Source organism: Salvia hispanica, chromosome 1, assembly GCF_029641045.1.
Source record: "Salvia hispanica isolate PSC_SH4W2 chromosome 1, Shi_PSC_v1, whole genome shotgun sequence".
Classification (NCBI taxonomy): Eukaryota; Viridiplantae; Streptophyta; class Magnoliopsida; order Lamiales; family Lamiaceae; genus Salvia; species Salvia hispanica.
The window spans coordinates 39,371,943-39,474,051 of record NC_142692.1 but is presented as its reverse complement, the minus strand read 5'-3'; the positions used below and the strand labels follow the sequence as shown (position 1 = coordinate 39,474,051).

The following is a 102,109-nucleotide window of genomic DNA, read 5'->3' as shown; positions in this document are numbered from 1 at the left end:
AGGTAAATGAAAACAACACATTTTCAATTTACCTTTCCCCCTTAGAAATGTTCTAATTAATTTTTACCTGTAACAGCTTCTGTATCAGCAGCTGTACCAGCAACAATGAGGCCTTCAATGGCTTGTGTGTCAGCTCCATAAATGTCACCATCCTAAAGCATATAAATGTTGTCAAGGAAAACATATAAAAGCAAAAAATAAACTCATTCTTTGACTTTAATAAGCTTCTGGCAAACAAGGAACAGCCAAGTAGGAAGTACATATACACTCATTTTCAATATTCAAGCAAGTAATACACTCATATTCAATATATCAAGTCATTGTGTAGGAATTGCACAATTTAATATACAACTCTCAGCAAAGACTAAGTGAAGAAAATTGCAACCTAGTGGAAAACATACTCACTCCATCCCACAAAAATAGATATGAATAGAGACTAAATTAGGTAAGAGAATAAATTAAGAGAGAAGAAATAAACTATTTTTTGCTATAAAGAAAAATGACTTATGCTAAACGGGGATTTGGCTGCACTAGACGGTATAGACATATTTGAATGAAGGCAAGGGGTACTGGAGGCCGGTAGGCGATAGGTATTGGTGGAGGTTCGGTTGGGGCTGATTTTGGGTAAGAGAGAAAAAAAGATTAGAGGCTTCTTAATATAATGGAGTTGAATGGATATTTAATTCCATTCTTATATTTCGTAAGTGCAAATTGCAATGAATACAAATGGAATGGAATTGTTATCCCTTAATTACGTTCCTATGCTTAAAAACTACAAATAATAGCAATTGAATGAAATATAAAAAATTATATGTGCGTGTGTGGTGATTGTGTGTGTATAGTATGTGTTGTACTTGTATGTATGCAAGGTGTAGTATGTGTGTGCAATGTGTGTTGTGTGTTGTGTGCTGTGTGTTGTGTGTGTGGGAGTGGTGTAGTGTATTGCGTATGTGGAGTGTGGGTCTGGTGTAGTGTATTGTGTGTGGAATATGTGGTGTGGTGTGGTGTAGTGTATTGTACGTGGAATGTGTTGCAGCGGCGGACGCACACTGTAACAAGGGTATTACCCCCAAAATCTCCAGGTGTAAAAACTTGTCGTAAGTAGCCTATTGGTAGAAAGACAGTTTATCTTAGAAAGACCACGGTTCGAGCCTTATTGGTCCATTTTAATTTTTGAGAGAATTCATTGGCGTCATTTATCACTTATCAGCCTATTTTATTGATACCCAATTATTCTTTCTAATTTTAGTTATATTTTCACTGACATTTAATTTCATTATTTTTAATAAATTTGTTTCATCGATACACTAATTTGACTTGTTCTTTCAATTTATGTTTCGTTTTCATTTGTATTCTGACTTCATTTGTCTTTTCAATTTGATTTTGTTTTCTTTGATTAATATTCATATAGCTGAAATTTAAAAGATACTGTATTAATTTGGTTTTCATTAATATTTGGTTTCATTACTCATTTGATTTTGTTTTCTTTGATTAATATTCATATAGCTGAAATTTAAAAGATACTGTATGAAATATCTTTAATTTGGTTTTCATTAATATTTGGTTTCATTACTCTGTTTTAAACAGATATGTACATAGTACTACGACTTTTTCATACTTGTAAAAAAAATTAAACTAAATAAATTAAAATCTTAATACAGAATCTATCCTATATAATGGATGAATAAATCATTTTGGAAAATCTTGCATTCATAAAGTCAACTAACCATAAAAAAATGAAGGAAAAGATTATAATTGTGAAAATATAACAAAAAGAACAAAAAAATTTATTTGAATATTGAAAATCTAAGTCGTCAAAAAACAATTCGCACTCTCATGCTTAAAATTTTGGATCCGCCACTGATGTGTGGTGTGGTGTGGTGTATTGTGCATGTGCAATGCTTGTAATGTGTGTGCAAGTGGTGTATTGTAAGTGAGTGTGAAGTGTGTAGTATGTGTTATACTGTTATATGTATGCAATGTGTGTGGTATGTGTGTTCAATGTGTGTGAGTGTAGTGTATTGTGTGTTGGATATTTTAGTGTAATTGGGTTAATTTGATTGATCAGTATTATCATAATGATACATCATATAAGTATGGAAGTGCGGAGTGCACGCTTATTTGAATTCATTATGGGTCCAAGGGGCAGAGCCCCTGGCTGGGGAAATTTTTTATTTCCAACGAAGTTGCTGTGTAAGAAATTCATCCGAAAATATAATTTCTGAAAGTCAAAGGACTAGTTTGCAATTTCGGAAACCTTTTGAAAAACAGTTATTTTCGATTTTCCCCCTCAATAGATGCACTGGTTCATCTTGTTAAATCTGATCAATTCTTTTTGGTTCTATAAATTCTTTCTCTAACATCAACATATAAAAAGTTCTGATTTCTCTGAATTGTATCCGATCAAATATTTTGATAGAACCACCGAAATTGATTTGATCTGAAAGTGATTTCATCACGACTTTCAGATTATCCGTTTTGTTCAATATTCTAAATCTCCCTAACAAAGATCAAATCAATCTGAAAATGTCGAACAAGGAAATGGTGAAGGAAGGAACGAAAGGTTTCGCGAAGTTGGATAAATTTGCTGGCCAAGATTTCAGACGCTGGCAAAAGAAGATGCATTTCATGCTGACGAATCTCAAGGTCGTGTACGTTCTGAGTACTCCCATGCCTGAGGCTGTTGAAAATGAAACTCTGGAACAGACGAGGAGGCGGATGAAGTGGGAGAACGATGACTACATATGTCGTGGTCACATCTTAAACGGTATGTCTGATTCTCTATTTGATGTGTATCAAAATGTTGAGTCTGCTAAGGAATTGTGGGATTCCCTCGAAGCCAAATATATGGCAGAAGATGCCTCTAGCAAGAAATTTCTTGTTGGTAACTTTATTAACTATAAAATGGTTGATTCGAGGCCTGTCATGGAACAATACAACGAATTGTTGAGGGTATTGGGATAGTTTTCGTAATATGATATGAAAATGGATGAATTCATTTATGTCTCTAGTATTATTGGTAAACTGTCACCCTCTTGGAAGGATTTTAAAAATAATCTGAAACATAGAAATGAGGAGTTGAATTTGGTCGAACTTGGAAGTGATTTCCAAATTGAACAGTCCATACGTGATATGGAAAAGGGCTATGTTGGTAATGCTAGAAACATGGTTGGTTCTTCTGTGAACATGGTGGAAGGGGGTGAATCCTCAAAGGCTGGTAAAGAGAAACGTATGTTTCAAGGGAAACGAAAGTTTCAAGGGAATAATAGTAAGGATGGGAATAAGAAGCCTAAACTGACTTGTTGGAAGTGTGGCAAATCCGGGCACTTCAAGAAGGATTGTAAGTCTGGAAAGGGTGGAGGAAAAGGGGAAAACGAGGCTGGTTCAAGTGGATCCAAGGATCCTGAAAAGCAATCAGGTTCGTTTTCTGTACCTAATGATCATTCTGTTGAGAATTATTATGCATCAATAATCTCTGAAGCATTTTATGTGCAAGATGATGATCTTTCATGGTGGATTGATTCGGGTGCAACATGTCATGTATGCAAGGATCGTCAATGGTTCAAGGATTTTAAACCAATTGAAGATGGATCTTCATTGAAGATGGACAACGTTGCAACTGAACCAATCAAAGGAATAAGATCTGTTAGCCTAGTATTTACTTCTGGAAATTCCTTAGTGTTAGATAATGTTGTATATGTACCTAGTATTCGTAAGAATTTAGTTTCTGGTATTGTGTTGAATAATTGTGGTTATAAACAAGTGTTACAAAGTAACAAATACATTCTGTCAAGGCATGATAATTTTATTGGATTCGGTTATCTATGTGGTATGTTTAAGTTGAATCTAGATGCTTCTTTTGTTAATAATTCTGTTTGCATGACTTCTACTAGTTTTAGTAATCATGCTAGTAAATCAGAATTGTGGCATGCTAGACTTGGACATGTACATTACAAGAGATTGAAAGATATGTCGAAAATGAGTTTAATACCAACATTTGAGTTGAACAATGAAAAGTGTAAAACTTGCATGTTAACTAAAATAACTAGACAACCTTTCAATAAGAATGTCAATAAAGTTACTAAGGTATTAGAACTTATACACAGTGATTTGTGTGATTTTCATTCGACTCCATCACTTGGTAATAAAAAGTATGTAGTTACTTTTATTGATTATGCTACTAGATTTTGATGTGTCTATTTATGCCATACAAAAGATGAAGCTCTTGATAAATTTAAAATCTTTAAAAAAAGTGTAGAGCTTCATCATGGTGTGAAGATTAAAGTTCTTCGCACTGATAGGGAAGGTGAGTATTATGATCCAACATATTTTGAATCTACTGGTATAATACATCAGACGACTGCTCCATGTACACCACAACAAAATGGTGTAGCTGAAAGAAAGAATAGAACGTTGAAAGAAATGATTAATTCAATGTTGTGCTATTCTGGCCTAAGTGAAGGATTTTGGGGTGAGGCTATGTTAACAGCCTGTTATTTGTTGATTAGAGTTCCTAATAAAAGGAACAAGATAACCCCTTATGAACTTTGGCATAAGAAACCACCAAAACTGAGTTATCTCAGAGTTTGGGGTTGTCGAGATGTGGTAAGACTAACTGACCTTAAAATGAAAACCATAGGTCAAAGAGGTATAGATTGTGTGTTTCTTGGCTATTCTGAAAATTCTGCTTGTTATAGGTTCAATGTCATAGAACCCAATGACTATGTATCCGTGCACTCTATTATTGAGTCAAGGGATGCTGATTTTGGTAATGAGGATAGATTCACGTCTATATCTAAACCTGGAGACATGATTGCAAGGTCTAGTAACTCTGGTGTAACTGAAAAAGTGATTGATACACCTCCTAATGCTAGGAGAAGTGGTAGAGCAAGAAAAGCTAAGTCTTTTGGAAATGATTTCCAATTGTACTTACTAGAAGGATCAAGAAATGAAATTAATTTTCAATACCAATATTGCTTTACTATTGGTGATGATCCAAGGACCTACAAAGAAGCTATGGCTTCAAGGGATTCTGCATTTTGGAAAGAGGCAATCCAAGAGGAGATGGATTCTATAATCCAAAATGGTACTTGGAAACTAACTGATTTACCACCTGGCTGTGAAGCTTTGAATAGTAAATGGATCTTCAAAACGAAGATGAAGGTAGATGGAAGCATAGACAAATGTAAAGCCAGATTGGTTATTCAAGGCTTTAGACAAAAGGAAGGAATTGATTATTTTGACACCTATGCTCATGTTGCTAGGATTTCCACAATTAGATTATTGTTAGCACTTGCTGTTATACATAATCTTGTAATTCACCAAATGAATGTTAAGACTGCCTTCTTGAATGGTGAATTAAATGAAGAGATTTATATCAAACAACCAGAAGGCTTTGTCATGCCTGGTAATGAACATAAGATCTGTAAGTTAGTAAAATCTCTTTATGGACTAAAGCAAGTCCCCAAGTAATGGCATCAGAAGTTTGATGATGTGGTGTTGTCGAATGGTTTTGTATTAAACCAAGCAGACAAATGTGTATATAGCAAATTTGATGCTACCGGTAAAGGGGTTATCATTTGCCTATATGTGGATGACATGTTGATCTTTGGTACTGACCAAGATCAAGTTGATAAAACAAAGGAATTTTTGTCATCTAAGTTTGAGATAAAAGACATGGGGAAGACTGATGTGATTCTTGGAATTAAGATCACACATGGAGAACAAGGAATTTCCATTTCTCAATCACATTATATTGAGAAAGTGTTGGAAAAGTTTAACTTCAAAGATTGTTCTTCAGTTAAGACTCCTTTTGATCCTAGTGCAAAACTCGTGCCAAATAAAGGAGTTGCTGTGAATCAGCTTGAATATTCAAAGGCTATTGGATCACTAATGTATGCTATGATTAGTACTAGACCCGATATAGCCTTTGCAGTTGGAAAATTGAGTCCATATACTCATAATCCAAATTTAATCCATTGACAAGCAATGAATCGAGTATTTAAATACTTAAAAGGAACCATGGATTATAGGTTGACTTATTCTGGATTTCCTTCTGTTCTTCAAGGTTATTCGGATGCAAGTTGGATCACCAATATGAAAGATCATTCTTCCACAAGTAGTTGGGTATTCCGTCTTGGAGGTGGTGCTATATGTTGGACATCAAAGAAACAAACTTGTATCACGAATTCAACAATGGGATCGGAGTTTGTGGCATTGGCAGCAGCTGGAAAAGAGGCTGAATGGCTAAGAAATCTAATATATGAAATTCCATTGTGGCCTAAACCGATATCACCTATATCTATCAGATGTGATAGTGCAACTACCTTGGCTAAGGCATATAGTCAAGTGTATAATGGAAAGTCAAGACACTTAGGTGTTTGACATAGCATGATTCGTGAACTTATTATGGATGGTGTGATATCTGTGGAGTTTGTGAGAACTCATGATAACTTAGCCGATCATTTAACCAAAGGGTTAAGTAGAGATCTTGTGCACAAATCGGCTATAGGGATGAGATTAAAGTCCACTACAAATCTCTGATATTAAGATACCCCCCATTTAGTATGACACTAGATGCATAATTCAATGTGGAAGACTTAATATTTGGAGATTGGAACACATTTGAAAATCGTCCCAAAGTATGTGTTCGGACGTACAAGTTAAGAAGGTTGAATGTATATATTCTTAATAGTTCTTTTGAAAAATTGCAAATGTAGGTGCAAGAATAAAGGTGCTACCTATATAAGCATGAAGTTTAGCCGCTTCAAGAAGTTGGGACTTGGTTTCGACATGTTTATGAAGGATAAGGACATAGGCTAGTAAAATATAGTGTCAAGATAGAACATATTCGTATGTAAACTTTTGTGTACATTATCTTCGTGTATTCAATGTGAGTTCCCAGGATTCAATCCTTAGAGACACCCGGGGTATTCGAGTATTTGGAATGTGTAATGTACTAAGGTGGAATTCAATCGTTACGATATTTCATTTATGCAAAAGTTTGAATGTTTGAGATGACTTGTTTTAGTTAATCAAGGATTGCACTAAAATAGGGGAGGAATGTTGGATATTTTAGTGTAATTGGGTTAACTTGATTGATCAGTATTATCATAATGATACATCATATAAGTATGGAAGTGCGGAGTGCACGCTTATTTGAATTCATTATGATGGACGGGGGTCCGGAGGCAGTGCTCCCGGGTAGCGGGGTCCAAGGGCAGAGCCCCTGGCTGGGGAAATTTTTTATTTTCAACGAAGTTGCTATGTAAGAAATTCATCCGAAAATGTAATTTCTGAAAGTCAAAGGACTAGTTTGCAATTTCGGAAACCTTTTGAAAAACAGTTATTTTCGTTTTTCCCCCTCAACAGATGCACTGGTTCATCTTGTTAAATCTGATCGATTCTTTTTGGTTCTATAAATTCTTTCTCTAACATCAACATATAAAAAGTTCTGATTTCTCTGAATTGTATCCGATCAAATATTTTGGTAGAACCACTGAAATTGATTAGATCTGAAAGTGATTTCATCATGACTTTCAGATTATCCGTTTTGTTCAATATTCTAAATCTCCCTAACATTGTGTGTGTGGAATGAGTGGTGTGGTGTATTGAGTGTGTGCAATGTGTGTAAGTGGTGTATTGTAAGTGAGTGTTCAGTGTGTATTATGTAGTATGTGTTGTATGTATACAATGTGTGTCCTATGTGTGTACAATGTGAGTGTGAGTGTGAAGTGTGAATATTATGTGTTGTGAGTGTGTTGTGTGTATTGTATGTGTATGCAATGTGTGTTGTAAGTGTGAGTAGTGAGGGGAGTGTGTATGTGAGTAGTGTATCATGTGTGTAGTAAGTGGTGTGCGTTTGTTCAGTGGGTAGTGTGGATTTTTTAATACCAAAACAATCATGAACAAAAAATGAACACGCATCAGAAGTTTTGTGTGAATTGAAACCTCAAATTCAAAACATTGTAAAATACAAATCTATGAAACACTAATTTTTTTTTGTAACATGGGAGCTTGCATACAAAGGCAGCGTCTTGCGAGATTTCGGCAGATGAAACCGACAACAACCGGTAGTTGAGAAGGGGAGCATTAATGAAGAGTGGAGATTAGACATCTGCAGCAGTGTAGGAGGGGAAGAAGGGCGGCAGAGGCGAGGGGGTAGAAGGAGCAGCCACAACAAGGACGAGGGGAATCGGGAGAAGATAATAGTACTATATAGTTTATTTTCTGTTTCATGCTTTATTTATTTTAGTGTATTGATGTGGAAAAACTAAATAGATTGCTAACTTGAAAATGATCGGATGAAATATTGATTATAAATAGAATAAAATTATAACAAAAATATACTAGTTTTGAAATATATAAAAGTTAATTAAGTAGTTGATAAAAGACATATATTTCAATAATCATTTATAAAAATATGGTAGACAAGCCCATATAACTGAAAGCAATACACTTTATTTCAACATTAATCAATAAATAGCAACCTCACATTATAGAAAAACTTTTTCCTCTCATTTTTGGCAAGAATTTCAAGTGATGTGATGAAAACAACATCTCCCAGACAGAGTAAATTTTTCTTGAGACCTATATATCATTCTCTTAGTACTTTATAAAATTATCTTGCACACTCTATTATAATTATCTAGCAAACTCTATTATATTTTCATTCTCTGAGTTCTTTATAAAATTATCTAGCACACTATTATAACTATCTAGCAAACTCTATTATATTTTCATTCTCAGTTCTTTATAAAATTATCTAGCACACTCTATTATATAGGTTTGTGGCGCTATTTATTGAGTACAATATATCATCTTTCAAAGTATCATTCATCGCACTTATATTCACATATACATCCAAAAAACTCACATTTACCAAGTAACATTCATTTCCCTCAAGGATGAGCAATACGAGCAGTCGTCTCAGCCTCATATGTTGCTTTGCTACAGCATGTAACACTTACACGTGATTAATAAATCTATACTCTACTGCTCAACCTCATATGTTGCATTCCTACAGCATGTAACACTTACACGTGATTAATAAATGTATACTCTACTTGTCACTACCAAGATCTACTTGTCACAGCCAAGAATTAAGTTACAGTGCAACAAAGAGCAAGGAAAAAAAAATGTGAGAAATTAAATCTATCTTTCTATACTTTCTCCTGCACTTTCATAGAAAATCTATTAAACTTGCATCATGTTGGTATTGTATGTCAGCTTCCAAGTTCCTCTCCTGTTGTAATTGCCGATTTATGTCAATTTGATCTATCTTTGATATACGACAACCAGTTTCATTGTCCACAACAGTCCTGAGAGCTGATAATTTGGCTCTCATGCCTCTTGCCATCAATGAATACAAGTCAGCCACTGAAGAAGCTTTCTGACATCGAGGCTGAGAATGAAAGGAAGAAACCTAGATTTGTTTAATTATATTCGAAAAGATAATGTTATGGAGCAAAATCATAATTTCGTCATATGTTCAGGATCACTTTTGATCTTTACTCTTAATTAAATGAAAATTCAATTTGTACAGACGTATATTGATAAGGCTAATTTCATGCATTGGTTATGAGGATAAATTCTGTGATTTCCTGGGTCTGACAAGGTTTTATAAGCCAGATGTGTAGAGAAATTGCCAGATCCAGGAAGAAGGAGAGGATCACCTGGAGAAGGAGTCTGGCAGAGAAAGTGAGCAAAAGGAAGAAGAAAATCACCAGAAGGAGGAGGATTCTAGACGAAGGGCAGAATAGAGAATTCAAAGAAGGATCTAGAAGCTCAACTCCACTTCTATAAATAAGAGCACGCAACAAGCCTGAGGGCATCCACAAATCATCTTCTTTTAGCTCTTAGTTTAGCTCAGCTCTTCTCATGTTCTCCGCACACACGCACTTGGGGAAATCGAATTAGGGGTTTTTGGTTCAGAAATTCATCAGTCGTTGTGTAACACCGTCTCCACGGGAGGCGAAGATACAATCTATTTCCTATTTTCATTTTACATTTCCGAATTTCCCGAGTCTTCGTTGTTCGAAGCTCGGTCGTATTTTGTTATATTTCCATTGGATCTTGCACCCTTTTGCTATGGAATTCACTGTTATGGTTTGGTTTAATGTTATTTCTTTGTTTTCTGTTTGCTTTGATGTTTATGCGATGAATCTGATGTGTTGAGTTGAAGTTACGTGGAGATCGTTGTTAATTGGCCGAATCTGAGTAAATCTGTTGATCGGAGATGGAATTTGCTGTGGTTTGTGGTGGATGGCTTGGATCCGGAGTGGATGAAGCATCCCGTAACTAGATTTGTTCATTTCATGCATGGTTTGATGTTTAATTTCTGTTTTCTTGTTTACCTCGTCTAGTGATAATAGATCTGCTTAGGTTTCAGTAGTTGATCGCGTTAATCGGTTTAATTAGGTTTGCTCTGTTTCGTTTCTGTGTTTTGCTCTATATTTCCTCTGCATTTTGTGATTAAGGTTTTTGAGAAGATGAAGTCACTGTTAGTTAAGTCTTTAGTTAGTTAATCTGCAGCTTTTCATACGTACCTTGCTATTTTGGGAAATGGTCCCCACGCTCTGTTTTTCCTCTGTCTAGGCTAGTTTAGGAGGTTATTTGCCCGGTCTGGTAATTGTTTTAGTTGGAAGGTTATCTTAAATTCGTCAGGTCATCATCATGCATGTTTCTGTTATTTTTGCCTAGGTCTAGCTGTTAGGATAGAGCATTCCCAAGTCTAGTAGTATAATCTCAACCCAAAAAAAATGCGTGGCAGCAGCCAAAAACAGTGTCCAGATCTCTTTGCATGTTTACTTACGCATCCATCTCTGTGGGATTCGATCCTTGCTTCTCTGTACTAATCTTTTTTTAGCATAACAGGTTGAGGGTTTTGAAAGGTAGAAGGTGATTGTGTGCCCAACGACAGGTGATTTCGAGGATTCTCTGAGTTCCTAGACTCTGCGGTCTAGTGGATTCTCTGGATCTAAGAAGTTTGAATACACACTTCACTCTTCTAAGCTCTCTTCATATATATTCATATAAAATAAACATAAACATAAATATGGAATTATAAATATAATATAAATTATATTCATTGTTGTTTGATAGAAAATAAATTATCTTGATTTGTGTATTATACATAACTAGTGTACATCCACGCGCGGTACTTATAATATTTTTTTCACTAATTATTTTGATATTATGAATAAATAAAATAGGTGACAATAGCATTTATATTTTCGTACGACTCCTATTTATTCTGATATTATGAATGAGGAGTTTGAAAATATTTACAAAAATATCATTTTTAATTAGAAATTATAATTTAATTAAATTTATATTTTTTATTGAATTTATATTCTACGAGTAAAAGTAAAGATGGCTCTACGTATTCCATAGTAATATTTTAATTCCATTCAATTATTATACCGTTCAATTTACATATCATATCATGAATAAAATCACAACTCATATTATTAAAGAGATGGGAGGGGAGGGGAGGGGTTTCGAATAATACATTCATATACTAATTCATCAAATTAATGCCACGAGATAACAACTCTTGAGATGCAAAAGAAGGCAATCAGCCGTTCATCATAAGGTATATAGGCTTTAATTCTGAGAAATCTGAGGAAGTATTCTTTTATTTTTATCCTAATGGGAAATTTGAAAGGTTTTAGAAGAGTTTTATGGTTCCTTTTTGGCCTATAAATATAACCTTTTGGAAGGTTAATATCCACATATTTCTACTTATTTTTTAAATCTCAAGCTTGATATTTTTATTAGAAGAAAGTTGACACCATGGAACTATATATAACTATTTATGTTGTTACAAAATGAAATTTTATTTCCAAAGGGGATGGGTATCAGGGCTACAGCAGTGACGTTTGTTTTCATTATTCGTCAATATAGTCCATTTGAGTCAAAATGGTATCTCAATTGGAATCCTTCAGGTTCTTTCCTGTACTGCTTTGACTCGATATAATTTTGAATCGACATCTTAACCTTGCTCATCTTGGCACTCCTCAACTCTCCACCACCTTCCTGTAACGCGTTCACAAAGTCGCGCCTAATCACACTCAATAGCTTCTCGAATTGGATTTTGTATCGACAGTACATCCCGTGTCCAGCCATTTGGGCAAGCAACAAAATCATGTTACTACATATTAAGGACTATCATTTCAAATCAAAATATATGTACACCGATATCTTACCACAAGAAATGATATGAGTGCAGTCAAAACAAACAATACACAACAAACAAACAAACAAAATCATGTACTACATATTAAGGACTTGTAGCAAAAATGGCATTAGAGTCCCTTGGATTTGTGCAGATGGAGACTATCTGAAATTATAATTTTCTATGTAAGTATTGAGTAACTCAAGAAAGATAGTAGTAATCAGTAACAAGTTCCACTAAATTAAATAAAAAAACACCTTTTCTGCAAATAATTTTATACCGATGGACTGCGGATATTGTGGATCATTCATCCGTTTCACTATTTCCTCTGCCCTTGTCCTGAATCAAATATCCAATGAATTCATGGATAAGAAAATTAAAATATGTGATTGTAAATGGCACAAATGAACAACACAGTTTGTTTACCTTATATTTTCTACGGTAGCTGATATAGGTCTAATTAGTCTTCCCAAATATCGTTCATAATCCTGTAAACAAAAAACAAAAAAAAAACGATTCCAATGAAATTGGTGTTATTATTTTACTATAGATGTGATCAATTGATGATATAGTAGTACCTGATTTAGAGGCTCGGTTTTGGTAGAGAAATGTTCATATATCCGTTGCCTTGTCTTTTCCAATTCAAGAGCATTTTCTGAAGCTCTAATTATGTTTACTGCTAAAGAGAAGTTAACACAGTATGAGAATCAATTGAGCAAGTTATTTATTCTAATTAATTTGCAGAAAAAGTAAACAGAAACCTGAGAATTGGGTTCCTTTTTTGACATCAAATGTAGTCCTAGAAGGCCCACATGTATGGCTGCATCTAATATTTGTGCTTCCCGGATTGCATCAACTTGTTGTATTTTTGCTTCCCGGATTGCATCGTCTCTAATACATTTTTCTATTAATCGGCATTCGTGTTCATGATCCCTCCGTACAACTGGTAACTGGTAAGTAATCATCCATGTCCTCTGCTCTGCATCATCAACAACATTGACATTCAACTCAACCATGAAACCATAATATTGGAAATAACAATTTCTCAAGAATTATATCAAATTATATACTCCAACTTACAGTTGACGTTTATACTTGAAGTCAAACTCTCTATCCCTCTCCTCTTGCACTTTTGTGTTCATGTCAACTCCATATGTCAACCAGCCAACACATGCTCCGTTGGATCTCTGCAAATCAAAATATAAATTCATTCAGCTCAATGCTCATCTATTAAATCACTGAATAACCAAAAATCTAGTAGAATTGCTAGTGGTACGCACCCGACGTTGATTTATTAGCTCATACACCGTAGCAAATCTTCTGCCTGACATGGCTCTATGAGCAGAGTCTTCCTCTGCCATCTTGAATTTAGGGGGAAAGGATAGCGTAGAGAGTATTGATCGTGAAAAATGTATCTTACGTTCATTCATTCTATATTTCTATGTATATATGGTAGGATTCTCAATATGGAAGTTTTACACACTATGCATATATAAATACTCTCTCCTTCCTTTTGAAAATAGACTATTTTTATTTAAGGAAATTTCTTTCTTTTTCAATTAATACTCCAACAACATTTCTAACACGTCAGCATTACCGACGCCAATTTATTGCAGCAAAAAAGGCGATTCCGTCGCCTTGGTGGCCCTCACACTCCGGCCCGAGCGCCAATTTATGATTTTGGGCCTTGGGTTATTTATTGGAGTACCGCACCGCCTATTAATTTGGTTAGTTTAGCATATGGGCTGCATTTGAATTTATGATTGCCCCACTACTTTGTAAACATTATATTGGTGATTTTAATATCCAAATTAATATTATTTTTTATAAAATGAAAAAAATAAATTAATCATTAATTTATAATAACAAAATATACTATTAGTGGGGAAGTATGAAATGTATCGGAGGGATATTAATATTATGATTTTGCCGCCTTCAAACTAGGTTAAAGATATCGGATGGGAATTTCATGTACAAACAACTCTTTCATTTTTTGCTTTTTAAAAATAAAAGATGAGATAAAAGTATGCAAGCACTACAGAATTTTGTATCAATGTATAAAATAGGACTCACACTGAAACAAGAAATCAATCCATCCATATTTGCTCTTTATTTGAAGCTAATATTTTTGATGTAAAATAGGGATTGACAATTTCCTACTCGTATAATTTATTAAGTAAGCCAAGTGCCCTCCACTCTACGGGCCAAGAAACCCATGTCTTCGCACAGACCACACAGCCCAACTCCCAGCTTGGAACAACATTCAACCACTTCAAAGCTCAGCCACATAGTTCGGCCCAACATTCAACCACTTTATAGCCCCACTTGGGTTACAAGCACACGTTACTAGTATCAAAGTTTAAGCAACAATAAATGAAACTCACACTGAAACAAGAAAGATTGCGATCAAATACCCTCAAAATTAAGACATATTTCGTTTGCAACAAGTGTTATATTGTGTGATGTTGTTAATTTATGATTCATTAACAGTAGCACTACACAACTTGGAATTTTGACAACACAGGTTATTACACTTGCCACAACTTGATTCATGATCACAAACAAAACATAATAATATCTGCTTTCATGAATCTACAAATTCATCACTCTTCTACTCCGCTGATTTATTGTTTTTGGCTCGAAAAAACGGCCAGCAGCCTGTTTGATAATCGTTCCTTTTCCTACATCAAAATACACATGTGTTTCAGACAACCCCTCCGCATTTCAACAATCACATAAAACACAAATCTTTTTCTATTAAAAAAACTTGACAAAAATAAGTGCAAATTATCAAGAAATAATGAAATTTGGCCAAATTCTAATCCGATCCACAACTTTAAAATTAAGAAGGAAAAATCATGCTTAAAGTTTTTATTTGTTTGTAGTTATTCCACAAATCTGCGAATGAACCCAAATTTCATGATTTTTCATTGTTCAATTCATAGAGAACATACTCCAATATAGTCCATTACTCGTGGAGACTATCGCTTCTTTCGTGAGATAATTGCGAAGAAATATAAACATAATTATTTTCAGCTTATTTTTCAAATTGTTATTCGGCCATAATATACCAAACTACGCGAACGTTTCCGGCAAACCAAATTTTTTGGCGAAATCATAACATTAGAGCCTGAGTTAAACAATGTTATCTATAAAACGCCGTTACATGGTTGAAATACATCAATAGTATATTCCCGACAATTGACCAATATCAAGAAACTGAAAAGGAAATAAACCGACATACCTGCTGGCGCCAAAGCTCCGGCAGCTACTGCTGCCGGCGCTGCTGCTTCTGCTACTGCCGCCGGCGCCGCTATTAACACTCAACCTGCTGCTATCGCTCTCACTCGACCGACTAACCTTCTTCCTCCACCAATCCCCTTCCCCACCGCCCTTCGCCGGCAAAACCCTCCCACTACTAAAACTCCGATCAACACCGCTCCTCCTCTTCGCCACCGAAAACGGCAACACCATCTTCAAAATCACTCCTCTGCTCTCAACCTTCAAGCTCCCGCTCCTCGACACGCTCCTCTTGCTCTCCTGCCTCCCCACCCTCGCCGGCGATTCCCCCGGCGGCGGCGCGGGGGCCTCAATCCGGTGGTGCTCCACCAGATCCTTCAGCGACAGCTCGTAGGAGGATTCCGGCATGTTTCTCACCATCTCCATCAGCTCCCTCTGCCCCCTCGCGATGGCCTGCAGCCGCGCCGCCGGCGACAGGCTGCGGTAGTGGTGGTGGCTGAGGAGCGGCTCCGACGGCGTGCTCGGGCTGCTCTTCCACAGCGGCGGCGAGCACGCGCCGGAATCGTCGTCGGAGGTCTGGAAATTCGGCCGGAATTGGACGAATTCGTGATCGATTGATGCGCTGTTGACGCAGCGGTTTTCGATTTGGGGATTGAAATTGTGACCGTTGGATTTGGAACGGTCGAATCTCGGACCGTTCATTGCAGATTTTTTTTCAGTTTGAAAAAATTTGAGGGAATTTTGGGGAGGAAGAAGAAGAGGTGGTTGTGGTGGGATTGTTATTCAATAGATGTAGGCCCAATTGTCACTTTCTTTTTATTTGAAAATTTAATTTTTATTTGAAAAAATATTTTGATTATTTATTTTATTGGTTGAGGGATGTTAAAAATGATAATAATGAAAAAGTCAAGTGTTTCTAGATTAGTGGGGCGATGATTATACCCAGTTTTTCTGGGTTTTGTCTGTTTTGTGTGGCATTAAAATTTGTTTTGTGGAGGAAAAAGATTGATTTTGGAGTTTTGTCATAAGCTACTTAGAATTATCTTATTTTAATAAAAAGTGTTTGTAAAAATAGCATTATAGAAAAATTAAATATAATTATGTAAAAATAAATTCAATATATTTGGAATGTATTATGCGATTTATGCTTGTGTAACAATAACACTATTACAAAATTTAGACTGCATGAAATCGTGTAACAATTTACTATTTTGTTACACTTGACTTTTACAAAAAATCTATAGTAAAAGATTATGTAATTCTACGAAAATAATGTGTTACAGTTCAATATTACACGATTCTGGATTCACGAATACAGATGCTTATTATGTTTTTCTTTTGTAATATTTTGTACGTTTACTAAAATAGTAAAATTATTTTTACATTCATTTTATTATTTGGTAGGGATGTAGGATACATTTTTCTTTTGCTAAATGAAAAGAGCTAGTTTGACTCGTCAAGTCTTATTTATTTCTTCCATCTTATAGTAGTTCTCTAGCATTAATCATGCCACAATATGAGGCATGTTATATCGTTTATATATAGTGGACTATAAGGATATTTATTTGCGATATGTTTTCCGCAAATAAATAAACTATATAGTTTAATTTTTAATATTAAATCTTATGTATGTCAAATTTCATTAATGCATAGAGCCATAGACTATACGATCTTAATAATTATAACCAAATTAATCAACATCTATACATGCTGCTGTAATTTCTATACAAGTTGCGATTGTGAAAAGTTCATCCATATATAATTACAAATCAAATAAAAATTTATTTTACTACATGATAGCCTGATAAATTTGACGAACTTATAATATAATTCGAAATCAATGTCCTACCCTACTAAATCGTAGTAGCAACTTATGTGTCTCTAATAATTCATCTTTTTATAAAAAAATTAAGAACATAAAACAATTCGAAATTAAATTGAATTATTATTGGTTGCGAGAGACCAATGTTTGTCTCATCATGCCCACCGACTTCATTTTATTAAAATGCATATGCTACATTGAAATCATTAATACACACAGCATACGTGTTATAATGCAATAAATGATTAAATTTTGAAAAAGATTGGCCAACCAAAGTGTAATAATTTAAATTCGAATGTGAGGTCTCTTCTTGATTCTTAAGATTAATTAAGTATCATAAATTGAGTAAAACAATTTATTGACATAATTCCTTCGAAATAAATCGTTTTTTTTTACTATACAATTGTGACTCCTACTCTATAAGCACTCTAATTAAATATATCTATTTTGCAAATCTTTTAAAGAAACGAATTTATATGTATATGAGTAAAAACAATGAAGGCTCACTCACATATACGACAATGAAAATAATAAAATAGAATTTTTTGGGGATGATGGAAAGGACAATTGAAAATTATGCCACGACAGTCATTAACGTTACCAATATTATTAATTTAAAAATTGATATGAAAGTGAAAGTTATTGGTAATGATTGTGACGAGCTACTAGTATATACAGATATGTACGAAATAACAATTCAAATTTGGTGAAAAGGTTATATACATACATATGAGTGGAAGGTTTTCAGCCTTTAATTTATAAACCAAGAAAATAACATCTTGGCGTTGAGCCGCCATATAAAATCGAATTTTTGTGAGTGGATCAATCGTTCTAATTTATAAATAAATTAGATAGATATATTATTTAAGGGTGTATTGAAAGCATATGAAAAAGCCACATTGAAGTGAGGGATATTGGCCGATTGGGTCATAAAATTAATTTAATTATAAAATCAAGAATCGATAAAATTAAGTAGAAAAAAATTAAATAATTAAAATTCTAAAATTAAGATTTAAGAAGAAAACAATTATTATCACTGAATAATCTCTTGTATAATTTTTGTAAAATGTGATGAGATTTATACTTTTAGCATAATAACACTATTTAATTATGAGTAAAATAAAGCGAAAAAATTACCCTTATTAAATTCACGATGAAAAGTGTTACTATCATAGAAAAAACAAATAATTTCAGTTTTTATACATAAAAATGCTCAATGTCAAGTTAGTTGACGAGCAATAGATCCACAACTTCAGAAAAAAACAAACAAAAGACAAATAATCATCTTAATATTGGTTCAAAGGTTTACTAAGTATTTTCTATCGAAATTCCTATCCAATTTACATTGTTTATGATTTTCAAATTTCAAATCGTCGTGTAAGATTATTTTAGTCCTTATTTGGATACATTGACTTAGAATAATTCATTGTTTTAAATCAAATATTGCCTATTTTCCTTCTCCACTAATTAAAACATTTTAAGAAAAAACAAGTTGAAGTCTTGGGATCTTGGCATTATATATATGAATATTATTATCAGAAAAATCCACCACAAAGATTTGCCAGCTGCATTATACCCACACGTGTGTAATTTAATACTCCTACTTGTTGTTTGAGCAGCTAGCTTTCTTCATAGAATCACACTAAATTACAAAAATATTAATAATGCGACAACATTTAGTTACTATAATACAAAAATTAGTTGACGAAATTAAACTAAAAATGTGGAATTCGCGAAAGTGGAATTTTTCTCGAACGGATGTATGCAAATGAAGGAAAAGATAATGTCAATATAATATTGCTTTTTTTTATTATTGGGATACCTATGTTTCAAAATACAACATACGAACATTTTTGCTTACTTTTCACGAGCCAATTCATAATACATATCCACAGTAAGGAAATGTAAATATTACTCTCTCTGTTCCACATTTGGAGTTACTTATTGTTATAACTCGAGTTTTAAGAATGAGTTGAAGTGTGTAATAAATGAAGAAAGATGATGAAGTGTATAATAAATGAAGTGAGATGGTGGAGTTGGTTGAAGGTAGGTCCCTTTTGACTTTTGATTTTTGTTTTGATTTATTTTAATGTAGATAATGACATTTTTATGTAATTTTGATGAAGAATAGGGTAAAATTGTATGACCAAATATGGAAAATTCTAAAAGTGACTCTTAAACTGGATTGGACTTTTATGGCAAAAAATTGACTTTTAATCTGGGACGGAGGGGGAGTAATATATCATGCAAATGGAAAATTCCGTTTTGAATTATTTAGTCATAGAAGAGAGTGCCCGTTTTAGTTGGTGATCTTGTATTTTAGCTGATGAATGCAACATGGAGTACATCATTTTTGGTAGACTAAATTAATAAATTTTAAGTAATAACAATAAGATCATACACAACTTAACTCCAAAGTTTGATATACAACTCTTTTATTAGTAGAGTCAGGTCAATTTCCAATTTAAAATAAGAGAAGAATAATTGAGACGAAATGTGGGATGAGAATCGGATGGACCCAATAGTTATAGATTAAAAAATATATTGATAAATTATTAAAAATAATGAATTTAATTCGATTTGTTTTTTTTAAGGAAATTGTGTGGCTGCCACCGTGCCTGGAACCCAGCTGCCCCGATTTTCCTTCCCCCGAGAATGGAGTCGGGAACGCGTCTGTGTTGCGCATGTTCTAAAAACATGAGGATTATAGTACAATGTATCTACTTTATTTTACAAAGACAAGGGACAATATATCAATATCAATGGCATAAATATTGCAATAATCATGTGTGTGGACAATAATGTTCTAATCTCTATTAGTTTCCTGAAAACGAGGGTGCAAGTATGTATTTTGTCCTAGATTACAAGTACACAATAATGAGTTAGGCTTGGTCAACATTCTTCCCATCACTTCATTCGCTTCCCTCACAAGTGACCATTTTTTAGGTCTGGGTTATGGCTTGGTCGCATTAAGAAATATATATATACAGATTTAATAGTATGTGCTATATTTGATTTTTCTTCAAGTTAGTGCATTGTGTTTTAATTAATTTAATTATAGTGTTTACCATATTAACTTCAATAATTCAATCCATATTAGCATATATACAAGTGTTGATATCAACACAATCATTCGTAAAAGAAAACTTAATGCAAACTCAAATTATATCCAAATTTGTATCTCTATTTGATTTCAAATTAGATGCGGTACAAAGCCATTAAAAAAACAAACTAGGGTTGTGTTGGCGTAATAGTAGAGTGATTAATTACTGAGGTCAAATTAAGGTCACATGTCCAAGTCCATCATGATGCAACCTTTAAAATTTTTATTTATATTATCCATAAAAAAAATTAAATAAGTGTGTGTGCGCATTAACTTATGGCATGTTTGGTAGGGGTGATAACTCATCTAGGAATGAAATTTTATGAACAAAAATATTAATGGTTTAGCAGTTAATGTCCGACGTCAAAGATTTCATGTTCAATACTAAGAAATGTATACGTGTGATCTAGCGGTTGTAGTTAATGCCCAAACTCATGTTCAAGTCCACCATAAAACGACCTTATAAATTTATGTTTATTTATTCATAACTCAAATTCAAAACTGATTGGGCTTTGATACTCTCATTTGAGCCCAAATTTGCTAATACATTTACTTAGAGCCCAATAAGTTCAGGCCCACTAACGTTTAAGCCTTTGATTGAGCAGAATTTTACCGCTTCAGAACTTCATGATTGTCGTCTTCGTTTGCATGTTCAATTTGCTTCAAAAAGCTCACAGATTTCATCACACGGTGTCGTTTTTCTCTGGCATCATCGATCAGTGTTCTTCTCTTAAAAGCCCCTCAAATTCTTTGAAATTAGTACACGCGCAGTTGGTAAAAGTTGGCTTGAATTTCTCAAATATATACCTGGGCAATCGATGCATCGATCTCTATTTCAAATCGGGATCACCGAAAGATGCTGTGAAGGTGTTTGATGATATGGCCAGCAAAAATATCTTTTCTTGGAACTTATACTTGAAAGTCCTGGTGAAATGTTTCGACATGGCGACGGCGCGTCGGGTGTTCGACGAAATGCCTGAACGAGATGCTGTGAGTTGGAATACGGTCATATCTGGGTATGTTTCAAGCGGGTTTCGTGATAGTGCGTGGGAAGTTTTTGTGGAGATGAGGGAGCGTGGGGTTGGGCCGACTGAGTTCACTTTTTCATTGTTGTTGTGTTGTGTGAAATGTAGGGATCATGCTAAGGAGATGCATTGTCGCATTGTGAAGAATGGTGGGTGTTATTCTAACTTGGTGGTGGGGAATTCATTGATTGATATGTATGGGAAGCTTGGCCTTGTCGAGTATTCTCTTGCTGTGTTTTGGAGTATGGAGAGAGTGGATGTGATTTCATGGAATGCTATGATTTCTGGTTGCTGTAAATCGGGTTATGAGCGTTTTTCTTTGCATCTGTTCTGTGTGATGAGAAGTAGTGGTTTCGAGGTAGACGAATATACGGTCTCTGCAGTGCTTACTGCTTGCTCCAACTTGCGGAATTTGGAGAAGGGTAAGCAGATGTTTTGTTTTTCTACTAAGATGGGATTTCTTGGGAATGCGGTTGTTTGTAGTGCAGCTATTGATCTGTTCTCAAAATGCAACAGACTGGGAAGCGCGTTGCGTGTTTTTAAGGAATCATATGTGTTCGATTCAGCTATGTACAATGCTATGATCGCGTGCTATGCTAATCACAATATGGAGGAGAATGCTTTTGATCTTTTTGTTTATTCTTTGAGGGAAAGTATTAGGCCAACAGATTTCACACTCAGCTCTGTTCTTCACTCTGCTGCTGTGTTTGTTCCAGTAGAGCAAGGTAGTCAGCTTCATTCGCTCGTGATCAAAACAGGGTTTGAAGCGGAGGCAATTGTGGCGAGTTCACTTGTGGAAATGTATAATAAATATGGGTTAGTCGAGTTTGCCTTGAAAATTTTCTCGAAAATGGCTTCTAGAGATTTGATAGCATGGAATACTATGATACTGGGATTGGCTGATAATGGAAAACTATTCGAAGCTATTGAACTTTTTGAGAAACTTCTTGAAAGTGGTTTACATCCTGATCAGATTACATATTCTGCGGTTCTTTCAGCTTGCAGCTATGGTGGATTGCTCGAGGAAGGCATGGCTGTCTTCTCCTTCATGCTGCAGCAGCAGCGGGGAGTAGTTCCGATGAATGAGCATTATACTTGTGTAGTGAATATGATGATTCAATCTGGCTTGATTAACGAAGCAATTGATTTCTTGTACTCGTTGCAATGGGAACCTGATTCTCGTATATGGGAATCCCTTCTCCTTGCTCGTGGGGATTATGAGAATCTAGAGCTGATAGAAGCCATTGCAGACGGATTGATGGAGTTGGAACCTCACTCGTCTCTTCCTTACTTGATTTATTTGGCTAACACTTATGAGCAACGAGGTAGATGGGAAAGCGTTGTTCGGCTGAGGAGGAAGATGGAAAAGGTGACCAGAAAGGAAGTAGCTGACATCAGTTGGATTGGTATAAAAGGATATTCATTTGAGGCGAACCCAACGTTTCATCATAGTAGGGAGAATGTTTGGTCGATTTTGGGATTTTTAAAGCAGGATATGTCGACTGGAGATGATAACGTGTTCATCAACTGATGGGAGATCGCGTTTGAGAGGAATGATTGGATGGAAAGAAGAGATAGTACTCTACTACTCTGCTATTTTGGTATGGCTATACTTTTGTATCTTCTCTACGATGCTTTAATTCTGCATATTTGCAATTTCTGTGCATCTCGCGAACTTTTCAACTGCAAACTCCATATATTGATATTGAACTATGAAGAACACGTTGAGCGACAAGTGAGTCCTTGTAAGTACTAGTACAATATAAGAGAAGATAAACACACCCCTTTCATTTTGTAAAATGGATTTGTAGATTTTGGAAAAACTTTGGTAGATGTTTCTGAAATGTATGTTAGTATTATGAATTATCACAGAAATAAATATCTCGATATCGACCAGCCTTGAAGGGTTTATTTTAGAGATCAGGCTAGAAATCTCCATTATCCCTTGTGATGATTGAGCATTTGTTTATCTTTGAGTTGATTTATTTCCTAGTTTAGAGTTAGCAAAAGTCCTATAAATAGCTCTTCTTTGGAAGAACTAGATATCTCGGAAAATAAACAGTTTAGGACGGTATCAACTGTAAGCCTATCTTGAGGATTATTAGATATCTTCGGAGGATTGTTCTTCTCAATTCAAGTTCCCTTCTTCCGTTTGCGCTTTGTATTTGTTCCTTTGCGTTCATCTACCTTTACTCTATATCAATTGGTGTAATGAAGATGGAAAGTACAAATGCAAAGCGGAAACAGAAGATGAGAACTTGAACTGAAACTCAAAGAAGAACCATCCTCTGAAGAGACCCTAAAGTTAAAACTGTCCTCTAAACACTTTATTTTTCGAGATAACTAGCTCTTCTAAAAAGGAGCTATTTATATCCCTAAACTAGAAAAGTAAAACAACTACTATGAAAATAGTATAATGGAGATCTCTATCATATATTTCGTCCTTGAAAAAACCAATCATCAATTCATAAGGATTCTCGAGGCTTGCATAGTACGGTAGATCTAGTAATATGTCTTAAGGGGGGTTTGGTTTGATAGACTTGTAAAATTCATTTTTTTCATTGGAAATTCTGACTGTTGTCCAATAACCGTGATCGATCCTATGCTTTTTTGTTGTCTTGGCATTGTGAATTTAACGCGTGGATATTTCCTATGTTTTTGACCAGATTCCGCGTCTGCCTTGTCAATATCATCAGTATCCTCTGATGATTCCCAACCAATCATCGGTAAATAAAGTTTATTGCAGGCAGACAACTTGTATCTTTGTGGCTGAGATTATCGAAAGGGTTCAAAGAACCGTTTGCTTGCCAGACGAAGAGAAGGAAACCAAGGTCAGCCAAAATACGAAACAATATCTCAAAATTCACTGTTTTGGTGCAGAGTGGAAACGTTATTCTGCCCGACAGATAAATTTGAGAACCCTTCTGATGTCTATGTTTATCGGCCAGCTTATTTCCTCAAGCAACTGAGATCAGCTGGATTTCGTTCGTGTGCAAAGACAGTTACACTTCCACAGAGACGAGGAGAGAGTACTAAGTATTTCAACAAGAAATATCTATTTTTTTCTGCTGAATTGTTCAACATAGTTTACTCCAAGTTCATGCTAGAATGATCATTTTCTTGTAAATGTAGAGTCTTTTGTCTGATTCATTGGTATTTTGTTGTGTATGTTTATCTGTATATTGGAATACAAAATTATGTATGTATAGAGCTCATATTTATTTTATATTGATGAGATGATGATTTGGGAGGTTCGAAATTGTCCGTAATAGTTGGCCAACAAATATTTCAATGCCAGGACATACTTATCCTACTCTACCTGTGACCTACCTTCGTTACACTCAATGATTCAGTATAAAATTCATCAAGGAAAATTTGCATGTAATTTCTTTTTGAAATTTTTTGGCTTCGGCAAATTCTGGTTATACATATCAACGTTAAAAACATGTTTGTAAATTACCGAACTATTGATTTGTTATGTAACATGGCACTATCGGACATGACATGGTATGCTACAAAACAAAGTCGTATTATAATAGATTAACCAATTCAATCTTGATTTGTTGCAAAATCAGAATAAATCAACAATTCAGTAATTCACGTACATATTTAAAGTTGTTGTACAAAACCAGAATTTAACGAAAGTTTTATATACACCAAACACGCACAGACGCACCATATAACTATTAGAGAAGACAATAACAAACAAGAAAAGTGAGATGTAGCGACACGATTAATGCAGCAAAACGACCACGTACAAGGTTCAAAATGCTAGCCACCTACGACACTTGTGTTGTTTAGCCTCGATAACAAGATACCCAAAAAAAACATAGTGTTCTTGAGAACATCATCGGCTGTGCTTCGATAATGTCTATGTTGTCCCTCTTACACAGCCTGTTTTGTATATATAATCAAATATTAAACACATATATATCACTATTGTTATCCTTTTCTCACACAATTGACAAATGACAAAAACAATGACAGAAAACAAACAATAGAAAGGTGCATAAGTTTGCTAAGGAAAGAAACTCTGTCATGTAATAGATTTTCCTTAAAGGAGATTTGTGTTGTTCTTGAATTTACATAGAACATTCTAGATTGAATCTGCATGGATTCATTCGTTGCTCGGAGCTGCAGCACCAGGCGGTGCACTCCTCTCATGCTTGGTGGCGTTGTGATTGCTTTCGATGCATACAAAACTCATGACATCGACGAGTTCAAGAAGATTATTAGTGATGTTTTGGATAGGGAACAGACGTTCGAAGAAGTTAGAACAATCACGTTCCTGGGAGCGCTGGACAGAGTCCTTCATCCCAGTAAGTAATTCTATGTCTCGTTTACTATAAAAGGTGTTGGTAAACAGGGACGGACGCAGAAAAAAGTGTTGGTAGGAGCTTTATTGAGTCCATTTTCTCATAGTTAAATAGACAACTATTTTTCACTTTGACAATTTGTCTTCATAAGCGTCAATATATAGTACGTGTTAAATCTTGCATGATAAGAGGGTGAGTGTTTGATTTTTAACAAAATCAAATCAAATTGAAAAAAAAATGTTTTCTTATAAATAAAATCACGGTCTAATTAATTTTTGTTATGAGTGTACGTGTTATGTATATTACTATTATAATTTTAAAAATAAATTAGTTTTTTCTATTTTATTTTTCAAATTTTTGTCACCTGAATTGAACCATACCGATAAACTAATTTTCTTAAAAATAAAATCAAACTAATTGAAATTCGAACCAAATTATAAAATTTGGTTTGGGTAATTGATTTTCGAATTCTTTGCTCTCCCCTAATCTTATGCTAAGAAAGATGTGATTTTTACCTATGTGATTCAGAATTTATGTAAGAGCGTCTCCAATGGCGGACGTCGCAGTAGGACGTCGCCGACGACGTCCTACCGCGACGTCCGCCGTAGTGAACGGAAGGGAGCCCACGCCCGTGACATATAGTTTCACTTATGTTCTTGAAAAATCCAACATACTGCAATTGGAAAGGGATACTGACAGTGACATATAGTTTCATATAATTGTTTATTTATTGCAATTTTATTACATGCTCATTGTCAACTTATGTATCTCTACTACAGTGGGGTTCAAGATCCAAGTAGAACATAAGACCTTCGTGGGAGCACACGGTCGTGCAATCGAGGAAGACGTTTCTAGAAAGCTCGAAGAGTATTTAAGCACACTCCAAAGCAGTGCCGTTGAATGTGAAGAAAAAGGGGTAATATATATCACAAGCAAGATCCTATTATCTTTTCTGGAAAAAAAAAACAAATTACATTGCATTCACAAGAAATCCTTTGAATAGGTGGAAATCCAAGTGAAAATCATAGTTGGAGCTCCATTGCTTGATGTTCTTGTAGAAGAAATATCATCACTGCGTGCAACATGGACAATACTTGATAGGTATGTCCAAATTCTGGATACGCAATCGAAAAATAAACCTAGATGCATAACTATATTTGAGTTGACTATATAACCAATCGAAATTCCCGTCATCATCTAATGATAGGCAACCAGACAACGAATCTAGATTCGTTATCAATATTGCGATTTGAGTTTATTAACACAATACATAGAAAATAGGCCGTGAATAAAAAGATAGGAAACAAATCTAGATTCATAACAGATATTGCGAGTTGTGTACATAAACACGACAGTAAAAAAACTTACTTGTTGAATAATTTATTTCTCGTGTTTGATCGAATCCTGCAAGGTAAATTCACTACTTTCGGTATTATGCACATGTCAATCTGATGATTCACTATTTCAGGAAACTGAAAAAGGAAACAAGGTCTTGCTACCTTAAAAATCTGTCTTGCAAAGTTGCACAAGTGCGTGATAACTTGTGTTTGGAGATACTGAGGCCTTATCACATCGACACCGGCTACAGAAACACGAAGCATAAGCTGATTTACTCGTTAGGCAAGGCGGTGCCACTGCCTCCTACACAAGAAGATGAGAGTGACATGACCTCTACCAGGTCCCTGCCTATCACTCCCATGATAAGGTCTTGTAATCCAAACAACGGCTTGATGGCGCCTCCGTTGACGAACTCTGAGGAGAAGCTCGTCTCCTCGGACGATGAGAGTGACACGAGTCCTCCACAAGAATCACAAGGTTCGTAAGACTATGTTTGGCTTGGTATCATGGAATTGAGTGCGTGGATTTGGAATTGGCGTCTTCAATTACAACTCCAAAATAGTTGCAATATTACACACACTGCACATACACAACACACACTATACACAATCTACACATACTTACATGCATAAGACACACTGCACACACACACACACACAACACACACAATACAAACACCGGTTACGCAATACAAATAGTGCACACATCCAATTGTGTATTGTATATGCATTGTGTGTGTAGTGTGTGTTTAGCATTAATTCTTCCCGTTTAATTTCGTATCAATTATTTAATTTTATAAAACAAATGATTTGGAATCGAACTAGAATACAATTCTTCTCAAATCCAATTGTATAAAATTCCAAAGTCCAATATCAAACAAATAGTTTTTCAACACTTCAAATGCATGTGATCTTGGTCTTATGTCTTGTGCAGTTTATGCAGGAGAGATTGAGATCGAGGAAGAAGATAAACACGGTGGCTCCAGGCAAGTGGAGAACAAGGATGATGTCGTTGATTCGAGTTACTCGGAGATGAAGATTGAGGCAGGTGAATATTCCTCCGATACTTCACCAGAAGGTAAATGTGGACTAATGAAAACTTTCCTAATCTGTCCCTTCACATTCTTGCAACGACCAGTTCGAATAACTCGTGCAGATAACGATCCCAAAGAAGAAAACAAGGCGGGAGACGATGAAACCCAAGAGTGTTCCAACGTTTCTGATCAGCCTTTCCCTTGTGATTCTGAGGAGACGAACGCATGCCTTGAATCACTGAGATCCAGCTATTCGCTCGTGCAGACTGCAACGGATGACGTCTCGTTCGACAAATTTCTTGGCGAAGGCGGACACGAGGTTGAGTACAAGGTCAAGCTTAGTGATTGCAAGGAAGAAAGCAAGGCAGGGGAGGAAGTAGGCGACGAAATCCAAGAGCGTTCCAGCGCTTCTGATAAGCCTTTTCCTCGTGATTCTGAGAAGACGAATGCGTGCCTTGACCTACAGGGATGCAGCTATTCGATCGTGCAGACTGCAACGGATGACTTCTCGTTCGACAACTTCATTGGCGAAGGAGGGTACGGGATCGTATACAAGGGCAAGCTCAGTGATGGGCAGCTTGTGGCTGTGAAGGTGCAGAAGGAGACAAGAGCACAGACTTCTGCTGAGTTTCTTAATGAAGTCTCGATTCTCAGCGCTGCTCGACACGTGAACATTGTCCCGCTTCTTGGCTACTGCAGCAAGGGAAACCTTAGAATCTTGATTTATGAGTACATGCACAACAAGTCTCTGGAGTGGCATTTATTTGGTAAGGGAATTTTTATTTTTATTTTTTATTTCAAAATTGCTAAGTTAAGTGATCGGGGGGCTCGAGCCCCCCTAAGCATAGCACTATAACTGATGCCAGCCTTTTTTAAACAGATAATGCAGCTGGAGTTCTTGAATGGAGCCAGCGATACGCTATCGCTGTCGGCGCTGCAAAAGGGCTGCAGTTTTTACATGAGTGCTGCGAGAGTCCCATCGTTCACTGCAACGTTAGGCCAAGCAATGTGATGCTGACACAAGACCTTATTCCAATGGTAAATTTTTTTTTTGCCTCAACTTGATTGAAGCTCTGTTTTGTAAGCTGAGGGGGCTCGAGCCCCCGACCGTATTTTTTGTGCTAATTTGATTCTCAACAGCTGGGAGATTTTGGGCTTGCTAAGTATAGCACTTCGAAATTCGATAAACAGAGAAATTTTCTTGGCAATCTTGGGTGAGTTGTGAAGTTTCATATGTTGGAATATCCATGAAACTATGTTGCATTTTTCTTATTTGGAGAAGCCCTTGTGCAGATATGTGGCACCAGAGGGCAGCATTGGGTGTGTGAAGGCAGACGTGTATGCGTTCGGCATAGTGTTGGCGCAGCTTGTATCAGGGCGGAAGGCGGTGGATGCGGCAGCCGGGGATCAGCAGCAGTCGATCAGGGAATGGGTGCGTAGTTTTTTTTTATTAGTTGCACAAGTAGTTACTATTAATTAGACTAGTTAATTAGGTCTAGTTGCACAAGTAGAGTTCAAAATGTGTTTTTTTTGTTTGTGTGACAGGCTTTATCTTTAATTGAATCTCTGGCGTTGGATGATCTCGTTGATCCATGCCTCGGGGCTGCCTACTGCGCCTATGAACTCTACAACATGGCTCGAGCCGCCTACTCGTGCCTACAGACTGCGCCTCTGTCGCGCCCAACTATGACGGAGGTGTGTTTTATTTTCAAGTTTAGTAGTCTTACTGTAGAATGTGGTATACAGAAATGCAAACGGTTACCTTACCGAAATTTTTTGGTACGATAAGTGATCTATATATATACTACTCCCTCTGTTCCATAGTAATGGAGGCGTTTCTTTTCAGCACGAAGATTAAGAAAAATTGTGTTAGGTGAGTTAAGTAAGGGGAGAATAAAGTGGAAAATGAAAAAGGTAGAGAGATAAAGAGAGAAAAAAATAAGAGAGAGTAAAGTAAGTGTGGAAAAATGTGTTGACTTTTACTAAAATAGGAAATGACTCTATTACTATGGAACGTACTAAAATGACAAAATGACTATTACTATGGAATGGAGGGAGAACTATTTTGGTATATTTTCTAACCCCCGCCTTTACTCCTAATAAAAGAATTTGAGGGTTTTATATTCGGTGTTTTCTCTCTCAATTTATGTCATAACACGAAGCCTTTTGTAGATCGTATGCATACTCGAGGGGAAGAACGATCATCTTCGCCATGTCAGTAGCAATTTATACCCCATGATAATAAGAGGAGAGGCTTGCAGCCTCGACTAAGGTGACAAAGTGTCCCTTCAATTCTCGACTGCAAAATATACGAGCGGTTTGTAACATTTTTACGGTACCAAACACAAGTATGATCATAAATTGATACGATGAAAGTCGAGACAAAATATAGTATGTAACTGTACATCTTGTTTTGGGATGGATTTGTGACATTTTAACTAAAAAAGTGCATGTGTGTTTTGTGTACTCAAGTGATGTTATCAATTCTAAAAAATCTAAATACGGGAACTTTGAGATTTTCTTAACTAGTGTTAACGCCTGTGCACAGGACAAAAGATTTAAAATAAAGAATATAGAGTATATAAGTATAAAAATATATCTAGAAATAAAAATTAATTAAAATAAGTATTTGTAATATTATAAATAATTGAAAATATTATAAACAACAACATAAAGATATTTGTACTCCTCTCAACCCACTCTCAATGAAACATTTCATATTTTAGCAGATGATTGTATACTCCCTCCGTTCAATAGTAATGGAGACGTTTATTTTCGGCACGTAATCTAAGAAAAATTGTGTTTAGTGAGTTATGTAAATGAAGGATAAAGTAAGAAATGAAAAAGATAGAGAGATGGATGAAGAATAAAGTAAGAGAGAGTAAAGTAACTGATGAAATAGAATAAGACATACAAATAAAGAAAAATGTAATACTGTTATTTACAAAAGAAAAAAAAAAGTAAACTATTTGAACGAATAAATAGTTCTCTTGTTTCAATTAACAAAGCATAACTATTCATAAATGCAAACAAAAAATAAGAATAACAATAACACTATAGTTCATAAGAATAACATAAAAAAATAGTAAATACATCTGGTTTTACGATTTTCCCTCCAAAAAGGATATTATAGTAACTTTAATAAACTGCCACTTTTAACATAAAAAAATAGTAAATACATCTGGTTTTACCATTTTCTCTTAAAAAAAGGATATTATAGTAACTTTAATAAACTGCCATAAGTAGTATAGATTTTTTATATACGAGCAATTCTGATCAAATTAAAGCTAATATGGACAACAAATGTCATATTATCATCTATGTGGCAACTGGCGAAATGTGTCACGACAATCTATCGGGTTTGCACATAAATATACGATTTTTTTCCTGAACTTTTCTTTTTGAATATAATACAAGACTTTCGAAAAAAAAAATTCTCGTGACGTACTATTTCAATCAATTTATTTGTGAATTATATTGCTCTAGTTTGGCTCTTTTGTAAATTTATTGGTTCGCCTTTTTTCGCAGACAGGAACTGTTTATGAATTGCATTGGCGTCAACTAATCAAATTGAATTTGGTTGGACTTTTTTATGATTCATTGTAACATAGTCATGATTTGTAGGCACAAATGCTTAGATTAAATACAATCACATGAACTCCTTGCAAGATTTGAATATGCAACTTATCTTACCACAGAGATATATGAACTTGTTATATTCATACTGGAAAAACATGTACTTGTAATATTCACATCAAATTTTCAAACAGAATGTTGAATGGTAGTAATAACTAATTGCATGGAAACATCTATCGCCGGGAAAAATTATAAAATCGCAAAAGTTCGAGGAAACTCTAGAAAATCTAAAAAATTTAGGAAAAAGAGAAATGAATCAAGAAAGTACGTGTATTTACAAGCAAATCACCTTCTTTTATTAAAAGCAACATCATTTTAATGCATGGTCGACGTTGTTGTCATGCTGACACTTCCGACATACACGTCAGTTTCAATTTGGAGAAAAAAATAATTCCAATGGAAAAAACAAGTTAATGTCTTTAGATCTATAAAAAGTGTTTGGAAAAACCATAATATATAGAAAATTCACACATTTACAAGAAAATCACTGTATTATTAATCAGCTCATTTATGCTACAGGATTGAATTATTGTCAAATTATGGTACAAAATGATGTTATGCTTAAAATAAGATGGTTGCATTAAAATAAATACTTTTTCTTTTCTTATTGTAATGAAGCAAGGATCACCAAAAGACTTCCCTTTATACAGTAAGACAGAAAAGTTATATACTATTATTTTGTAATTTAAATAACTATAGCACCCTTTGAATAAAATAAAATAAAAAACTAGCTTCATTTCTATTCTTTTCTTTTTCGTATAGCATATTTTCCCGTCTGCTAATCAAAGTCCGTTAAAACCGTTGAAGAAAATGCGATCGTAAATTCAGAAGCGTACGGAACAGTGAGCTCGACCGACTTCTGAGAAACCAAGACGCAATTTTGGCTTTTTGAAGCTCACAAACCCTCCAAAAATGGTGAAATTCTTCAACGTGATCTATTTTGTCTCTCATCATTGGAGGCCTCCTCTTCCCTCCGCTCTGTACTTCGAATATCCGCCGCATATTCACTCGGATTATGCTCTATCTTCCTCTAAACCGAGGTAAATTAATTTACTGCATTCGATTGGATGGAATCTGATTGGATAAACCCTCACTCTCACTCGCGCTGCGAGTTTTTGGCCTAATTCATGATTTCCCCCCTTATATTTCCTCCTCAGATTCATGCTCTTGCATTATAGGGAAACAAGGTTTTTAATTTTGGGGTTTTTCTTAAAAAAATATTCTTCATTCCATCAGTTATGGGGAGTAGGAGTGATAGTTATAGGGATGGTCGCTCAACGCGGATTTTGTTTGTGTGTGATGCCACCAAGTATCACGGCAGTCATGAGTTTAGGCATTCGATTCATAATGTTCTGATGCAGGCCGGTATCGTGAATTCAGGGGATACGATTGTGGTTTTTGGGGCGTTGCATAGGATCTTGCATCCTAGTAAGTTTTTGCATTGTGAATTGTGATTAAAGTTCAGGTGTAAGAGGAAGTTGCAGTGTTTTCCCTTTTCTGTCTATGGAGATGGATTTGAGTGAAATTGGGGGTCTTATTGTGATTGTTCAAGATTAGCAATCATGTAAAATTTTATGCATCTTATTTCAGCTGCAAATTTATTGAAATATAGATAGATTCCACTCTCTATTGTTGTGTATCAAAAGATCATGGGATTGGAAAGGTTGTAATTTAGGCGTTTTAATTTGTAAGGCTTTTCCTTTGCTCGTTGGTAACATTCTGTGGGCCTGCGTAAATTTAGGAATCAGATCATACATCATGTCGGCTGCCTATTGTTTTGCTTTTATATCTATCTTCTGAAACTCTGTTTATTGGTTACTATTTCTGCGCAGTGGGTTATTCCGTGGAGGTGGTTCCTGATAATTTCTTCGGAACAACACATACACGTGCGAAGGAAGAACATGTTTCTAAAATGGTTGATTTGTACGTCAACATGCTCCAGAAGAGTGCCGAAGAATGTGAAGCAGAAGGGGTAAATTTCTCATTTCTATTGGTACTGAATGAAGTCCTGTTTCTTATGTGGAGATGGGGAATGCTGTCTTTAATATAAAATCGAGACTTTGTAACGAGTATGTGTGCTTGGATTTTCACTTCATTATAAGTTTGTTGCTTGCTAAGTTGTCTTGCGGAGCTGTTTGATCATCATTGATGCCTATTAGTGAGCCCCTAAGTGATAGTTTCAACATGATGCAGTGCTTGATAGTATCATGCCTTCATAATCAAGATTCATTTTTGCCTAGGATAGTGAACATTCAGTTTAATCATGTTATGTTGTAGCATAAGCTTATCTGGAAACATGTTTTGTCTTTTTAGACTATTCGTATTCTTTTGAGTGGCAACTTTATCTTCAGGAAGCGGAATTGTTTCATAGTTCTTATCATCGTGCAGGTAGATATAGAAGTTAAAGTTACTGCTGGAACTCCCATGAGGAAGGTTGTTATGCAAGAAGTTGCAACTTCTGAACCAACATGGGTTATACTTGATAGGTAATGTTTGAGACTTCATACTTCTATGCTACAGTGATCATGATGATGGCATTGCTTGGATGTATTCGAAGCTACACAATGACAAGCCTTTAATTTCCGATGCCACAAAACCTTTGTCAATTCGCTATGCTTGGGTTGAATAGAGAATTATACCATATATTGGAGGTGGATAATAATAAAATTTGTGAAACCGAAGTTGATTAGATCGATTGAGGATAAGCATCTTTCTTCCATCAGTTCAAGAAACATCACTTCTATATTCTTCAATCATAATCCATATTCTGGACATATACCTTTTTGGCCTTTTCCCACCGCATAGTTCCTTAAATCAAGAAAGTGTGGTATACCTTTACGTGTGAAATTTCGATACCTTTATTTTGTTCATACAAAGAGATGTGAAAAATCAACTAGTATATGTTATTCTTCAGTTGCGACTTCGTATTATATGTGGTATTGATCCAATATCTACAATAACAGGCACCTAAGAAGGGATTTGAGGTTTTACCAAAGACACATACCTTGCAAGGTTGCTCTGATTCTTGATAACTCGTCAGTGGAAGTTCTGAGATCGCATTCCTCTAACAAAAAAATCGAATATGTTGAAGATAAGCTCTTCTACTCTCTATCCAAGCATGTGCCAGTTCTACCGATTCATGGTAATGAAAACAACGAGCAGCCCACCATACCTTTCAGCTACCGTGGATCTATGTATTCGATAGAAAGCTCAGAGATGGCAAAGAATGGGGTGCCTTCAATTCCATCCACGTCGAAGAAGCATAGCTCTTCCTCAAGATATGATTTTGAGACAAACTCGAATCCTAAGCTAGAGAAATCAGGTCAGAGTGCTTGTGCATCTTTTATGCATTGACTATTATATTGATGTTCCCATCTTACATACGTTTAATTGTAATGAGGAATGTCTGTAGGTGGCTCTGATAATGGCAACAATGAATACAACTTTCCTCCGCTGGTGATACCACAGCAGTTACATCGCACTTCACAGAATTCCCCCAACGGACCTGCTATGTGCGTGACTTGTGGTCTGTGCACGGAGCTCATATCTACGAGATATAGTTACGTGGATATACAGCTCGCAACAGATGATTTTTCATCTGACAATTTGCTAGGAGAAGGAGGATATGGTCCTGTATATCTAGGCAGGCTGAAAGATGGCCAGCGTATTGCGGCAAAGGTGCAAAGGGAAGCGAGTACAGTCGGGCTTTCAGAATTTAATTCCGAAGTGTACATCCTAAGCTTTGCGCGTCATAAGAATATTGTGATGCTGCTTGGTCATTGTTTCAAAGAAGACCGTAACATCTTGGTTTATGAGTACATTTGCAATAAATCACTCAACTGGCATTTATTCGGTAATTACAATTATGAAGTCTTTACATCTTCTATTGCCACCAGCTGCCTCAACCAGTTTATCGAATTTTGACAGAAAATACAGAGCGTGTTCTTGAATGGCACCAGAGGTATACTATTGCCATTGGAATTGCCAAAGGGCTGCGCTTCCTGCATGAGGAGTGCCGTGGAAGTCCAATCATCCATCGGGATGTTCGGCCAGGCAATATAATGCTCACGCATGACTTTGTTCCTATGGTGATCCTTAAACCTTCTGTATTCATTTAGTCGTCCTTCATTTGGAGGATTGTCAAATTGATTTTGAGTCTTTGCTTCAATTATTTTCATCTACTAATGTTCTAGCAGCTAACTTTATTCTCCCCATAATTTTTGTTCTCCGCAAACAGCTTGGGGACTTTGGGTTTGCAAAGTGGAAGATGGATGGGGATGACGTACAGACGAGAATTCTTGGCTCCCTTGGGTGAGTATATTATGTCTACCGTTGGTCCTTCATGTCATGTTACCTTCAAAAATTTTATAGATGAGTTGAACTTGTGGTTTCTTGTGTTTTGCAGATACCTTGCGCCAGAGTATGCTGAGGACGGCATTGTCTCTATACGGACAGATGTTTATGCATTTGGTGTCATCTTGATACAATTGATTTCTGGACGCAGGTCGATAGATTTGGATAGAGATGGCCAACAAGTTCCTCTCAGGCAGTGGGTACGTCGTGTTGGACTCTCTTTTGTTTGTTATTGCAAGGCATATTTGTATTTGTTTTCTGATAAGCCGACATCAGTTATCAGAAACTTACACGACACATCCAATTTCCGAAGTTAAAACTTGCTAGAACTATTTTCAAAGTACTTATCGTATGTCTGCTGTTGATATCATTCAATTCCTTTCAGGCATTTCCTCTTATTGAGGCTCTTTCATTTAAGGAACTTTCCGATCCCCGTCTTGAGGAGCCATGTACCACATGTGAACTCTACTACATGGCTAGAACTGCATATGCATGTATTCAAACTGAACCTGAGATGCGACCGTCAATGGTAGAGGTACTTAGTATTTAATCTCATGCCACAATCAGTTTATGCATTCTATGCCTTCTATGACAGTTTTATAGCAAATCAATTAATCAATTACCTACTGAAGAAACATTTTAGAGTCAGTTCGATGAGTTATGACGCTGTTTAACTGGTTGTTGCAGGCGTTATCCCTCCTCGAGGGGGAAAACGATCATCTCCACCATTTGACCGAGCAATTCATACCTCATTACAGCAAATAGCTGGAAACAAGGCGTATTAATGACACCAGTAATCCCAATACTCTTCTCTTGTGTATATGGTTTGTGTGTATCCTAGAATAGTCTTGAACCCATAGCGTTGTAGCTTTTTACGCGATACGTCTCGTTTCTCTTGTGCTTTGTAAGATTTGTACTCCTTATCAAGAGTGATGTTTTTTGATCCTTAAGGTTCTGTTTGAATAGATGCTGTTTAATGCATGATTTCTACCTGCCCTTGATTATTTTGTTTTTTTACATTTCTTCTAAGTAGGGATGAAACATACATTTTTCTTTTGATATCTTTTTATACTAAATTAGCAATATGTGATCTTAAATACACAAAAATCAATTTTGGTTTATGATATTTTGTGACGTTGTGTTGAATCTCTGGCATAGTTGATAATTATTGAATTCAAGAACTGAAATATGAATTCTTAAAAAAAAAAACTAAAATGTGAAGTAAAAGTATAACTGAAAATCTGAAATCCAAATAGACGAACTAAAAAAACAATGGAAATTAAGCTGCGAGGAAAAGAGTACTCCGAAAACCCAGTAATTATGAAATATACTAGTATGTGATTAGTACAAAAGTAGGTGAATTTTATAGAAATTTTCTTGAATCTTTAACGATATTACAATATAAAAACTTGCACAAATGATGTTCATCGAGTCAGAAAACGGAACTCGTTGACTGAAGAAGGTCGCTGGCTCATTCTCGCACTAGCTCCATATGAGGACACAAGGCTGCGTTGCATCCAACTCCTTACACTTGAAGAAGATTTGATAAAGAAGAAAAGATGAATAAGATACAGTGTAACACTTTCTGATATTAAATATAAATGAAAATAAATGAAGTTGCCAATCCTACTTAGCCCCACCTGTTGTTGAAACCACAGTGCATTCAAAATCTTCAAGTAGAAGAAATGGTTACCTTTTGGAAGTGGCGTTCACTAGCGTGGGTTTAGGATACGAAGTTCGAGATCGTTGTTGTCATATTCAATTTGCTGTTCCTCCACAATGCTTTTTGCTGAGGCGACTGCGGATTCGCTGCATCCATCCAACTCTATTAATTGGAGCGTTGGGATTTCTCCAATGCCGCTAGGGATTTTCTCTAGATATATGCAGTTATCTATACGGAGGTGGTGGAGTATGGGAAAGTTGGTCTCATCAGCTATCCAACTCACAAGAATCAAAAATTCGAGATACAGAAACTGCAGTGAGGGGAACTCATCTCCCTCTGCTACCTCCCACTTTTCATCGCGTGTCTCCTCCTCGCTTTTAAAACTGCATGCGTTTATCTTGAGCACTTCCAGCTTATGTAGATCACATAGAGTCCCCAACACTCCCGAATTTATTTCACATCCACAGAGTACTAGTTTTCTGATGTTACAGGGAAACATAACTCTGGAACAACAATCCGAACCGTCTCCAAAGGATATGATTCTGATATAATTGCATCTTAATATCTCAAGTTTGTGAAGATAAGTAAGATCGATTGCCGTGGATCTTCTGCTGTAGCCATCATCAATCCCCAACTTTTTGATATTTGGAATGCTTTTGAGGAAACCATCCCAAGTTTCTGCCTCTCTAGTTAGAGTTGTGACTGAAATTATTTGGAGCTTCTTCAGAACACAGTAGTTCATTTCCTCATCCTTTAACAACTGAATTTCGCGCACATTGAGATTTCTTAACTCGGAGAGCTGCCATAGCTCAGATGGCACATCAAACCAGATGTAACCTATCAAGGTTTGCAAATTCCGCAATCTTGATATTCCTCTAGGTATCCTTGAACGGCACCAGATACTTAAGAAGCGTAGGTTGACAAATTCAAATATTTCAGTTGGGAACTCTTCAAAATTTATATACATTAAATCCAACACCGTTAGCAATCTCGAGGAGAAAAAGGCAACGGGTGGAATCTCATCCCTCTGAGAATCACCAATGCCTATAACAGATCGAGTAAGTGACATGGACTCTGTTAAAACATTAGCATTGTTCATGCTAGTTGATATGTCAAAACTCACGCGGCGTGGATTAGATAATGTGAGCTCGGGACCATTCTTCACATGCAGAAACTTGTCTTCATCAGATTTCCTAATGCATACATCCCTCATCATATCATGCATGCTGTAACTCTTTGAATTTCCGTACTTGTTCTTTCCTCTAAGCATAATTAGATTTCTCTCTACTAGAGATTTTAGCCAGTCCCGTGCCTCTTCCTCCAAACTTGTTTCTCTATTTGATTTTACAAATCCTTCTGCCACCCACAAATGTACGAGTCTAGAGCCTTTAATCTCGTAGTCTTCAGGGTAAGCCCCCATGTATAAGCAACATGGTTTCAAGTGATTCGGCAAGTGGTTATAACTTAAAGACAGTATACTAGAGCATTGCTCACCCGATTTAGCAATTGCTGCTTTTACATCGTTCCCAATTTTCTTCCATTCATGTTCTGATCTTTCGATCGTAGATAGTAGCCCTCCTATCACACTGATGGCTAGAGGAAGTCCACCGCAATGGCCAGCAATCTTTTGACCAATGACTTCCAATACATGAGGGCAATCCTCTTCTCCAAACACAAGTTGGTGAAGCAGATCCCAACTTTCAGACCCACTGAGCAACTGCACCTGATGTTGCAAACTCGATGAGTCTACATAGGTTGCCACACCAGATTCCCTAGTGGTGATCACAATGCGACTCCCCTTGTTGTTGTCTGGGAAGTACATCTTTAATTCATCCCAGAATTGTGTGCTCCACATATCATCTAATACAACCAAGTACCTTCTACCAAACAAATTCTTACGCAACGTAACTTTTAACTCATCATTATGCTGATCATATTCTTTTCCAGTTATGTAACCAAGAAGGCTTTTGAGAATTTGTCGAATATTGTAATTTTGAGAGATAGTGGTCCAAGCACGATAACCAAAGTGACCAACAATCAATGGATCTTCATAAAGCTTTCGAGCAAGAGTGGTTTTACCTACTCCACCCATACCAACGATGGGGACAATCTCCAGCTTCTTCTCCATATGGGTCAGCCGATCGTTGAGCTGCATCAGATCAGCATCAATTCCCACCACAACACTCGATGAACTGCTAGACGGCATCTTCTTATCCTCCACCTCCACGAGCTTCACTTGTTCCATGGCAGAATCAAGTTCTTGCGGCATCTTCTTATCCTCCATCTCCACGAACTTCTTCACTTGCTCAATAACAGAATCAAGATCTCGTGTTACTTGCTGGAGATCTGGTGCTGAAAAAGTGAATCTCACACAATCAGATCCAGAAAGCATATGATCAACCATGTGGGATTCAATGATGTCTTGTGCTTGATGTGCTACTTGTCTGATTTGGCTGTCTATTTTGGTGAGAGAAGATTTATCAACGAGCTGCTGAAGAGAAGTAGCTTTATCGAGGAGAGATCTGAGTTGAGGGTTGCTTTCATCAACAACCCATCGTGGTTGGTCAGGTTCAAGGATTCCTTCAAGAATGGTGATGAGGGTTTGAAGATTGTATGCCATTTTTCAGATATCTTCTTGCTAGGAAAACAAAGGAAGGAAACCTTGTTGCAAAACTGCAATCACACAAAAACAAGATGATTGAATCTAAAACAACCCAACTGCTCATTGTTGACGTGTGCAAATAAAACAAGATTGTTATTTGACTAATATATTGTGTAGTTAGCTTATAATTTTATGAAGGTTGTTGTCTGTGCCTAGAATATGTCCAAGATAACAACTCAGCTGAAACTCAACTTGCTCATAGTTGACCTTCAGCAAATAATACAGCGTTTAGTCGATAATTATATTATGTAGTTGGATAGTATAATTTTATTACGGTGGTTGTACTTGAATCTGTCCAAGACTTGCATTGTTTCACTAGGGGCATCAATTATGATCTTGAAAGAAGCTTCAACTTCTGTTTTCATCAATTATGCTCATTGTTGAGCTTGAGCAGATTTTACTAAGGGCATCAATGATCATCTATAAAAGCTCATATCTCAAAGGTATGAATCTAAATTGTAAGAACAACTGCTCAAATCAATTAAGTTTCCCTACAAAATCGCAAATATTCACCATCTTCTTAATTTCAGAAATGATTAAATCTATTAATTAGAACAGAATTAAATCTAAACGTAACCTCTGTCATCATAGATCCCGTATATACATACACACATACATAATCCTCCGGCAATCAATCAACCAACGAACTTTAAAACCCCAAATTCAATGAAAAATTATTAGAAAATTTTCATATACCTCCTCGCCCATCGATATCTTCAATGGCATCGAGCTCCACTTGCAAAAATTGCACCGACTTGCGGAAAAATCGAGTGTGAACTTCCATGAACTAGATGGTCTCTTTCGCGGGGAGTTTACCACCGCTTTTCAGTTTTTCGGTAGCGTTTATACGCTTTTAAATTTAGTTTAATTTCATTTGCAAAAATTACAATACATGAGAAACCATAATTAGATTCAAATCAAAATTGTGTACATGATAAAACTGAACTATCAACTAGTGTTAATTTAGTTAAATCATAGGCTGTTTCAAATCAAATAAAATGAATTTTCTTAAACTCTATATGTATTGTTTTACATTGTCTCCATAATAATCTTATAATATGCTCATATCTCAAAGGTATAAAATAGGCTGTGTCAGTTTAAAGAAGTTTCTAATGAATGCAAAGATAGAAAATAAGACATTTTGTCCACAACAAAAGAATGCAAACACACACATTCTTGTAAGAAAACTGAGCCTGTAGTAAAACAGGAGCAATACTCTGTAGATGCACTCATCTTCCTCTTACCACAATTTAGTCTCCAGTAAACATGGGCTTCATGGAATTGTATATATGAACATACATACCAGAGAAGCTCAAAGTCGATATTCAAGAAAATCCTCTCATAGTAGTGTTAGGGAGATATAAAACAGAGAAACAAAAACCGGATATCTGAAAGTCGTGTTTATCACTTTCAGATCAAATCAATTTCGGGGTTCAACCAAAATGTTTGATCGGATAAAATTCAGAGTATTAGAAGATCATATGTTTGTGTTTTTCGATAATATTGAACCAAAAAATGATCAGTAGAAGAAGAAGATGAAACAGTGCAATGAAACATTGCAACTGTTGGGAGATGAAACCGAAAATAACCGAATTTCAAAGGTTTCCAAAATTGCAATTTAGTCCTTCGACTTTCGGAAATTCTATTTTCGGATGAATTTCCGATACAGCTCGACCCCAGCCAGGGGCTCTGCCCCTTGGACCCCGCTACCCGGGGGCGCTGCCCCCGGACCCCCGTTCATCTATCTAGGAGCTTCGCTCCTAATATTATAACGAATTCAAATAAGCGTGCACTCCGTACCTCCATACTTAAATGATGTATCATTATAACAATAACCGATCATTCAAGTTAATCCAATTACACTAAAATATCTAACAATCCTCCCCTATTTTAATGCAATCCTTGATTAACTAAAACAAGTCATCTCAAACATTCAAACTTTTGCATAAATGAAATATCGTAACGATTGAATTCCATATTAGTACATTACACATTCCAAATATTCGAATACCCCGGGTGTCTCTAAGGATTGAACCCTGGGAACTCACATTGAATACACGAAGATAATATACACAAAAGTTTACATATGAATAGTTCTATCTTGACACTATATTTTACTAGCCTATGTCTTTATCCTTCATAAACATATCGAAACCAAGTCCCAGCTTCTTGAAGCGGCTAAACTTCATGCTTATATAGGTAGCTCCTTTATTCTTGCACCTATATTTGCAATTTTTCAAAAGAACTATTAAGAATCTATATATTCAATCTCCTTAACTTGTAGGTCTGAACACATACCTTGGGACGAATTTTCAAATGTGTTCCAATCTCCAACATTAAGTTTTCCACATTGAATTCTGCATCTAGTGTCATACTAAATGGGAATTGGGTATCTTAATATCAGAGATTTGTAGTGGACTTTAATCCCATCCCTATAGCCGATTTGTACACAAGATCTCTACTTAACCCTTTGGTTAAATGATCGGCTAAGTTGTCATGAGTTCTTACAAACTCCACAGATATCACACCATCCAAAATAAGTTCACGAATCATGCTATGTCTAACACCTAAGTGTCTTGACTTTCCATTATACACTTGACTATATGCCTTAGCCAAGGTAGCAGCACTATCACATCTGATAGATATAGGTGATATCGGTTTAGGCCACAATGGAATCTCATATATCAAATTTCTTAGCCATTCAGCCTCTTTACCAGCTGCTGCTAATGCCACAAACTCCGATTCCATTGTTGAATTTGTTATACAAGTTTGTTTCTTTGATGCCCAACATATAGCACCACCTCCAAGACGGAATACCCAACCACTTGTGGAAGAATGATCTTCCATATTGGTGATCCAACTTGCATCCGAATAACCTTCAAGAACAGAAGGAAATCCAGAATAAGACAACCTATAATCCATTGTTCCTTTTAAGTACTTAAATACTCGATTCATGGCTTGCCAATGGATTAAACTTGGATTATGAGTATATCGACTCAACTTTCCAACTGCAAAGGCTATATCGGGTCTGGTACTAATCATAGCATACATTAGTGATCCAATAGCCTTTGAATATTCAAGCTGATTCACAGCAACTCCTTTATTAGGTACGAGCTTTGCACTAGGATCAAAAGGAGTCTTAACTGGAGAACAATCTTTGAAGTTAAATTTTTCCAAAATCTTCTCAATATAATGTGATTGAGAAATGGAAATTCCTTGTTCTCCATGTGTGATCTTAATTCCAATAATCACATCAGCCTTCCCCATGTCTTTCATCTCAAACTTAGATGACAAAAATGTCTTTGTTTTATCAACTTGATCTTGGTCAGTACCGAAGATCAACATGTCATCCACATATAGGCAAATGATAACCCCTTTACCGGTAGCATCAAATTTGCTATATACACACTTGTCTGCTTGGTTTAATACAAAACCATTAGACAATACTACGTCATCAAACTTCTGATGTCATTGTTTGGGGGCTTGCTTTAGTCCATAAAGAGATTTTACCAATTTACAAACCTTATGTTCATTACCAGGCATGACAAATCCTTCTGGTTGTTTGATATAAATCTCTTCATTTAATTCACCATTCAAGAAGGCAGTTTTGACATCCATTTGGTGAATTACAAGATTATGTATAGCAGCAAGTGCTAACAATAATCTAATTGTGGAAATCCTAGCTACAGGAGCATAGGTGTCAAAATAATCAATTCATTCCCTTTGCCTAAAGCCTTGGATAACCAATCTGGCTTTATATTTGTCTATGCTTCCATCCACCTTCATCTTCGTTTTGAAGATCCATTTGCTATTTAAAGCTTCACAACCAGGTGGTAAATCAGTCAGTATCCAAGTACCATTTTGGATTATAGAATCCATCTCCTCTTGGATTGCCTCTTTCCAAAAAGCGGAATCTCTTGAAGCCATAGCTTCTTTGTAAGTCCTTGGATCATCACCAATAGTAAAGCAATACTGATATTGAAAATTAATTTCATTTCTTGATCCTTCAAGTAAGTACAATTGGAAATTATTTCCAAAGGACTTAGCTTTTCTTGCTCTACTACTTCTCCTAGCCTCAGGAGGTGTATCTATCACCTTTCCAGTAACATCATCAAAGTTACTAGACCTTGCAATCATGCCTCCAGGTTTAGGTATAGATGTGAATCTATCCTCATTGCCAAAATCAGCATCCCTTGACTCAATAATAGAGTGCACAGATACATAGTCATTAGGTTCTAAGACATAGAACCTATAACAAACAGAATTTTATGAATACCCCAGAAACACACAATCTATGCCTCTTTGACCTATGGTTTTCATTTTAGGGTCAGTTAGTCTTACCACTGCTCGACAACCCCAAACTCTAAGATAACTCAATTTTGGAGGTTTCTTATGCCAAAGTTCATAAGGGTAATCTTGTTCCTTTTGTTAGGAACTCTATTCAACAAATAACAGGCTGTTAACATAGCCTCACCCCAAAATCCTTCACTTAGGCCAGAATAACACAACATTGAATTAATCATTTCTTTCAACGTTCTATTCTTTCTTTCAGCTACACCATTTTGTTGTGGTGTATATGGAGCAGTCGTTTGATGTAATATACCAGTCGATTCAAAATACGCTGGATCATAATACTCACCTCCCCTATCAGTGCGAAGAGTTTTAATCTTCACACCATGATAAAGCTCTACACTTTCCTTAAAGATTTTAAATTTATCAAGAGCTTCATCTTTTGAATGACATAGATAGACATGGCAAAATCTAGTAGCATCATCAATAAAAGTAACTACATACTTTTTATTACCAAGTGATGGAGTCGAATGAAAATCACACAAGTCACTATGTATAAGTTCTAATACCTTAGTTTCTTTATTTACATTCTTATTGAAAGGTTGTCTAGTTATTTTAGTTAACATGCAAGTTTTACACCTTTCATTATTCAACTCAAAAGCAGGTATCAAACTCATTTTCGACATATCTTTTAATCTCTTATAATGAACATGTCCAAGTCTAGCATGCCACAATTCTGATTTACTAACATGATTACCAATACTTGAAGAGGTCATGCAAACAGAATTATTCACAAAAGAGACATCTAGATTCAACCTAAACATGCCACAAAGATAACCAAAGCCAATAAAATTACCATGCCTTGACAGAATGTATTTATCACTTTCTAATACTTGTTTATAGCCACAACTATTCAATACAATACCAGAAACTAAGTTTTTACGAATTCCAGGTACATACATAACATTTTCTAACAATAACGAATTTCCAGAGGTAAATACTAGGCTAACAGATCATATTCCTTTGATTGGTTCAGTTGCAACATTGCCCATCTTCAAGGAAGATCCATCTTCAATTGGTTTAAAGTCCTTGAACCATTGACGATCCTTGCATACATGACATGTTGCACCCGAATCAATCCACCATGAGATATCATCATCCTGCACATAAAATGCTTCAGAGATTATTGATGCATAATAATTCTCAACCGAATGATCATTAGGTACAAAAGACGAACCTGATTTCTTTTTCGGATCCTTGGATCCATTTTGACCAGCCTCGTTTTTCTCTTTTCCTCCACCCTTTCCAGACTTACAATCCTTCTTGAAGTGCCCGGATTTGTCACACTTCCAGCAAGTCAGTTTGGGCTTCTTATTCCCATCCTTACTGTTATAATCTTGAAACTTCCGTTTCCCTTGAAACTTACGTTTCTCTTTACCAGCCTTTGAGGATTCACCCTCTTCCACCATATTCACAGAAGAACCGACCACATTTTTAGTGTTACCACCAGAACTCTTTTCCATATCACGTATGGACTGTTCAATTTGGAAATCACTTCCAAGTTCGACCAAGTTTAGTTCCTCCTTCTTGTGTTTCAGATTATTTTTAAAATCCTTCCAAGAAGGTGGCAATTTATCGATAATACTAGAAACAGAAATAGATTCATCCATTTTCATATCATATTGGGAAAACTGTCCCAATATCCTCAACAATTCATTGTATTGTTTCATGACAGGCCTCGAATCAACCATTTTATAGTTGATAAAGTTACCAAGAAGAAATTTCTTGCTAGAGGCATCTTCTGCCATATACTTGGCTTCGAGAGAATCCCACAATTCCTTAGCAGACTCTACATTTTGATACACATCAAAGAGGGAATCAGACATACCGTTTAAGATGTGACCACGACATATGTAGTCATCGTTCTCCCACTTCATCCGCCTCCTCGTCTGTTCCAGAGTTTCATTATCAACAGCCTCGGGCATGGGAGTACTCAGAACGTACACCACCTTGAGATTTGTCAGCATGAAATGCATCTTCTTTTGCCAGCGTCTAAAGTCCTGGCCAGCAAACTTATCTAACTTTGCGAAACCTTTCGCTCCTTCCTTCATCGTTTCTTTGTTCGACATTTTGATTTGATCTTTGTTAGGGAGATATAAAACAGAGAAACAAAAACCGGATATCTGAAAGTCGTGTTTATCACTTTCAGATCAAATCAATTTCGGGGTTCAACCAAAATGTTTGATCGGATAAAATTCAGAGTATTAGAAGATCATATGTTTGTGTTTTTCGATAATATTGAACCAGAAAATGATCAGTAGAAGAAGAAGATGAAACAGTGCAATGAAACATTGCAACTGCATTGCACTGTTGGGAGATGAAACCGAAAATAACCGAATTTCAAAGGTTTCCAAAATTGCAATTTAGTCCTTCGACTTTCGGAAATTATATTTTCGGATGAATTTCCGATACAGCTCGACCCCAGCCAGGGCTCTGCCCCTTGGACCCCGCCAGGGGCTGCCAGGGGGCGCTGCCCCCGGACCCCCGTTCATCTATCTAGGAGCTTCGCTCCTAATATTATAACGAATTCAAATAAGCGTGCATTCCGCACCTCCATACTTAAATGATGTGTCATTATAACAATAACCGATCATTCAAGTTAATCCAATTACACTAAAATATCTAACAAATAGTAGTGTTAAGCACAACACAAGATGACCAAAGACGTAAATCAAGTTCAGTGAAGAAAGTTGAAGACTGATACGACTTGATCATATCAGAGACGAGGATCGACGGGGACGTTCGGAGAAAAGAAAGCAGCAAATGGTGGGAAATAACTTATCATTCATCATAATGTGTTCGACAAGTTTCCTTTTTAGGCGGTTCGACCTACTATCTCTCGGGAAAGAATCACAAAGAAAACCCGAGATAGAGCTCATAATACGCTCGACTCCTTACTATATTAGTACATGATATGAAATAACTAAACTAACTATAAATAACTAACTACCAAACGGACAGGAGCTCTTCTTAGTCAACGAGGTGGAGCCGTTAACGTTGATGCAGTGAGGTCGTCATCACCCTCTTTTGGTTGTGCTGTCGGGGCTGATGTTGAGGAGCTCGTATCAAAGATGCAACAAGTCAAAAGTCTTGCCCAGAAAGACTGAGTTGCAGCGTGCTGGCTCGCTTGTTCCATAGTCTCCTGCACAGCTCCAGGTATCCGACTCCTTACACAAACATTTGAAAAAAATGAATGTTTGAGACTTCAATTTTGAAGTTGCTGATGCTACTTGCGCCACCTGTTGCTGAAGCTACACTGAATTCAACATATTCAAGTTGCAGAAATGGTTATCTTTTGGAAGCGCGATGTGCTGGCTCGTTCCATAGTCTCCCGCACTCCTTCTGAGGATAAAAGCTCGTAGCATCCGACTCCTTACAGTTGAACATTTGACAAAGAAAAATAGGATATTAAACACAAATGAAGTTGCTAATACTCCACATGTTGTTGCAGAGTATTCATAATATTCAAGTTGCAGAAATGGTTGGTTACCTTTTGGAAGTGTGGTCGCCGATGATACTCAGTTTGAGATCGTAGTTGCCATATTCAGATTGCTCCTCCACAATCTTTTCTGCTGATGCCACTAGGGATTCGGAGCAATCTTGTAAATCGATTAGTTGGAGTGTTGGGATTTCTCCAATGCTGCTAGGGATTTCCTTCAGTTGTAAGCTGTCTTTTACATAGAGGTGGCGGAGTCTAGGGAAGTTGGTCTCATTACGGACAAAAAACAAACTTCCAAGAGATAGAAACTGCAGTGAACAGAACACCTCCCACTCTCTTCTTCTTTACTTCTCTGCTCGCTAAAAAAAACAAACTTCGATCGTGAGCTTATGCAGTGCACACAGAGTCGTCGACACTCAGTACACACGCATCCAGAACTAGTTTTCTGATATGACCAGGAAATTTAACTAAGAAACGGACATGAGAACCGTCAGGACTGTCTACGGCAGCGATACGTTTGCATATCAATATTTTGAGTTTGTCAAGATGGCTAAGATCAAATGTTGCGCCTTTCCTTTGGAGGTCATCATCAATTGGCAACCTTTTGATATTTGGAATGTTTTTCAAGAAACCATCCCAACTTGATTGCTCTTCGGTTGGGTTTAGCTTCGCCAATGAAATCATTTCCAGCTTCTTCATAACACTATACTTCAGTTCCTCGTCTTTTAGCAACTCTAATCCATGCACCTTGAGATTTCTTAACTCAGGGAGCTGCCATACCTCAGACGGCACATCAAACTGGCTAACAGGAGCAATCAAGGTTCGTAAATTCCTCAATCTTGATATTCCTCTAGGTATAAAGAAAATGCCAACGATGAATAAGAAGCGCAAGTTGACAAATTCAAATATTTCAGTTGGGAAGTCAGAGAACAACTCCGGATTAATGAAATACAAAACCCTTAGCAATCTTGACGCCGAAAAGACTTGAAATGGTAGCGGTTTGCAGCCCAAAGCAATGCATATAACAGATCGAGTGAGTGAGATGGGCTGTGCTGAATCATCAACATATTCCATTTGAGCTGATGTGCCATTACTCAACCGGCGTGAATTAGAGAATGTGACATTGGGACCATTCTTTACAGAAACTTGTCTTCAGCACATTTCCGAATGCATACATCCCTCAACATATCATGCATGCTGTAGCTCTTTGATTTTCCATTCTTTTTGTGTTTTCTAACCAGAAATAGATTTCTCTCTATTAGAGACTTTAGCCAATCCTCAGCTTTTTTCTCCAAACTTCTACCCCCATTTGATTTTACAAATCCTTCTGCCAACCACATATATATGAGTGTGGAGCCTTCAATCTCGTAGTCTTCAGGGAAAGCTCCCATGTATAAAAAACATGGTTTCAAGTGATTCGGCAAGTGGTTATAACTTAAAGACAATATACTATAGCATTGCTCGTCTGATTTAGAAATTGTTGCTGTTACGTTGTCTCCAATTTTCCTCCAAACATCTTCTGATCTTTCCATCTTAGATAGTAGCCCTCCAATCACACTTATGGATAAAGGAAGCCCATCACAATCCTTAGCGATCTTTCGACCAATCTCTTGTAATACAAGAGGGCACTTCTCTTCTTCAAACACAAGTTGGTGAAGCAGATTCCAACTTTCAGACTCTCCAAGCAGCTGAACCTAATGTTGTGAACTAGAAGAGCTAGAATAGTTTGCCACATCAGATTCCCTTGTGGTGATCACAATGCGACTCCCGTTGTTGTTATCGGGGAAATAAACCCTCATCTCATCCCATAATTTGTTGCTCCATGTATCGTCTAATACAATCAAGTACTTACTGCCATACAATCTCTTATATAGCATATCTTTTAGCTCATCTGGTCCCTTTTCCTTATGTTGATCATATTCTTCTTTTTTTATTATGCAACTAATAGGAGAGATTTCAAAAAAAAGGATCAATTTTGCTGACCTTTTGAAATGAGGGATTAATTTTGCTGACCTTTCGAAATATGGGTCTGAGTCATGCGGATTTTTCGGAATAAAGGTTCTTCGATTTTTAATGCATTTTCTTTTCTTTTTAATGATTATATCGTTCCTAACATTTATAAATTGACCAAATTACCCTCCATAAATTTTTAACACAATTCATAAAAAAATAGCTTTTCTCCAAACTTTTTTTCAATTCATAATTTTCTCTTCTTCTGCCCTCCTCCGCTCTCATCCCCAACTTTTTTTTTTCTCAAGAAAAATAAGTGATGTATATTGTTCAGTGAAATATTTCACCTCGAGTTAAATCCATATTCAAAATAACCAAGACACTCAAAAGGATCAAACTTATCAGACTGCATAGTAAAAGAAAAAAAAAAACTTCAACTGCAAATAAATGGGTGCAGTTTACCAAAGTTTTATAAAAGAAATTGAAAAACAAAATTGATAGGAGCTCGCGTTGTATAAATCAAATCAATCTATGCGCAATACTTACATCTGATACAATTCAAAACTTAAACAGCAATTTGTTTGAACTTTTATAAATTGTGTTTAAGGTTTGGGGCAGGTTTGTGGAAAGAGGCGTGCGGTTTAGGGAGGGTTGGATGATTTTTTATAAATTGTGTTAAAATCTATAAAGGATAATTTTGTCAATTAATAAATATTTGGAATGAAATAATCAATAAAAAGATGAGAAAATGCATAACAATTCTAAAATCTCTTATTCCGAAAAATTCGCATGCCTCGGACCCATATTTTGAAAGGTCAGTGAAATTAATCTCTTTTTCTGAAATTTCTCAACTAGGAAGGCTTAAGAGAATTTGTGGCATATTGTAATCTTGTGAGATTGTGGTCCAAGCACGATATGCAAAGTGATCAACAATCAAAGGATCATCATAAAGCTTTCGAGCGAGAGTAGTTTTACCTACTCGACCCATACCAACGATGGGGATGATCTCCAGCTTTGTCTGCATCCCGGTCAGCCGATCCTTGAGCTGCATCAGATCTTCTTCAATTCCCACCACAACGCTGGATGCTGAACTGCTAGACGGCATCTTCTTATCCACGAGCTTCACTTGTTCCATAGCAGAATCAAGTTCTCGAAGCATCTTGTTATCTAGTTTGGTGGTGGATGATGATTTATCAAGGAGCAGTTGCAAAGAAGTAGCTTTGTCAAGGAGGGATTGGGGCTGTGGATTATTTTCATCAACAATCCATCGAGGTTGGTGAGGATCAAGGATTCCTTCAAGAATGGTGATGAGGGGTTGAAGATTGTAAGCCATTTTTTTCAGATCTCTTCTTGCTGGAAAACAAAGGAAGGAAAGATTGTTGTAAATTGCAATCTCACCAAAAAAAGATGATTGAATCTATAACAACTTAACTCAGCTGCTCATTATTGACTTGAGCAAATAATATAAAACTGTTATTTTATAATATACTGGTTAGTTGCCTATAATTTTATTAAGGTGGTTGTACGTAGCTTTGAATCTGTCCAGGACTTGCTCATATTGCTGATATAGGCTATGTTTATAGAATCATCTACTGTATTCAAATGAAGACATTAGATATAAAGTAAGAAAATTTATCAAACAGATAATCAAATTCAGTTTCTTGCAAGACTACATACAACCTCTTGAAAATTAGACATTTTCTCCACAAAAAAAAGAACGTGATGAAATAATCAATGTCTGAAACAGACACTTAGTTTTAAGAAACTGAGCCTGTACTAAAACACAAATTTTGTGTTCTAACAAAACAGCCTTGAATTGTCTAAACAGATCAACAATCTGATGGTACACTCATCTTCCCCTATACACAATTTCGTCGTCATCAACGTCGAACGCCAGGTTACAGAGACACCTGAAGAGTCCTTCTATGCCCTGTCACAAATGGATAACAATCACACTCAAACTCAAGTGCTACTTATCTGGTTCAAATGAGTGTCTTAGTGTGTTTGTGTGGAAGAAGAGAGAGAGAGAGAGAGACCTGTGTAACAAGAGGTGTTTTGTAATTGAGTGGTCTGTGAGAGTCCTCATCATCACTACTATCAGAGCTGCTCTCATCTTTAACTTTCTTCTTTGATGTTCCACCATTTTGATTCAACTTTTGACTCTAAATATAAACAAAATTGATCAAATCACACATTCATTAACAGATCATGTCATCAATGGTGCAACAAACTACCTGAAAAATTCTCCCTAGATTTTTCAGAGCAACGGTCCTCGTCTTGAGCTCTTCCCTTCTCACATGGCTGTCTTGAAGCACCTACAAAATGAGTTCAATTCTGTTGTTGCGAGTCGGAAAAAAGTAATTTTGAAGAATAAAAAAGCCAAAATGTTACATAGAGCTAACTAACCATTTGACAGACATGAACCAGAGTGATCTCAATGTCTACCACATTCAGTTTCCACAGCGAGTTCATGAGCGCCTCCCTGTTCTGTCGTAGATGTGCTTCTACATCGTCCTCCTCACCACCACCTTCGAGCTTGCACTGTCTTCTGATGTCATCCTGGAGCTGCAGCAGCTGAAAAGCACCTGCACGAAGGTGCGTTGAACGGACTTTGACAAGAGATAGTAAACATGCGTTAGTACCTTTTGCGAACACACTCAGCGACTAACAGCACCCCTAGACAGAAGTCTTTCTTCCCCAGCTGCATTGCATCCGACTCCTTGAAGATTTCATGAAGAATAAGACTACACAGAAATGAAGTTGCCAATCCCACTTAGCCCCGGTTGTTGCTAAAACCGCCATGCGTTCAACATATTCGAGTTGTAGAATATGGTTACCTTTTGGAGTGCGATCACAGCTGCGTGTGTGCAATACTCAGCTTGAGATGGTAGTTGCCGTATTCAGATTGCTCCTCCTCAATCCTTTTTGCTGAAGCCACTGCAGATTCTCTGCATTCTTCCAACTCGATTAACTGGAGTGTTGGGATTTCTCCAATGCCGCTATGGATTTCCTCTAGATACTTGCAGTTGCGTACAAAGAGGTGGCACAGTCTAGGGAAGTTGGTCTCATCGGCTATCAAACGCACAAGATTCAAAAATTGAAGAGATAGAAACTGTAGTGAACAGAACTCATCTCCATCCGCTAACTCCCACTCTTCTTCACGTATCTCCTCCTTGCTTTTAAACTTGCAACCCGCTATCGTGAGCACTTCCAGCTTATGTAAGGCACACAGAGTCCTCAACACTCCTGAATTTGTTACACACCCATCCAGTACTAGTTTTATGATATTACAAGGAAATATAACTTTGGAACGACTGTCTGGAAAGGATACGGTTCTGATATTAATGCATCTTAATATCTCGAGCTTGTGAAGATGGCTAAGATCAATTGCAGTAGATGAAGTTCGGAGGCGGTTATCGATTGAAATTTTTTTAATATTCGGGATGCTTTTGAAAAAACCATCCCAAGTGGCTTCCTTTACAGTTAGAGTCATATATGAAATCATTTGCAGCTTCTTCAGAATGTAGTAGTTCATTTCCTCATCTTTTAACAACTCAATTCCATTCAAATTCAGATTTCTTAACTCAGACAGCTGCCATATCTCAAATGGCATATCAAACCTACATTTACCAGTCAAGGTTTGCAAATTCCGCAATCTCGATATTCCTCTAGGTATTCTTGAACGACACTTGACACCTAAGAAGCGTAGGTTGACAAATTCAAATATTTTAGTTGGGAACTCTTCGAACCACATATGCATAAAATCCAACACTCTTAGCAATCTTGGCACGAAAAAGGCACCACATGGAAGTTCATCCCTCTCAGAACAAATGCATATAATTGATCGAGTAAGTGACATGGTCTCTGTTGAACAATTAACATCTTCCATTCCATTTGATATGTCAAAACTCGCACGGCGTGGATTAGAGAAGGTCACCTTGGATCCATTCTTCACATATAGAAACTTGTCTTGATCAGATTTCCTAATGCATAGATCCCTCAACATATCATGCATGTTGTACCTCTTTGGTTTTCCATACTTTTTGTATTCTCTGACCATAATTAGATTTCTCTCTACTAGAGACTTTAGCCAATCCTCGGCCTCTTCCTCCAAAGTTCTTTTCTCATTTTGTTTTACAAATCCTTCAGCCACCCACAAACGTACGAGTTTGGAGCCTTTAATTATGTAGTCTTCAGGGAAAGCTCCCATGTATAATAAACATGGTTTCAAGTAATTCGGCAAGTGATTATAACTTAAAAACAATATGCTAGAGCATTGCTTATCTGAATCAGCAATTGCTGATATTACATTGTTCCCAATTTTCTTCCAAACATCTAATGATGTTTCCATTTTAGATAGTAGCCCTCCAACCACACTGATAGCTAGAGGAAGCCCACCACAACCTCTGGCAATCTTTTGACCAATCTCTTGTAGTACAATAGGGCAATCCTCTTCTCCAAACACAATTTGATAAAGAAGATTCCAACTTTCAGAATCGCTAAGCAACTGCACCTGATGTTGCGCACTCAACGAGTCTACATAGTTCGCCACACCAGATTCCCTAGTTGTGATCACAATGCGACTCCCGTTGTTGTCATCCGGGAAGTACATTCTTATTTCATCCCAGAATTTTGTGCTCCATATATCATCTAATACAATTAGGTACTTTCTACCATACAAGCTCTTATACAATATATCTTTTAACTCATGCCTTCCCTTCTGCTTATGTTGATCGCATTCTTCTTTTCCGATTATGCAACTAAGAAGGCTTAAGAGAATTTGCCGCATATTGTAATCTTGTGAGATTGTGGTCCAAGCACGATAACAAAAGTGATCAACAATCAAAGGATCTTCGTAAAGCTTTTGTGTAAGAGTGGTTTTACCTACTCCACCCATACCAACGATGGGGACGATCACCCGCTTCTTCTCCATACAGGTCAGCCGATCCTTGAGCTGCATCAGATCTTCATCAATTCCAACCACAACCCTCTTGGAACTTGATGAACTGCTAGAAGGCATGTTCTTATCCACGAGCTTCAGTTGTTCCATAGCAGAATCAAGCTCTCGCAGCATCCTTTTATCTTCCATCTCCATGAGCTTCTTCGCTTGCTCCATAACAAAATCAAGTTCTCGTGTTACTTGCTGCAGATCCGGTGTGGACAAAGTGAATCTCACACAATTAGATCCGGAGAGCATGTGATCAACCACGTGGGATTCAATGATGTCTTCAGCTTGATGTGCTACTTCTCTGATTTGGCTGTCTAGTTTGGTGAATGAAGATTTACTACTAAGGAGGTGCTGAAGATAAGTAGCTTTGTTAAGGAGGGATTGGAGTTGGGGGTTGTTTTCATCAACAAACCATCGTGTTTGGGCAGGATCAAGGATACCTTCAAGAATGGTAATGAGGGGTTGAAGATTGTAAGCCATTTTCAGATGAAGGAAAGCTTGCTGCAAATTGCAATAACACAAAAAAACTGGTATTTGATGATAATATAAAACTGTTATCTGATATTATTATGCAGTTGGTTATGATTTTCCTAAGGTGGTTGTACCTACCCTTGAATTTTGTCAAAGATTTCCACTACTTATCATCTGTAGAAATAGCATGCTATGCTAGTGCTATGATGTTGTTCCTAATGGTCACATCTAAAGGGGTATAATATGGGCTGTGTTTATAGAATCTTCTACCGAATGCAAATGAAGACATTAGATAGAAAATAAGCAAAAAAAAATTCAGACAGAGAATCAATTTCAGTTTCTTGCAAAACTTGAAAATGAGACATTTTCTACACAACAAAAGAACATAAAATAATCAATGTCTGAAACAGACACTTTCTTGTAAGAAATCTGATCTTCCTCTATACACAATTTCGTCGTCATCAACATCAAACGCCGGGTTACACAGACACCTAAAGAGCGGTCCTATGCCCTGCCACAAATGAATAGCAATCACACTCAACTCAGGTGCTACTTATCTGGTTCAAATGAGTGTCTTAGTGTGTGTGTGGAAGAAGAAAGAGAGAGAGAGAGAGACCTGTGTAAGAAGAGGTGTCTTGTAATTGAGTGGTCTGTGAGAGTCCTCATCATCACTACTATCAGAGCTGATGTCATCTTCAACTTTCTTCCTTGATGTTCCACCATTTTGATTCAACTTTGGACTCTAAATATAAACAAAATTGATCAAATCACACATTCAATAACAGATCATGTCATCAATGGTGCAACAAACTACCTGAAAAACTCTCCCTAGATTTTTCAGAGCAACGGTCCGCGTCTTGAGCTCTTCTGTCTTGAAGCACCTACAAAATGAGTTCAAATCTGTTGTTGCGAGTCTGAAAAAAGTAATTTTGAAGAATAGTAAAGAACAAAATGTTACATAGAGCTAACTAACTATTTGACAGACATGAACCAGAGCTCAATGTCTACCACATTCAATTTCCACAGAGTGCCTCCCTGCATGAAGGTATGATTAATGGACTTTGACAAGAGATTATAAACACGCTTTGCTGCAGTGAATTGTGACTTCCAAAAGTACCCCTAGACCTAGATAGAGGGCTTTCTTCCCTCTATGTATATGTATCCAATGCAGCCCCAAAACCTGCAGATACTTTATGTTTTTGAAAGACGTCAAAGTATGTGTGTTGACGTCATGTATCCCGCAATCAATCAACCAACAAAAATAAACTGAAACCACAAATTCAGCGAAAAAATAATATTACGATTATCAGAAAGACCTCTAGAGTCGAGTGTGAATTTTTATCAACTGTGGTTCACAATTTCGCGGGAAGTTTTGGGGATTGAATTAGAGACTCATTTTCAAGTTGTGGGGAAGCTTTTGATTTGTATTTCACTTTTCTTAAACCGTGTTTTGGCGCAACAGAATCCAAAATGTACATTTTTTCTTGTTTTTTGTCTATTTTAAAATTGGAGACTAAATGACAAAACTAAATTAGCAACTACTCCGTTTAATTTTCCTTTTAATGTCGATTCGATACCTTGTTTTAGTTTACTTTTTTTTTTAATTGGCCACTAATGGATAGAGTATTAATGGAGTACTTATAATGGAATGGAATAGAATAAAGAGAAGAAAGAATAGAAGGGAGATGATAATGGAATGACGATTCATTTTATTATTGTGCTTGGTAAGTGAAAGGAATTAAAATGAAATGGAATTACTATTTGGTTGTGTATGCGTGCGCGGGTGAGTGTGAATTTTTTTCAATTATTAAAAAAATTTCAAAATTGTAATTTTATTATAATATCTAAAGATTATAAAATTGAGGAGATATTTTTTTCAAATTGAAATATAAATAAAATATTGTATAATTTTGTTAAATCTAAAATACGAATAAAATGAAAATGGATTGTAATGACTATTCTTATGGTAAATGGAAGGAATGGCCTATTTTCTATAGTAGTATACTATAACACACACTGACACACACACTTTTTTTTATAGTAGTATACTAAAACACACACTGACACACACAAAAACTCGAGTTATTTTTTTTTATGAATAAATAAATAAATAAAAAGAACCAAACCAAACGTTTATATCATACACTCGGACATACCCGAGGGAAGTACGAGAGAGCTAGCCACAAGTCGGCTAAAACAAAGCAATAAGGTAAAGACCAAGAAAAAAAAAAAGGGCAAAGTTTTCAACTTTCTTCAGTGAACTTTATTTACGTCTTTGATCATCTTGTGTTGTGCTTAACACTACTATGAGTTTCCTGATCCTCTTAATCACTTTGCTCTTTGAATTTGAAACTAGATTGCTTTAATTGCTTGATTATCTGAATTGAGATCTTTAGTACAGTTTAAACGCTTCTTTCAATTATTGGCCACTAATTGATATGAATGGGCTTCTTAGTAGTATAATGAAATGGAATAAAGAGAAAATGAAATGAAGGAATAATAGAATGGAGATGAAGATAATGGAATGGAGATTCATTTCATTCTTGTGCTTGGTAAGTGAAAAGAATTAAAATGATATGGAATTGTTGTTTGATTGTGTGTGTGCGCGCGCGGGTGTGAGTGTTCAGTGTGTGTGCAGGCAGTGCAGTATGTGTGTGTGCAGTGTGGAATTTTTTTTCAATTATTAAAAATTTCAAAATTTTAATTTTATTATAATATCTAAAAATTATAAAATTGAAGTGATATTTTTTCAAATTGAAATATTAATAAAATATTGTAAAATTTTGTTAAATCTAAAATACGAATAAAAGGAGAATGGAATGTAACGACTATTCTTTTGGTAAACGGAAGGAATGGCCTATTTCTTAGTAGTAGTGCATTATTTTTGCTATACTGAAGAGGATTGAACAAGAAACTCGTTTCTTGAAGGTTTAATACTCGAACACACACATATAAAAACTGGAGTTGTTTTTAGCAAATAAGATTAAATTAGTACATTGTAAATCTTGACATTGTGATGACGGTGATAGCTTTTGAGAAAATGGCAACCGAAATTGGCACAAGATTAGACATGGGCAGTCGAACGGCCTCTTATAAGTTATAAGACTGTAGTAAAGATTTTAATTCAGATAATCAAGCAATTAAAGCAATCTAGTTTTAAATTCAAAGAGCAAAGTGATGAAGAGACCAGGAAACTAATAAAAGCCACCAAACTATATGCTTCATGGAATTGTATGAACATATATACTAATTTCATGATGAAGCTCAAAGTCAATATTCAAGAAAATCATCTTATAATAGTAGTGTTACGCACAACACAAGATGATCAAAGACATAAATAAAGTTCAGTGAAGAAAGTTGAAGACACAGCAAGTCAAAAGTGTTGGGAAGTCAAGAAAGAGGGAGTTGCGGCGTGCTGGCTCGTTCCATAGTCTCCCGACACGCCACCTGAGGATAAAAAGCTCGTAGCATCCGACTCCTTACACTTGAACATTTGAACAATGAACGTTGCTGGAACCACACTGCATTCAAAATATTCAAGTTGCTGAAATGGTTGGTTACCTTTTATAAGTGTGATCATCAATTGATGGTGTTTGAGATACGAAGTTTGAGATCTTCGTTGCCGTATTCAGATTGCTCCTCCACAATCCTTTCTGCTGATGCCACTACGGATTTGGGGCACAGTTCTAACTCGATTAGTTGGAGTGTTGGGATTTCACCAATGCTGCAAGGGATTTCCTTTAGATTCCAACAGTGTTTTACATAGAGGTGGCGAAGTCTAGGGAAGTTGGTCTCATCGGCTATCCAACGGAAAAAATACAATCTTTCAAGAGATAGAAACTGCAGTGAACAGAACACCTCTCCATCTGCTACCTTCCACTCTTCTCCTTCTCCTTCTTCTTCTTCACCTTCTTCTCCTTCACATGTCAGCTTATCACTCTCAAATGTGCAATACCTTATCGTGAGCACTTCCAGCTTATGTAGTGCACACAGAGTCGTCGACACTCTTGAATTCATTGTACACCCATCCAGAACTAGTTTTCTGATATGACAAGGAAATATAACTAGTTTTCTGTCTATGGTTTCGATACACCTGCATTTTAATATTTCGAGTTTGTGAAGATGGCTAAGATCAAATATCGTGGATTCCCTTCGGAATTTATCATCAATTGCCAACCTTTTGATATTTGGTATGCTTTTGAAGAAACCATCCCAACTTGATTCCTCTTCAGTTAGACTCGTGAATGAAATCATTTGCAGATTCTTCATAACACTATAGTTCATTTCCTCATCTTTTAACAACTCTAATCCTGCCACCTTGACATTTCTTAACTCAGAGAGCTGCCAAAGCTCAGACGGCACATCAATCTCGCAATCAAGAGCAATCAAGGTTTGCAAATTCCGCAGTCTTGATATTCCTCTAGGTATATTTAAATGGTCGTCAACAACTAAGAAGCGTAAGTTGACAAATTCAAATATTTCAGTTGGGAACTCATTGAGATTGAAATCAATGCAATACAATACCCTAAGCAATCTTGACGCAGAAAAGACACCAAATGGTAGCTGATTGTAGCTAGAACCAATGCATATAGCAGATCGAGTAAGTGACATGAGCACTGTTGAATCATCAACATACTCCATATTAGCTGATTTGTCATTCCTCACTCGCCGTGGATTAGAGAATGCGACATTGGGATCATTCTTCACATACAGAAACTTGTCTTCATCACATTTCTTGATGCACAGATCCCTCAACATATCATGCATGTTGTAGCTCTTTGGTTTTCCATTCTTTTCGTATTTACTAACCATAAATAGATTTCTCTCTATTAGAGACTTTAGCCAATCCTCAGCTTCTTCCTCCAAACTTCTTTCCCCATTTGATTTTACAAATCCCTCTGCAATCCACACATACACGAGTGTGGAGCCTAAAATCTCGTAGTCTTCAGGGAAAGCTCCCATGTATAAAAAACATGGTTTCAAGTGATTCGGCAAGTGGTTATAACTTAAAGACAATATACTAGAGAATTTCTCATCTGATCCAGAAATTGCTGCTATTACATTGTCTCCAATTTTCCTCCAAACGTCTTCTGATCTTTCCATCTTAGATAGCAGCCCTCCAATCACACGGATGGCTAGAGGAAGCCCACCGCAATGCTTGGCGATCTTTTGACCAATCTCATGTAATACAAGAAGACACCCCTCTTCTCCAAACACAAGATGGCGAAGCAGATTCCAACTTTCAGCCTCGCTAAGCAACCGAACCTGATGTTGTGGACTCGAAGAGTCAGCATAGTTCGCCACATCAATTTCCCTAGTGGTGATCACAATGCGACTCCCGTTGTTGTTGTCCGGGAAGTACATCCTAATCTCATCCCAGAATTTAGTGCTCCATATATCATCTAATACAATCAAGTACTTCCTGCCATACAAGCTCTTATACAACATATCTTTTATCTCATGTATTCCCTTTTCCTTATGTTGATCAAATTCTTCTTTTTTGATTATGCAACTAAGAAGGCTTACGAGAATTTGTGGCAGATTGTAATGTTGTGAGACTGTGGTCCAAGCACGATATGCAAAGTGATCAACAATCAAAGGATCATCATAAAGCTTTCGAGCGAGAGTGGTTTTACCTACACCACCCATACCAACGATGGGGATGATCTCCAGCTTTGTCCGCATCCCGGTCAGCCGATCCTTGAGTTGCATCAGATCTTCTTCAATTCCCACCAAAACACTGGATGGTGAACTGCTAGACGGCATCTTCTTATCCACGAGCTTCACTTGTTCCATAGCAGAATCAAGTTCTGGAAGCATCTTCTTATCCTCCATCTCCACGAGCTTCTCCGCTTTCTCTATAACCAAATCAAGATCTTGTGTGACTTGGTGTAGATCTGGTGTGGCCAAAGTGAATATGAAGCAATCAGATCCGGAGAGCATGTGATGAACCATGTGGGATTCAAGGATGTCTTCAGCTTGATGTGCTACTTCTCTTATTTGGGTGTCTAGTTTGGTGAATGAAGATTTACTATCAAGGAGCTTTTGAAGAGAAGTAGCTTTGTCAAGGAGGGATTGGAGTTGAGGGTTGTTTTCATTAACGATCCATCGTGGTTGGTGAGGATCGAGGATTCCTTCGAGAATGGTGATGAGAGGTTGAAGATTGTAAGCCATTTTTTTTCAGATATCTTCTTTCTCAGTAGGAAAACAAAGGAAAGCTAGTTGCAAATTGCAATCACACAAAAAAAGATGATTGAATCTATAATAACTTACTGCTCATTTCCTCTCTCCTCACATCCCCACCTACACGACTTTAATTATGGGTCCAGTACATTAATTTGCACATCTCTCTAACAGATGAGATGTCTTTCTCGAATTTCCTATCTCGAATTTCCTAACAAAGGAAAGAAAGCTTGTTGCAAATTGCACTCAGCACAAAAAAAAACAGATGAATAAAATCTATAACAACTTAACTCAGCTGCTCATTATTGACTTGAGCAAATAATATAAAACTGTATGATAGATAGAAATACATAGAAATTAAGCAAAATTTTCAAACAGATAATCAATTTTACTTTCTTGCAAAACTACAAACAACCTCTTGAAAATGAGACATTTTCTCCAAAACAAAACAACATGAAATAATCAATTGTCTGAAACAGACACTTTCTTGTAAGAAACTGAGCCTGTACTAAAACACCAATTTTTGTTCTAACAAACCAGCTTGTTTTTGTCTAACAGAAGCAATAATCTGTTACACTCATCTTCCTCTATACACAATTTCATCGTCATCAACGTCAAACGCCGGGTTACAGAGACACCTGAAGAGCCTTCCTATGCCCTATCATACATGAATAGCAATCACACTCAACTCAAGTGCTACTCATCTGGTTCAAATGAGTGTCTTAGTGTGTGTGTGTGTGTGGAAGAAGAAAGAGAGAGAGACCTGTGTAACAAGAGGTGTTTTGTAATTGAGTGGTCTGTGAGAGTCCTCATCATCACTACTATCAGAGCTGCTCTCATCTTCAACTTTCTTCTTTGATGTTCCACCATTTTGATTCAACTTTTGACTCTAAATATAAACAAAATTGATCAAATCACACATTCATTAACAGATCATGTCATCAATGGTGCAACAAACTACCTGAAAAACTCTCCCTAGATTTTTCAGAGCAACGGTCCTCCTCTTGAGCTCTTCCCTCCTCACATGGCTGTCTTGAAGCACCTACAAAATGAGTTCAAATCTGTTGTTGCGAGTCGGAAAAAAGTAATTTTGAAGAATAAAAAAAAAACAAAATGTTACAAGAGCTAACCTACCATTTGACAGACATGAGCCAGAGTGATCTCAATGTCTACCACATTCAGTTTCCACAGCGAGTTCATGAGCGCCTCCCTGTTCTGTCGTAGATGTGCCTCCACGTCGTCTTCCTCACCACCACCTTCGATCTTGCACTGTCTTCTGATGTCATCCTGGAGCTGCAGCAGCTGAAAAGCACCTGCACGAAGGTGCGTTTAACTAACTTTGATAAGAGATAATAAACAAGCGTTAGTACCTTTTGCTGCTGTGAATTGTGACTTCCAAAAGTGTCCCTTTGTGCGAACCCACTCAGCAACGAACGGCACCCCTAGATAGAGGGCTTTCTTCCCCAGCTGCAGCGCCGCCTGCCTCGTGTATATGTATCCAATGGTGTTCAGCATTTCAGCCCCAAAAGCTGCAGAAAGTGAAGGAATATATCTCCTAGTTCATGTTTTTGAAAGACGTCTAGAGAGATTATTTGTTGCAAAGTAAAGTTGGATTATATACTAACATGCACGCGAAAGCCTCTCTGCTTCTGATTCAGCTTTTCTGATGAAGCCATCTTTGTCACCACTGACATATTGCTGAAGAAAATCTCTTAGCTTCACAGCAAGCTTTTCCTCTCTCTCTCGTTGAACCGCCTTTATCAGAAATTCTCAGTTGCAAAGTGAGAACATAACCAGCTAAAAAGGGTAATATTTTGGAGAGTAATTACCAATACTACCTTGAGTTTGTCATGGACTTTTTCTGGATTGTCGCTTTCACCGGCTAATTCAGTAGACGCCATTGATGCCACAGCTAGATGCCCGATATAATCTTCAAAAAGTTCACTCCCAAACAGGAGAGCGAAAACAGCAGTTGGATCAAGCATTGTTTCCCTGTTAAACCACTCTTTCATTATGGAAAAACTCACAAATTCCAAAAGATGCTCTATGGTGAAGGTACACAGTTGAACAGATAACAGCCTCGACTCGAAATACTTACTTAGATATGCAATTCTTGCCATTCCGATCATATGTATCTCTCTGCAACGGATCACTCAAAACTTGGTAAGCTTCTCCTAGTACCTGATGACATCAACAATAATAACTTCATTGATTCAACGATTGTCAAGTTTTAAACGATATAAGAGCAAAAGAGAGTGGGATTACCTGAAACCGCGCAGCTGCCTGGGGATCATCTGGATTCTTATCGGGGTGGACTTGCCTAGCCTGGAAACACGACAGTCGCTAAAAACATCAAATAAAGCTAAGTTTGACATAGCAAAGTAGGCAGGAAAAAACCCTATACATTGCACACCTACTTAGTTTGGTTGCCTAATTCGAGCAGATTAAACATCTGATATCATTTCAATCATCCAAAATTGTTGGATTACAATTGATTCTCTCTCCAAATCTTGACACAAATTCATGGAAAAAGCCCCTTTTATGAATTATGATCTGTCACTACATTTTGAATTTTTGAGGCATTTGTAAACATTCTCATCAAACAAAAAGCTAAGCCATCAAAAACTGCACTCTTCTCATCAACATGAATCTCACACACATTAATTATTCCATGACACAAGTATCTATACAGCAAACCCCCAAAAAATTTCAAAATCCTTTAGCTACCAAAATAAACCCTAAAACGCTACAACAAATCAAAAAACTGCATTCACCTCATCAACTTCATCAATCAATCAATCTCATGATACAAGTAATTAAAATTAGCTAATTAATGGATCAATTGATCGCTAAAACACAAACATCGGAAGAGATCAATTGAATCATAACCTTAAGATAGTAGGCTTTGCGAATCTCCTCCACGGAAGCAGCAGGGCTGACGCCAAGAACGTCGTAGAATTCAGTTTCTTTAACCATATTTGGCAGAGGAAAAGGAAATCGAAGAAAGTGCGATCTTGGGGCAGAGAGGAGAGCAGAAGAAAAGTAGAGGAAGTGGGCATGTCGGAGCTGGGGCTTTCCACTGATTCAAAACTTGATTGAATAAAGCAAATCAATGCCTTTTCCAAAAAGCTTTAATTTTCGCGGGAGGAAAACAGTTTTTTTTAAATGTCACTCTGTGGTGCTGATCATTTGCTCTGAGTTGTCTATTCATCTTTTTTCTTTTTATTAATATATATTGAAATAATGAATTTTCATTTTTTTTTCTCAAATATTACATGTGTACAAAATGATGTATGTTAGTGATGTTTCAAACGGCATCATTTCATCATTGGTGTGCAAAATTATATTTTAGTGATTTCGATTGTTCAAGTTATAACTAAATCTGAGATTGAATTACGCTAAAACGAATACCATGTGACAGTATTTCGATATTGATCTGAACAAACACGTGTTTGGTTATATGGGTTCGATTAAAATTCTAGGAATTGGGTGTGCATTTAAAGAAGAAAAGATAAGCGAAATTTGGAAAAATGTCATACAATTAACTTGCATAATTTCATGATGATTTGCTCAAAGTTGGATTTGATTGTTCAATACTGTATAACGCTTAAACTAATGAAAGCCAAATTTGAGGGAAAATTATTTGGTTGGTTTCGGTCTTATCTTTAGAGGAGAAAATGAAGTGACATTGACTTGAAATATTTTATACTTTCTTCTTTTCTCGACTGCATTCAAACTACTTTAAACTCAAAAAAAAAAATGGAACTACTTTAATCTCCAAGATGATACACGAAACAAATGTTATTAGACCATAAGTCATTATTCAATAAACAACCCACCGGATATTACTCCCTCCGTCCCACTTTAAGAGTCTCGGTTGAGTTTGGCACCGGTTTTAAGAAATACAAAGGAAAGTTGGTGAAAAAAGTTAGTGGAATGTGAGTCCTACTTTTATATATTAGTTTTATAATAAAATGTGAGTGGAAAAAATGTGTGTGGAATGTGAGGCTTATTATCAATTATGGAATATTTCAACCAGGACCCCTAAAGTGGGACAGAGGGAGTATAAAATTAAAAAAAACAGTTTCTTTTCTTTACACTTGAATCTCACATTTATTTTCCAACTTTAGGTCGTATCTTCTTCAAAACCCCACACACGATACTCTAAACATTTAAAAAGATGGACTTTCTTGAAATATCAAATAATATTAGTAATATTCCTCGATCCCTTAAAATTGAGATTTCGGACAATACAAGTTTTAATACAAAATAGATAAAGTAAGAAAAAAAAAAGTGTTCATGGATAATGGCAAAAAAAAGTTCAAAAAATAAAAAATAACAAATTTTAATAGACACCAAAATGGCGAAAATACTTTTTTTAGGACTTAGTGCAACATTGCTCCTCTTAAAATAAAAACCTCAAAGTCGTATGACTGATGAAATGTTATTACAACACTAAATATCAAAATTTGGATACAGTGCAGCTCAGCTATAACTTGGCCATAATTTACATATATTCCATTAATTTTAGTTTATGCAAGTTATAGGCAAACCAACCCTAGTACTTGCCCTTTCCTCTATTGCCACCACCACTCTTTCCTTTGTTATCAAACTTTCCCTTACTTCCAAACTTCCCACCACCACTCTTTCCTCTATTGCCACTCTTTCCTCTATCATCAGCACCCTTTCCTCTATAGCCACTCTTTCCTCTATCATCACTGCCCTTTCCTCTATTGCTACTCATTCCTCTCTTGCTATTCTTTCCAAACTTCTTTCCTTTCTTGTTCTGTTGGCTCTTAAGATAAGAAACACGGTCCGCCTTCTTTTGCCGATCCTTGCTAACCTGGTTGAGATCCTTGATCTCAGATCGGACATGGGCATTGTGTACCGGTCTTTTAAGGTTTCTTCCGCCCTTGAATCCCCGTTTGTCCCCTCGGAAACCAGAAGCACCTGCGAAGAAAAAGTCAAGATGATCAAACACAGATTTGTCTCTTGCCTTTATTGTTCAATTCAATATCGCAGATAGAATGGTTTGATTGTTGTAATCAATGGTGTCATTGCCTCCTAGGAGAGAAGACAATCATGGAATAGTAGGCTAGTATCCAAGATTACCTGATGAACTAGCACTTCCATCTGCAGTGCTGTCGTTTGTTCCTCTAAGAGATACCTTGCTGTGTGATTTTTCTTTCCATCTCTTGTAGATCCCGGTGCTCTTGGCTTTCACTTTCGCGCCACTTTCTGTTTTAATCTGTTCAAGCCAGAATTACACGCAAACAAATGTGCGACCAGTTAAGAAGAGCCAAATAAATGAACTTAAAAGGCATAATTTTACTTGCAAATAAAATGTACCTTCCCACTGGCCGTCACACGATCTCCATTATTCAGCTTGATATACTTTTTGCTTCTCTGCACAGCACAAGGATGGCAGGTCAAATTAGAATACAGATGCTCATGAGTTCGTGGGTGCCTCTCTTTTTATATTTTATTGGAAAAATGAAGATTGGTATTATTAGAAGAGCAGCTTGTAGTACCTTGTCCCAATGATATGTAGATTTCTGCTTCTGCATTCCAGAACCATCATCGGCATTGATGTCTAGAACTGCAGCATCCAACCTGTTCATTAAAGGATAGGTTAATCTCCATCCGCACATGATAGTCAAATGAACACTAGATTGCAAACTTTGGGGCATTTTGCAGGGAGTGAAATATCGGGTTCAGTGATTGAGGGCTCAAAGATTTCATGCTATAAGAAGATACCAAGATAATTTATATAGTACTAGTACTTTTTTATCAACAAATGTCACGCTCACCTATTTGATTCGAAGCCTTGGTTACCTCTCACTGCAAGTCCTGCTTCAAAATGCTGTAATTGACAGAGAAATGAAAAGGTTATCTCAAATATAATAGACCATCAAATCAATTGAGTGTAAAAACTACTCCATCCGTCCATCATGAGTGTGCATCATTGTCACAGGTTTTAATAAAATGTTAGGTGGATATTTAGTTAGTGAAGAGAGTATCTCATCAAGGGAAAAAAGTGGGCAAGGCTTTTTGTAAATAAGGATTATTTTTTCACAAAAGAATTTTGCTCTCTTTTTGGATGGCTGGATGCCTTATGCCAATTGTTGCACACTGTTGGTGGACAGAGGGGGTATGTTATAAGAGATGAATAGTATGCAAGAGATTGTAAAGTACAAGAGGTAGTGACAGGTGTTGTGTGAAGTTGATCAAACTAACAACTGTAAGTAAAGCGATGGAAACCAATAGATTGAGTAATTTACCTGATTTACAGGTACAGAACTTATGAAATACTCATCATCTTTGAAACTCTGGGCTTTCCTTTTCATGCCAGATACTGCACAGAATAAAGAAGAGAAGCGGTCAAACTATCATGCTAATGTCTATCTGCTTAAATCGTGAAACTCTCCAAGCATCAAATATCAGTGTCTATGCCAAATACAAGTAGATCAAAAAATTACTAATAAACAAAAACAAAGCATCCTCGTGTCTTTTGTCCATCCATATGAGACAAGTCAATTTCTTGAACCACAGCTAATCTGTGTTAAATTGTCTTTCCCCAACACTCATTCCAACTGATACAGAAACTCCCTGAGTTCCATCTAATACTCTCTCACGTAATATTTTATAGTATAACATTTGAAGTTCAAAAAAGGCACCTTGTTTCCGCTTGGTTTTTGGAATGTCATCAGCTTCAGTTTCCTACAGCAAAAAAGAACTTACTAAATTAACTGCAGAAGACACACAGAAGTAAGCAATAAATTCATTAACTTGCAATGGTCAAAATAATAAAGATGGAGAGGACAGAGTTTCAGGGATTTGCTCGGCCCACTTCTATGTCAGAACACATTACAAACGGTAGATGGGAGTTGACAAAAAAAAGAAAGAAGACTTATTTTATCAATACATAATAAAGGGCAAGGAAACATAAACACGGCTGCCAAAAGAAAATAAGTGGCATCAATCCTCATACTCTAGACACTGTCTCAGTCAAATACCAAGTAGCAAGCAGTTTATTGGTGAATACGAAAAATCAGTCCATCATACAGTCATACATTTACAATATTTTGCTAAATCTATTACCTTCTTAGCATCATCATCTCTGGAACGCTGTTGCTGAACTTTATTAATCACCTCCTCGTGAACAGCTCTTTTAATCTTCATTATATCAGACCATTGACTAGCAGATCCCTGAAATTTAACTTTTTGGTGAAGATGGCATATCAAAATGATTTTTTTAAAGACTAAAAGTCAATGAAAGGATGGACAATAATATGTTACCTGATGATTTTTTGATTTTGCAGCATCCCCTTCAGCTTCCAGAATGGTTTGCTTGGGTCTGTTGAGATAGGTCATGCAATGGTGGGAGATTAGGAAAAGAGACAAAGAAAATCGCAGTCCTAATGTACCGATAAGAAAGTTGATTTAAGACATACCTAAATGCTTTTAGACGCTCAGAAAAGGCCAAAGCTGTTAGTTCGTCGCCACCCAAGACATTCCTAAACATTGGATGTAAACCTTCACGAGGCAATTTTTTCACTCTTTTAATGGACTCCTTGGATGGTTTCGCTTTCGTCTTTGAGTACAATCCAAATGCTTTCGATAAAGGTCCCTTCAAAGTACTCAATTCTGCAGATGAATCAAGTATTTCTCGGACTCTGTCTGAAATCAGATCTATAGGTCTCTGGGGCAAACGCCCATAAACAGTGTCTCCATTTGCCATGGCTTGATCTATTCTAGTCATAATATCATCCATATCTTTCAGCAGCTCTTCCTCTGTTGGAGCAGGCCTGATCGGTTTCGAGAGAAAGAGATGAAGGTCTAACATGTAAGCAATGTCCTCTGATGTAACAAAAGAATATGCAGCGCCGGTTCGACCAGCTCTTGCAGCTCTCCCCACACGATGTACAAAGAGCTTGGGTTTCGGAGGAAAGTCGAAATTGATCACATTATCAAGTAAGGGGATGTCAATTCCTCTTGCAGCCACATCTGTCACAATCAGCAACATAGTCTTTCTAGCCCTAAATTCTGATACATGAATCTTGCGGGCATCATGATCCATATCTCCATAACAAACAGATGCCTTGATACCATCTTCTTTGAACATAGCATAGAGAAACTCGACATGATATTTGGTTGCAACAAAAATTAGAGTCTGTTCGTCAGAACGTATATGATCCCTTACCAAATAAAGCACTGCAGCATGTTTTTCTTCCTCTCTTAAAGTGAAAAAGCAAAGTTTCAAGTCCGGACTTATCTTCGTCTCCAAATCGAGCCTGACTAGTTGAGGATCCCTAAGACCAGCCTTTGCAAACTCAGCAAGGGCACTCGGTAAAGTTGCACTGAAAAGCAAAGTCTGACGATTCTCGCTCAGCTGTGCAAGGATCTTGTGCAACTGTTCTGCAAATCCCATGCTAAAGAGGCAGTCGGCTTCATCAAAAACAACATATTCCACAGTGCGTAAAGACATGTCCTCAACCTCTTCCAAATGATGCATAAGCCTACCAGGAGTAGCAATTATGTAATCAGGACGCTGTGCCAATTCCTCAAATTGGCTTTCCATACTATCACCACCAACTAGTAAGCTAGCGCGAAGGCCTACACAGGAAAAGCAACTTTGAAGCGGAAATTTCACATCTTACACATACATCGCAAGATTTATGAATAAGAACATGCACCTTTATGTAGACTATGACCAATCAACTCAAATCAATATAGCCACTCAATAATGGTAGCTACTTTCTATATACCTCAAATGATGTAACCATACAGACGGACAAATAAGATAATTACTTCAGTTCAAGTAAAGCAAATCCAATAAATCACAAGTACCATAACACAAACATATATCTAGCCACTTACATCTCTATAGTGCTAGCCCTTTACAGGGCTCCAAACATTCACCATCATCACTAATCAAGATCTATGATAAAGTGACCATTTTTACCTACTATATCTCCAAAGATGGCAAGCTACCACAAGCAACTCTACACAAAACTAGCTAATGAAGCTTAAAACACAGTTAATTCTCAAAATTCAAAAATAAAACAAACAAAAAAACACAATTTTCATCCGTTTGTCCATTTAATCACACCACTAATTAACAACAAAATTCAAAACAGGATCAAATTACCTGTATAGCGGCCAAGTTCTTTGGCGAATTTGAAAGTCTGAAGAGCTAAGTCACGCGTGGGCGACAGAATAAGAGCCCTAACTCCAGCCTGCGGCACGTGCTGCTGGAGTTTCTGGAGCATGGGAATCAGAAACGCCGCCGTCTTGCCAGAGCCAGTGCGTGCCATGGCGACGACGTCGTATCCTGTGATAATCAATGGCATGGTTTTCCTCTGAATGGGCGTCGGAACCCTGTAACCCTTCTTCTTCACCCCATTGTAGATGTTGAGACTCAGTCCCAGAGACTCGAATCCGCATGATTTCGATTTCTTTGCTTGCTCCTGTTTCTTCTTGAGCTCCGTTTTCGAAGCAGCCAGAATGCCTCCGGCTCTCATCGTGGCGGCGCCGCTTCGTGTAGGTATCGGAAAATGCGGTTAGTCTGTGTGGGAATTGAGATTTAGGGTTTATGCTACATATATCTACGGGAATTCTATTGTTTTTTATAATCACCTAGGATTTTACATAAATAATCATTACTTGTTTATATAAATTTATATATTACCTATTATATTCGTAACCTACCCTCTTTCAATTTGTATATTTATAAATAATTGTAATTCATTACTCACATTCTTAATATTGCGTTGTCGTATATGAAGACTTTAAATATGAAATCGTACTCAGAAATAATTTAATATCAATCATGACTTTAAATATGAAATTGTACTCGAAAACAATTTAATAGCAATCAGTTATTAGACTTATTGAACAATTTTAACCAATCGATTGATCGATTGGAAGTTGGAACGAAAATTAAGGAAAAAAAGTGTTGTACTCCCTCCGTTTGCGACTAAGAGTCTCATTTCATTCAGCCGCGAATTTTAAAAAATGTTAAGAAAAGTGAGTAAAAGAAAGTTAGTGGAGTATGGGTCTCACTTGTATTTAATAGTTTTAAATTACACGTGAGTGAAATGAGTTGGTGGAATATGAAGTCTCTTTCCTATTTATTTATGGTAATTATGAATTGAGACTCCTATTCGCGGATGGACTAAAATGATAAAACGGGACTCCTATTCGCGGACAGAGAGAATACAAATTATTGTAATCACAGATTAAGAGCATCTTCAACTATTTACACTAAACTCAAATTCGAATTAATGTGAATGTCGCATTTAATACTACTATAATTTACTTCAACCATTTACGTTAAACTCAAACTTAAAAAATTATTCTCTATATTACAATTTTTACTCACAAAATTTTAGAAAAAGTTTGTGGAAACCTAAAAGTAGTTTTTTTTCCTAAAAAACTAAAATTATGATTAGTTTTGGAGACTCGTTGAAGCTAGTTTCATATTTGAGAATATTGGTCTAATCAATCAACCGACTACATCCAAAGATGTGAAAAATTTATAAAAAGGTTTCATTTGATAGGAATCACACATTCGGATGATGTATTTTTATTTTATAATCTATGTTGAATAGAAATAATCTATGTCATCAACTTAATATAGTAAATTCTTAAAACAAAAAAATTGAAAAAATTGCATTATCCCGAAGTCTTAGGTAGGCCGTTAACTGTGTTTCCAATCAAAACTACAATCATTACAGAGACAAAGAGAGAGATGAATCAAAGCTACAATCATTTCTTCTGAATAAGGTTTACCCGAATGCACAATGAACACCAATCCAGATCGACCTCTATCTCAGCGGCCGCTACCGCTGAAGGACCCATCGCCGCTTCCCGCGGCGGAGGTGCCGCCGAATTCCGATGTTCAGCCTAAAAATCCCGATGCCATCTTGAGCGGCAGCGGAACCTGGTGCATTTTCTTACGTTTGATTGTTTTTATTTCCAATTGGCATCGATTATTGAGCATTGAATTTGTTTTTCATTTTGTATTTCATTATTGAGCATCGATTATTGAGCATTGAAGCTAGGGTTAGCCGCCTGTGATCAATTTTTTTTAATGAAAGAAATAATCCGTTTAGGATTATGCGATAATTTTTATTCAGAATTGCAGCTTTATCAATAAAGATAAGAATGCAAGGACAGGTTAAAATTGGTTGAAACTAGCTTTAGCTGCCTGTGATCAAGGGTGATATATTGAGAGAGATTATTTGTTTTCAGAGAAATAATCTATTTGGAAAATTATGTGATACTTTTTATTCAAAATTGCAGCTTGCTGACTAGAGATAAGAATGCGAGGATAAGTTATGGATATTCCAGTTTCAAGGGTAAGCGTTCGACCATGGAGGATTATTACGAGATAAAGATATCAGAAGTCCAGGGTAAAATGGTTGCCCTTTTTGGCGTTTATGATGGTACGTCGCTATAATGGAAACAAACAAAGATTTTGTTTATGCTGTAATGTATTGATGGAGAAGGTGAAAATTGTTTGATGGAATAACTCGTTTTATTCTTACGTTTGATGCCAGGGCATGGTGGGTTCAGAACTGCGGAGTACCTTAAGAAGAATCTCTTTACTAATCTCGGAAGCCACCCCCATTTTATCAAAGATACAAAGTTAGCTATTGGTATTAATTTCGAGATTCTGATTTTGGAGAGTGATGGTGAATGTGATATTGGAAAAACTGAGGTGGTGTATCTTTCTTGATTGCAGTTGAAGCATTCAAGCAAACTGATACGGAATACCTCAATGAGGAGAAGGGTCAACAGAAAGATGCGGGTTCGACTGCATCAACTGCTGTCCTCGTACAGGACAAGATCTTTGTTGCAAATGTGGGAGATTCTAGAGTTGTTGCTTCTAGAGCCGGCTCAGGTTTGATGCCAACTTGGGAACTCGATCTTTTTGCATTTAGTATTTTTATATAAATATGTGAAATATTTAGTATTTTGTTGATAAGAGAACTTCTCATATCCAACCCATATTGGGTAGTGATATATTTGCTTCATAGCATATCTAGTAAGCCATAAAGAATTGCCCAAAAACATTGGACGAACATGATAAGTTACAGAATTTCCAAAGATCAACTTCTTGTCTCTTTTGGATCGTTTTACATATGCTGAGATCTCGAGACATTACCTCTAGCACTTCACTGACACATTGCTTCTTTATGTAGCTATTCCATTGTCGATTGACCACAAGCCTGATAGGACTGATGAACGTGAACGGATTGAAAAGGCTGGTGGTTTCATCGTTTGGGCTGGTAAATTTGAATTCTCATCTCTTCTGTTCCTGTCAATTGTATTTTGCAGTCAGATATGTACTACAGTGAGCTGCAGCAATATCGGAGTATTTCATTTAACTGCCATCATTATGAGCATTGAAACATTAGCTGAATAATTTTGGACCGTAGTACTAAACCATAGTGCTTAAATTTTATCATTTTTGTTGTCATTCACATTACTTTCTGTTTATTTTGTATCCGACACGTATATATCTTAAATACCTCGTACCAATATGGTGCCGATTCTTGTCATGGTTTCTGGAGTGTCCACCAAAATAGGAGTATTGGCTGACACGTTTAAATACTGAAATCGAAATGTTGTCCGTCCACCCCCCTGCCTTCTGGCTGCATATTTAGCTACTTTTTTTTGCTTCAACACTTTGCCTTGAGACTTAACATCTCTTGGTCAGGAACATGGAGGGTTGGTGGTGTTCTTGCTGTTTCTCGAGCATTTGGGGATAAACTTCTTAGACCATATGTAGTGGCTGAGCCTGAAATTCAGGTATTGTTATTGCATTTACTTACTACTCGGTGTCAAACTTTCTCCTACTTGCATTCTAGATGCTTTAGTGGCTCAAAACACTGATAATATCTACAGCAGCTATTATGTTTTATCGATACCATCTCCCTTGTTTTGACATTTGTTATGGAATATAGGAAGAACAAATTGATGGTGTAGATTTTCTTATAATTGCCAGCGACGGGCTATGGAATGTCCTCTCAAATAAGGTAGTCCTCTCTATAACTTGCATTCATAACGGATGGATGATTTATCGTTGCATGTGCACATATTCTTAAGTCGAACTGTATGATACTTGTCATTCGTCCAGGATGCTGTAAATATCGTGCAAGGCATACCAGATGCTGAAGCAGCATCAAGAAAACTGGTGGAAGAAGCCTATGGCAAGGGCAGTTCTGACAACATCACCTGTTTAGTCGTTCGATTTGAGAACTGACGATCAGACAACAAAATCGTATCGGCTGTTTTTTTTTTCTTTTTTCGATTAAAGCCCGTGATTGTAGGAGTATGTTTCTTTATTGCAGATTTTATCAGTACTGTTTCTGGTTGTATTTTCAAACAATCTTTTTTATGTAATTTCGGAGCTAAAACAGTTTCTCCAATGCTTCTGGTATTAACTGTAAATTAATTGAATAGAGTTATGTTTTCATATTATTCAGAAATACATGCAGTTTACTCGACTTAATATTGTTATACTACATTTTGCTTATGCAAATAAGAATTACTTACTAAATAAATTGATTTAGCTGGTAACTTTTGTTCAACTTTGGAACTTTGTAACACTTTCACTTTTTCATCTACATCAATACAAAATTTGAAATGCTAATATTCATTGGCGTCTTTGTAGCAAACTAGAAATTCAAAATTTTCAGAAGTTGCTTAATTTGCTTCGAATTGATGACTACATAATATTAAAACTTTCAACAAAAGTTCGGCTTAAATTACAAATTAGATTAAAATTCATTATTATTGTAAACTCAACCCTTTAATTATATACATTTCATATTACAGAATACCATTTTTCATGTACATTGAAAATAAAATAGTAAATTAAAATGTAGAGTTTCAGCTCTCCTTCAAATAAGTGACACACACATCCTACTCAAAAACGAGAAAAAGTATAACTAAAAGCAACTTCTGAAAACTACATCATACTTTCTTCTTTTGCAGTCACCAATCTATGGGTGAATTCAAAGAGACGCTGAGATCAAACAAGTCTGCCATCTAAGATAACTTAAGCAACGTACGAAAATATGCAAGATACGAGTTGCAGACGCGTCTCCAATCAAACATCAACACGGAACTGAAAACACAACGGGGTAAAATATTCAGCAGCAACTGCTCGACGCATCACTAGACTCGGGAGGCTTCTGCTTGAAAATGTTCTTTTTGTTACCAGCTAATCCCTCGGCCAAGAGACTGGGCGTTTCCAAGATCTGTCGGTATAACATAAAATTAAAACCAAGCTAAGAGTGTGCAACGCAATATCCACAGCGTCTTTATATGTTTGAAACGAGAAATTCAATGATAGATTGTGCAAAAACCTACTGACCTTCAAGACAAGTTCCTCAAAACACTGCTCCACGTTGACACGAGTTTTGGCACTACATTCAATGAAGAGGCAACCATATTCCCTTGCAAAGTCAATCCCTTCTTTTTTGCTGACAACCCTTTCACTCTCCTGCAAAAGATGTGAACGTTAACAAAGCTTATCGCAGGAGTAAAAGCACCACCACACAGAAATGATGGAACTCTGAATAATGAACCAGCTAGTGCTAACAAGGGGAATACCTTATCAACTTTGTTACCAACTAGCATCTTGATGCAGTCCTGGTTTGTGGAGTAGAGATCAATTTCTTTAGCCCAAATATCAGATAGATTCGTAAAGGTGTCTCGTCGTGTCACATCATATACTGTGCCGTGAAACACGGATTTGAGGGTAAGAAACCGAAAGGCAAAGTAAAAATCAATGTTTATTTGGTATTTACAATGTGGCTAAAGAGTGAAGTGACAAGAAATAGAACTCACAGCTCCAGAAATTTGATCAATAACAGAAATGCAAGAGCAACAAGGAAACACAAATAAAAATCTTTGAACATACCCATGATGATTCCTTGAGCACCTCGGTAGTAGGAACTAGTCAAAGTCCGAAATCTTTCCTGTCCAGCTGCAAAAGGGAAGTTTGTTTGTGATTTCTCTCTTTATTTAGAATGTCTAGTGAAAACTTTTATCTTATCTATGTGACAATGACATTAGTCTTTATTTAATGAAGCAGGTCATTGCAGCATTCTTACCTGTATCCCAGATTGCAAGCTTCAATTTCTTTCCTCCAAGTGTTACGTGTTTTACCTTAAAATCCACTCCTGTAGTAGAAAATGGAACGTTATAGTGCCAGAGCCCAGAGGTAACATATACTTGAGACCACGCATGAAAGAATAGTATTCATAATTCAAATATAGACAACTCCCAAGATGGAGACCAGGCCATCCTCGAGAAAACATGCTTTGCTTAGTTTCTTGGTACAAACGGCTATACAAGTAGGTACATACAGAGGGGTGGTTCTGTTTTACAGTAGAAAAGTGAGAATGGTTGTAAAAGGATTTGAGTACAACAAGAAGCAAGAAATATAAAAAAATTCAAGTTCGGCTACACTGACCATAAACCAACTTTTGGGGATAGTTTGGATTATATAGACAGTTGTACATGACATAGGAAATATGAAACTTAACCCCAATTGTACTACAAAAGCAAAGAAAATATTGGCTAAGAAACCACATAACTTAATTTTTTTAGAACACCAAAAGAGGTTGGGGTTGGTTAGATGAATAGCCTGCATTTGCCCCAATCCATGGATGGGAACTACTAACATTTTCCTATGATCTACTGAAGGTTCGGTTTCCGCTCCCAAACATAGAACTACTTTGTCCCCACTATCCTCAAATATATCAAAAACCATCCAACTCCAAAAACCTAACAATTAGGTTAGTATCATTAAAACAAATGAGGGGCAGAGGGGGGAAGCCCCAATAACAAATCCATACATTAGCCGGAGCTATATCAATAATGACAACAATTCCCCAATCCTATCAATTGAGACCTTACACAAAGGATCAAAACCTCCACACTGAAATTCCAAAATTGTGACCACATTAACTTCAATCAATAATCTGATAAAACAAAAACAAGCATATGCAGATCACACAGCACGAAGAAGATCGATCATTGAGCTACCGATTGTGGGAGAGAGCTCCTCGAAAGCATCAGATGTAAAACTCAGCAAAAGACTGCTTTTTCCAACCCCAGAATCCCCAATCATCAGCAACTTGAACAGATAATCGAATTCTGGCGCTTCTCCAGATGATGACGCCATATCTTGTCAAATTCTTTCGATCAACCTGATCCCCACAAAATCAAAACTCAGAATACTGACCGATCAAGACAAAAAGCCACAAAAAACAGATTGGAAATATGACCTAAAATTGAATGCAGATCTGATGTAAACGTCAATTATGCACTTAAATATGAATATTAATTAATTTCGTGCTTGAATACGTAAACGACTGTAAATTAATACGATGGTGGAGTCTGGAGAAAGTAAAGTGATGAAATTGGGCTAAAGCGGTCGTTTGGGGAAATATTTTTTTTTCTCGTGACGGTGGGAAACGGCGACTGATTAGGATGCAAATGTTGTACTCTCTGCTTGAAGGATTGTACCTTTTTCTGTTAATCATTAGTGTGAGATTTATTGTTACGTGGCATACATGCTATTTTATACAATTATATTCTATTTTTCATTCATTCGAGATTGTTGCATTAATTTATTATTGTATTTTAGTGATATGATAGCATAAATTATGTTAACAATATTTCACAAGCTTTACTAAGTAATACTTGTAGTATTTTTTCAGGGAATATAAGATAAAAGAAACATATGGAGCACTTATTATTTTAAATTTGTTATTGAATTTGATACTTCAAAATGTTTGTGAACTTTTAAGTGGATTAAGAGCATCTCCAATGCCGGCTAGCCGATTCGTGTCGCTAGCCGGTCGGCTAGTCGAACCATTGGAGTAGGCCAGCGGGAAATCGGCCAAAATTTCGGCGTGGGCTAGCCGATGGCGTGGCGCTGGCCGCCATTGTGACGTGCCGATCGGCCAGCGCCGTATTTTTGATTTTTTTTTTTTTTGAAAACCTATATAAACGCGATTTTAGTTTCATTTTCATTTGCACCACTTGTTTTAACGAGTTTTCGCTCTCTCTACATTTTTTGTACAAGAGCATCATCGAGCGATGGATCACAACAACGAGTCCAGTCCAGCGATGAGTGGATCTCAGACTCCCACGGTACCCGTGGGATCTGGATGGGGCCAGATGGGCGGGCAGATGGGCCCAGGGTTTAACGTCCCTTGGAATCAGCTGATGGGGATGATGGCCGGAGCGCAGGGGGGTGGGAACCAGGGGGGATGCCGTGGGGTATGTCGGGCGGCGCATAGGCCAGCGGTGGGCAGGGGTAGGGGGGTATGCCCCAGATGCAGCAGCAGATGATGGGTATGCATCTTGGGATGCAGGGGTCACCCGGGGGGGGGGGGGGGGGGGACACGGTCTATCGTCCCTCTCTGGATTTTTTGACGACTTCGTCTCACACGTCGACCCAGGTGAAGACGCAGTTCACTAGCGATGACCTTTTGTCATTGCATGACATGAGGATCGATCTCGGGGATCCGGACACTCCCGTTCCAGCGGGGTGGGCCGCGGCGAAGAAGAAGAAGACGAAGGGGAAGGCCAAGGCGGTCGGCGAGTCGTCGCAGCCCGCTGTTGACGACACCCCCGCCTGGAGGAAGTGGACGGAGGATGAGTACGTCGGGGTGGCCAGGGGGTGGTTGGAGGTGTGCGACGATCCGCTGGTTGCGAACAACCAGCGGGTCGTCAACATGTGGGCGAAGATTAGAGCTGCCTACAGGAGGCACTGCCCGCACGGGAAGGACTTCAGCGGGGAGGAGGTCCGGAAGGGGTGGGAGCGCATCAGGGCCGCGGTCAGCCGTTTTTCGGCGTTGTACGCCAACGCCCTCCGTCAGCTCACTAGTGGGCAGAATGAGGAGGACGCCCGGAGGATAGCCGAGAGTCAGTTCCCCTTGGCGGGGAAGTACAAGGATTTCCACTTCTGGGAATGCTATGAGTTGCTGAAGGACTCCGAGAAGTTCCGGGCGGGGTGCGACGCTGGGTGGCCGAAGAAGCAGAGGCTGAACTATTCCGGCAACTATAGCGGCAGCAGCGGCGGATCCCACGACCTCCCCCCGGATGCTGAGGAGTTTCCGGCCCCTCCATCCTATGCTCGTCGCCCTCGCCCGGTTGGACAAAAGCGGGCGCAACGGGCAGCGAGGGGAGGATCCCCCTATCGCCCCAGGAGGTCGTCTCGGCACCCCCTCCCCCCCCCCCCCCCCCCCGCGCGAGTACACCTTCTTCTCGCGTCAAAAAATGCGGGAGCAGATGTACAAGGTCTTCCAAGATTGGAGGACTGCCACTGACCCCACGGAGAAGATGTTTCTTCACTCGATACTCGAGAGCATGCGAGTTGATTTGGATGCCGCGAGGGCACAGATGGGGGGTTCCGACGTGGGCTTAGATACCCCAGGTGGCGGCGGCGCGGACGGCGGCGGAGACGGCGGCGACGGCGACGAGGAGTGGAGAGGGCTCGTGTGTGGAAGCCCTTTTTTTAAAAAAAAAATCATGTATTTTTTAATGAAATGAATTAATTTTCCCGTATCTATGTCGTAAATTTAATTATGTAATTTAATCGTTATTTTAATTCCGTAAATGTAGTATTTTTTGAATTATTTTTATTGCGGCTGGCCTATGGCTGGCCTAAATCTGATGTGGCAGGTGGATTTTTAGTGCTGCTGACGTGGCAGGGAGAGAGAGTGGCTGGCCTATTTGCATTGGAGATGCTCTAATGTCAAAATTTATTGTGAAATTTCATTTAATTTCCATTTATAGACTCAATTAAAATTACTCCATCCGTCCCGCTTTAGGAGTCCCGGTTGATTAATTTTGGGCGTCCCGCTTTAAGAGTCTCGGTTGGGATAAATTAAAAAAAAAAAAACCTACAGAGTGTTAAAAGTGGGTCCCAACATCCACTACAACTAATAAAAAAGTGTTAAAAGTGGCTCCCAACATCCACTACAATATTTATTTATTGGACACTCAATTAAAAGTGGGTCACAACATCTACTATATTTATTTATTACACACTCAAACACTTTTTTCTTAAAACATGTGCCCGACTCAACCGGGACTCCTAAAGCGGGACGGAGAGAGTATATGTTTTCAAATAACAAGAAAAAGTTGCAATTTATGAGCTTTATTAAGCCGGTAGTTTCCTGACGGAGGCGCCGCCCCTTCACCACTTTGATTCGCCGCTGTTCAATTTCACCATATTCCCCTCTGCTGCCCAAATCCGCCGCCTTCGATTATCCTGATCAAGCCTATAAATTAGGGCTGGTTATTCGGTCGGTTCTGTTAATAACCGAACCGACTTGTCGGTTAACCGATCCCAAAATGCCTTCAAAAAACTAACCGGAATCGACCCGATCTTCGGTTCGGTTACTTAATTAACCGACTCGGTTAGAACCGGTCGGTTTTCGGTTATAACCGAACTAACCGAATTGATTTAACTTATTCAAATGTATATTTTGCATGATTAAGGTTGTGATAAATAACTCAACCTACACCTAATCATACTATTAGTTTATCACCGAAAGTTGAATTAACTATTTCACGGTCATCCTTCAATGATCAATCATTCAATTCAATGATTCAATCTATAATATATAAAATTCTGAAATTTTCTCACAAAGATTGTTAATTGATTTTGTGTATTCTCAATTCTACGCATTTCTGCATGATTGTAAAACCGAAAACGTCAAATTTTTTATCATATTTTTTTGCATTTTAGTCATAATCATTCAATTTTATCCTACACCATAATAAATTAATTCAAATTAAAATAGACTCTTTTGACATTGCAAATTTGCAATATGAGACTTTGACAAAATTTAGAAGTAAATTACAGATTATTATTATTATTATTATTATTATTATTATTATTATTATTATTATTATTATTATTATTATTATTATTATTATTATTATTACTACTACTACTATTACTATTACTATTATTATTATCATTATTATTATTATTATACTCCTATTTACAAGCAATACATATATGATATATTTTTTAGGCTCTTTAATAGACTTAAACTTTAAATGATCTAAAATTTGAAAACTTTTCTCTAATAATAAGTGAAAGGTTATCTTATTTTTAAAATAGTAGTATTGCTTAAGCACTTGTTAACATTGAGAGATCTTGTTTTTAAGAATATATTTAGAACTTTATTGAATTTGATATATTATAACTTTATAAGTATAAATAACTAATAGGTAACAAACTAAAATAGATTTTTTTGACATTGCAAATATGCAATATGAGACTTTGACAAAATTTGGAAGTAAATTACAGATTCTTCTATTGTGACAAAGTTTAAAAGTAAATTACAATTTCTGTTATTATTAATTAAAAATATAATTGAATTTAAAATTATTTATGGTTTTAACTTTTAACTTTTAACTTTTCATCTACTTTTATTATTATTATTATTATTATTATTATTATTATTATTATTATTATTATTATTATTATTATTATTATACTCCTATTTAAAAGTAATATATAAATTGTTTAGGCACTTTAAAAGACTTGAACTTTACATGATCTATATTCTATACTTTAAAAACTTGTCTCCAATAATAGGTGAAGGGTTATTCTATATTTAAAATTAAAATAGTAATTCTTAAGAACTTTATTGACTTTGAGATATAAATTTATAAGTATAATACTCTAATTGATAGTGACACAAATTAAAATGGACTTTTTTTGACATTGATTTAGACAAAATTTAGATATAAATTACAATATCTTCCATTGTGACAAAGTTTGAAGTAAATTATAATTTATTCTAGTATTAAATAAACATATAATTGAAATTAAAATTGAATTTAATTCGGTTACCGGTTATAACCGACGGTTATCAGTTATAACCGATAACCGGTCGGTTATAACCGATAACCGACTTTTAGCAAAACTTAAAACCGGAACCGAACCGATAACCGTAAATGTCGGTTATCAGTTAACCGATAACTGACCGGTTTCGATTCGGTTCTCGATTAACCGAAAACCGTTTACCCACCCCTACTATAAATAGGTCTCGTTATCTTGTTCCCACTTTATGAAATAACATTCTAGTATTAGGACTAACCCACGTCCTAACAAAAAAAAAAGAGTGAACTACATCAAAAGTTCCTGACGTTTCCAGTTGTGACATTGTAGGTCCCACAGAAAAAAAAATATCTCTGGATGCCTCTAACCTTAAACATAATCACGTATCTTGTTTAGTCTGACTAAAAGACCCTTCAGCCCTTAAAGGGCATTTTGGACAAAACATTACAAAATCTGCAGTGGCAGCCTGCGCGTTGACATCTTTAGAAGGTAATTAAATTAAATTACATTAATTTACAAAGTTATTTTTATAAAAATAATGTCATGTCAAATATAATATCAGAAATTGTATAAGTGAAAATAAATAATAATTACTCATTTAAAACTTAATGTAAAATAAAACTTAATTAAATAAATATAACAGATAATATATTAGAGCATCCGCAACGCTGCCTCGTTGCGGACTCGATCTCGTCTCGACGAGACGAGACGGCATCGAGACAGTGTTGCGGCTCCCGTCTCGTCTCGACGAGACGAGATGTCTCGACGCCCAACGCGTCCCGGCGAGGCAAGTCTCGAGCTCGCGAGACACGCCCCCGGCGCCACGTGGCGCGCGCGGGCTGCTGGCGTGACGCCCACTCGCCGACCCGCGAGTGGGCGTCGGATTTATGACGTCATAATTCAATTTTTTTTTAAAAAAAATCAGATTTTTCAAAAAAAAAAAAAAAATTAAAATATAAAACGGTAATATTACCGTTGAACGGTAATATTTTTAATTTTTTTTTTTTTTATATATTCTATATATACTCTTTTCCATTCTCCATTTTACACAAACACACGTTTATTCTCTCATCTCTCTTTCTTTCCTCTCCAATCACTTCTATAAAATCATTCATTTATTTTTTTCTTCTCCCAAATTTAATCAATTATGGATCCATTTGAGCAAATGCGTCGAATAATGGAAGAATCGCTAGAAGCAGATCGACGTAGGGAGGAGGAAGCCGCCGCGCCTCCTAGGCAACGCCGGACATACATCCACCGTAACCGGGAGGAAGCCGCCGCAAGGTTGGAACGTGATTACTTCAGTCCGAACTCGGTGTGGGGAGATATCTACTTCCGTCGCCGTTTCCGTATGTCACGCCCGCTATTTTTGCATATCGCGAATACATTGGCGGCACGGGAAGAGTTCTTCAGAGAAGGGTTCGACGCTGTTGGCCGTCCTAGCCACACGACGCTCCAGAAATGTACTGCGGCGATCCGTCAGCTTGCTACTGGACAAACGGCGGATGCGTTCGACGAATACCTGCACGTCGGAGAATCCACTGGGCGACTTTGTTTGTTGAACTTCTGCAAAGGCGTCCGGGCAGCCTTCACCGCCGAATTTCTGAAGAAGCCAACCACCGCAGATTGTCAGTTTCTGCTCCGTCTTCACGAACAAGTGCACGGATTCCCCGGGATGCTCGGGAGTGTCGATTGCATGCATTGGCAATGGAAGAATTGCCCTGTGGCGTTGAAGGGGTCATACACGAGCGGCCACAAAGGCACCCACCCCACCGTTATACTCGAGGCCGTCGCCGACTACCGGCTATGGATTTGGCATGCGTATTTCGGGGTCCCCGGCTCAAACAACGACATCAACGTGCTCAACAACTCCGACCTCTTCGCTGAAGTTCTGAATGGTAAAGCGCCGGCCATCAACTTCGTCGCTAACAATCGCCAGTATAAAATGGGGTACTATCTTGCCGACGGCATCTATCCGAAGTGGCCAACCTTCGTGAAGACGTTCAACAGGCCTACGGACGAAAAGCAGTCTCTTTTTGCGCAGAAGCAAGAGTCTGCTCGCAAGGATGTGGAGAGAGCGTTCGGGGTTCTCCAAGCTCGATGGAACATTATCAAAGCCCCGGCTCGACAGTGGTTTATAGAGAATATGGTTGACATCATGTATACGTGCATAATCTTGCACAACATGATTGTCGCCGACGAAGGACCTGAGGCGGGAAATTGGTTCGACCCTGAAACCCCGGGAAGCTCAACCGCAAGTAGTCCGCCTCGAACGGGAGTGCATCCGTCTTTGCAAGAGCGGTTGTCTATTCGGGCAAGGACACGTGATTCTACCGCCCACGCTCAACTCCAGGAGGATCTAATGGAGCACATTTGGGCAAAATTTGGCAACCATTAGATGATCGTCACTAGAGAACTCCTTCTTTTGCTTCTTTGCCTCCATTTTTTTTATTTGAGTTTAAGTGTGCAATTTGTAATTTCTAGTTTTTTAATTATGTCTTTTTTATTTTTTTATGTATTTTAAATTGTAATTTTATTTTATTTATAATGAAGTGTGTTTTTTATTAATTGAATTTGTTGGAATTAAAAATAAAAAATGAAATTGAATGAATAGTTAAGAGATGGTTAAAAGATGGTTAAGAGATGGAGGGTTGCAGGTGTTGTCTCTTAGTTAAGAGATGAGCTGAAAAGTACAGTGGGGCCCATAAATAGTGAAGAGACGAGACGTTTAAAAGACGGATAAGAGATAGCGTTGCGGATGGCCTTACAATTTCAAAGTAATCGTTATACCCAATTATCAATAAATCATTTGGCAAATTTGATCAATTTACCGACTGATTTAGATGTATTTGCATTTTTTTTTATAATAATAGCCCATTAATTAAATCCCATTTAATATCCACAATTATAAAAACCTAAATTAAAGCGCCGTTTCTATTCATCTTCTTCCCCCATCCGTCTTCTCCCCCGTTCTCCATCTTCTCCCTAAAAACTTTGCATCAGACGACACATTCTCTACAAATTAAGGCAAGTCTTCTTGCCTTTATTCGAAAATACACAAGCTGAAGGATCCAACTGCAATTTCAGAATGTTCATAAACTGAATATGCAGTAGGCAGTGCTACTGCATTTTTGGTGTGATACTGTTCAATATCGCAAAAAAGGACGGTTTTGGGATTGGTTATGAAATATGATTGGAGCTTAATTCTACTCCAAAGATGCATTTTGCAGAATGGTTGGGGATGCCCTTAGCGTAGGGTATCGGCGAGATCGGGTAGAGCGATGGCGCCGAGCACGATACTGAAAGCGATCGGGGCGGTGAAGGATCAGACCAGCATCGGGATCGCTAAGGTCGCGAGCAACATGGCGCCGGAGCTGGAGGTCGCCATAGTCAAAGCCACCAGCCACGACCACGATCCGGCGTCGGAGAAGTATTTGAGGGAGATTCCAAGTTCATTACTAGTATTCATCTTACCGGTCAGAGTGCAAGTCACCCAAATTGCAATGTCAAACTCAGCTATAGGATGACCGTACAGAAAGAAAACGAGAGAATGAATTCAAGTGAGAGAAGTGAAATGAATTTTAAATTTCAAAATCTTAAAATAGAGATACATATACATACACAGTCGTTTAAAATGAATTCAAGTGAGAGAAGTGAAATGAATTATGATTTGACAAAAGTAACTGGGCAAGGTATGCAAATTGTGTAGGTGTTGCACAGTAGGTATGTTGAGGGTAATATGTCTGAAAAGGCATTTGGGTATTTTGGTCCGAAAATTAGCTAAAAAAACATGACACGTGATTATGTTTAAGGTTAGAGACTTCCAGAGATTTTTTTTTCTGAGGGACCTGCAGTGTCACACTGAAAATGTCAGGGTTCACTCGAAATAAAAAAATGCGTTCATCCGTCTACTCGTCAGTCGTGTCACCACAATAACAGACGAGCTACCGGCTAACGCCTAACGCTCCCCCACCACGGATGACCGCTCGTCCGTGGCCCGCTCGCCGACTACAATAGTGGACGTCAGCAACGGACGAGCCGCTAGCCGGTTGCTCTTCCGTCCAGACGTCCGCTATTGTGGATGCTCCTATGTGATGCACCCTTTGTATACTACTAGTATTAAGTTGTACTTGCTTCTATGTTGCAATTTGCAAATTCTCTTTAGTATACTAGTAAAGATATACTCCCTCCGTTCCACAGTAATAGAGGCGTTTAGTTTTGAGCTCTCGTTTTGAAAAAAATAATAATAAATAGTTAAAATGGAGCTAGAGTAAAGTAAGAAAGAGAATAATGTAGTGAAGAGTCTTATCTAAAATATTCTTTCTCTCATTTTACTCTTTCTCCACTTTAACTATTTATTATTATTTTTTTAAAATGAGTGCACAAAACGAAACGCCTCTATTACTGTGGAACGAAGGGAGTATATATTAGTGTTTGTCTAGCTTCTTTTTGCTTTACTATTAATTTTGTGATTTCCTTCTCCAACGTGCTTGAATTTGGTGATGATTGGCTGCTGTTTCCAGTTGAATAGAGCAAATAATTTTGGAGATTTTACATTTCGTATGTGTTTGCTAAGTCTGGTCTAGAATTTGATAGAACAAATTGTTTTGGAGATTTTACATTTTCTTGTTACGTGTTTTCTAAGTCATGTTTTCCCTTAGTAAATTTATGTTTGGTTTCAGTGGAATTTGTGGAACTGTGGTTTCCAAGCTATGTTGGATTTTGGCATATAAATTTATGGTTTTAATTTATTTTCTAAGGTTTTTAGTTTCCTATAATTTTTAGGTAGAGCAAGTTTCGTTCAATGTTGTATCTAAGGTGAATTTGTGATGACCCGATTGATGGGAATTTAAAAAGTGAAATACGATTGAAAATGAAAATGGAATATGGCCTACACAAGTGGTTAGTTATGAATATAGGCAAAATATAGGGCTAATTGGTAATTTACTTATTTGTGCAAGCGTTTTGCATTAAGCTAGTTCGCCTCCAATTCTTCGGATCATATACACTAGTTTTCTTCGAATTTTCATACGACGGAAGAAGGCTCGGAGAATGGCGATGGAAATGTTCCCCAACGAAACTCCGGTGTTAGTTAAGAGTTTTCTTACTAGCTGCATCGACGTAGGCATGTTAGGTGAGTCTTCCATAAGCTTTGTCTATATTTCGAGTAAAGAATACCTATACTTTCATCCCACTCCCAGACGTCTATTGAGACGTCTATTGCAACCTATGAGCTTCCAGATGACACACACTTTGCAATTTTGCGGAGAGATGATAGATTGTTCGATCAATATATTCCAACTCATGTTGTGATTGGAGAAGTAATCGATAGATGTTATAGACGTAATCGCAGATACATTTCATCAATTGCCTATGTTGGAATATACTCCCTCCATCTCCCAAATATTGTCCCACTTTGATCCGCACGAGTTTTAAGGAATGTAATGAAAAGTGAGTTGAAAAAGTTAATGGAATGTGAGTACTACTTTAATATATTAGTTTTATAATAAAATATAAGTAGGAATGAATTAGTGGAATATGGGTCTACAACCAATGGTAAAAAGTGAAATGGGACAAATTTTGTGGGACGGACAAAAATGGAAAAATGAGACATATTTTAAGAGACTGAGTGAGTAAGATATATGTATATGGGAAATAATTTAGGAGAGGTAATGTGATAACAAAGAAATCTGTATTCAAACTTCTTTAGAAAATGGTACAACTATCCACATTCATTTCATGTTCTAAAATTTTCTACTAGATTCTTTAATATTTTATATCTAGATTTTTTTCTCTATAAAAATCTAGATATGCTTCGTATGCCTATACTAAAGATTTTTTATTTCTCATGATTCCCGTATAATTTTCACCTTACATGCAGAATAAATCAAAAAAAAAAAAGTATTATGAAAATGTTTAATTAGTACTATAAACAACAATAGTGTATATTGAAAGCTTCAAGGACTGAGCAACAACGTCCAACAACTTGGCCCTGACTGCACCATCGGCGCTGCCAACATCCGCTGCAGCTCTCCAACCGCATGCAACGTCAGTCCTCAAGATGGTGTCCAATTTATCAAAACCATCATTTTATGCGTCGAATATATGAAGATTGGTGGTTTTTCGCTTTCTTATCGCATGACTGACTTTTTGAGTCTAATGTTATTTGTTATAATTAAATTAGCTATAAATGAGTTATAACTTTTTTTTGACCTTTTAAATCGTAACCTATTAAAAAAATAATTTTAATTAATAAATACTCCATATTTTAAGTTAAAAATGACATTTTTTAAAAAAAATTTAAGACTCCTTTCACATATATATATATATATATATATAGGAGTGATCAAGGTCTAACTAATTTTAAGTGTATAACTAGAGAATAAATCTCAGCCACATATCTTGTTACTCCAATTTAATCTTGTAGGTTAAACAAATTTCCAGATTTTTGTTAAAAATAATAGCCTAAGGGCATTTTTGGAATTAGTATATCAACATGAATTCAATATCTCAAACTCAACGTGATTTCTCCCAAATTCAAATTGCAATTTCTTCCAAAATTCAAGCGCCGATTTCTTCTGAATTCAAGCGCATATTTCTTCCAAAATTCAAGCATCGATTTCTTCTGAATTCAAGCGCCCTTCCAAAATTCAAGCGCTGATTTCTTCTTAATTCAAGCGCCGATTTCTTCCAAATTCAACCAAATTTGTTCACAGAATCGACGTGAATTGTGTTGTGCGATTTCTGAACCAAATTCATCCAAATTCGTTCACGTTTGATCGCAACGTCGCTTCCCCGTCAAAATGCGACGTCTGGATTCCTTATCACATGGATTCAATTCCGATACATTCGTTGGAAGATTATTTCGATTCTGATTCATCTTGAGAGGAATGAGAAACTGAATCTAAAGGTAATTATCAATTATTATCAATTAAATATTGTTGCTCATCATGATTAGATTGTGATGATGTGAAAAGACGCTAGAGTGAAGTATATGCGACGAACAGTGAAGTAAATATGCTCAATATGTGTTGTAGTGTAGTAAATATGTTTTATAGTGAGTAAATATGCTCTATCGTGTATTAAATATACTTTATACTGAAGTAAATATTGTTTGTAGTGAAGTAAATATGATGTTTATACTGATATTTGATATTTCAGTAAACAATATTGTTTAGTTTACTGTTTTTCATTTTAGTGAAGTATATTGTGCATATAGTGAACTATTATATGCTCACAGTGAAGTATATTGAACATTTAGTGAACTACAATATGCTTACAGTGAAGTGTATTGAGTATGATGTATTCTTTTTTTCAATTCAGTGAAGAATATTGAGCATATTGTGATGTATATTGCGCATTTAGTGAACTAGTATTTGTTTACAGTGATGTATATTTCTGCATGCTTATAGTGTATTGTTTTTTCATTTCAGTGAAGTATATTGAGCATTCAGTGAACTACAATATGCTTACAGTGAAGTATATTGAGCATGTCTTATAGTGTACTGTTTTTATTCATTTCAGTGAATTATATTGAGCATGTAGTGAACTTAGTATATGCTTACAGTGATGTATATTGAGCATGCTTTATAGTATATTGTTTTTTCATTTCAGTGAAGCATATTGTTCATATAGTGAAGTATATTGAGCATAAATTGAAGTATATTTCGTATGCTTTATAGTGATTTAATATGGCTCACAAGTTTCGAACTTTATTGAAGTTCATCATCCTTCTCAGTACAAAGGGAAGTGTAAGTAGGAAGAAATCGAAAGAGTTAGCAATGAAGTCATCAATGAAACCAGGTCGAAAATGTGGAAACTGTCTTGAGATTGGACACCATGATTCGAGGAATTGCAAAAAGGGGAATGAGAAGGCAAAACAGAGGCAGTGAGGATTTGGACCAAAATAGTTCGCTTTGTAGAGCACTTATGACTCATTTTTAGTACACTTTTGAGTGATTTTTATTTCAATTACATGTTTTGGTTCATTCATTGTGAACATATACTTACAGTGATGTTGAAATATTATATAGTGTAGTAACTCTTGTGTACAATGATGTAAAACTGTTATATAGTGAAGCAAATATGCTCTGCAGTAAAGTAAATAGTCAACATAATATTGAATTTAATTGAAACGAATGAGCTCTATATTGAACTAAATGACAAATATTATGAACTATATCAGTTTCATACAAATTGTCATGAACGCTTGAAGTTTACAATCATTTTTCCACATCTATCTCCATGTTGTTGCTACATTCTTGATAATGCTTTGATGTTGTTGCCAAGTTATTCAATGATTCATGGTTTGTTTCCGACAACATTAATGCTCTGCAATACTTTGCTCTTAGCCTTTGGAGTATTCCCTTGCTGCTTCTTTTAGCCAATACATTTCCAATCTTGTTCCCGCTCACCATAGTAACAGTCATCATATACTTCACTCTAAGGTCTATACACTCTTAGCATTTTACTTCACTGAAATGGATCACAAAACACTTCACTTTATGCATGAAATACTTCACTCTATGCATATTTTACTTCACTATAATGATAAAATAGTGCACTATAAGCATAGATCACAAACACTTCACTCTAAGCATAAAATACTTCACTCTACGCACGTTTTACTTCATTGAAATGATAAAATAGTGCACTATAAGCATGGATCACAAACACTTCACTCTAAGCATGAAATACTTCACTCTAAGCATGTTTTACTTCACTGAAATGAAAAGCAGTGCACTATAAGCATGGATCACAAACACTTCACTCTATGCATGGAATACTTCACTATAAGCAAGTTTTACTTCACTGAAATGATAAAATAGTGCACTATAAACATGGATCACAAACACTTCACTCTATGCATGGAATACTTCACTATGAGCACATTTTACTTCACTGAAATGATAAAATAGTGCACTATAAGCATGCATCACAAACACTTCACTCTGAGCACGGAATACTTTACTCTAAGCACGTTTTACTTCATGAAATGAAAAGCAGTGCACTATAAGAATGGATCACAAACACTTCACTCTAACTATGGAATACTTCACTCTAAGCACATTTTACTTCATTGAGATGAAAAAATAGTGTTTTATAAGCATGGATCACAAACATTTCACTCTAACCATGGAATACTTCATTCTAAGCACGTTTTGCTTCAATGAAATGAAAAAACAGTGCACTCTAAGCATGCATCACAAACACTTCACTCTAACCATGGAATACTTCAATCTAAGCACATTTTACTTCACTAAGATGAAAGAATAGTGCATTATAAGCATGGATCATAAAAACTTTACTCTAAGCATGGAATACTTCACTCTAAACACATTTTACTTCACTGAGATGAAAAAACCGTGCACTATAAGAATGGATTACAAACACTTCACTCTATGCATTGAATACTTCACTCTAAACACGTTTTACTTTACTGAAATGATAAAATAGTTCACTATAAGCATGGATCACAAACACTTCACTCTAAGCATAAAATACTTCACCTTACGCACGTTTTACTTCATTGAAATGATAAAATAGTGCACTATAAGCATGGATCACAAACACTTCACTCTAAGCATGAAATACTTCACTCTAAGCATGTTTTATTTCACTGAAATGAAAAGCAGTGCACTCTAAGCATGCATCACAAACACTTCACTCTAACCATGGAATACTTCAATCTAAGCACATTTTACTTCACTGAGATGAAAGAATAGTGCATTATAAGCATGGATCATAAAAACTTTACTCCAAGCATGGAATACTTCACTCTAAACACATTTTACTTCACTGAGATGAAAAAACCGTGCACTATAAGAATGGATCACAAACACTTCACTCTATGCACGGAATACTTCACTATAAGCACATTTTACTTCACTGAAATGATAAAATAGTGTATTATAAGCATGCATCACAAACACTTCACTCTAAGCACAGAATACTTCACTCTAAGCACGTTTTACTTCACTGAAATGAAAAGCAGTGCACTATAAGAATGGATGACAAACACTTCACTCTAACTATGGAATACTTCACTCTAAGCACATTTTACTTCATTGAGATGAAAAAATAGTGTTTTATAAGCATGGATCACAAACATTTCACTCTAACCATGGAATACTTCATTCTAAGCACGTTTTGCTTCAATGAAATGAAAAAACAGTGCACTCTAAGCATGCATCACAAACACTTCACTCTAACCATGGAATACTTCAATCTAAGCACATTTTACTTCACTGAGATGAAAAAATAGTGCATTATAAACATGGATCATAATCACTTCACTCTAAGCATGGAATACTTCACTCTAAACACATTTTACTTCACTGAAATGATAAAATAGTGCACTCTAAGCATGGATCACAAACACTTCACTCTAGGCATGGAATACTTCACTCTAAGCATCGTATACTTCACGATAAATTGCATATACATCACAGTAAACAACATATACATCACTATCATTCACTCAAAGGCAAAATAGTGAGTGTAAGACCAAAACCGTACAATCACTGTAAGCACAATAGTATAGTTCACTATAAGTATTATATACATCACTATAATCATAATATGATTCTATGTAGAGTTAATATACTTTACTCATATGTCAAAAGAGTAAACTTACATTTCTACATTCTAGTTCATTGTAAACTGAAATGAATAGTCATAATGCGACTCCATTGTTAACTAACTACATCACTATAAGCATAACAGGACTCCATCGTTAAAGTGAAATGCAAAGAAAATCGGTTAAATGAATCGTTCCTTGAATAGATAAGCCGACGAACTTACGTTTATGAATTGAAGGCATTAGGTATGTTGAATCGAAGGCGGCGACAAAATGAGCAACCCGAGGAGGCGACGACAGAATGAGCAACCAATGGAAGTGACGACGGAGTGAATCAAATGAATTTTAGGCCCGCTGAAGAAGGCGACGACGACGGTAGAGAATCATTGTTTATGAGTGAGAATTGGTAGAGAATTCGAGCAGAAAAGGAAAACCGGTAGAGAATCGATGAAGAATTCGAGCGGAAGAGGAGAATCGGTGGAGAATCGATGGAGAATTTGAGTAGAAGAGATGACGGGCTGAAGAAAAATTATCTAAATGAGAGAAATTCATGTTTTACCCAGCTTTGTTTGTTAATACCCCTGCCTACTTATAGTGAACCAATTCTTGTTTATAGTGAAGTAATTTTCTATATCAATTTTGAAATCCTAAGCTGAATTTCAGCCCTTGATTTCTTAATCTTGTGGTTGAAATTTGTTCTCTACTCATATACTTAAGGAGTACTTGTCCTATATCACTACTATATATATATATATATTGATTGATTGATTGTAACACAATAGCTTTATTTTGGATAATTGCGGTTCCATCTGCTTACAACAAATAGTCCAATTTGTGGACAAAAATTTTAATATTAAAAAATTAGTAAAACAAGAGGGAATAAAAAAATAAGATAAAATAAGAAATATAAGAAGAAAAGGTAATTAAAGTGCACGAGAGAGGAGAGAAAATGTGGATAAAATATAAGAGAAAATTTTTTTATTTTCAAAAATGAAATTTTTTTTATGGACATTCCACGATAGCAAAATGAGACTATTGGAGTATTATTTTTAATTTGACCACCATTATTTTGAAGCTCCTTTTGACGAAATCTGCTAATTCAGCTCAACCAAATTTGTAAATTAAGACTATAAATCACCCAATAGTATACTTTTTGTGATTATTGAATTTAAGTACCACAACTACTTAAAAAAATTTATGAACTAAAGTTAAAATATAATTAAATCTTTAATTCTAATTCCACTTCCACTTCTAGTAATCTCTATCAAATAAATACAGAGTATCTATTTATCATGAAATTTCATTTAATTTGAATTTATAGAATCGATTAAAATTACGTGTTTTTTTTTTTTTTTTTAACAATTACGTGTTGTCACACAACAATAACTAAAATTACTCAATAGATATATCGAAAAACATAAAATGCAAGGAAAAAAGTTTTATTTAATTTATAATCTTTGATTATTTGCAATTTATTGTTTATTGCCGGTAGTTTCCTTGCGGAGGCGCCACCCCTTCACCACTTGATTCGCCGCCGTCCAATTTCACCTCCGCTACCCTAATCCGCCGCCGCAACTCACACCTCAACACCTAATCGCAGATTTTTCTTCTACTCGCGAAGCGCTACTACAACTGTAACAGCAACCCCCTCAATTGCTTCCAGCAATTAGGTAATTCGATTATCCAGATCATCATGTCTGTTTTTTCGAGCTGAAAGTTGTGGAGGAATTCATTTACCAAATTTTATGGTTTAGTAACGCAGTTTTCGATTCGTTTTGTTCAGCCAAAACTTCGGTATTCTATTATTATTGTATTAGTATTATTTTTTTCAGCTTATTGTTTTGTGATTTGCAGAAAAAAATGCCGTCTCTGCAAACAGCATTGCCTCCTGAGCTCGCCAACAATTCCATTAGGGTATCCTTCTTTTTTCTGAATTATGTCTCTGTTTTCTCTCTTAATTGTTCATCCGTTATATTTATGATACTGCTCATGATTTTCAAGCTGAAACAGAGTTTTATATGAATTAGAAACATCAAAATCAACACAGTTTGTTGTTTTTGTTGTTGTTGTATAAGTGAAGGAATGAAAAGAAGATAATTATTATGATTATTTTTCAGACCCCTATCCAATTGCAGCCTTATCCAGCTAAAATAGAAGTTCATTATCAGTTTGGTTAGTCTTATGCAACTTATTTTGTATTTTTGATATGCAGCTTTATCGCGAATGCCTAAGGCGAGCTAAATATATTGGGCAAAAGGTATTTCGTATAGTGGAATTGTTTATTTTATGAGCTTTGAAGAGTATGCATGATTGTTTGATGTGGTATACTGGTTTGTCTCTAAATCTAGTATTTATACAATGCATGACACATAAGGGGATCCTTCATGCTTGTTTTAAAGTGAGAGTTTCGGGATTGTAGCTCTTATGTCAGAAGAGCTGACAAATACAATTGATGCTCAACATCCATATCTTAGTCTCTTGTACTATATATATGTGGCCTATGTTGAGTAATGAAATACACCTACTACTCTTCTCTACTATGTCTATATACTTCTCCGCATGGATTTATCTACAATTAAGATTAAGATATGGATTTATCTGCATATGTGTTAAAGAAGTCCGATAGAGAGGTGGATTAATAAACATTTGTGCATCCGACTTGGAATGCTTCAAAAGGGGGTTTGTGAATCGGTTTGGATTAGGTTATAGTGTAGTATAGCAAATAGCCCACGACCTCTCGAATCTTGGTTTTCCTAGAGTTAACGGCTATGTCTTTAATTCCCCTTAGCTGGAATTACTAATTAGGAACAAAAATTTCACAGTTTTCCAATAAGCTGCTCAGTTTAATCGCGAGCATTCAAAATATAGGATCATCCAACCCTTATTCTTGCAGCAATGCAGCTACAGCATGCTCATGACGGACAAGTATCCATGTAATTTATTTTAATACTTGAGAGAAGGATGGTTCTAAACTCTAGTTGACTGTGGATTGCCACATTTATTCATGGTATTTCAGTCTCGACCTTTTGAAAAACTGCAGGAAGTAGGTGGAAATATTTTGTAGTAGCAATGAGAGAAATAAAAAGAAATCTGCATCACGGTTACAAACTGAATCAAGCAACTGATATAATGATTTATTGTTAACCTGAAGCAGACATAATCTACTGTTACAGTTCATCACTATTTGGGTGATGATTGACTTCGTGTCCTATTCAGGAAGAAAGAACGTGGACTAATCAATTTCTTTTACCCATTCGAATGCAGAAATTCATGTACTAATATTTTCGATTATTTGAGAGTATGGTTCTACACTCTTAGTGGATTGCCTCATATTCAATGGTATTTCAGTCGTGACCTTTCGAAAAACTGCAAAGTAGGTGGAAATATTTTGTAGTAGCAAAGAGAGAAATGAAAAGTAATGAGTGAATTAGTGAAACAAATAGATATCTGCATCATGGTTACAAACTGAATCAAAACAGAGTAAGGAAGAAAAGCGCAGACTAATCAATTTTCTTTAACTATTCAAATGCAGAAATTCAACACTGAACTTCTAATTACTATGGTGAGAGAGCAGTTCAAGAAGAACATGCATGAAACAGATCCAGATAAGATTCAAAAGATGAAGGATGAGTGAGTCCCGTCTTCTCTTTCTCTATGGACTATATATAATAATATTGTCATTCAAGAATCACTATGGTAACTAGCTTAGGACTCTTTGATGAGATCTGTTAATGCATGTTACTCTTGGCATCCTTTATGGAGTATTAAGGCTTGCTTATGCTGTTTTTTGTACAACAGTGCGGCAAGAGGACTGATCAACCATATGCTATACGAGTCTGAAAACTTGTCTGGGCGAAAATTCAGCAAAAGCACTGATCGAAGCTGAATCTCAGGTGTGCTATGCTCTTAAGTCTGGAGGCTGCCTTTTGGGATCTGCTCATATGTTTCATTTATTATCTTTAGTGAGAAAAGGATTACATTTTGAGATGTGGGAAAGGTTTTCATTTACTTGTTATTGCCAGTATATGAGGTGCATTTGATGCTACCTTTGATATAGCGTCATATTGTAGAATAACGTAGGCTGAATCATAACTCATGTATAACACGCTTAAAGACGATATCAAACTGAGCCTATTTGTTACCTGGTTGCAATTCTATATTTTTAGCAGAGCTTGAGCTTAACGCATGTAAAAAAGATAACTAGATGTTTTATGTTATTTTTTATTTATGCAAATCCTTAATACTTTTTACAACATAAGAAGTTAAGAACGCCCTTAAAAAAAGCCAAAGAAAATAGGGAAATTCTGGAAATAAATAATACTGTACTACTGTTAGAATAGGTCTGAGAATTCAGACGTTATTGCCTTATTTAACTGAATTATAATTTTTCTTACCTGTTATGTGCGACTTTTCAATTTATTGATTAGTCTTGGTCAATTCCTGTCACCTCAAATTTCCAAATTTCACTATCTTTTATTTGTTCAATAGATTGACTCATAAATTGCAGTTCCTTTCATTTGTCAACAAAGTTTTGCAATCCTTTTTTTTTGTGTGTAGTAATTTAATTTTAATTCCAACGCTCTCTGATTTATATCCTTTATAATTCTGTAGTACTAATTTTAGTTTGGCAGCCTTACACTTTTGTTGGTGTCCTCACCAATTTCTCCCACCACCATCATGTTCCATTTTTACAGACTTGACAAAGCTATGTAAATGCTCTTAGTTGTGCAATAATAAAAGCAAATACACATATATAGAATACAAGAAATTGACATCTCAGCTACTCCATTGAAATGACTTGGTCATTGCATCCAATTAAATTACACTATGTTCTATGAATCCCAATAAATTCCTTATACTATGTCTCATTGCATCGCTATAGAAAACAAGAGCAACTAAACATGTCCCTCTCTTATTATCATATAAAATATGTATATTTTGATTTATATCAAACCAAAAAATGAATCTCAGACATGATCAAGGTCCTCCATCTGCACATTCTTGGCCATCAATGGCACATAATCTCCCAAGTAAACCCCGAGATGGTCGGAAAGCGTCGACTTATCGATGTTCTCGTGGTGGTAAGACTTACACACTAGGTAGAGAACAGTCTGCACCACCAATGTAAAGAGAATAGTCACCAACAACACCACCAGAAACAGAACCCCGAACCCTAAGCTCCGAGCCATCCCGAACCTAAAGCTTCGGTACACCACGAAGACCTTGAAGAAAATGTTCAAGAAGAAGATCAGAACGTTGAGCTTCAAGAATATCGCCGCCGCCACCATCATCTTCCCCTGCATCAGCCTCTTCCCCTTCACCATCGCCGCGATCCCGGAAGAGTCCTCCAGAACCGTCACCACGCTCGCCAGCTGCCAGATCAGCGTCAGGTACACGAAGACAGCAGCGTAGAGGATCAAGAACACGATAAACACCACGGCCCCGGCCACAGAGTCCGATATCGTGACGCTCCACACGAACAGGGTTATAACAAACCCGAGGTTGTAGAGGAAGAAGGCGAAGAAGGCGCAGAGGAAGGTGACCATGAGCCTCTTCCATACTCGGGGGACGACGTGCATGACGGTCCGGAACGTCGCGTCTTTGCCTGCGAAGGCGCAGGCGACGGTGTAGACGACGGCAGAGGTGGAGAGGAGGGAGAAGACGAGGACGAGGGCGAGGTAGGCGAGCTTGAGGAGGGCGTACTCGGCCCATTCCTTGGTGACGAGGTCGGAGAGGCGGTCGTGCTTGAGGGTCCCGGGCGGGGCTTCGTCGAGGAGGAACTCGTTGAAGCGGATCTTCCAGAAGAGGAGCTCGGAGACGCGCTCTTGGGCGAGGTAGATGAAGGAGAGGGGGAGGATGAGGGTGAGGGTGAGTTGGGAGAGGATTTTTCTTAGCTTGAAGATGAGTTTGAAGGTTTCTTTGTAGATGCCGAAGAGGCCTAGGAATTGGAGTTCTTCTTGCTCCATATCCATGGTGATTTTGATTTTGATTTTGATTTGAAATGAGAGAGAGAGAGAGAGGTAATGGAATTATAAGTACAGTATATGATTTTGAAGTCACCTATGAAGTTGCATTGTTGAATGGGTTGGGGGTGGACTTGACTCTTGTGGGTGGGGCCAGTTTGGAAATTTCTATGAAAGTTTTCTAAGAATGTGTGTATGGCTTGGAAATTTGAATTGTAGAGAGAGAGGAGAGGATAATAGTCCACTTCTTGAGGTAACATGCTATTTATGTGTTTTTATTTTATGTATAGAAAATGACCTAGATCAAGTGAATTCTTTTGGGTTTAAATTTAATAAATATTAGTATCTCATTTGCATTAGCGGTTCATTATATATTAAGGGGTTGATGAACATAAATAATGCATTTCAAATCATTGGATTATAACTATATGATGTTTCTAAGGGTGTCTCCGGCGGCGCCCCTCCCACTCGCCCCTTCCACTCGTCCTTCCCATGCCACGTCAGCACTAGCCCCTCCCATTCCACTGCCACATCACTAGCCCTTCCCACTCGCCCCTCCCACTAGCCCTTCCCACAATTAAATTAATTCACAATTAAATTAAAATTCACGGAATTAAAATTCGACACAAATACGAACGGGAAATACGAATATTTCAATAAAAAAAAAACATACATCATTCGAAAAAAAAAATTACATAGTAGATAGAAAAAAAAAACAACCACATCAGTGTCCACCCCTCCGCGTCCAAACCTCTTCGATGATATCCTCCTGAAGTCGAATATGGGCATTTTTTTGCCGCATGTCGGCAAATGCGCGCAACCGCTCAACCTCTCCATGAGGTTACCCCATGTTCACATTCGCGGTGGCCACGCCGTGGCTTGGACCGGCACCCGTGTCATCTTCGCTGGTCCACTGAGTCAGTTCGTCCCCTTCACTTTCGACAATCATGTTGTGCAAAATGATACACGCGTACATGATGTCTCCGATGTTGGGAATATACCACTGCCGTGCCGGACCCCTCACCATCGCCCATCAATTCTGGAGCGCACCAAATGCGCGTTCAACATCCTTGCGCGCTGCCTCCTGCCGGGTCGCAAAGTAGGACTTCTTTGGCCCGACCGCATGCTTGATCGTCTTCACAAAGACGTGCCAGTTTGGGTATATCCCTCTAACGCCCGCGCAAAACTCCAACAGACACTCGACGGCTGAAGACTCCCCAATGTGGAGGTACTCGTCGAACATGTCGGCTGGGCCTCCGTACGCCAGTTGCCTCATTGCGGCCGTACACTTCTGTATTGGTGTGTATCCGGGTTTGCCAGCCGCATCCTCCCTGATTCTGAAAAACTCGTACCTTCTCTCTAACGCACCAACGATATGCATAAACAGAGGACGATGCATCCTAAAACGCCGGCGGAATAAGGCATCCCCAAAACGCGGCTCTGGAGCAAAGTAGTCCTCATACAACCGCTGATGTACAGCAATGTGGTCCCGGGGTACATGCCGTCGGCGATGGATCGGCCGAGGCACGGCTGCCGCCGCCTGCTGCCGCCGCTGCTGCCTCTGCCGGATCCGTCGATCAATCGCCGCTTGCACAGCGAGATCCAATTCATCATCGCTAAAGCCATCACTATCACTAGCACCCCCGCCACTACCACCCGCACGACTACTCGTCATTACAGATAATTGAAAAAAGAGGTTAGAGAGAGAAACTTGTCAACACAAGTGGTGTGAATGAAATGACGTTGGAGGAGCCCTATTTATAGAGTTTAAAAAATAAAATAAAAAAAATAAAAAATAAAAAGTCGGACGTCCGAGTGGGACGGGCGACCTTCGCCACAGTGGCGCCCGTCCCACTCGCCCGTCGACGGGAGGGGCGAGCCCATCGCAGGGGCAGTCGGGACGGGCGTGGGCGCCCTTCCCGCCCACTATGGCGCCCGTCAGGTCGCCCGTCCCCGACGGGCGAACGGGAAGGGCTCCGTAGGAGACACCCTAAGTTAACTACTCCTTATAATGTTGTTTTTAAATATTTTTTTTAAGTGCAAGTATAAGGTTGTCTCCGGCGGCGCCCCTCCCATTCGCCCCTCCCACGCGCCCTTCCCATGCCACGTCAGCACTAGCCCCTCCCATTCCACTGCCACATCACTAGCCCTTCCCACTGCACTAGCCCTTCCCACTCGCCCCTCCCACTCGCCCTTCCCACAATTAAATTAATTCACAATTAAAATTTAAATTCACGAAAATAAAATGTAAATTCACGGAAATAAAATTCGTCACTAATACGAATGGGAAATACGAAAATTACATTAAAAAAAAAAAACAAAAAAACAAAAATGTCGGACGTCCAAGTTGGGACGGGCGACCTTCGCCACAGTGGCGCCCGTCCCACTCGCCCGTCGACGGGAGGGGCGAGCTCATCGCAGGGGCAGTCGGGACGGGCGTGGGCGCCCTTCCCGCACACTATGGCGCCCGTCGGGTCGCCCGTCCCCGACGGGCGAACGGGAAGGGCGCCGTAGAAGACAACCTAAGTATGATTTCTGTTACATATTAAAAGTTCTTATTCCATTTTTTTCCTAATTATGAAAAATCATTCTGGCACACATAATTTTATAGTAGTAAAAACTATTCCGTAGTTTATAAACTGATTTCACAATTAGATGGCTGATTTGGGCCGCACATAACAGAAATGGGCTGAACTGCAGACCAGATTTTAACCTTCAACCATATGGGCTCGGGCTGGAAAAAAAAGGAAATTATTTGGGCCGTATCAGTCCAAATTTTATTGTGGGAAAAGATACTAAAATGTATAAATAAAACATAATTGGAGCTCTAGATTATATCTATTTCACGTTTGATATACTATATCGAAACCCACAAAATCACATATAGTAATCACAAATTCACAAGACAAGATAATAGCAACTCCATCTAACAAAATTGATCCCATCTATAAATTTTTAGTT

General features: G+C 37.1%; 14 protein-coding genes, 1 long non-coding RNA gene and 1 pseudogene across 19 annotated transcripts; 5 read left to right on the top strand and 11 right to left on the bottom strand.

The window, feature by feature from the left end:
• Nucleotides 1–14,610: 14,610 nt before the first annotated feature.
• Nucleotides 14,611–16,203, bottom strand: LOC125219601 (uncharacterized). The gene is made up of 2 exons (XM_048121622.2): nt 15,423–16,203; nt 14,611–14,859 (listed from the first exon to the last, which is right to left on the bottom strand). The coding sequence occupies exons 1-2, from the start codon at nt 16,118–16,120 to the stop codon at nt 14,790–14,792; spliced, it is 768 nt and encodes a 255-aa protein (XP_047977579.2). The 5' UTR covers nt 16,121–16,203; the 3' UTR covers nt 14,611–14,789.
• Nucleotides 16,204–20,965: 4,762 nt separating this feature from the next.
• LOC125219657 (Tetratricopeptide repeat (TPR)-like superfamily protein) lies at nt 20,966–24,627 on the top strand. Of its 2 annotated transcripts, none has more exons than XM_089068222.1 (3): nt 20,966–21,359; nt 21,477–22,969; nt 24,035–24,627. In XM_089068222.1, exons 1-2 carry the CDS (start codon nt 20,971–20,973, stop codon nt 22,897–22,899), a joined length of 1,812 nt encoding a protein of 603 aa, XP_088924348.1. In that variant the 5' UTR covers nt 20,966–20,970; the 3' UTR covers nt 22,900–22,969; nt 24,035–24,627. The 2 variants fall into 2 exon arrangements, with proteins under 2 accessions (XP_088924348.1, XP_047977652.2); XM_048121695.2 differs by having other exon boundaries at nt 20,966–22,969; nt 24,035–24,199; nt 24,317–24,627.
• Nucleotides 24,628–25,479: 852 nt separating this feature from the next.
• On the top strand, nt 25,480–30,326 carry LOC125220716 (uncharacterized). Its single transcript, XM_089066051.1, has 12 exons — nt 25,480–25,687; nt 26,464–26,600; nt 26,688–26,785; nt 27,153–27,499; nt 27,968–28,099; nt 28,178–28,203; nt 28,420–28,822; nt 28,936–29,093; nt 29,196–29,269; nt 29,349–29,487; nt 29,601–29,750; nt 30,228–30,326. Exons 1-12 carry the CDS (start codon nt 25,480–25,482, stop codon nt 30,324–30,326), a joined length of 1,971 nt encoding a protein of 656 aa, XP_088922177.1.
• A 2,131-nt stretch (nt 30,327–32,457) lies between these two features.
• On the top strand, nt 32,458–36,994 carry LOC125218510 (putative serine/threonine-protein kinase PBL23). Of its 3 annotated transcripts, XM_048120193.2 has the most exons (11): nt 32,458–32,731; nt 33,053–33,119; nt 33,524–33,663; nt 34,080–34,177; nt 34,655–35,013; nt 35,104–35,544; nt 35,619–35,779; nt 35,929–36,002; nt 36,097–36,244; nt 36,430–36,579; nt 36,732–36,994. In XM_048120193.2, coding segments are annotated over exons 2-11 (1,650 nt in total). In that variant the 5' UTR covers nt 32,458–32,731; nt 33,053–33,118; the 3' UTR covers nt 36,810–36,994. The 3 variants fall into 3 exon arrangements, with proteins under 3 accessions (XP_047976150.1, XP_047976149.1, XP_047976148.2); XM_048120192.2 differs by lacking the exon at nt 33,053–33,119; XM_048120191.2 differs by lacking the exon at nt 32,458–32,731 and having other exon boundaries at nt 33,050–33,119.
• Nucleotides 36,995–37,343: 349 nt separating this feature from the next.
• On the bottom strand, nt 37,344–41,252 carry LOC125218030 (putative late blight resistance protein homolog R1B-16). Its single transcript, XM_048119624.2, has 3 exons — nt 41,066–41,252; nt 37,738–40,380; nt 37,344–37,574 (listed from the first exon to the last, which is right to left on the bottom strand). The coding sequence occupies exon 2, from the start codon at nt 40,325–40,327 to the stop codon at nt 37,757–37,759; it is 2,571 nt and encodes an 856-aa protein (XP_047975581.2). The 5' UTR covers nt 40,328–40,380; nt 41,066–41,252; the 3' UTR covers nt 37,344–37,574; nt 37,738–37,756.
• Nucleotides 41,253–42,769: 1,517 nt separating this feature from the next.
• LOC148933769 (secreted RxLR effector protein 161 pseudogene) lies at nt 42,770–43,420 on the bottom strand (annotated as a pseudogene).
• A 4,072-nt stretch (nt 43,421–47,492) lies between these two features.
• LOC125219604 (uncharacterized) lies at nt 47,493–51,743 on the bottom strand. The gene is made up of 3 exons (XR_016134645.1): nt 51,084–51,743; nt 48,210–50,099; nt 47,493–48,091 (listed from the first exon to the last, which is right to left on the bottom strand). It is a non-coding gene; the product is annotated as an uncharacterized LOC125219604 (long non-coding RNA).
• A 48-nt stretch (nt 51,744–51,791) lies between these two features.
• LOC125224545 (putative late blight resistance protein homolog R1A-10) lies at nt 51,792–55,587 on the bottom strand. Of its 2 annotated transcripts, XM_048127960.2 has the most exons (6): nt 52,946–55,587; nt 52,751–52,852; nt 52,515–52,693; nt 52,343–52,423; nt 52,145–52,270; nt 51,792–52,038 (listed from the first exon to the last, which is right to left on the bottom strand). In XM_048127960.2, exon 1 carries the CDS (start codon nt 55,534–55,536, stop codon nt 52,960–52,962), a length of 2,577 nt encoding a protein of 858 aa, XP_047983917.2. In that variant the 5' UTR covers nt 55,537–55,587; the 3' UTR covers nt 51,792–52,038; nt 52,145–52,270; nt 52,343–52,423; nt 52,515–52,693; nt 52,751–52,852; nt 52,946–52,959. The 2 variants fall into 2 exon arrangements, with proteins under 2 accessions (XP_047983917.2, XP_047983919.2); XM_048127962.2 differs by lacking the exons at nt 51,792–52,038; nt 52,145–52,270; nt 52,343–52,423; nt 52,515–52,693; nt 52,751–52,852 and having other exon boundaries at nt 53,171–53,315; nt 53,440–55,587.
• On the bottom strand, nt 51,958–52,815 carry LOC125220717 (chaperone protein dnaJ 10-like). Its single transcript, XM_048122866.2, has 5 exons — nt 52,764–52,815; nt 52,515–52,693; nt 52,343–52,423; nt 52,145–52,270; nt 51,958–52,038 (listed from the first exon to the last, which is right to left on the bottom strand). Exons 1-5 carry the CDS (start codon nt 52,813–52,815, stop codon nt 51,958–51,960), a joined length of 519 nt encoding a protein of 172 aa, XP_047978823.2.
• A 3,214-nt stretch (nt 55,588–58,801) lies between the features above and the next one.
• Nucleotides 58,802–61,791, bottom strand: LOC125222803 (putative late blight resistance protein homolog R1B-16). The gene is made up of 2 exons (XM_048125620.2): nt 59,089–61,791; nt 58,802–59,011 (listed from the first exon to the last, which is right to left on the bottom strand). The coding sequence occupies exon 1, from the start codon at nt 61,699–61,701 to the stop codon at nt 59,107–59,109; it is 2,595 nt and encodes an 864-aa protein (XP_047981577.2). The 5' UTR covers nt 61,702–61,791; the 3' UTR covers nt 58,802–59,011; nt 59,089–59,106.
• Nucleotides 61,792–62,077: 286 nt separating this feature from the next.
• Nucleotides 62,078–64,868, bottom strand: LOC125222804 (DNAJ heat shock N-terminal domain-containing protein). Its single transcript, XM_048125621.2, has 10 exons — nt 64,600–64,868; nt 63,976–64,035; nt 63,809–63,891; nt 63,549–63,702; nt 63,336–63,465; nt 63,081–63,239; nt 62,845–63,023; nt 62,672–62,752; nt 62,474–62,599; nt 62,078–62,368 (listed from the first exon to the last, which is right to left on the bottom strand). Exons 1-10 carry the CDS (start codon nt 64,684–64,686, stop codon nt 62,288–62,290), a joined length of 1,140 nt encoding a protein of 379 aa, XP_047981578.2. The 5' UTR covers nt 64,687–64,868; the 3' UTR covers nt 62,078–62,287.
• Nucleotides 64,869–66,115: 1,247 nt separating this feature from the next.
• On the bottom strand, nt 66,116–71,339 carry LOC125222541 (putative DEAD-box ATP-dependent RNA helicase 29). The gene is made up of 11 exons (XM_048125212.2): nt 70,862–71,339; nt 69,165–70,326; nt 69,010–69,067; nt 68,812–68,919; nt 68,388–68,430; nt 67,992–68,065; nt 67,521–67,573; nt 67,242–67,323; nt 67,060–67,116; nt 66,823–66,958; nt 66,116–66,660 (listed from the first exon to the last, which is right to left on the bottom strand). Exons 1-11 carry the CDS (start codon nt 71,232–71,234, stop codon nt 66,269–66,271), a joined length of 2,538 nt encoding a protein of 845 aa, XP_047981169.2. The 5' UTR covers nt 71,235–71,339; the 3' UTR covers nt 66,116–66,268.
• Nucleotides 71,340–72,374: 1,035 nt separating this feature from the next.
• On the top strand, nt 72,375–75,227 carry LOC125217790 (Protein phosphatase 2C family protein). The gene is made up of 8 exons (XM_048119327.2): nt 72,375–72,658; nt 73,018–73,160; nt 73,275–73,373; nt 73,460–73,618; nt 73,920–74,006; nt 74,438–74,529; nt 74,685–74,756; nt 74,858–75,227. Exons 1-8 carry the CDS (start codon nt 72,516–72,518, stop codon nt 74,981–74,983), a joined length of 921 nt encoding a protein of 306 aa, XP_047975284.2. The 5' UTR covers nt 72,375–72,515; the 3' UTR covers nt 74,984–75,227.
• Nucleotides 75,228–75,574: 347 nt separating this feature from the next.
• LOC125223502 (ras-related protein RABC1) lies at nt 75,575–78,175 on the bottom strand. Its single transcript, XM_048126679.2, has 7 exons — nt 78,021–78,175; nt 77,779–77,942; nt 76,842–76,910; nt 76,649–76,714; nt 76,339–76,460; nt 76,100–76,228; nt 75,575–75,983 (listed from the first exon to the last, which is right to left on the bottom strand). The coding sequence occupies exons 2-7, from the start codon at nt 77,915–77,917 to the stop codon at nt 75,876–75,878; spliced, it is 633 nt and encodes a 210-aa protein (XP_047982636.1). The 5' UTR covers nt 77,918–77,942; nt 78,021–78,175; the 3' UTR covers nt 75,575–75,875.
• A 16,478-nt stretch (nt 78,176–94,653) lies between these two features.
• LOC125222992 (uncharacterized) lies at nt 94,654–97,326 on the top strand. Its single transcript, XM_048125931.2, has 5 exons — nt 94,654–94,855; nt 95,040–95,099; nt 95,398–95,442; nt 96,718–96,815; nt 96,984–97,326. Exons 2-5 carry the CDS (start codon nt 95,046–95,048, stop codon nt 97,069–97,071), a joined length of 285 nt encoding a protein of 94 aa, XP_047981888.1. The 5' UTR covers nt 94,654–94,855; nt 95,040–95,045; the 3' UTR covers nt 97,072–97,326.
• Nucleotides 97,327–97,941: 615 nt separating this feature from the next.
• Nucleotides 97,942–99,227, bottom strand: LOC125220718 (uncharacterized). The gene has a single exon (XM_048122867.2). It carries the CDS (start codon nt 99,155–99,157, stop codon nt 98,153–98,155), a length of 1,005 nt encoding a protein of 334 aa, XP_047978824.2. The 5' UTR covers nt 99,158–99,227; the 3' UTR covers nt 97,942–98,152.
• Between the last annotated feature and the right edge of the window lie 2,882 nt (nt 99,228–102,109).

What these genes read in the sequence shown, in the direction of transcription:
- LOC125220718 (XM_048122867.2), bottom strand. Translation starts at nt 99,157, where the DNA reads ATGGATATGGAGCAAGAAGAACTCCAATTCCTAGGCCTCTTCGGCATC.
- LOC125218030 (XM_048119624.2), bottom strand. Translation starts at nt 40,327, where the DNA reads ATGGCATACAATCTTCAAACCCTCATCACCATTCTTGAAGGAATCCTT.
- LOC125219657 (XM_048121695.2), top strand. Translation starts at nt 20,971, where the DNA reads ATGATTGTCGTCTTCGTTTGCATGTTCAATTTGCTTCAAAAAGCTCAC.
- LOC125222992 (XM_048125931.2), top strand. Translation starts at nt 95,046, where the DNA reads ATGCCGTCTCTGCAAACAGCATTGCCTCCTGAGCTCGCCAACAATTCC. An exon ending in TCGCCAACAATTCCATTAGG is followed by an intron (nt 95,100 to 95,397) that starts GTATCCTTCTTT and finishes TTTGATATGCAG; the next exon opens with CTTTATCGCGAATGCCTAAG. An exon ending in CTAAATATATTGGGCAAAAG is followed by an intron (nt 95,443 to 96,717) that starts GTATTTCGTATA and finishes ATTCAAATGCAG; the next exon opens with AAATTCAACACTGAACTTCT.
- LOC125220716 (XM_089066051.1), top strand. Translation starts at nt 25,480, where the DNA reads ATGGATTCATTCGTTGCTCGGAGCTGCAGCACCAGGCGGTGCACTCCT. An exon ending in GGACAGAGTCCTTCATCCCA is followed by an intron (nt 25,688 to 26,463) that starts GTAAGTAATTCT and finishes TCTCTACTACAG; the next exon opens with TGGGGTTCAAGATCCAAGTA. An exon ending in CTCCGATACTTCACCAGAAG is followed by an intron (nt 28,100 to 28,177) that starts GTAAATGTGGAC and finishes TAACTCGTGCAG; the next exon opens with ATAACGATCCCAAAGAAGAA.
- LOC125224545 (XM_048127960.2), bottom strand. Translation starts at nt 55,536, where the DNA reads ATGGCTTACAATCTTCAACCCCTCATTACCATTCTTGAAGGTATCCTT.
- LOC125220717 (XM_048122866.2), bottom strand. Translation starts at nt 52,815, where the DNA reads ATGCAGCTGGGGAAGAAAGACTTCTGTCTAGGGGTGCTGTTAGTCGCT. An exon ending in GGTGCTGTTAGTCGCTGAGT is followed by an intron (nt 52,694 to 52,763) that starts GTGTTCGCAAAA and finishes ACCTTCGTGCAG; the next exon opens with GTGCTTTTCAGCTGCTGCAG. An exon ending in ATCTAGGGAGAATTTTTCAG is followed by an intron (nt 52,271 to 52,342) that starts GTAGTTTGTTGC and finishes GTTTATATTTAG; the next exon opens with AGTCAAAAGTTGAATCAAAA.
- LOC125222541 (XM_048125212.2), bottom strand. Translation starts at nt 71,234, where the DNA reads ATGAGAGCCGGAGGCATTCTGGCTGCTTCGAAAACGGAGCTCAAGAAG. An exon ending in CAAAATCAAAAAATCATCAG is followed by an intron (nt 68,920 to 69,009) that starts GTAACATATTAT and finishes GTTAAATTTCAG; the next exon opens with GGATCTGCTAGTCAATGGTC. An exon ending in GTTCTGTACCTGTAAATCAG is followed by an intron (nt 67,574 to 67,991) that starts GTAAATTACTCA and finishes TGTCAATTACAG; the next exon opens with CATTTTGAAGCAGGACTTGC.
- LOC125217790 (XM_048119327.2), top strand. Translation starts at nt 72,516, where the DNA reads ATGAACACCAATCCAGATCGACCTCTATCTCAGCGGCCGCTACCGCTG. An exon ending in TGGTTTCATCGTTTGGGCTG is followed by an intron (nt 74,007 to 74,437) that starts GTAAATTTGAAT and finishes TCTCTTGGTCAG; the next exon opens with GAACATGGAGGGTTGGTGGT. An exon ending in TGGCTGAGCCTGAAATTCAG is followed by an intron (nt 74,530 to 74,684) that starts GTATTGTTATTG and finishes TATGGAATATAG; the next exon opens with GAAGAACAAATTGATGGTGT.
- LOC125219601 (XM_048121622.2), bottom strand. Translation starts at nt 16,120, where the DNA reads ATGAACGGTCCGAGATTCGACCGTTCCAAATCCAACGGTCACAATTTC. An exon ending in CGGAGCTTTGGCGCCAGCAG is followed by an intron (nt 14,860 to 15,422) that starts GTATGTCGGTTT and finishes ATTTTGATGTAG; the next exon opens with GAAAAGGAACGATTATCAAA.
- LOC125222804 (XM_048125621.2), bottom strand. Translation starts at nt 64,686, where the DNA reads ATGGTTAAAGAAACTGAATTCTACGACGTTCTTGGCGTCAGCCCTGCT. An exon ending in GGCAAGAATTGCATATCTAA is followed by an intron (nt 63,703 to 63,808) that starts GTAAGTATTTCG and finishes GTGGTTTAACAG; the next exon opens with GGAAACAATGCTTGATCCAA. An exon ending in AAACACCTCTTGTTACACAG is followed by an intron (nt 62,369 to 62,473) that starts GTCTCTCTCTCT and finishes CATGTATGATAG; the next exon opens with GGCATAGGAAGGCTCTTCAG.
- LOC125223502 (XM_048126679.2), bottom strand. Translation starts at nt 77,917, where the DNA reads ATGGCGTCATCATCTGGAGAAGCGCCAGAATTCGATTATCTGTTCAAG. An exon ending in GGAGCTCTCTCCCACAATCG is followed by an intron (nt 76,911 to 77,778) that starts GTAGCTCAATGA and finishes TTTCTACTACAG; the next exon opens with GAGTGGATTTTAAGGTAAAA. An exon ending in GCTTGCAATCTGGGATACAG is followed by an intron (nt 76,715 to 76,841) that starts GTAAGAATGCTG and finishes TCCCTTTTGCAG; the next exon opens with CTGGACAGGAAAGATTTCGG.
- LOC125218510 (XM_048120192.2), top strand. Translation starts at nt 32,707, where the DNA reads ATGCTCTATCTTCCTCTAAACCGAG. An exon ending in CGCATGACTTTGTTCCTATG is followed by an intron (nt 35,780 to 35,928) that starts GTGATCCTTAAA and finishes CTCCGCAAACAG; the next exon opens with CTTGGGGACTTTGGGTTTGC. An exon ending in AAGTTCCTCTCAGGCAGTGG is followed by an intron (nt 36,245 to 36,429) that starts GTACGTCGTGTT and finishes AATTCCTTTCAG; the next exon opens with GCATTTCCTCTTATTGAGGC.
- LOC125222803 (XM_048125620.2), bottom strand. Translation starts at nt 61,701, where the DNA reads ATGGCTTACAATCTTCAACCTCTCATCACCATTCTCGAAGGAATCCTC.